The sequence below is a fragment of the Oreochromis niloticus genome, linkage group LG6 (genome assembly GCF_001858045.2).
Source record: "Oreochromis niloticus isolate F11D_XX linkage group LG6, O_niloticus_UMD_NMBU, whole genome shotgun sequence".
NCBI classification, from domain to species: Eukaryota; Metazoa; Chordata; class Actinopteri; order Cichliformes; family Cichlidae; genus Oreochromis; species Oreochromis niloticus.
In genome coordinates this window covers 6,414,593-6,557,531 of record NC_031971.2, presented here as the reverse complement: position 1 = coordinate 6,557,531, position 142,939 = coordinate 6,414,593, and the positions used below count along the sequence as shown (strand labels likewise).

General features: G+C 39.6%; 7 protein-coding genes, 4 long non-coding RNA genes and 1 pseudogene across 29 annotated transcripts in view; 6 read left to right on the top strand and 6 right to left on the bottom strand.

Moving 5' to 3' along the window:
- LOC112847103 (uncharacterized) overlaps positions 1–1,735 on the top strand; it is an 8,282-nt gene extending 6,547 nt beyond the window's left edge. The window contains exon 2 of the long non-coding RNA XR_003220442.1: positions 1,524–1,735. This is a non-coding gene — a long non-coding RNA (uncharacterized LOC112847103). The remainder of the gene's footprint in view (positions 1–1,523) is intronic.
- The window catches only part of LOC100708464 (basement membrane-specific heparan sulfate proteoglycan core protein), a 286,964-nt gene extending 280,682 nt beyond the window's left edge, over positions 1–6,282 (bottom strand). The window contains exons 1-6 of the mRNA XM_025907802.1: positions 6,051–6,282; positions 5,688–5,900; positions 5,319–5,576; positions 4,863–5,123; positions 4,334–4,594; positions 3,667–3,921 (exon numbers count right to left, since the gene is read on the bottom strand). Of these exons, the coding sequence (XP_025763587.1) occupies positions 3,667–3,921; positions 4,334–4,594; positions 4,863–5,123; positions 5,319–5,576; positions 5,688–5,900; positions 6,051–6,282 (1,480 nt within the window). The remainder of the gene's footprint in view (positions 1–3,666; positions 3,922–4,333; positions 4,595–4,862; positions 5,124–5,318; positions 5,577–5,687; positions 5,901–6,050) is intronic.
- LOC109202599 (uncharacterized) lies at positions 1,552–2,788 on the bottom strand. Its single transcript, XR_002062536.2, has 3 exons — positions 2,625–2,788; positions 2,461–2,541; positions 1,552–1,969 (listed from the first exon to the last, which is right to left on the bottom strand). It is a non-coding gene; the product is annotated as an uncharacterized LOC109202599 (long non-coding RNA).
- A 319-nt stretch (positions 6,283–6,601) lies between the features above and the next one.
- On the top strand, positions 6,602–9,134 carry LOC102083255 (piggyBac transposable element-derived protein 4-like; annotated as a pseudogene).
- Positions 9,135–15,588: 6,454 nt separating this feature from the next.
- On the bottom strand, positions 15,589–34,739 carry LOC109202532 (hemicentin-1-like). The gene is made up of 19 exons (XM_025907918.1): positions 34,649–34,739; positions 33,422–33,778; positions 33,088–33,300; positions 32,560–32,820; positions 30,984–31,241; positions 30,377–30,631; positions 28,681–28,935; positions 28,101–28,361; positions 25,417–25,671; positions 23,406–23,666; positions 22,887–23,141; positions 20,847–21,107; positions 20,049–20,309; positions 19,140–19,400; positions 18,355–18,615; positions 17,631–17,721; positions 17,462–17,516; positions 16,489–16,655; positions 15,589–15,949 (listed from the first exon to the last, which is right to left on the bottom strand). The coding sequence occupies exons 1-19, from the start codon at positions 34,713–34,715 to the stop codon at positions 15,889–15,891; spliced, it is 4,116 nt and encodes a 1,371-aa protein (XP_025763703.1). The 5' UTR covers positions 34,716–34,739; the 3' UTR covers positions 15,589–15,888.
- An 18,100-nt stretch (positions 34,740–52,839) lies between these two features.
- LOC112847102 (uncharacterized) lies at positions 52,840–53,970 on the top strand. Its single transcript, XM_025907949.1, has 2 exons — positions 52,840–53,015; positions 53,294–53,970. The coding sequence occupies exons 1-2, from the start codon at positions 52,845–52,847 to the stop codon at positions 53,795–53,797; spliced, it is 675 nt and encodes a 224-aa protein (XP_025763734.1). The 5' UTR covers positions 52,840–52,844; the 3' UTR covers positions 53,798–53,970.
- A 9,658-nt stretch (positions 53,971–63,628) lies between these two features.
- LOC100707654 (zinc finger protein 665) lies at positions 63,629–116,646 on the top strand. 12 transcript variants are annotated; one of them, XR_003220428.1, is made up of 8 exons: positions 63,629–63,918; positions 93,105–93,452; positions 108,702–108,911; positions 110,190–110,259; positions 112,849–113,084; positions 115,016–115,134; positions 115,757–115,981; positions 116,065–116,642. It is a non-coding gene; the product is annotated as a zinc finger protein 665 (long non-coding RNA). The 12 variants fall into 12 exon arrangements; XR_003220430.1 differs by having other exon boundaries at positions 110,018–110,334; positions 115,757–116,646; XR_003220431.1 differs by having other exon boundaries at positions 109,587–110,334; positions 115,757–116,642.
- LOC112847099 (G2/M phase-specific E3 ubiquitin-protein ligase) lies at positions 66,237–70,315 on the top strand. Of its 2 annotated transcripts, none has more exons than XM_025907942.1 (15): positions 66,237–66,549; positions 66,715–66,854; positions 67,067–67,292; positions 67,405–67,480; positions 67,603–67,883; positions 67,966–67,999; positions 68,107–68,180; positions 68,282–68,359; positions 68,628–68,833; positions 68,915–69,014; positions 69,112–69,274; positions 69,377–69,483; positions 69,558–69,702; positions 69,840–69,965; positions 70,150–70,315. In XM_025907942.1, the coding sequence occupies exons 5-15, from the start codon at positions 67,801–67,803 to the stop codon at positions 70,219–70,221; spliced, it is 1,188 nt and encodes a 395-aa protein (XP_025763727.1). In that variant the 5' UTR covers positions 66,237–66,549; positions 66,715–66,854; positions 67,067–67,292; positions 67,405–67,480; positions 67,603–67,800; the 3' UTR covers positions 70,222–70,315. The 2 variants fall into 2 exon arrangements, with proteins under 2 accessions (XP_025763727.1, XP_025763726.1); XM_025907941.1 differs by having other exon boundaries at positions 70,117–70,315.
- On the bottom strand, positions 70,470–73,752 carry LOC109202597 (uncharacterized). The gene is made up of 7 exons (XM_019360382.2): positions 73,632–73,752; positions 72,764–73,440; positions 72,224–72,269; positions 71,775–71,866; positions 71,583–71,693; positions 71,190–71,463; positions 70,470–70,915 (listed from the first exon to the last, which is right to left on the bottom strand). Exons 1-7 carry the CDS (start codon positions 73,680–73,682, stop codon positions 70,709–70,711), a joined length of 1,458 nt encoding a protein of 485 aa, XP_019215927.1. The 5' UTR covers positions 73,683–73,752; the 3' UTR covers positions 70,470–70,708.
- On the bottom strand, positions 116,575–117,339 carry LOC106098897 (uncharacterized). Its single transcript, XR_001225217.3, has 2 exons — positions 116,818–117,339; positions 116,575–116,731 (listed from the first exon to the last, which is right to left on the bottom strand). It is a non-coding gene; the product is annotated as an uncharacterized LOC106098897 (long non-coding RNA).
- A 988-nt stretch (positions 117,340–118,327) lies between these two features.
- On the top strand, positions 118,328–124,478 carry LOC109202598 (uncharacterized). 4 transcript variants are annotated; one of them, XM_019360385.2, is made up of 6 exons: positions 118,328–118,949; positions 119,612–119,684; positions 120,254–120,936; positions 121,019–121,174; positions 123,016–123,108; positions 124,111–124,478. In XM_019360385.2, the coding sequence occupies exons 3-6, from the start codon at positions 120,460–120,462 to the stop codon at positions 124,426–124,428; spliced, it is 1,044 nt and encodes a 347-aa protein (XP_019215930.1). In that variant the 5' UTR covers positions 118,328–118,949; positions 119,612–119,684; positions 120,254–120,459; the 3' UTR covers positions 124,429–124,478. The 4 variants fall into 4 exon arrangements, with proteins under 4 accessions (XP_019215930.1, XP_019215928.1, XP_025763729.1 ...); XM_019360383.2 differs by having other exon boundaries at positions 120,140–120,936; XM_025907944.1 differs by lacking the exon at positions 118,328–118,949 and adding an exon at positions 118,958–119,297.
- A 3,706-nt stretch (positions 124,479–128,184) lies between these two features.
- Positions 128,185–138,719, bottom strand: LOC102080295 (Fc receptor-like protein 5). 4 transcript variants are annotated; one of them, XM_025907937.1, is made up of 12 exons: positions 138,547–138,719; positions 136,497–136,853; positions 136,180–136,404; positions 135,155–135,508; positions 133,910–134,119; positions 130,993–131,250; positions 130,156–130,416; positions 129,733–129,993; positions 129,516–129,597; positions 129,362–129,422; positions 128,505–128,728; positions 128,185–128,420 (listed from the first exon to the last, which is right to left on the bottom strand). In XM_025907937.1, the coding sequence occupies exons 1-12, from the start codon at positions 138,653–138,655 to the stop codon at positions 128,357–128,359; spliced, it is 2,466 nt and encodes an 821-aa protein (XP_025763722.1). In that variant the 5' UTR covers positions 138,656–138,719; the 3' UTR covers positions 128,185–128,356. The 4 variants fall into 4 exon arrangements, with proteins under 4 accessions (XP_025763722.1, XP_025763723.1, XP_019215772.2 ...); XM_025907938.1 differs by having other exon boundaries at positions 135,155–135,406; XM_019360227.2 differs by lacking the exon at positions 138,547–138,719 and adding an exon at positions 137,608–137,749.
- Between the last annotated feature and the right edge of the window lie 4,220 nt (positions 138,720–142,939).

The window sequence follows — 142,939 nt, the reverse complement described above, 5'->3', positions numbered from 1 at the left end:
TGACATCTTACTCAGCGGCTTCCCTGCAGATCCCTTGCTGTTAGCAAACTTTGTTTTTTTCTGTGACATGAATGTAATTAATTGACTTTGCAGACTCGCTACCTGCTTTCTCAGATCCTCAATAGCAGCGATGCTACTCTCATGTTTCTCCTCTGGTTCACAAACACGTGCACCCTGGGACTGTAACTGAGTTCTCTGCTTTGTGGTGCTAATGTGTTTTCTCATGCGACTAGTTTTTGCTTGCTGTCGATCTTCCTCAGAGCGAATCATTAACAAGAGGTCTGAGAATTGGGGTGGGCTGCTCTTCTTTTGTTCAAGTTGCAGGGCGCTGATTAGGTCGTTGTCCCAACATCCCCTGCAGAACTGTTTAAGGAGATGTTTGTCCACTTCTTCACATGCGACTCCCCCCCTCTTCGTGGCTCTGTTTAATGCTAGCTGTAGCCGGTGAAGGTAAGTGGATGATTTCTCACCTGGATCTTGAAGGGTGTTGAGGAATTGAGCGAAAAGTTCCTCGCCATCTTCTACAGTGCCAAAGGCTGAATCTAGAAGCTGCAAATAAGTCGCAGGTGGTGACTCAGGCCGTAAACTCTTAACTATATCAGCTGCTGGTGGGAGCAGGCTCTCATGGATCTTTCTGGATATTTGCAGGGGGGACATGCTGGGATCATTTTGGAGCAGTTCAATTTGTGTGCGCCACGTGTCATAATCAGTTTCGTTGTTAGGTCTGGGAACCTTACCGGAGAAGGAACGGAGTCTCACCTGGGACTGGATGTGTGGGACAACATCTTGCCTTCGTACGATATGCTCTACCACGACCTTCTGAATGTCAGGTGGGTTCAAGTCACTTACTGAAAGGGACGCTGCTCTCCTTCCATTAGTGAGAGGAACATCATCAGTGGCAACAATATCACTTGGTGTGACATCTGAATGTGAGGTGTGACACTGTTGCTCTTTAGGAGCGGGCGGAGATACGACAGTAGGCTCGGCATACGTGGGGGAAGGTTCTTCAGTGGTAGGTCGCATGGCTTCAACATCCTCCCCAATCTGACACATCATCTCCTTCAGCACCTCACCGTAGTCTTTGCCACTTAGCTTAGCTAGTTCCTTGAGTTCAGCCAAGTAGGTCTTGGTAACATTACTCCCAACCTTGGTAGTGTACATGCTACTGAGTGTTCTAATTTCATAGACAATGCTGGGGTCAGCTTGTGCTGTGCACGTGTATGGTAAGCGAGGTTCTAGACCTTCTAAGGCTGAACTGCTAGAGTATTCAACGATCAGGTTTTGGTAGAAGTCGGACAGTGAATCATCAACAAAAAGGACTCTTGCGATTTTACCATACTGTTTCAGGAAGTCAATGACCTGTTCATCTTTTTCAGATACCTGTGTTATCCCAGTGACAACAACTGCATTAGGTATTTTGATACCAGACTTTTGTATGAAATCCATACTGGTCATTGCCTCAATATTGATGCTCAAATCAAATGGCTCCTGGCTGGCTCGCCACTTCTGTAACCAACTTTAAGGTATAAAGGTGAATTACAGCACAATAACTACTTGGGCTCGTAATGAGGCCCTGGCCAGTATCAGAAGATGCCGAATTCGTATGGAGCCAAAGTATTGAGCAGCAATAATGACCTGGACACGATGTTAACTTTTGAGTAGCCACTCTTGTATTGTTACAAGGTACAAAAAATTAGTGTCCAATTTGTACAGAAAAAGTATAAAATAAAATAAATAGTGTGCACACTCAAATAAAATGAAAGTACTCGTTGGGGCCCTTTAAGGATATAGAGTTAAGTTGGCAATAGCCAACTTCAAAGGTCCTTGTGAGTGTAATTGGAATGTATGAGTGTGTGGGTGTGTATCTTCTTTGGGGTGGATCGTCCTCAAAGTGGTTGGCTCGCCATCTATCACGACCGGAATTTTGTCCTGGTCCTCAGACTTTTCTGTCCTCTCCAAAAAACCTGACCTATAACCCAGGTCATAAAATGTACATTCTAATCAGTCTTTCTTTCAGATGCATTGTTTAAGGTTAAAATGTAAAATCAAAATATTGCATCAACCTCGTATTCATTGCATCAACATCTTAAATCTTATCAAATCTCACAGTTCTGTTGTACAACATTCAATTTTCAAGTATATCAAATATGAGAACTAAACATCTAAGTTGCTCAAATATTTCTCTATTCATGTAAACATTAATTAAACAATACTTATGGTAAGTAACCATTGACATTCAAAATACAATACACGATAACAAATTCAGAACTATGTGCAAATAAGCAATAAAATACACACGTGAGTTCAGTTCAGAGGCATTAAAGCAGTGTGCTTAATTTCTCCACACTAAAGGCCTATTTGTGAGAGAGAAATGCACTAAAAATTACCCTCCATGTTACTTTAAACTCACAGTGAACTGACAACAATTAGCTTTAGAGCGGCTAAGAACATGTTGCTCACCGTTGCTCTGTTTCACAAAAGCCTAACACATGCTGGTGTTGGAATTGCAGCAGCCCTCCGGATGAAAGGTGAGTGGTTAGCCTGTGAGAGACCGAGCTAGCATTAGCGTGATCACGACGGTAAGTCTCTACAAGTTTTTTCCCTCGGAATAACACTCGTCTTACCGACGCTGCTTCTCTCCTTCATCCAGCCACTCGACTCCGGACTTCCAGCAGGTAAGTATGCTGGCTTTCCTTCCTCTCAATTCTGAGTTTTTCCTCTCTTTTGTCCGTGGATTTCTCGGTTTGAGTAGCAGATACCTCCACTCCTCTTGCTGAGATGAGAAAAACCCGGGAGCACCATGCACCTTCACCTCACTTCCTGGCTGACAGGGTCAGTGCGGCCTGCGTAGGCTCTGATTGGTCGCTGAGCTAGGTGCCGTCACGTGGGGTGAACTGAGAGGTGCATTCAATGGTCATAGGAAATATGACGCTCTGTTGATGTGGACAGTTAAAATAAAGAGAATAAATACTCTCTCCTCTCTATCATTGGTGTAAATGTGTTGTTTTTCCATCTGGGCTACACACATCTACTGCGGGTGTGGTGCCTGTTATCGGACCCGGAGTTAGCAACATCCCCCAAAAACCCGAAGAGTAGAGTCCTGGGCCCTAGCCCTGTCAGCGTAGCAGAAATGATGACGGATGATGATGGCAGCAGCAGCCGTTCTCCTCTGCGTGAGTAGCTTCATGTTGTTCGTGTGTAATTAACGTTGAGTACGCTAACCACATTATTACATTAATGCATGTAAGGTGAACTAGCAAACACCGTCGTAGTTACATGCGGCTGTCTTCTTGTTTGATGGCAGATACTCCCTTCACCCTGGCCAAAAAGGCTAAAATGACCAAAGAAAAAGTGGAAAACAGCTAAACATGAGAGGTTTCTGGACAAAGTTTGTGTTTTTTCCATTGTTTAAGCACTGCTTCCAGCCAAGAGTGAGAGCATATATGCCCTATAGCTGCAGAAAAGGCTAACATTGTTATCTTTTTACAAAAAAAAAACAGCTGAACATGAGAGGTTTTTGGACAAAGTTTGTGTTCTTCATTCTTTAAGCACCGGTTTGAGCACCGTTTAAGCACCGGCACCGTTTCAAAAGTACCGGTTTGGCACCGGTATCGGATACAACCTAAACGATACCCATCCCTATAGATTATACATAGTTTCACTCACATTTCACATCAATAGTGATGGATTTAAGTGTTGACCCCAGCTTGTTCACAGCTGTACAGTAATACTGTCCAGAGTCAGAGGACTGGATGGAGCTGAAGATGAGCTGTGGGTTTTTGCTGAGTGGTTGGCTGTTCCTCTTGTACCAGACATACGTAGCTGCTGGGTTAGCATCACTGCTACAGGTCAGAGTCACTGAAGTGCCCTCTGTGATTTCACCAGAAGGACTCACTGACACAGAGGGAGACTTTGGAGCATCTGGAGGAAACACAGGCAGACAACAGCATGTTTATTAGTTCCTTCAAAGGTTGAATTATTAATCAAATCAAACAACTCAAGGAATCTAATGCTACTGGAGCTTCTCAGTGAGGAAATCTGGATGGTGTTAGCAGAGATGTGTTCTCAGCCACATCATGACTTCATGAGCCAATCGATTTAATATTTACATAACCCAAATACCAAATACAAAAAATCTTATCTGCAAATTGTGGAACAACTTCAGAAAAATTTTCCTCAATGTAAAATTGTGAAGACTTTCAATACATGATCATCTGCAGTACATGATATCATCAAAAGATTCTGGGAATCTTGAGATGGGCCCAAAAATCTATATTGGATAGCATCGAAAACAAGCAAGTGATCGAGTAAAAAGGTAAACTTGTTTACCCACATTTGACATCAATGGAGGTAGATTCAGATCTCTTCCTCCCCACTTTGTTCTGAGCTGTACAGTAATACTCTCCAGAGTCAGAGGGCTGGATGGAGCTGAAGGAGAGCTGCCGTTCATTACTCAGAGGTTTTTGTGCATTCTTCTTGTACCAGGAGTATTGAGCTGCTGGGTTAGCATCACTGCTACAAGTCAGAGTCACTGCACCGCCCTCCCTGAATTCATTAGAAGGGCTCACCGTCACTGACACAAACTTTGGAGCATCTGTGAGACAAAACATCATTGTGCAAATGATGTGGAACTGACATAATGTAACAGCCACAAGTGGAGTACTTCAACAGATTTTTTTCTGCAGAGAAGGAGTGTGAGGCTGTAGAATTACTAAAGGAATGAGCCGAAGTTTTACGACAACTGATGCAGTATATAAAAAATAAAATTTAAAAAAATTATCTGAAGGGAGATTACATCTCACTATCACAGAGAGAAGTTATTGATGGATCTGAGAGAAATATATGAAATTATTTCCACTCACAGTTCACATTAATAGAAATATATTCAGATCTCTTCCTCCCTAATTTATTAACAGCTGTACAGTAATACTGTCCAGAGTCAGAGGGCTGGATGGAGCTGAAGACAAGCTGTCTTTCTTCACTAAGAGGTGTTCTTCCATTTATCTTGTACCAGACATACGTAGCTGCTGGGTTAGCATCGCTGCTACAGGTCAGAGTCACTGATCCGCCCTCCCTGAATTCATTAGAAGGGCTCACCGTCACTGACACAAACTTTGGAGCATCTGGGAAAAAAATATAGTTATACAATCAGTTAGTATTTTGTGAAAATGATGAAATATTTACATAATGTAACATCTAGTATTTCAATATCAAATTCATCTTCATGTTAAAAATATTTAAAAGGAGAAAAAAAAACATCTCACTGTGAAAGACAGAAGTTATTGATGGGTGAAATATATGAAATTATTCCCACTCACATTTCACGTTAATAGAAATATATTCAGATGTCCTACTTCCCACTGTATTAACAGCTCTACAGTAATACTGTCCAGAGTCAGAGGACTGAATGGGGCTGAGGATGAGCTGTGGGTTTTTGCTGAGTGGTTGGCTGTTCCTCTTGTACCAGACATAAGTAGCTGCTGGGTTAGCTTCACTGCTACAGGTCAGAGTCACTGAATTGCCCTCCTTGATTTCACCAGACGGACTCACTGACACAGAGGGAAGCTTTGGAGCATCTGGAGGACATTAAAAGGGACCTTTAAATATTGTGTTGTTTTTTTTCCTAATATTGAAAATTTTATTTCACATGTTACATGGTTTATGGTGACACTGTGGAGTAAACTCACACACTGCAGCAGAGCGGTAACCCTCATGTCCTTTAACAGCACAGGAATAGCTGCTGTCATCATCTCCAACAGAGACTCTCAGAGAAGATGTTTCTTCTTTTATTTTCTGTCCATTTTTGTACCAAACATATGATGGAGGATCAATTACATCACAGCTGCTGTGACACTGCAGCTCTGTGTGGGCTGATGATTTTCCTCTCTTCACCTGCAGGTCTGAATATGGAAGGAAAGAACAAATCGTCTTCATTTTAACTAAACCATCAAAGTGAATAAAAACACGCAAACAGCCATTCAGAGCAGCACAGAAAATAAGCAGCATGACTAAAAGATTTTAAAATACAATACTATCAATGAAAATCTTACCTGTGACAGTCAAAGTGACTCCAGGTGAGCCAGTATAACTTCCATCTGACTGATTTGTTATAAATCTGAACTTGTACTCTGCTGAGTCTCTCTCTCTCAGATCTGTGATCCTCAGAGTGCAGTCCTTCTCATGAAAGCGGTGCTTAATTCGGTGACTGTAGTCTGGGTCTGTTCTCAAATCCACTGGCCCATAATACTCATTTCTAATAAACCAAAATCTTTCCTGAACCATGATTCCACGGTTCCTATCATTTGGGTAACTGTAGCTGCAGTCTATGTCCACTGTTGATCCTTTTAAGGCGCAGATGTGAGTGGAAGTGTAAGTCACTGACCAACCATTCTGACCCAGTACCGCTGTAACACAGAGCACACACTACAGACACAATCACAGTGACATTAATAATAGAAACATTTCTATAAGGTTCCTTTATTCTAAGAAAACATGAAAAAGAAAAAGATGTGATACTATGAAAGTAGAGCTCTCTCTTTTTCATCACACTGTCACACTTTATGTTCATGAGTTGGGATTTCTTCAAGCATTCATGTATTAACCCTTCTATGGTGTTCGGGTCTGTGGGACCCGTTTTGAGTTTTTTTCAAAAGAAAAATTAAACATTTAATTATTTTTCTAACCTGAAATTCATTGGCTTTGGCTTATTTTCTGTGAAGAACAAATATCTGAACAAATTTTCAATGACCGCATACTGTACCTCCCCCCACGCATTTACATTACATACAAGGTGTGCGGGTCCACAGGACCCAGGTCTAATAAAAGTGTTGAAAGTGTAGGTCCTGTGTTCCCACACTCTGTCTTCCTCCTTTCTGGTGCTGCTGATAGTGTTTTTCTTCCCCTCCTGCTCCCGCACAAAGTTGCAACATTGTTGAAAATTCAACTATCAACGCCATCTGCTCTTACATTCCTGAACATTTTACCCGCTCTCTTGCGGGATCCAATTTTTTTTTGTCATACCCTGTACCACCTGCAAATTAGGGGCATAATACTATAAATAAGACTTTGCCAGTATGGTCCTTATCACAACTGATCAAGATGGCCAAAAGATTATCTGCTGCACAGGCCTTGCAATTGATTTTGGAAGAAAGAGGAGCTTCTGATGATGACGTTGAGGAAGAGGTTTCAGAATATGAGGATCACATTTCTGAAAATTCAGAGTCTGACAGTGACTTTGAAGAAGAGGATGAGGTTGAGCACCATTTAATAACAAAACGAAGACGAGTACCCCGTCAGCAGCCAGCTCCAGAACCAGCTCGTCAGCAGCCAGCTCCAGGACCAGAACAAGCCCACCAGACAGCAAGTGAAGAAATATGGATGTCAAAAAATGGTGAAATTGAATGGTCTTCTTGCCCAAGAAATGAGCCACCCTGCAGAGCTGCTAATGTGATAAGGATGCAACCAGGGCCAACACGGCTGGGAGTTACTCATGTGCAGGACATCAAGTCTTCATGTGATCTTTTCATCCCAGATTCCATCCAGAGAATTATTCTGGATTGCAGTAATCTAGAAGGAAGGCGTGTTTTTGGAGAGAGGTGGAAGGAGATGGACCAAATTGATCTACAGGCCTACTTTGGGGTTCTTATCCTTGCTGGAGTTTTCAGGTCCAAAGGGGAATCCACAGAATCCCTGTGGGATGCAGAAACTGGCAGAGAACTTTTTCGTGCATCAATGTCTCTGGAAAACTTCCACAAAATTTCCAGGATTATCCGTTTTGATAACCAAGATGACAGACCAGCTCGACAGCAGAGAGACAAGCTAGCTGCCATCAGGACAGTGTGGGATAAGTGGGTGCACCGCCTCCCCCTGTTTTACAACCCTGGACCTAATGTCACCATTGATGAGCAGCTGATGCCATTTAGAGGCCGCTGCCTCTTTAGGCAATACATACCATCAAAACCTGCAAAATATGGTATAAAGATCTGGGCTGCCTGTGATGCTACTTCCTCATACGCTTGGAACTTACAAGTCTACACAGGGAAACCTGATGGAGGAGCCCCTGAGAAAAATCAAGGCACGAGAGTTGTCCTGGACCTGACTCAGGGATTCAGTGGACACAATATCACATGTGACAATTTTTTTACCTCACACAAGCTAGGACAGGAGGTTCTAAAGAGAAAGCTGACCATGGTGGGAACAATACGAAAAAACAAATCTGAGCTCCCACCTCAACTGATGACTATGAAGAACAGGCCTGTCAAGTCATCCAAGTTTGTGTACACAGCTGACACGTCCCTGGTCTCCTATGTGCCAAAGAAAGGAGAGAATGTGGTACTCATGAGTACACTGCACAGGGATGGAAGAGTCTGTGACCAGGATCATCAAAAGCCTGAGATCATCATGGATTACAATGCCACGAAAGGAGGGGTGGACAACATGGACAAGCTGGTGACTGCCTACAGCTGCAAAAGGAGGACCCTACGCTGGTGCCATTGGTGATATTCTTTGACATGTTGGACATCTCAGCATACAACGCCTTTGTCATCTGGATGGCAGTAAACAAAGATTGGAACAGGGGGAAGCTCCAGAGGAGACGCCTCTTTCTTGAGGAACTGGGAAAGGCACTGGTGAGACCTAAAATCCTCATTGTTCTTGGAACACATTGTTCCAAGAACACCAGCTTCTGCAGCAATCGTGAGACAAATTCAGGAGGAGAATGCTAGCACCCCATCCCCCCGGCCTACAGAACCACCATCTGCCAAGCCTGAAGTAAGTGTGTGATGCTGTTGCAGTAAATGTCTGACATTTATGCCTTGCAAGAGAGAGAGAGGTGTTAGTAGCTTTTCTGATCGTTTCAACTAGGTTGTGGCCAGCAGCAACAAAAAGAAGCGGTGCGAAGTCTGTGGACCCAAGTTGGACAGGAAAACTCAATACACATTCAGCAAGTGTAAGAAATGCATATGCAACACACACACAGTGAAACTCTGCCCCTCATGTTTTGGATAGGCTGGTGTAAATAGGCAAAGAATTCAGTGGGGCTTATGTGTCGAGACTGATGTTGTTACTGTATGTGTTCAACTCATGTTATGTAAACTGTCCTGAATGAGTTATTTGTCTAATGAAGTTCAAATGAATAAAAATCAATAGTTGTGAAACATATTGCTTCATGTGTAAATGTGTTGTGTCTTTCCACTCACTTCACTTGATTATAACTGATTTTATTTCTTTATAACATTTTATTCAAAAAAAGAGAAGCACATTAATTCACAAATGTGCTCTAACAAAGGTAAAGGGGAAAAATGTTTGCTGTTCATATGGCTTGTAATTGGGATGAAGTAAACATCTGTTGAGTAATTTAACATAAAATTGTTTGATAGTGTTAATTTGGAAAGCCAAAACTCTAGCGGGTCCACCAGACCCATGAACACTGGCTGAGTAACAAAAATACAAACACCATACAAGGGTTAAGCTATAGTGAACAAAGAGACTGCAAGCCTGAGGAAGTTTACTAGGAGATAAATAGGACTTTGTAACCTAAATGTTGTTTTGTGAGTCCCAGATGTTCATCTTTTACTTCTCTCTAATGAGTCTGATGAGTTTTACATAAAACAGAAGTGCTTCATGCTCCTGTTGCTGTATTTGTAGGTCTCTAAGGGCTCATTTACAAGTAACTAAATACAGAATGGAAAGTTATGGAAATTAATTTATGAGGTTTGGTTCCCTTTTTAGTACAGACACTCATCACTGAATCCTTCAGATAAACTATTATCAGACCCACAGAAAGTTATATCAAACAGTCCTACCCATGTCTATGTATTTATAAAGCTAATGAGAGATGCTGAACATGTGAAAATATTTACCAGATCTGTGAAGACCAGTTTATTGATACAATAATATCCCTCTTTAATGAACACAATAATTTTAAACATCATATTTGTAAACTTTTAAAGTAAATGTAACTCTCTTAGCCTTTGTTGTAAAAGTTAGGTATTCAGTACCTGGCGCAGTGAGAAGCAGTACAACAAATCCACTCACTGCTGCTGCAGTTACACTCATGGCTGCTCCTCTCATCTTTCTCTGCTACTTCAAATAAAATTACATCAGTAAAAAAATTGAGTTCTTGTATTTTACTGTAAAAAAATCTATCAAATAACTATATGAAAACATGAACCTCTACTTACCATAGAGAAAGATGCCGTCTTTTAACGATAATGTTTTTCAGTGATCAGTTCAGTAAGTAGAAGACAGAAGTCAAGCTGTTAAACTAATCACACTTCCTTCATCTTCCCATTAATAATCAGTATCATGCCAGTAAACCCGGGACGCTCTGGTTTCCGTGCACATGTAGCTCCTTCATATTTTCTATTAAGTCTTAAAGCGTTCTAATTCCAAACCTCAGCTCAACATGACCAAAGACATTTATAGAGAGAACAAGAACTAGTTTTACAACTTTTATTTATGTAACACGAGATCTCAACAAATTCCTCCTAGGACCTGGCGTCCACATATGTGGACATCACATTTTGGGACGTCTAGACCAAAATACTTAATTTTCTCTACAAGGGCCTGATATCCACTTACGAGGACATTATACTGCCACTGTTCTATCAAAATTTGAAACAAATGTCCTCATATGTGGATCTCATTTTTCTCAAAAACAAAAATTAGGTAAAAAAAAAAAAAAAAAATCTGGTAATTCTTTGTTTTTACATTTCTTTTGTTTTTACATTCACCCCAGTGAATTTTTACATTCACTCTTTCATGGCATGCATGAAAGAGTTCGGGTCTTAGGAGGTTAAGGTAATTCATATTGGGAAACCTAACTGTACAACAACATATAAAGAAACCCTACATAAGTGAGTGAAAGAGGATGAAAGATGCTCATTCAGTCAGGGGAGGTCAGCCTGAGCCCTGAAATACCCTGTGACATTAAATCTATGCTGTAGTTTTGCTTCTTCAAACCAAAACTGTCTGTAGTAGCACTCAGCACTGAGTGCTTTATTGTGAAAACAGTCTGTGCCACTCCTGTGTGTCACTTCCTCCCCTGCTTACCTTTCTGTGCAACTTTTGAATATTTTTTTTAAAACTAGGTGGAGTCGGAGCTATCACTTATCGATTTAATGGAATCAAAGCATTGATCTGAGTGGGTCAGATCAGCTCCAACAGAGGTGTTAAGGATGGAAATCGAGAAGCAGTTCTTTTGGAAGTGGCAGTGTGGTCATGGGAGAGTTACCTAAATGTTGCGATGCAGCTAGTTAAACTAAAGGCTACACAGGTTCAAAAATACACCCCAGTAGAGAAATTGTTTCAGTATAAGATCTACTTAACATGAGTAATACAGCGGAAAGTTAAAAAGCTTAAAACCCCATTAAAATAGACTGTAGCACTGGCTACATGTGTCCAAAAACCGATCAGTAAATGCAAAGTAAGGTGGGGGCCCTGAAGAAGGAAGGTGAAAAGACACACAACATCAACTTCACATCCAAAATGCTGTACAATGATGGAAATGTGAATGTGAGAGCCTACCACCAGGGAGGCCACAGTGCTACTGGTCTGTCCACCTGTAACCAAATGCAGCAACTAAAAGGATCTCAGATAAATAGTATTCCCAAAAGCTGGATTTTGCTGTTTTAGACACTCAGCCTAAAACCAAGTGCTCAGTCATATCAAATAAAAACACTAACATTTGTTCTGAAACTAAAATGCTAAATACATTCAGTAAAAACTACAAAAACACAATGATAAATATAAGCAATAAATGACCAGGTAAAACAGGCCAAACAGTATTAGATATTCACAACAGGCTGCCACCTGAGCTGTGTAGCACCAGTGCATTCTTCGCACTTCTTACAGCAGCCGGAGACCCCAGCACAGCTCTTAGTAAAGTCCCACACCCAGCTGCTCAAGCCAGGCAATTTTGTGAGAAAACAGTTCAATGAGCTGTCATCAGAAACAAATGCTGTGGCAACCACTGTGAAGAAAACACTGCAGGCTCTCTGACTGACTTTACAGCCAAAACCAGGGGCCCCAAAAGGTGGAGAAAAGTGCTGACGATTCTAAGCACTTTGACTGACAGAGGCCGTAGAAAACAGAACAGTCAATACTTTTTTGGTTTTGTTTCGTTTTAAGAATATTTCTAACTAGTTACAATAACATTATATTTGCTTCACAAAGTACTTATAATTGTTATATTTCCTAGCATTAGTTTTGTTTTGGGCAACGAAGAATAAAATCCAATTGGCCTCTGTTCCTGCCTCCCCCCTCCTTATTTCATGATTTGGTTTGGTCCAGGTGGATGCACTCAGGTGATGGTGATGTGAGATAGCACTGATTTTCTTTCCGATGTGATACCAAGTAAAATTCAGGCTGTTATTGATCCAATACTGATACTTTGTACAAAAAGTATTTACCTTCAGAATGAATACAAGACAACTTTGAGTTGGATTTTTATTTTTTTCTACACATACATACATACATACATACATACATACATACATACATACGTAGCAAGTAAGGGAGGAAGAGAAAGACAAAAGGCAGGAGTGCACCTGAAGGACAGAGGGCCATGACAGAACAGGTCAAAATCCACTGATGTAAGAAGCTGAGAGTCAGAGGAGAGAGAGAAAACAAAGACAGAAAAGGATTCATTCAAATAGAGGCTAAATGAGGCTCTAAAAGGTACTGAATCATGTGATATTTTTAGTTTTTCACACCAGGTAATAATGGAAAAGGGGCTTTAATTTTTGCTAAATAATACCACAGTGTTACAAGTCCTGATAAAACCTTAGAAATGAAAGAAGGTGTACCGATTTTGCCTGTGTGGTGACTTCACTAAATAAGTATTTGTTATTGTACAAGTAAAGCAAAAAAACCCACATAATCCAGAGGAGAATAAAGTGTTCAAACAATATGTCACTGTCAGGGCTGACAGGCATACCGGGCAATGGCCGGTGGGCCGACGCACATCTTTTGGCCGATATATATTAAAATTAAAAGTAGATCATGAATCATGTTTATCAACCGCGATTTGTTGATTTATTTGTTTATTTATTTATTTGAAGGACATTAGGCTAATCCAATGAAATCTCTCAGCCTTCCTCGGCCCGCCTGTCCCTCAAGTTTTGCCATTTGAGCTGACCGGAGTTGGAGAGGAGCGGCTATGGACAACCCAAAAGAGCGCAAGTGGGAAGCAGAAAATCTCAGAGAAAAAAAGGCAAAAAAGCCTTCAAGTCCACTCAACAAAATGCGCATAATTTACCGATATGTTTGCCCCCACAAGTTATACTGCAGCAGCAGCTGGTGCAGGGCCGGAGGAGGAGGCAGAATTAGCGAATCAGGGAGGAGGATGAGGAGAGAGACGTGGCACAGGGAAAGCTTGAGGAAGAGATCGGATTAGCTACTGTCAGCCCGGTAAAAGTAGCCGAAATGTTAACAGGGGCATTTCATGTAGGGAGTGCAAAAGGCTGTAGTGTGTAAGTGTAAGTGAGTGTAGTTGCGCGAGTGTATGTGTGAGAGAGAGACCGCGTTGGGGGAGGGGCTTGCATACACGTAAGCTTGCACACAGTCAGTGTATACTACTTCTACTACTGTGTTCATGTTCTGTTGTTTTGTATACTTCATCTGTTCGTATGTTGTATACTCATTGTTTGTTAAATAAAGTTTATAAAAAAAAAACTACTTCTACTACTACTACTACTAATAATAATAATAATAATAATAGTGAATTAAAGCAGAGTTAGGTGTCAGTGCACAAACTGTGTGTGTATGAGAGAGAGAAATGCCTTTATAGCCTTCATTTTTAATGATGCTGCAAGTAGATTTGGTGTACAGTTTTGTGGTATTTTAGCCTGCCATGAAGTTACAGTTTGCAGGCGTTACAGTTATTATCATGTAATATTTTAAAACATATTTAAAACTTTGCTTTGCTAAAACGGAGGATTTATCATTGATAGGTAACCAGAGAAATAACACTAGTGAAATTAACAGTCCATATATCCTCTGGTATGTCATGTGTGCTTTTGCATGTAGTAGAAATAATCATAGTGGGCCGCCATGACCGAAATGCCCTGGCATATTTTGGTCCCAGTTCACCCCTTTTCACTGTATAGTAGGAATAAATAATTTCATTATTTACAAACACCTACTGGCAGCAAAAGGAAACTACAGTTTGATTAGCAAAAAAATACTCTGTAGATTATATGTCATTTATTTTTCTTTTTTCTTTGTCAAGTAGACACTTTTACAAGCATGTTAGCTACTGTTTATAGAGCCACTATATTGTTTTTAGTTTGCACACAAAAGCTTGTGTCTATTAATGCTATGTGCACAAACATTTCAGATGCACATTGTTGCTATCAAATGGAATCCTTTGGCTCCACATCTAACTTTAACAGTAGAAGACAAAACGCATGCAATAAATTGCTAAACCTTGCATTCACTGACAGATCTGGCTTAATCTACATTAATCTAAGAACTAATTGAAAAATCTATAGCCATTTTTACATGTGCTTCACATTCAGAAGAATTTGTGCTTTAAACCTTAAATCAGGGGATTTTTCTAAATGCATCAAGCATTTGAACAGACTAAATCATAGGCAGATTCGTCCAGAAATAGTAAAAGAAAAAGTCGTGATTTTCGATGGAAACAAACACCCTTTATCATCACCTTTCTACATGCCACAGATTTTGGTTTGTCTCCTCTCTCTTTTAGGACTTCTGTATCATTTTTCTTTTCCCATATTAATTTTGTGTATGCTGGTGTCTTTAATGAAGCTACAAGCCCAGCAGTACTCTCTCCTTTGTCTTCTCTGTCTCCCAATGAACAGTAGACTGCAGGACATTAATTTCACCCCAGTGACATTAAATTTAGATGCCCCTCCTCCACCAAAGACAAGGAACCAGTGGATTTTTGTGTTGGATACAGACCAGTTTTGTTTAACTAACACAATGTATACCATTAGCTGCTGTAAAGGCAGTAATACAGTGAGTCACCATATAGCTGAAGTAACACATACATGCAGAGTAAGGATAATTTTACCCCAAACATCAGGAAAGGTGTTTCCATGCACACCAATCACATTAATAAACAGTATAAGCCACCTGTCTTGATCAGAAAGAAATTGTGATGTGAACGAGCGTGACTGGGTTAGAATCATCCAATTGGCATGAAGCGTTTTTATTTCGGTCATATTTTTAATTGATTTACTTGTGTCCATGTAAACATGGCTTGTGATACATACAAAATGATCCTCAAATATATAGAAACATAATCATTGATTGTTCATGATAATATCATGTTCATCACTGATTAATGACGAATGTGTACAATCTGTAAGCTGCAGACAGGCTATATCAGGGGTGGGCAATTCCAGGCCCCGAGGGCCGGTGTCCTGCAGGTTTTAGATCTCACCTTGGGTCAACACACCTGAATCACATGATTAGTTCGTTACCAGGCCTCTGGAGAACTTCAAGACATGTTGAGGAGCTAATTTAGCCATTTAAATCAGCTGTGTTGGTTCAAGGACACATCTAAAACCTGCAGGGACACCGGCCCTCGGGGCCTGGAATTGCCCACCCCTGGGCTATATCATAGTATTCTGCATTTAGAGTTGACAGGATAAGGTAAAGATAGTTTTGCAGAAATACAATTTGTACCCCATGAACCAAGAGGTGGCTTTGGCTGCTTCACCAAAGTTCTCTGATTCTATGCAAAATAAAATATTATTATTATTGTTGTCATTTTTGTGTACTCCAAAACACAAATGCAGCATAATATACCAGCAATATCTATAATGTATGGAAATTGAGGGGGTGGTCAGCACATCACAGAGATGTGGGTTTTAAGGTTCTGGTTACTTCGGACTCAAGTAGAAACAATGATTGGTATGATTATCCAGGAAGCTGGTGATTGATGTTGCTCAACTCCATATTAATTTGTTGTGATATCTGCCTGCAGACGGGTAGAAGAGACACAAGAAAAAAAAGTGTCAGTCAGATTTTAAAATTGTCTTTAAAATTATGATGCAAGCGTATTTCTGGACAAACTTACCAGTAAAAATATAATACAAAAAACATTTATTAGATCACTACCCAATGTAAGGTTCACGCCACAGCTGCCTAATCAATAATAATATACGTTTTAGTTAGTTTTTGGCAGATTTCTACATGATTTGTTTCTTTTTGTTTTTATGATAGATGGTCTAATAAATGTGTTAAGCACTGTGCATGCATGCATTGAATTCCCACTTATCTCTTTTCAAAAAGATATTAAAACATTACCATGGAAAAATTAGCTTAAGACTTGGCTTTCCATGTCGGGTTTTTAATCATACAGAGGAGCTGGATCTGCTGCTTCTTGGTTTCTGTAGGTATGATATTGATGTAATATGTATGTTGAACAGTGATCAAAAAAAGACAAACATTATTTAAAAAAAACAACAACAAAATAAATCTACTTTTAGCCTGATAGATGTGTGAGAAGGAACTCACCCTGGTGTGGTACTTGCACTCCTAAATGTGAGCATCTCTGCTTCTTCCTCCTTTTCCTTCCTGTGACTTTTGGTCAGAGATGGTCTAATTTGGGTGTAAACATGATCTGCCTGATGTTTGGAAAAGTGGACACTAGCATAGACAATGTCATCCTCTGTTGGCCATAGCTGCAGACATTAGAAACATAACTATTTTACACGCATGGATTATATACATAGAGAACTTAAGGTAAGTACAACTTATAAGGAAAGTTTACTATTTTGATTTTTCTGAAGCAGAGAGACAAAATCCACATTAGTTATTGTTGGTTTATTTCCTGTTCATGTTAGCGTACCTGGCTCGTTGACCCAGTGTTTTGGTTTTTATGTGTTTTGGAGCCTTGTTTTACGTCCTCTTTATCCTATATTTGCTAGTTTAGTTTGCTTATATTCTTGAGCTTATTCAGTATTTATGGTTTTGGTTGTCTGAGTTAGTAACTGGGCCTGTTCATATTTTGGTCTCGTCCTCTCTCTGTTGTGTTTCCTTGCTCCCTCTCTCCTCTGGCCTTCCTCCACTCCTTTGTCAGGCTCGTGTCAGTCTACGTCTCATGGTTTCCTGTTTTATTGTGACAGTCTTCCGTTCTATGTTCAGTGTGAATAGTTTAGCTTTCTCCATCTCTTTGTGTCTAATTTGTGTTCCCCATGTGTTTTGCCTTCCTTCGCCATTCCTTGTGTATTTAAACCCTCTGTTTCCCTAGCCTTCAGTGTTCAGCCAGGCTACCTGTTTAGCTCATGTGTTTACCAGTCCATTTTGTTATCCTGGACTAAATGTAAGAGTAAACACATGTAAAATGAAACACAAAGAAGAACATGGTTTGCTGTAAGATTAAAAAGTAATATACAGTTACTGCCCAATCAGTTATTACTTTAAGTCAAGCTGGAAACTAGAGATCGCAGCAGTCACTTTGAAAGTGTTTTCTTACTTAGAGTCTCACCTCTTCACTGTCATCTGGTCTCTCTACAGGCTCAGGAATCTGCTGCTTGGAGGCTCTGTTATGTTCATTTATTAAAATCCATTTTAAAAGACAAACAAAAGAACAAAACTCAAAGTTAAGATGAACAAATTTTAGACCACAGAATAATTGACACTAAAGATGCACTCACATGAACCACAGGATCAGAAAGATGAGTACGAGAGCCAGAAGAATAATGAGGAGAATAGCAGGAACCATAAGAGATACCATTGTCCATGTTCCTAAAAACAGTGATCAAATGCAATTATTAAACCTACTAGAAGTCATTCATTAGCTGACCCCACGTCCTCATTTTAGGTTTGACAGTGTTTTTTTTAGTAGATAAAGACGAATGACTTAAATATGAATTGAACTGTGGTTTGGGGAAGGCCTTGGCGATGGCTCCTGGGCCTGGCAGATCCACGTGTACTAATGAGAAGTAAAGAAGTGAAAGAAGTAAACTAAATGAAAAAAGTGAGGGAGTGTGGGGCACGAAAACGAGAATGAACAGCTTGTAGAACTGGGGGCTCAAATATATATAAATAAGAACCGGAAAGGGTGTGTTTGGGGGCGTGGAAATTCAGAATTTATCTCTAGCTAGTGTGTTATATATAAATATCAACAGGATAAATCCATTAAAGCATCTGTATTCCACTATTCATAGAACTTAATCTAAGCTCATTTTAATTACTGAGGATAAACCATTGACTGCTGTGGAAGCTCTTAGATATAATGCATTTGATTACACTGAGACAATCAACATCAACATCTTCTCACTCCACACAGGATTTTCACAAGAACTGGCCAATATTAGAAAAACACAACCAGGTGATGGATGTGGTATGAGCTTAATCAACATGGCTGGTCTAACTTACCTGCTACAGCTTTCAGCTTTAAGGTGGAGTTGTGACGTCCTCTGGTGTTCTGCACTTCACAAAAATAACTCCCACTGTGCTCAGATCTGAAGTCAGTGATGGTGAAGCTCTGTCCAGATGCTTTAGGTGAGTCTTCATCCTCCTTGTACCAGGTGTAATTAGCTGCTGGGTTAGCATCACTGCTACAGGTCAGAGTCACTGAACTGCCCTCCACTATCTCAGCAGAGGGACTCACTGACACAGAGGGAAGCTTTGGAGCATCTGGAGGAGAGAACATTTCCAGTTACATGATATGGACAAAAGCACTGGACCACCTACACTTTACACTTGCAAAAGCTGATCGGCTAGGTGCTTGACTTTATGTACCTGTGCTGACTGAAAGTAAGTGAATTTAAAGATTTAGAAATGTAGCCCTATATGTTTAAATACATTAATATTATTAGTGCTTAATATAAATAAGGTTAACCAAAGTGTTACTGAGATGCTAACTTAACACTTCAGGCACAGTACAACCCAAAGAGTATGATGTGAGCACATATTCTGCATATCAGAGAAATATCTGTGGTCAGTAAACATATTCTGACTTCTAATGGACCTATTCAGGCACAACACAAGACAGACGGAAACAACATTTTCAACATCTAATAGAGCTGCTCATTGACCTGCAGTAACTGACTGTGAATGTGAAGTAAGAAACAAAGCTGATGCAATTAGTAAAGAAAAACTTAAAACAGTCACAACAATCAGATTAGGCTTTTTTTTTCTAAATAAATAGTTTTACCCACATGTCACATTAACAGAGATGTATTTAGGTGCTGATGTTCCCAGCTTGTTCTCAGCTGTACAGTAATACTTCCCAGAGTCAGAGGGCCAAATGGAGCTGAAGGACAGCTGTGAATATTTACTGACAGGTGTTTGATTGTTCCTTTTGTACCAGGAGTAAGTGGCTGCTGGGTTAGCATCACTGCTACAGGTCAGAGTCACTGAACTGCCCTCCACTATCTCAGCAGAGGGACTCACTGACACAGAGGGAAGCTTTGGAGCATCTGGGAAAGAAAACACAAGGAGGTATTAGCATGTTATTAATTTGTTTAAATTCACTGAGCAGCTGCTCGGTGAATTTGAATGGTTTTAGTACAACAGTCACTGTCCTCATCCATATTACGACTTCATGTTCCAGTGGCATCACAATTCATCTTTTAGAAAAGGAAAAAAAAAGGAATTTTAAAAGTTTCATAGTGGTGTCACTAGGAGAGTGTTAGCAACCTAGAAAACATGGACAAAGTTCAACACGTGAATGTGGAAAGACCAAGTGTCGCTGGTGGTATTAGAGAATAGAATAAAATAATCCTTTAATTGTCCCACAAGGGGAAATTTGGGTGTAACAGCAGCAAGAAAGACACACATACAAACAAACAGTACACAAGACACAGAACAGAAACATACACAATTTTTACATATTTACATCAAGGACAATGGTTACCAAAAACAGAGTACTTTACTGTTAGGATACACGCTGCAATGTTTGCCAGTGTCTCAGAACAAATAGCGAGACAGACAGTTATTTAATCTAAATAATTTTTCATGTGGAGAACACGAATGACTGTTCAATCTTTCAGGATGGTGAGACTAGAGGAAACATTTGCTCATCCTCACTACAAAAAACAGAAAGGTTTAAAATCAGTTCCACTCACATTTTACTCCAATAAAGACGAAAGTGGATGTGCTTCTCCCCAGCTCATTCTCAGCTGTACAGTAATACTCTCCAGAGTCAGAGGGCTGGATGGAGCTGAAGGAGAGCTGCCGTTCATTACTCAGAGGTTTTTGACCATTCTTCTTGTACCAGGAGTAATTAGCTGCTGGGTTAGCATCACTGCTACAGGTCAGAGTCACTGAACTGCCCTCCACTATCTCAGCAGAGGGACTCACTGACACAGAGGGAAGCTTTGGAGCATCTGGAGGAGAAAACATTTCCAGTTACATGATATGGACAAAAGTACTGGACTACCTACATTTTACAATTACAAAAGCTGTTCAGCTAAGTGCTTGACTTTATACATCTGTGCTGACTGAAAATGACTGAATTCAAAGATTTAGAAATGTAGCCCTATATGTTTATCGTCACAAAATGTAGGTTTTTGAATTTTAAATGTTTAAATAAGAAACAAGTAAATAACAGATAAATAAACTGGTATTATTAGTGCTTAATATAAATAAGGTTAACCAAAGTGTTACTGAGAGATGCTATCTTAACACTTCAGGCACAGTACAACCCAAAGAGTATGATGTGAGCACATATTCTGCATATCAGAGAAATATATGTGGTCAGGCACAACATTTTCAACATCTAATAGAGCTGCTCATTGACCTGCAGCAACTGACTGTGAATGTGAAGTAAGAAACAAAGCTGATGCAATTAGTAAAGAAAAACTTAAAACAGTCACAACAATCAGAATAGGCTTTTTTTTTTCTAAATAAATAGTTTTACCCACATGTCACATTAACAGAGATGTATTTAGGTGCTGATGTTCCCAGCTTGTTCTCAGCTGTACAGTAATACTTCCCAGAGTCAGAGGGCCAAATGGAGCTGAAGGTCAGCTGTGAATATTTACTGACAGGTGTTTGATTGTTCCTTTTGTACCAGGAGTAAGTGGCTGCAGGGTTAGCATCACTGCTACAAGTCAGAGTCACTGAACTGCCCTCCACTATCTCAGCAGAGGGACTCACTGACACAGAGGGAAGCTTTGGAGCATCTGGGAAAGAAAACACAAGGAGGTATTAGCATGTTATTAATTTGTTTAATGCCATAGGAGCTGCTCAGTGAATTTGAATGGCTTTAGTACAACAGTCACTGTCCTCATCCATATTATGACTTCATGTTCCAGTGGCGTCACAATTCATCTTTTAGAAAAGGAAAAAAAAAGGAATTTTAAAAGTTTCATAGTGGTGTCACTAGGAGAGTGTTAGCAACCTAGAAAACATGGACAAAGTTCAACACGTGAATGTGGAAAGACCAAGTGTTGCTGGTGGTATTAGAGACAAGTTGATGAACAAATAATTCACAGTGTCCCCTCACTGAATGTATTGCATGTATTCAAATAGCCAGTTGAGGTTTTTGAGTTTGCATGATGAAGATGTGATTCCATGTAATTGCAAATTTGTACCACAAGGTGGGGTAGTTAATCTACAGTAGTGTCAAGTCTCATTTTGATTTCAAGAGAAAAACGTCATCTTTGTGGACAGGCAGATGTGGACGGGACAGTGGCTCCTGTCAAAATTGCTACAGTAATGAATGTTGCACTTGATTAATATTGCAGTTCTCCAACTAAGAAATAAGGGGACTAGAGCCTCTCCCAGCCACAGTGAGAGGCAGGATACACTGTGAAAAGTTTGCCAGTGTGTTTGATAACAAATAGCGAGACAGGCAATTATCTAATCTCAAATCCACATTTTCAGCCAATTTAGAATCCTCAGGTAATCAAGTGAACATGTCTTGCCTGCAGGAGAATATTCAAAATTAACGCCAGTTAGTTTGGATCCAGGAACTTCTTGCAGTAAGAAAAAAGTGCTAAGCAGTGCACGTGGAGGCACTGCTCACGGCCAGGCAAGACAGGTAACTGCTTTGGGCCCAAGGACAGTAGAGTCCTTGGGAATAGACAAACTTGAAATTACAGCATTGGCAGAGTGAAAAGTACAATGACAGATGGCTGCAAAGGTGAGGATGAGAAAAAGCAAGACGGTGAGTGGAGCAGATAATTTAAAACAATACTACATAACTAAATTCTGCTAGTCTGTAATGTAATGTCCACCAGCATCACATTATTTTCTTTTGTTTACTTTGACATGTAGCATTATTTAGCTAAGCTAGCAGAGCAGCTTGGTGTCCATGTGGCTGTCATGTTACCACGCTGAGAGCATCTGGTAAATGACTTGTTAGTGTAGCTAGCAGCTAGATTGAACATCACCTTGGTCTTGGTAAACACAGTCACTGCCTTTTCTAAGGTTATGTTATACTTGTTGTTTTGTAAGACACCAGTAATGGAGTGATTTGAAGGATGAACTCTTGGAAAACATGTTTTTGAAGTCAACTGATAAAAGATGTGTGTGACAGAGCTAACTGTCAAGGTGAATGCTAAGTTACTATATTTAGATGCGTGTACTTGTTTAGTGTAAATTCTTCTGCTATATGTGCAGTGTGCTGTGTCTGTTTTATTGTATTTTGCATATCTACCTGTGCAGGATCCAGTGCAAGTTTAATTCTCTGTAATAGAACTACTACATTACTCCTATCATATTGGATTAAAATAGTTATGCCCTAAAACATAATAGTGATTTTTGCTTAGGGTTTCAACAGACAATATGAGTATAAACTCCTTTTTAAAAACATGTCCCAACTTTTGGGATAATTGATGTAGTATTCTTGACAGTAATACATAAATCTCTAAAGGGAGGGAAAGTGGGGAAAACATTACAAAAGATAGATGTATTTGTAAGGGTATAAAACAGAATTGGATACATTTAGTGACACTTACATTTCACACCAAGAGAGATGTATTCAGGTGTTGACGTTCCCAGCTTGTTCTCAGCTATACAGTAATACTCTCCAGAGTCAGAGGGCTGGATGGAGCTGAAGGTGAGCTGTGGTTCTTTACTAAGCTGTGTTTGATTCTTGTACCAAGTGTATTTAGCTGCTGGGTTAGCGTCACTGTTACAGGTCAGAGTGACTGAACTGCCCTCCACTATCTCAGCAGAGGGACTCACTGACACAGAGGGAAGCTTTGGAGCATCTGGAGGAGAAAGAACAGGATGGCATATGCATCTAATTATTTTTAATGAAAGCTGACTTATTAATCAAATCAAATAAATGCATGAGCTACTCCTTAGAGTTTTGGACGTTGTTATCTGATCAGGCCAGTTTTCATAGCTATTCAATAATTTATCTTGTGGAGAACATGAATGTCAGTTCAAACTTTTAGGATGGTGAGACCAGAGGAAACATTTGCTCATCCTCACTACAAAAAACAGAAAAGTTTAAAATCAGTTCCACTCACATTTTACTCCAATAAAGACGAATGTGGATGTCCTCCTCCCCAGCTCATTCTCAGCTGTACAGTAATACTCTCCAGAGTCAGAGGGCTGGATGGAGCTAAGGGTGAGTTGCGGTTCTTTACTAAGTTGTGTTTCATTGTTCTTCTTGTACCAGGTGTAATTAGCTGCTGAGTTATTGTTACTGGTGCACATCAGAGTCACTGAACTGCCCTCCACTATCTCAGCAGAGGGACTCACTGACACAGAGGGAGGCTTTGGAGCAGCTGGAGGAGGAAACATTTCCAGCTACATGATATGGACGAAAGCATTGGACCACCTACACTTTACGAAAGCTGCTCGGCTAGGTGCTTGACTTTATTTATGTTACAGTTAGCGAGGCAAACCGCTGGAGATGAGAGAGGAAAGGACCCAAATGTAGACAACAGAGAGATAGGTGGAGGTCCACAAAGGCGAGCCTTTATTGGCAGCTTCAAAGTAACAAACAAAGGGATGGACTAAAACCACTAAAAAAAATAATAAACTGGGAGCAGCTAAACTGAAGAACATGGGAAACATGGAAAAAATTCCAAAAACCTTACAACCAGGAACGAGGTGCCTGAGACCCAAAAACATCAGTGAGGGAACACAGATGTAACACTGGGGATGATACGTAGGAAGAAGAACAGAATGATGAATGAACAGAGATGACAAACAGATGCTCTGACAAAGAATAGCGGTAAACACACACTAAATATACACACAAGGTAACGAGGGGACTGCGCTACAGGAGGGAGACACAGCTCAGCCTAATTAGACATGACAAGACAGGGAGGAAGCAAAACAGAATACAATGACATAGGACACAGACTTTCAAAGTAAAACAGGAAACACAAACGCGGAGACAAGGATGACAAAGAAGACACAGATACCTAAAACCTGGGGCAGGAAGGCACAGAGTAGACCAGTGTTTCACAACCTTTTGGAGCCACGGCACATATTTCACATTCGAAAAATCACATGAAACACCACCAAACAAAAATGTCACGAAAAGCATATTGATTATTTTTCCCCGTGTACGAGATAAAGCGGAATTGGTTCAGTTTGTCCTCAGTATACCTTTTTTTGCTTTACTCTGACCATTACTCATGCTAGTGGCGTCATCTGGGTCAGAATTTTCTCCAGGACTCAGGTCAGATTGACTGCTTTTTCTTTTCAAATATTTATCTATTGCTATTATGCGCAGCATCGCCTCACTCGCAGCATGACTATTACGAATGAATGAAGCCTTTGTGAACGAATTATGTAATTTCTTCTTCGTCTTCTTCCGTTTTACTGGCAACCAATTTAATTAGAGCAGGTAGTTGCACTGCCCTCTAGTGGAAGAGAATGTAATTGTTCTGCCTGTTACTCACGGTGGGCGGAGTACTAATCAGGTGGAACCAGATAATCTTCCATGGCACACCTATGTGGTATTAACGCTGCACATAATAGCAATAGATAGTGGTTGGGAATCACTGGAATAGACGGAACACGGGGGAGGCGCATAAACAAACGGTGACGATGAGAAAAAGCAAGACAGTGGTGAGTGAAGCAGGGGATTTAAAAGAACACTAAATAACTAAATGCTTCTAGTCTGTAATGTGACGTCCATCAGCATCACATTTTACTTTGACATTTAGCATTATTTAGCTAAGGTAGCAGAGCAGCTTAGTGCGTTCAGCTTAGCGTGTTATTTCCATCATAACAGAATAAAGTAGTTATTCATTGTACAGTGAACATTATGCCCAAAAAAATAATGGTGATGAATTTTTCACAGGGCTCTCCGTTAATTTTTGCTTGGGGTTTCAACAGAGAATATGAGTATAAACCCTTTTTTTAAAAAAAAAACATGTCCCAACTTTTGGGATAATTGATGTAGTATTCTTGACAGTAATACATAAATCTCTAAAGGGAGGGAAAGTGGGGAAAACCTACAAAAGATAGATGCTTTCTTAAGTGTATAAAACAGAACTGTATACATTTAGTCACACTCACATTTCACATCAAGGGAGATGTATTCAGGTGTTGATGTCCCCAGCTTGTTCTCAGTTATACAGTAATACTCTCCAGAGTCAGAGGGCTGGATGGAGCTGAAGGACAGCTGTGGTTCTTTACTAAGCTGTGTTTGATTCTTGTACCAGGTGTATGTAGCTGCTGGTTTAGCATCACTGCTACAGGTCAGAGTCACTGAACAGCCCTCCACTATCTCAGCAGAGGGACTCACTGACACAGAGGGAAGCTTTGGAGCATCTGGAGGAGAAAACATTTTCAGTTACATGATATGGACAAAAGCATTGGACCACCTACACTTTACACTTACAAAAGCTGATCGGCTAGGTGCTTGACTTTATGTACCTGTGTTGACTGAAAGTAAATGAATTTAAAGATTTAGAAATGTAGCCCTATATGTTTAAATAAATAAACTAATAAATATTATTAGTGCTTAATATACATTTAGTTTAACAAACTGTTACTGAGATGCTAACTTAACACTTCAGGCACAGTACAACCCAAAGAGTATGATGTGAGCACATATTCTGCATATCAGAGAAATATCTGTGGTCAGTCAACATATTCTGACTTCTAATGGACCTATTCAGGCACAACACAAGACAGACGGAAACAACATTTTCAATATCTAATAGAGCTGCTCATTGACCTGCAGTAACTGACTGTGAATGTGAAGTAAGAAACAAAGCTGATGCAATTAGTAAAGACTCCAAGAAGACTGGGTACTCTGAACCGTTGTTTGGAACATAAGCACAGACAACAGTAAGGACCGGTTCCCCGACCCAAAAGTGCAGGGAACAAACACTCGTCCACCGGGAGAAACCCCAATGTACAGGCAGCAAGCCGAGGGGATACTATGATACCCACCCCAGACCCTCGCCTCTCACCAAGGGCAACTCCAGACTGAGACATAGTCCAGCCCCTCTCCAGGAGACTGGTTCCACAGCCCAAGCCGTGCATTGAGGTGAGCACAGTTATATCTAGCTCGTAGCTCCCAACCTCACACAATAACTCATGCTCCTTCCCCACCAGAGAGGTGACAGTCCATGTCCCAATCACTAGTTTCGGTAGTCGGGCATTAGTCCACCAGGACCTCCGCTCCTAACCGCTGCCCGACACATATTGCACCCGACCCCTACAGTGCTTCCTGCAGGTTGTGGGCCTACAGGAGGATGGGCCCATGTCCCTTTTTCTCACTGTGCCCTGCCAGGCCCCATAGACCATTTTCAATCCCCTGGTTGAGGGAAGGAGGTTTTCACCCAACCTTTGTCCTGTCCCCTTGGCACAACAATACCCCCAAAGCATAATGTTTCCGCCTCCATGTTTGATGGTAGGGACGGTGTTCTGGGAGTCATAACCAGTATTCTAGGTCTTCCAAACACGACAAGTTAAGTTGATGCCAAATAGCTCGATTTTGGTCTCATCTAACCACAACCCTTTCACCTGGTCCTCCTCTGAATTATTGAGATGTTTAGTGGCAAACCCTCTCACAGCTGCTTTGCAATGGTCATGTAGCTCATTCCACCATTGTGTAGGTCTACAATTTTGTCCCTGATATACTTGGGAAGCTCGTTGGTGTTGGACATGGTGCAGAGTTTGGAATCTGGATAGACTGATTGTTTCTATGGACTAGCACATGCTTATACATGTAACAAGGTGAGAAGGCTCCCAATGTCAGCTCATTCTTGTATAAAATACACCACAAAGCCAGAAGAACTTATTTCCTTCATGAAAATGAACATGTATAACTTTTTAGAAATGCATTTTTCCTGATTTTTTTGTTTTTGTTCGATCTCACACTGTTCAAATAAACATACCATTAAAATTAAAGACTGATCATTTCTTCGTTAGTGGGCAAACTTACAAAATCAGCAGGGGTTTAAATGTAACAAAGCAGTACTAAATATATCTTTAATATTCACACTGATATGGAGTCATTTTGCAGTCATTATCTCCAACATTCCTCACAGCATTACTGGAGGCCAATGTAATAACATCCAGAGTAAGTATCTGATTACACACCAAGTTTCTATGACTTTTTGAGGGCAAATACCAAACTGTCAGTTTTATCTGAATTTAGAAACTGAAAATTAGCGGTCATCCAGAGCTTTATATCTTTAAGACATTCCTTTAGTTCAGCTAATTGGTCTGTTTCATCTGGCTTTATGGATAGATAAAGCTGCATATCATTTGCATAACAATGTAAATGTATACTATGGCTTCTAATGATACTCCCTAAGGAAAGCATGTATGGTCCTAGTCCTAAATAGAACTGGTCCTAGCACAAAAGCCTGTGGAACTCCATAAGTAATGTTAATGCGTGAAGAAAATTCCCCATTTACATGAAAACACTGTAGTCTATTCAAAAGATGTGGTTCAAACTACTGCAGCAGCACAGGACCTTTAATATCTCTATCGTTCCACTCAGCAATTGGCCTCCCAACAATATAAAAGCTTGTACTGAGCACACTGGTCTAAGTGTGGGCAGACCTGATAGTGGCGAGCTTTCGTGTTGCCTCATGTGCGTTAAGTGTTGTTTTGAGTAGCTAGTGCCTTCTGCGTGCCTTCTGTGATTTCCTCTTGTTTGTAAAAAATCTATTTTCTTTTCATCATCTTTTAGTTTGTGGTTGTTGTTTATTTGGCTGATGTAAATAATTTATTTAACCCACATTTCACATCAACAGAGATGTTTTTAGATGTTTTCTTCCCGATTTTGTTCTCGGCTGTACAATAATACTGTCCAGAGTCAGAGGGCTGGGTGGAGCTGAAGGAGAGCTGCCATTCATTACTGAGAGGTGTTTGACCATTCTTCTTGTACCAGGAGTATTGAGCTGCTGGATTTGCATCACTGCTACAGGTCAGAGTTGCTGATCCACCCTCCCTGATTTCATTAGGAGGGCTCACCCACACTGACAGAAACCTTGGAGCATCTGGGAGAGGAAATACAGTTATGCAGCTGGTCAGTATTTAATGCAAACAACGAGGAAGTGGCAAAATGTGACAGAGGTTTTCTGTGTCCGTAGCAATTTGTTGTATAAGAATAAGAACCCATAATGGAACTAGAAAAAAAAACAGTAAAGCTACTGAAGTCATAGTATATAATAAAGAGTATATTTATTCATATTTTTAAAGGGACAACCAAACTTTTACAATAACTGGTATTAGCATAATCCAACTGTTGTAAATCTCTGTAGGGAGGGAAATTGGGGACTCACTACAAAAGAAAGAATTAAAATTAATTTCACTCACACTTCACGTCAATAAAGATAGATTCAGATGTCCTCCACCCCACTTTGTTTACAGCTGTACAGTAATATTCTCCAGAGTGAGAGGACTGGATGGAGCTCAAGACAAGCTCTTTACTGAGATATCTTCGGCCATTCTCCTTGTACCAGGTGAGAGTAGCTGGTGGGTTAGCATCACTGCTACAGGTCAGAGTCACAGAAGTCCCCTCTTTGATTTCACCAGTGGGACTCACAGACACTATAACAACTTTGGGAGCATCTGGGGGAAAAAGCATGTTTAAGAGCTGTTAAAACAGACCGATCAATTTCAACTGGGAACACTAAAGTAAGGAAGGGATGAACAAAACTGGAGGGTTAATAAACATAGAAATAAACATAGTCATAAATTACATCAACTGATGCAGTGTAGATAGTTAAACTTTGTACATAAATTCAACCAAGGGATTTCTCAGAAATAAAAATCCCTTGCTGTGGTCTAGAGATGTTTGCTAATGTTCTAAAAACTTCTTCACATCAAAAATGTTGGCCAAGGGGAGTAAGTAAGGCAGTAAGAGGAAATGTTTCTGTTTGGACAATAAATCACAGAAGCTTGTCTTCTTGGCAATGCTAGCTGTGTTTCCACGCAAAGACCAGAAATTAACTGATCTCAGATTATTGAAAGTTGAGCCAATGATAGCTTTTCAAGCATGCTAGTCTGCCATCTCTCTCTCCTCAAAGACAGATCCATGCACAAATAACCAGGAAAAAAAGCTGCTGGCACCTCAGATTGACAAGCTCTGGCCTTTGTTACTGGGCCAAATACACGTCCACGAAAGGGAGGATGCTAGCATGTTTCAATCTGTCTGCCACTTATAAATTAGGAAGTGAATTATTATTATAAATCACTTCCTAAATAAATTATTATAATTATATATAATTATATATATTTATAATTAAATAAATTATAAATCATTATTTATTTATTTATGTATTGCCAACTAAGGAGGTTGGAAAGGAAGTGACTGGACTTTTTTAAGTTTTGTGAAGATGTTTCACTTCTCATCTGTCTTGTTCACTTCTAAAACCAAATGGTGAAAAGTTCCAGGTATTTAAACCCAAGAGACAGTTGTCGCTTAAGGGGTTGTTGACCATCTATTGATCATGTGCCTCATCACATAAGCCAAGGTGTGAAAAAGGTATGGGTCAGAGGTTTTGGATGATACATCCCTGTTGGATGATAATAACATGAAGTAGGAAAGTGCATTATTATCTTTGTGTGAACGCCTGTTTCTCATGTTGTGGGGAAAAGGCGTTTCTTTACATTCTAATATTGTGGTGACCATCCTCATGATGATGCTGAATAACAATTTAGAATTGGAGAACATGACAACTTTCTTTTAATTTGGTCAGACTATTGTTTTAAAGCTTTAATCATGTCCACTGTTTTATGGACTAAAGTGAGAGAGTAGAGTATAGATTGTTCAAAACATACAAAAGATAGACAAAATGTTGTGGCAATTAATTGAAAAATGATTTTTAGAAATTTAATGGACTCTCTGCATGACTGCATTTTTGAGAATGATGTTAATGTTTTACATTATTTTCACAAATCCTTTGAAACAAATTAAATGAATTAAATAAAAAAAGATAAACTCTTTAACACACAAGGAAGATTTCAGAGTCTAAGGAAGAAAAATACTAAACATAATAGTTTCACTCACATTTCACATCAATAGAGATGGATTTAGGTGTCATCAAACCCAGTTTATTTTTAGCTATGCAGTAGTACTGTCCAGAATCAGAGGCTTGGATGGAGCTGAAGACAAGCTCTTTACTGAGATATCTTTGGCCATTCTCCTTGTACCAGATGTAATTAGCTGCTGGGTTAGCTTCACTGCTACAGGTCAGAGTCACTGAAGTGCCCTCCTTGATTTCATCAGTGGGACTCACTGACGTAGTAACAACTTTTGGAGCATCTGCAAGAAATAATATGAAATAGAAGTAGGAAAATGCAGCGTTGTTGTGTTTCTGTGTACTTGTATTTTTCATATTGTGGGAACAATGGCAATTGATCAAATCATAGTTTTGGTCCTTCATTCATGTTGACCTGTTTGTGGTACTACAAGAAACTGTCTTTTTTTCACTGCATGTTTGAATTAATTGTTGATAATGAAATTAACAAGTTTGTGTGTGTGTGTGTGTGTGTGTGTGTGTGTTTTGCAAAGAAATTTATCGGGACAAATCTACAATAAGAAATTAACAGAGAAACTCTTTGTTGAATAAGGATGTTTTAAGAGCCTTAAGAAGAAAAATGTTAGTATCGCTCACATTTTACATCAATGGAGATGGATTCGGATGTCCTCCACCCTAATGTGTTTGCAGCTCTACAGTAATACTCTCCAGAATCAGAGGACTGGATGGAGCTGAAGATGAGCTTTTTAATCGGGTGTCTTTGGCCGTTCTTCTTGTACCAGGTGTGAGTAGCTGGTGGATTAGCATCACTGCTACAGGTCAGAGTCACTGAACCACCCTCATTGATTTCACTGACATTGGGACTTGCTGACACAATAACAGCTTTAGGAGTATCTGGAGGAAATAATATGAAAATTAGACAGGAAATTGAAAATGCTTTGACCAAACGCTGATTATCAACTTTTTACAGTTGCGGAACCAAATTTATGGAAGTAATTGTTTTTAAAATTTTCTTTAGAATTTTTCTTCATCAGGTCCCTGTGCAATTTTTTATCATAAAAATTAAAAGTCATCAGTCAGGCATTTATTAAATTTTATTGGAATTCCACGTGAAAGACCAATACAAAGTGGTGTACACGTGAGAAGTGGAACGAAAATCATACATGATTCCAAACATTTTTTACAAATAAATAACTGCAAAGTGGGGTGTGCGTAATTATTCAGCCCCCTTTGGTCTGAGTGCAGTCAGTTGCCCATAGACATTGCCTGATGAGTGCTAATGACTAAATAGAGTGCACCTGTGTGTAATCTAATGTCAGTACAAATACAGCTGCTCTGTGACGGCCTCAGAGGTTGTCTAAGAGAATATTGGGAGCAACAACACCATGAAGCCCAAAGAACACACCAGACAGGTCAGGGATAAAGTTATTGAGAAATTTAAAGCAGGCTTAGGCTACAAAAAGATTTCCCAAGCCTTGAACATCCCACGGAGCACTGTTCAAGCCATCATTCAGAAATGGAAGGAGTATGGCACAACTGTAAACCTACCAAGACAAGGCCGTCCACCTAAACTAAACCTCTTGGAGTCTGCAAAAGACTTGAGACTGGGGCGGAGGTTCACCTTCCAGCAGGACAACGACCCTAAACATAAAGCCAGGGCAACAATGGAATGGTTTAAAACAAAATATATCCATGTGTTAGAATGGCCCAGTCAAAGTCCAGATCTAAATCCAATCGAGAATCTGTGGCAAGATCTGAAAACTGCTGTTCACAAACGCTGACCATCTAATCTGACTGAGCTGGAGCTGTTTTGCAAAGAAGAATGGGCAAGGATTTCAGTCTGTAGATGTGCAAAGCTGGTAGAGACATACCCTAAAAGACTGGCAGCTGTAATTGCAGCAAAAGGTGGTTCTACAAAGTATTGACTCAGGGGGCTGAATAATTACGCACACCCCACTTTGCAGTTATTTATTTGTAAAAAATGTTTGGAATCATGTATGATTTTCGTTCCACTTCTCACGTGTACACCACTTTGTATTGGTCTTTCACCTGGAATTCCAATAAAATTGATTCATGTTTGTGGCTGTAATGTGACAAAATGTGGAAAAGTTCAAGGGAGCCAAATACTTTTGCAAGCTACTGTACATGAACACGACATTGGAGTGAATATCTGTTCAACCCAATTCACTCTTGTTAAAGATGATTTACTCACACTTCACATCAATACAGATGGATTCAGATATCCTTCTGCCAAGCTCATTCTCAGCTGTACAGTAATACTCTCCAGAGTCAGAGGTTTGGATGGAACTGAAGGAGAGCTGCCATTCGTTACTAAGAGCTGTTTGAGTGTTCTTCTTGTACCAGGAGTATTGAGCTGGTGGGTTAGCATCACTGCTACAGGTCAGAGTCACTGAACTGCTGTCCCTGATTTCAGTAGAAGGGCTCACCCACACTGAAGAAAACCTTGGAGCATCTGGGATTAAAAAAAAAAAAGATGCAGTTGGTCAGTTTTTTTATGTAAATGATGAGGAAATGAAAAAATATTAAAATCATGAGTCTGAACAATTTGTACTTTTTTCACTTTCATGATATAGCATATTGAGATACCATAACCTGAATTTAATATCTAAATCTCTGTGAACTCACTAACAGATATTTGATATTTTGTTGTTTACAGTAAGTAAATGTCTGTCCATGTGTGCAGATAGATGTTTATGGTGACACTGTGGAGTAAACTCACACACTGCAGCAGAGCGGTAACCCTCATGTCCTTTAACAGCACAGGAATAGCTGCTGTCATCATCTCTAACAGAGACTCTCAGAGAAGATGTTTCTTCCTTTAATTTCTGTCCATTATGGTACCAAACATACAAGGGAGGACCAGTTATGTCACAGCTGCTGTGACACTGCAGCTCAGTAAGGGCTGATGATCTTTTCACCTGCACTTTGAGGTCTGAGTGATACAAAAACAATCCACAATCCCCAAAGAGCATGAAGACAAAGATTTAGAGTAGTGTTTAATAAAAGCAACAGAAAACAAATTAAAAAGATCAAACTCTTAATGAAACTCTTACCTGTGACAGACAGATTGACTCCAGGTGAACCAGTAAAACTTCCACCTGGTTGGTTTGTTGTGAATCTGAACTCGTATTCAGCTGAGTCTCTCTCTCTCAGGTCTGTGATCCTGAGAGTGCAGTCGTTCTCATCAAAGATGTATTCAACTCTATCTGTGTAGGCTGGGTTATTATTTACATCCAGAACACTTTTATGACCATCTTTAATAAACCAAACTCTTTCCTGAGCTGTGTTATGAACATTGTTTATTATGGGTGGATAACTGTAGCTGCAGCGTATGTCCACTGTTGAGCCTTTCAAGGCGCAGATGTGAGTGGAAGTGTAAGTCACTGACCAACCAGTCTGACCCAGTACCGCTGTAACACAGAGCACATCAGTACAGTCACAGCAACATCATTAAGTAGCACACATACACTTCAGACAGGAAGTCATTAATACAATGTTTTGATCTCACATCTTTGACGACTGCATACATGGTGTATGCATTTCTAGTTAATCTTTACCATTTTTTTTGTGTGTGTGTAGCTTGACTTCCTGGACATCTCAGACACTCTCACGTTCATTACTTGAAACAAACAGAGTTTTATAAGCAGAAGCACTGCTCTGTGGACTGTATGTTATTTTGCGAAGAACAGCAATGGACATGATGGAACACCACAAAGTCATTAAATAACCACTACAATACAAGTACTGTTATTCTCCAGGCATTAGTTATTAGTAATAATGGCTTTTATAAATTAATTCTTCTTTGTCTAATTTTTTAATGCTTTAATGAACACCTTAAGTGGCATTAGGATTTGAGAGATTTGTGTCTATATGTTTTTTCTGTATATCTCTAAAGATAGATTAGTGGTAGACATGGAGACAATCTGAACTTTACACTGGAAAGTAAGAAAGTGGTGAGGTGTGGTTCCTTTTTTATATACAGACATGCAGACCTTTTAGTGAATCGTTCAGGTGAACTATGACAGCTCCAGTAATGCAGTTGAAACTTTGCAACAGTTTTTATACAATGATACGCAGCACAGAAACGTTGAGGTAAACAGATACTCAGAGTTACATTTAACAGATCTATAAAGACAAATTTACCAGCACGAGTGTATGACTTAATGCTAAACAGATGATAGCACAAAATATTATTTGGTACATGTTAAGAGTCTTTTAGCTTTAACTTTTTAACTTCAGAAAAAGCGCATTGAAAGTTGCGAAAGTCTGATCAACAGTACCTGACACAGAGAGGAGGACAAGAAATCCACTTGCTGCTGCAGTTAAACTCATAACTGCTCTTCTCATCTGTATGTGCAGCTTCTGAGAAAGTCAGATCTGCCAACATAATAACAGTTGCATATTTTACTGTGCAAGGAAAATCAGTCGATAAAATAAATACATAAAACATCAGCTTCTACTTACAACACAGAAAGATGTTATCCTAAAAGATAATATGATGAGTACTGGAACAGAAGCCAGAGGTCAAGCTGTCAAACTACTCAGACTTCTTCCTCTTCACATTTTAAATAAGCATGAAACCAGTAAGTCTGTCACTGGATTTTCTTGTTCTGCAAAGCACACACAGCCCACTAAACAGTTTCTATGAAAGAATGAACAATGAACAATTTATTTAGTTTTGTGGTGTGCTAATACCAAACATCTGTCACCACCGCCTGCTAATACAAGACAAACAGATTTGGGGAGAGAAAGAGAAATTATTACTGGTTTACAAATTTTATTTATTTAGCACCAACATGCAACTAAGATACATAGATAGATAGATTTTTTTAAAATAAAAAAAGTTATAACCATAGACGAACAATATCTGAATTGCAAATGTTTTCTTGTAACTGTAGTTAAAAAACCAAGGTCTGCAAAGGTACAGTGCTATTCACTATCAAGTCCTTCAGCTGCTTCCTTGATTCTAGCAGCTAGCATTGTAGATTCATGTGTTTATCAAAAAGATTTTTGCAAGTACAGAGAAATTCAGTAACTAAACTATTTTGTCTAAACAGGCCCGACATTATTTTAAAACTCTTTAGGCTAATTTTAGAAGCTTAAACTAGAAGTTAGTGAGGTAACTTCAACTCTTCATAGTGGTTCAGTTCATGCCCAGCTCATCTGTGTTTGAGAAACAATGCCGTGGTATTAGTTTGTAGTGTTATTAAAACACCTATAATATAATACATACGAGTCACAAAATGTTATTAAATTTAAATGTAGTCATGGCAGTTAGAGTAAAATGAAGTGAAAAAGACTGAGTCAGAGAGAAAGAGAGAGTGAAAGAGAAAGACGGAGGCAAACAGGGAGACAACAGAGAGAGAGAGAGAGAACATGCTGTTTTAGAAAGATAAAAGCATCATAATTAATCACTTAGAATTAAGTTTGTTTCATTTATGCAATACAATGTGTTTAATCTCACTTCAGCATCTACTAGCACAATGTGAAATTAGTGACAGTACCACTGTCTGACCTGAACCCTGCTCAATAAGCCGAGTATAGAAAGATCTGGTGCTGGTGTGAGTTCAGGTTCAGAGCTCTGCTGGGGTTAGTCTGGGACTCTGTGAAGCAAGAGTTTGATCTGGTGAAAGTCTGCTTAGGCTGCAGTGATTTTATTTCCTGTCCTATCTCCAAGGCAGAGGTCAGCCATCCTTTATGGAAAACTCATTTCCACCATTTATCTACGTGATCTCATTCTTTCAGTCACTACCCAGGGGCCGTGACCATCTGTGGAGGCATAGCAATGTAGACTGATACATCAGCGGCTTTGCTTTACACTTAACCACAGTGGAGTGGAACAACATCTGTATCACTGCAGATATGGAAACAATCTGCCTGTCAAGCTCTCACTCCCCTCATTTATGAACAAGACGCTCTGATACTTAAAAGTCTTCAGCTTCGGGCAAGCAACTGCTCCTTGACCCAAGAAGCAATCAGTCAATTCAAACATTTCAAACATTAAGCCAACAAGTGTTAATACACATAAAAGACAAATATTACAGGGTGGGCCATTTATATGGATACACTGTAATAAAATGGGAATGGTTGGTGATATTAAAGTCCTGTTTGTGGCACATTAGTATATGTGAGGGGGCAAACTCCTCAAGATGGGTGGTGACCATGGTGGCCATTTAGAAGTCGGCCATCTTGGATACAACTTTTGTTTTTTCAATAGGAAGAGGGCCATGTGACACATCAAACTTATTGGTAATGTCACAAGAAAAACAATGGTGTGCTTGGTTTCAACGTAACTTTATTCTTTCATGAGTTATTTACAAGTTTCTCTTTGTTCACAGCCATTGACATGTCGAAGAGGTTAACACGTGAGGAGCGGATCGAAATTGTGTTGATATCTGGTGAACGCAGTAACCGGGTCATTGCAGCACATTTCAATGCAAGACACCCTACGAGACCACCCATCTCCCATGCTACAGTTAGCAAACTGCTTGCTAAGTTTCGTGAAACTGGTTCAGTGTTGGATTTGCCAAAATGTGGACGCAAGAAAACTGTCACTAATGAAGGAACATCAGTGGCTGTCCTAGCTTCATTCAGCAAGAGCCCACAGCGTAGCACTCGCCACATGTCACTGGAGAGTGGCATTAGTCGAACATCCCTTTGGCGGATATTAGCTACTCACAAATGGCACCCTTACAAACTCCAGCTACTGCAGCATCTCAACGAGGATGACCCAGATCGGCGCACAGAATTTGCAGAATGGGCAAAACAAAAATTGGAACAGGACCCTCAGTTCACGCAGAAGATTTTGTTCAGTGATGAGGCAAACTTTTATGTGAATGTTGAAGTTAACAAACAAAACCACCGCTATTGATCTGACACTAACACACACTAGATGGATCCCTCCAAGACTGTTTGAACAAACAAAAGTGATGGTTTGGTGTGGTGTATGGGGTACAACGATAGTGGGTCCATTCTTCATCAATGGAAACCTCAAGGCCACTTCCTGCTGTGACAAAACAAATTTCCCACATGTGGGACTAATAAAGGTTATCTTATCTTATCTTATCTTATTTGAAATTGCTACATGATGATGAGTTTCCCTCTTTATGCACTGAAGCTGGCACGTTCCCTGAGTTTTTCCAGCAAGATGGTGCACCACCACATTATGGGAGCCAGGTCCGAGCATTCCTAGATGAACAGTTTCCTGGAAAGTGGATTGGTCGTCATGGGCCAGTTGAATGGCCCCCAAGGTCTCCCGATCTGACCCCCTTAGACTTTTATCTTTGGGGTCATCTGAAGGCAATTGTCTATGGTGTGAAGATACGAGATGTGCAGCACCTGAAACTACGGATACTGGATGCCTGTGCTGGCATTTCTCCTGCGGTGTTGCTATCAGTGTGTGAAGAGTGGGAGAAGAGGGTTGCATTGACAATCCAACACAATGGGCAGCACATTGAACACATTTTATAAGTGGTCAAAAACTTAACGTAAATAACTCATGAAAGAATAAAGTTACGTTGAAACCAAGCACACCATTGTTTTTCTTGTGACATTACCAATAAGTTTGATGTGTCACATGGCCATCTTCCTATTGAAAAAACAAAAGTTGTATCCAAGATGGCCGACTTCTAAATGGCCACCATGGTCACCACCCATCTTGAGGAGTTTGCCCCCTCACATATACTAATGTGCCACAAACAGGACTTTAATATCACCAATCATTCCCATGTTATTACGGTGTATCCATATAAATGGCCCACCCTGTACATCAAATCAACTTGGCATTCAAAAAGACGTAGGAGGAAGCAAACACTTAAGATAAGATGACTCAGAATTTGTGTGTTCAAGATATCCAACCTTATAAATGATCCTTATTGCTATTTTTTGTCACATGCAGAGTGCAGAATGTCATTTTGCTTTTTACCTTCCACACAGTATTTCTAAAAAAATAAATAAAAATAAAAATCTTCAAAATACAAAATCAGCCAGAAAGTCTTTCTGTTTGTTATTGTGAAAGTAGAACTTTCTTTGTTTTTTATCCACTTTTACTGTCAAGTTGTTAATAACATTCAAAATTTACGATTTCATTATAGCATACAGTTATTTAGTTATAATAAACAAATAAATGCCAAGACTAAAGATTAAGACAATCTTAGTGTGTCTAAAATGTTTCCTCTTTTCTGTTTTCTCTGTAATGAGACTCATGCTGAGTTTGACAGAAAACAGAAGTGCTGCACACTTGGCTGCTGTTACATGTAATCTCTAACTTTCTGAGATCTCGCTTACTAATAACCAAACAGAGAATGGAAAATTATGAAAATGAAGTGATGAGGGTTAGTTCCTTTTTTCATTAGCACAGTGACTCAGTCACTGAATCCTTCAGATCAACTACAAACTCCAAATCTGTGGAGACCCGTTTGTCAGGGCAATATTACCTACACTGACACATGATAATGCTAAATACCACATTTGCATTTTTTTTAAATGACTCCTTTAGCTTCCTATCAAAAAGCACAGTTGTGAAAATTAGACGTACAGTATGTGACACAGTGAAAAGAAGACAACAAATCTCCCAAATCTACTCATTGCTGTTACAAACTCATAGCAGCCCCTCTCTGTCTGTGTAACTTCAAAGGAAATTATCATTAATATTTTCATTATTTCAACAAGGAGCGAAAGCATCGCATTTTTTAATGTAAAAAAAGTCAATATGTATACAAAATGATTTTACTTGTTACAGAAAAATGTTGTCTTTATGGATAATGTTCCTGTGTGATCAGCTCAGTAACAGAAAAGTCAAGCTGTTAAACTGGTCACAGTAAATGTGGAACCAAACCACATGCAGCTCTCCCAGCATGATTTATTCTGTAAAAGAGCGAGGGATTCGTTTTGGGATGTGCCTTTACCTCAGTCAACACAGCATGCCAACACAAGAGGGCATTTATACAGACAAAGAGGAACTAGATTTTAGATTCATAGATATTTGTTTATATATTGCCAATTCACAAATATAGGTATATCAAGGCATTTTACACAGTAAATTAAGATTCTACAACAGTTTAGAAAGAAACCCAACAGTACTAAACCCTCTATGAGCAGCACTTTACAACAGTGGGAATAAAAATGCTTTGCTTTAGCAGGAAGGAACCACCAGCAGAGCAATAATGGCCACTGATGAAGAGCGAAGAGGGAAAATAAGACTATAGACTCAATAGTCATTGTGAAGCACTTCAGAGTAAAGTATGACCCCACAACATTATAGATAAGAAAGTGCACAAGTCCACTGCAGAGAAAACAAATTTATGGCGTCACTTAGCATCACCGTGAGACAGGATGTTCCTAATTTGGACAACACCAAAGACTGTTCCACACACTTTTATTTCATTTCATCACACACTTTGTTTATTTTTCTTAATTTTTATGAACATTCAATAATTTACATTTAACACCATTATGAAGGTTGGGAGACTTCATGACTTATCTGGTCATAAAAATATTTCTGCGCGCATACATACACAAACACACACCAAAATAATGTGTTTCTAAAAGAATCAAGTATGGCACATGCTGAAAAGTCAGTCTAGTTCAACTATGGGTCAAACCTATAGGCTACATTTTTCTGAAATAGTGATGAAACCTATCAGGAGCCTCTAGAACAGGGGTCCCCAATCCCAGTCCATGAGGGCCGGTGTCCCTGCAGGTTTTAGATCTCACCCTGGGTCAACACACCTGAATCACATGATTAGTTCGTTACCAGGCCTCTGGAGAACTTCAAGACATGTTGAGAAGGTAATTTATCCATTTAAATCAGCTGTGATGGATCAAGGACACATCTAAAACCTGCAGGGACACCGGCCCTCGTGGACTGGGATTGGGGACCCCTGATCTAGAATCATAATTCCACATTATTGCACGTGTAAGTCTCAAGCAGAAGTGGCAGTCCTTTTAATTTTGGATCCACTGCGTTTTGTAACTTACTTGGCTACTGCGTCTTCCTTTTTTATTGGTGGGGTTAGAGTCGCTGGCTGGACCACTGAAATGAAAATTCATGTGAGAGATTTCCTAAAGTTTGTAGCAAGAAAAATCTTTATATTGGTGTTGTGGTTTATTATTGACTTACACGATGTGCTTTTGGTCGGGCTTGGTGTCTGCTTCCCCCACAACGAAAGAAAAACAAGAAAAGAAGATATTACATCTTCAACAGTTATTAAGACAAACTCTTAAAAAATGACCGGCGTTTCTACTTTGCTCTTACTTTAAGTACTTGGATTGTGCATAAAGCACGCTGACACAATAAGAGGTCTTAGCAGAACATGTACTTTCAGGTATAAGCTTAGACTACACAGTGAAGAAGGTTCATTCACCCCTGTGTGCATACTGGCATTACATAATCCATCTGTGGTCCAGATGTTGACTGCTTTTTATTTTTGCATTCCCCGTCAACATGAACTGACACTGCTTCAATAATGGTGAGGTCCAGACTCTGGAGGCCAATCTATGACTGATAGTCCTTTTCCACTAGTACCTGAGCTCAGCTCAGCTCGACTCCGCTTTTTCTTTCATTAGGTAGTAGTACCTTGTACTGGGTACCTTTTTAGTACCTCCTTGGCTGGGCTTCTAAACAACCTTAGTCGACCCAAAAATGTGATGTCAACAGGCTACATGCAGATGACTGACCCAGTCACAGGACTCTTGGTCGCCTCGTTATAACGACCCCATGCACATTAGGTTGTGCTCAGTTGTAATGGAAACAGACTCGAGTAGGTACTAGTGGAAAAAGAAGCTGGAGTGTTCCATTGTGTCTTTTACTATCAAGGTATGCTTTTACTGCTTTAGCAGCGTGTTTGGGATGTCATACTGAAAGATAAAGCTGCTGTCAGTCAGACACTTTCCAGATGGTTTTGCATGGTACATAAAAATCTGATAGCAATTTTCTGCATTCATAATTCCATCCATTTTGACAAGTTCCCCAAGACCACAGAGCCATCATCATGTTTTACAGATGGCTGTAGAGACTCATTGTTGTACCTCTCTCCTCTACATACTGAGGATGATTTGAACCAAATCTTTGTCATTTGGATTCATCCACAACACCTGTTGCAACAGATTTCAATCCACTTCTCATGTAATTTGGCATAGATAACCCCTTTTTAACTTGATTAGTTTTCCTCAAGTTTTTTAATGACACATGACATACCAGACTGTGATGTGCTACATTTTCAAATAACAACTCTTTGTAAATCACCTTGTTGGTTCCAAAGTTCATCCCTTAAGTTAGGGGCATTTTTATTGATTGAATGATAAAGATCATATTCATATGTGAGTGTCTTGATGACAAATACTTTAAGAAAGGTCAGGTACAAGGACTGAGTGGAAACAAGTGAAAAAGCAGCCAAGTCCAGTAAAAAGCCTGGAGAACTATTTGTATGAGATGTCAAGGCTGAAGGCCAAACCAGATAAACGGATTCAATTGCAAATACAAACAGAGGCATTGGTAAATGTGAAAAAAACTTTATTTAAAAACAGAAATAACACAACTATAAAAAACTATATACAAAGGGGGAGTCAGGCCAGGGAAGCAGGTCTCTGAGTCACTGTAACGAGAGGAGACAGGGTTCAGATTCAGTTTACTCGCTTGAGACTTAAGAACTCATCACTGTACAAAATTCATGTGAGAGATCATCTAAAGTTTGTAGAGAGAAAAATCTTTATATTGGTGTTGTGGTTTATTGTTGACTTACACGACGTCCCATTCGTCAGGCCTGGAGTCTGCTTCCCCCACAAAGAAAGAAAAAATAGACAACTTCTTCAACAGTTATTAACAGAAGAAAATGTGAAGGCTAATTTCAATAAACTACTGAATTCAAATCAGTTTTTTAATTATTATTATTATTATTATTATTATTATTATTATTATTATTATTATTATTATCATCATCATCATCATCATCTAGCTATAATATAGCACCAAATCACAACAACAGTCCCCTGTTGTTATATCAACATATTTGTGTTATATAAACACAAATATGTTTAAATAAGTATATATAGCTGTAAATTTGCATATGGTTTTACGTGTTACTGGGGTAATAAAAGCAAACGTAACAAATTGTAAGGAAGAGTTTATGATGGATAGGGCCTAAACTGGAAGAAAAAGTGTGTTATTAAATATTGAAAAGGGGGCGGGATTAAACATGATTATGCTTCTTCCTACTCCTTTTTGAACTTTTGAGTTATTTATAATTATTTTGTTTTCCTTGTATTTTGCATTTTGTCTCTTTTCTCTGTTGTTGTTTTACTATTTTAACATGTTCACAGTAAATATACAATACCAGCTGTACACTGTCTATAATAAAGACAGTGAACAGTTAATAGTTAGTATTCCCATGTACTCATATTATATTATGATTATATTAATATAGAACAAGGTTCTGTAAACGTGTAACTAAACTATCTGGTGGAAACTAAAAAACCCGGGGAAATACTTATTGGGATCAGACCTTGGGCTTGCCGTACGGCTCTACTTATCACTTCCAACATAAATGAAGACAGAAAACTGCATCAGAACAGCAATGCAATGCAAAATACCATTATACTGAAAATCTGGGTGCTACTACTGCATGGGTACTTACTTTGGCGGGTTTTTTCTTGCCGTTTTCTGAACAAACAAACAAAACGGCAGGTTAAGAAATAAATACTCCAATTCGGACACCTATCTATCTATCTATCTATCTATCTATCTATCTATCTAGATCTCTATCTATATAGATCTCTATATCTCTCTCTATCTCTATATATAAATAATTGAAAAAAAAATTGAAAAAACCAAACAAACCTGGAGAAATCCTTATGGGACTATACCCCGGGCCAATTGGTCCTGAAAAAAATACATTAAAAAAAACACATAAGTACTTCCAACACACATTGCTGCCCAGGACAATGAAACTGATGGTGTAATAACTTCATGCCTCATCCCACACATACCCGGATATGCCACCCAAGGACACGGCGGTCCGCCTCCCCCGGGTGGGAGCTGCCGCCTCCATATTTCCCGGTACCACTGGTACCTGCAGACATGAGGAAAAACCAGTGAGCAAACATGTAACTATCACATCAATGTGAATCTGATGGGTGTGATTTTTCCAGACTGAAGGAAGTGCAAACAGAATGTTACAGAACTGTTATACAGCATGAGGGTAATCAATTCAAATTACTGTCCTTTATTTGGCATAATTACTGTCTAACTGACAGAAGTTACAGGAAGTACTGCAAGTTAAATGAAGCTGACGAAAACCTTTTTGTGCTGAATACATACTTGAAAGCTCCACATTCAAGAACAATCTGAGCACACTGTCATCAGTTATCATCAGTGGGTAACTTTAGTTATGTATGAAATAGAGCTGGGTCTCATCACTGATTTCTACAATCGATTCGATTGAATCTGTGAAATTTAGCCTCAGTCAGTCAGAAATATTATAATTCTGATCATTTATCAGTTCTGACACTTGTGAGACTTCATCAGATGTGTAAACATCACAGCAGATGTGTCAAAGTAACTGAGGATAAAAGAAACATGAAGGAGATTTACCTTAAAATATTTTGCAGTAGAACAAAAACCAAAGAAAACCATGACTCAGCAGGTGAACATTACCTGATGCTGCTGATGTGAAGCAGAGCAAAGTTACAGGTTTTATTAGAGACACAGCTGAGCATTTTGCAATGTGCCATCATTTTAAAAAGATTAAATTTCTTTGGTGTTGAACAGCACAAATGAGGCTTTCTTGTCAAGGGTCATTTTGAAGAAAAAAAAAAAAAACAACGGCCTGTACACAACAGTAGACTGGTACATAATTAGCAAGCGAATAATGCAGAAAACAGAGATTTGAGATGGGAAACTGTTCTCTGAGTCCACTGAGAGAGAGAGAGCTGTGCAGGAAGTGTGAGTTTATTGTGGTGGAAACAAAACAGCAAAGCTAAGAGGGAATTAATGATGATATTTATCAAATGTGAAGAGGTCAGAGTGATGAAACCTATCAAGAGCCTCTAGAATCATATTTCCACATTATTTCCAGTGTGAGTTTCAAACAGAAGTGGCAGTCTTTTTAATTTTTGATCCTCTGCATTTTATAACTTACCGGGCGACCGGGTCGGCCTTTTTTAATGGTGGTGGTATGACCGCCGGCCTAATGACTGAAATGATAATTCATGTGAGAGATCATCTAAAGTTTGTAGAGAGAAAAATCTTTATATTGGTGTTGTGGTTTATTGTTGACTTACACGACGTCCCATTCGTCGGGCCTGGAGTCTGCTTCCCCCACAAAGAAAGAAAAAATAGACAACTTCTTCAACAGTTATTAACAGAAGAAAATGTGAAGGCTAATTTCAATAAACTACTGAATTCAAATCTGTTTTATTATTATCATATAGCTATAATATAGCACCAAATCACAACAACAGTCCCCTTGTTTATATAAGTATATATAGCTGTACATTTGCATATGGTTTTATGTGTTACTGGGGTAATAAAAGCAAACATGTAACAAATTGTAAGGAAGAGATTATGATGGATAGGGCCTAAACTGGAAGAAAAAGTGTTATTAAATATTGAAAAGGGGGCGGGATTAAATATGATTATGCTTCTTCCTACTCCTTTTTGAACTTTGAAGTTGTTTATAATTATTATTTTGTTTTCCTTGTATTTTGTATTTTTGTCTCTTTTCTTTGTTGTTGTTTTACTATTTTAGCACATTAAAAAAAAAAAAACAACATCACAATTAATGTGATGTTGAAAAAAACAAAAAACATGCAGCTCATTTCTTACTCCTACTTTTAAAATCTCTTAACCATGAAATGATGATTAACATTTATAACCAATTCAAGTTTTGTAAATCATGAGATGAAATACAACTGACTTATCACTCTGTATAAGTAACTGAGCTACTGTGTGTATGATCGCATAGAATTTAATGCAAACTTTCCCACCAACCAGCAAAATATACATTTTACATCAAACAAATATTACATTTTAGAGCTGGGCGATATGACCCAAAATTCATATCTCGATATTTTTTAGCTGGATGGTGATATAAGATATATATCTCGATATTTTTTTAAAGCCATAAAGTAAGAACAAAAAGAGAGTTCTTAGTCAAAGCTGTGTCCCAGATGTCACACAGGCACTTTTATTAACATACAGCATAGATGTACATGAAAAAAACACTACTCAAAAATAAATCAGCATTTATTAAATAATGATGCTCTATAAATAAAACTATGTTGTTTTGTGCATAACAAAGAGCTCACAATTGTGCAGTCAAAATGTAAACTAAAAGAGGCTGAGCATAATAACATAAACAGATTTCACAGCTGCTCTGTTCCCAACTTCTACTGCGTGACTGACAGCCTGGAGTTTGAAATCCGCTTCGTAACCATGTCTCTGAACAGGTGCCATTTATGGTCCTTATACACACACAATGGGCGTTTATCAATATGCGTACTTGTGCGTACTTGCGTTCTCGTGTACTCGTGATACGTCATCAGTCGGAGACCAAGTACTGTTCCAATTCGAAGTACGCATCAAGCCGAGAACGCGAAAAAGTCCCGGATGTGTTCTCGATCCGCCCGTTTTATCGAGCATGCATCGGTGGTGACTTGGGACAGCTATATATCCCAGAATGCATTTCGTCCAAAACTCAACAGCGGACTCCCGGCACATCGTTTTCAACCCCCCCACCCCCGCTCGCGGACTTCTCACTACTCAGGTTAAAGAAACTCCAGCAGCTGTGTATAGTATTGAGTGTCCACTAGAATAGAAATAAAAGCGTTCTAACATCTCACCTGCTTGTTTTTATTAAGGTATGTACACGTATGTACATGTACACTATTTTTATTAATAGAGGTTTCACTACTGAGGTTAAAAATGATATAGTCACTTAGATCACTTCTAAATGTTAATGTTTGGTTTATTTCAGTGTTTTATTTGTTCCTGAGTAAACCGGTTTGGCTGTGATTACAGTTAAGCTTCATAACATGTTACTCACAAGCTGTGTCCCAAAACGTCGGCTGCATCCTCCGGAGGCCGCATTTGAAGGCCGATTACGTCACAGCCAGGCGACGAAGGCTGTCCCAATTCGTCGACTCCTTCAAATGCGGCCGACAAATGCGTCCTTCATTTCCCCGAATTTGAAGGATGGGTCGGGTGTGTCCTTCGTGGCCCACCATATCCCAGAATTCATAGCGCGGCCCAGCCAAATTTCAGCTGCCAACAATGGCGGCTGCTACTAAGTTTTAAAATTAGTCTTATTAATCTTTCTGGGTCACAAAATAAACTTTTAACATATTTTCAGGCGAGAAAGTAGCTGTGTAAACTTCAAATATGCTTGGTTTATCAAGACATCGCATATTTGCAAAAGTGCGCCGACGTTTTCGGAGATGTCTGTTACCCACCCGCTCGACAGCAAGCCGGGGGGTTCAATGGTCACTCCAGCCGGCGAGAGCAGCGGACTCCCCGCTTCATCGTTTTCAGACCCCCGCTCTTTCGCTACTCAGGTTAAATATGATATATAAGTCACTTGGATAACTTAAAAATGTAATTGTTTGCCTATTTTCGGTGTTTTATTTGTTCCGGAGTAAACCGGTTTGGCTGAGATCAAAGTTATTAGATTATTAGATTAATTAAAACTTTATTAATCCATCGGGTGGGTTCCTCCGGGATTTTCACACAGCTGAATAAACGTCAAACAGAAAACTGATCAAACAGAAGTGTGAGACGGTCGATAATTTACGCCAGTGTCCTGTTATATTTTAGATAGCAAGGAGCAGACGGCCGAGTTTATTAAACTCCACAGACACAGCGGTGACGCAAATCTGAAGGCTAGACCGTCCCATTTCACAGCCTCGCACTTCCGGCCTTCTCGGTCTTTGAAGGGCCGGGTCCTCCGAAGGATGCAGCCGACGTTTTGGGACACAGCTACAGTTAAATTAGGAGGGGACGGCAGTAAAAACTCCGGACCTGTGACATCATCACGTACGCAGGTGTTCCAATTGTACATATCGCGAGTCCGTGCTCGCGTTCTCGGCGGGTACGTACTCGCGTACTTGGGCATTGATAAACGGCCAATACGGTAATATTACGTTGACGCACAGTACGTATTACTCCGCGAGGCTCCTCGGTAGCCGTAATGCTCCGACAATCCATCAAGCGGTGCAGCTCCGTAGCTTACCAAAGTCGAACTAAAACATTTTTTGACAGATTGCTGAGCGCTGTGTATCACATAAAATCGGTTCGCGGTCATCAAGCACAACCAGAATTCACACAAAAGGCGCGCAGTCAACTTTTGAGAAAATGAAAGGATTTCAGGCCGTGCATGGCGTTAGCGTGGCTAACTCGTTAACACGTTGACGCCGTCCAGCCCCACGCACGGGGCGATGCGCAGTAACTCATTAACGGAGATTTGCCGTGTCCATCTTGTCGCTGCCTGCAGGTGAAGCGATGGGGGAGGAGGGGGAGTTGTGTTCAGTGAAGAAGAGGCGAGGTCGAGTAACGTTGCGAAAAGACAAAAAGAGGCAAACTTGCGGCTCCGCAACTATAATTATAACGTAACATAGACTATATCGATATAAAGGATATTGTCACATCTTGTATCTCGTATAAAAATATATCGATTTAAAAAAAAAAAAAAAAACTCGATATATCGCCCAGCTCTATTACATTTGACCACAAATAGTGCATAAAGGATAAAAGTGTTTGGTTACATCACGGTCAAAGTTTGGTAAAACCACATTCTAACACAAAAGGCATTTTCATTGTTTTTAAACACATAAAAAAAACACTCGTGGATTATCGTTAGCAAAATGCTAATTTCAGCAAGAAACTAGCATACCTCTTTAGCAAGCACGCGGTCTCAACTCACCAAGATAAGCTATGGGCGGGAACACATCAAGGTGCTCCCGTTAACTTAACACATTAAAGTTTTCAAGTCAGCTTTCGGACAGTGCAAACACTTGTTTTATAACACTTTTTTCCTGCATGCAAACTCACCAAATCGAGCAATAATTCCGCCCGGACCATCTGCAGCCTCTCTCATTTGCGTGTGAAAGACCTAGCTAATGCGTGCTCATGGTCCGATGCTTGGAAGGCGGGACTAATGCTTCTAAACAAATGAAATTATCAACGCCAAATGTGATCCTCTCTCTAACTTTAAAGAGAGAAACGCATTTCCGCTTTTCAAAATAAATATTGTTTTCAAAGTAAAAGAGTGAAAATGCATTTATACAAATAAAAAGAAGTAAGACAAAAAGAAAAGGGGTTTTCTCTACTTGTTTACACTAACATCGAGGTTGATTTACTAACTCAGCCTGACAGTATTTCAAAATAGATTTTGGGACACCTGTTAGCAAGTTTGGCTAACCGTTTTTTTGTTTGTTTTTTTCGAATTTCATTCGTCACATACACACCCGTACAGAGTACAACATGCAATGAAATGCTTGTGTCCGAGCACACAGGCTGCAGACGTGGCCGCGCCATCTCAGGGCTTGGTTTAGCATGGGGGGTCTAGCCAAAACCCTTACTAGATACCACCCCCAGGCGGGAATCGAACTTGCAACTCCCACTCCAAAAGTGTGCAGCCTTACCACTATGCGGGCATAAAGCCATTTGACGATAAAGTTCAAGTCCTGACTCGGAGAAAACTGAGCAAATGGTAAATGGACTGATTCTTATATAGCGCTTTTCTACTCTCTCGGAGTACTCAAAGCGCAGCAAGACCCTTGGAAATCTGGATCAGGGTGCCTAGGGTCCTGAGGCTGTAGGTTATACACTATGAATTACAACTAAAGCAGAGCTTCCCAAAGTGTGGGGCCCGCCCCCTGGGGGGCAGAGCCATTGCAGGGGGGGCCCGGTATGAAAAGGAAAAAAAAAAAGAATGCTTGGACACTGTTAGCATAATGGACAGGGCGCCTACACAAACGCAAAGCAGGAGATGAAGCATCGCTGAATATGTTTCCAAACCAACTTCCTTCCAAGCCAAAGACTAGAAAATATGGTGAATCATATCTTCCCTTTAGCTTCACCTGCACAAGTGCCAAGGTAGGTCTCCCCTGCAAAATTGGTTTTTCCTTCGTCGTGAGCACGAGCTGGGCTCTCCAAATCACGGACAAACAGTATCCCACATTCTTGATTTTTAGTTCACAAACACTTCTTGTAATGACTAACTACTCCTGACAGTTTGGAGATGTTAGCTCTTTATACAGTAAAGTTACAAATAATTATAAGGATAAGGATACAAATAATATCAGGCTGATCCTGCCATAATTTGTTCCGCCTGTCGAAATCATGGACAAACAGCATCCCACAGTTGTTTATGTTTTTGAACCCATTTTGCACAGAGAGGCATTTTTTGATTTGATAGCAATGTTGAATATTATTACACAGGGAAAAAAACAACTACACGTAAAATAATGACACCATGACGCCTCTGCCTTTCCAAATGGAGGGACAGTAACTGCGTGTGTATATGCAAGCTTGTAAAACCTGAAGATAGTCAGATTAACAGTAACAGTATTTTGTCTCTATCTGCCATTCTGCAATTCATCTCATGTAAACAATAACGTAGCGCACAGTGTGATGTGGAAAAAAGGCACATACTTTTGACATTGCGTGGCAAACCCAGTATTCCTTGTCCACATGTAAATGCAAAAAAGGAGTTTTAAAAAATCTCCATTTTCGGTGATTCTAAACGCCATTTACGTGTGGACAAAAGGCCCAAACGCATAGAAACAGTTGCGTTTTCAAAAATACCCGTGTAGGTGTGGACGTAGCGTAAAAGAGTTAGGGAACCACTGAACTAAAGGATTAGTACATATATACTACTTTGTGTATGTTTATGCTACATCGGACCACAGATCAGAATTGTTGAAATTTTTTGATGCAGATACATTTAATTAAATTTAATTAATTTAAATACATTTTGACATACTGTATTAACACAATTGATCTAAAATCAGACAAAAAACATAAAGCCCAAGTAGAAAAAGTTATATTTTTTACTGTAACAACCACAAACATGTTTATTGAATCATATTTCATAACTTTAAATGCAAATTTTAAAATTACATGCACAAGTTTTGCAAACAACAAAGTTATTTGCAGCCATTTACGTTTTACCCTTTTTAAATAACCATTTCAAACTATTTACATTCAATAAGGTGCCACACAAATTATTTGTGCCACTCCAAAAAAATAATTTCTGTCCACTATAAAGGAGAACATCACAGCCTGATACCTGCAGGTCTGACAGCAGCAGGTGTATCACTCCTGTTTTCATTCAGCAGTCGCCTCATTGTTCTGACACACAACACAAAAATATCCACAACACTACACACTAACTACACACTCCAAACACGCTAAATGTCACAAATCTCTCACATCTCAAAACTCCCTCTCTCTCTCTCTCTCTCTCTCTTGCTGTCACTCCTAAAACTTCCCCCTCTTCCTAAACAACCAAATGTCATGTTGCCATATCATTTTTTGATTGGTCGACATGGTGCATTTTTCCACCAACAGGAACGGGCTGTTCTTTGTTTTGTTTTTTTATTTTTTGCTTATAAGCAGAGAGTGCTTGCTAGCGCTGTCTTTAGTAAACGTGACGAAACAATTGAGGAAAAAACGCCGCATATATATTGTTTATCATGACTCTGGTTTTACGTGGCCTATCAACACAATTTAAAAACTGGTATATATCACCTTGTTGCTTTGTCATCTTAAAGTGGTCATGTGATTGGCTTACCACGACTACTTTATTCTTCCTCATTCAAACAGGAGCATGCGATTGTTTTACCGCTAGCTCCAGGTGTTGTGCCAAAAAGCGATCGTCTGCCCGCTCAGCTACTTACATAGACAGCTACTTCCGTGCAACTGATATGAGCTGCGGTAAGCTGAAGACAGCTTCAGCCGTCTTTTTGTTGAAAAATAGTAACGCGACCGCACCGCATTTTCCTGTTAGTAACGGTAACGGCGTTGTAACGATAGAAATAGTAATTAGTTAGATTACTTGTTACTGAAAAAGTAACGCCGTTAGTAACGCCGTTAGTTGTAACGCCGTTATTCCCATCACTGATCATCAGCGGACCAATGAATTTTGGATTATTCTGGCAAATTCTAGATCAAAATAGCAGTAATTGATATCTTTGAAGTAAATCTATGGGCAGAAATCTGTGCCATCAGAAACTGAATTTGAATAAGTTAAATTTGAATTTGAATTGCTCAGATTGAATCTGAATTGTAACTTGAATAAATGCTTTTGAAAACTGAATTTGTTTTAGTCTAATTTCAAATTGAATTTATGGTTTGAAAATGATCATCACTAAATTGAAATTGAATTTTATATATTGAAAATAAATTCATTTGCTTTGAAACTGCATTTTATCCTTTAAAAATTCAGCTCTCGAATAATTTCAGTTTCACTGTCACCATTCAGTTTCAGTTCTACAATTCAATGGACTACTTGCACTAAGGCATGTGACGTATTTCCGTTTCCAAATACTACCGCTTGGGCGTTTCCTGTATGTTTGTTTATCTATCGGTAGCTACGCTAATGTCACTTCAGAATGAGTATAAAAAGGAAAGTATTTAAAACAGAACATTTTCAAAAACAGGAGAAGAAATACTCCGAGCATTGCTGTGTCCCACTTTGTTCGGCTTCAGCCAAATTTAACGGCATACTAAGTTTTCATGGCTTTCTGACCGATTCCGACTTGAGAAGACAATGGCTGGTAAACATACGCTGGGATCATTTCACGATTACCTCTCACACCAGGGTCTGCAGCAGACACTTTGCCAGTGATCAACTCATAGAGCCAACAACCCTTTATGGTCAAAGGCGGCTTATTAAAGCTGCTGTACCAACACTTTGAATGGCTATAAAGTTGAACCACCGCGGCGTAGTGTTTGGGAGAGAACGGAGCGACGCCCTGAGCTAGTTCCTCCTGACGATCAAGAAGAGCACAGTCTTACAAGAGATCATGACTACTGCTCAGTCCCTGAGCCGTCTGCATTGGACATATCTGCATCAGCTGCAGAAGACCTGTCCAAAGACGTGGAGACTCTGAGGAAGGAAATACAGGAGTTACGTGTCCAGCAAGAATTTGGGTTACAGCGTTTTGCTGGCTCTGACACTGACATCCGACTCTACACCAGGTACACCTAAGCTCTATTCAAGCTAACTGTTTAAAATATACCAAGGTCACCATCAGTTAAATTTCGAAAGTGTTTCCAGTCTTAATGAAAACAAAATAGATATTTACTTTTTCTCTGCTGATTGTATGTTTCATGTAGATGCTTTAGTATTTAAACGATATCCTAATGCTACAGGTAAAATACAACACCAAATAGACTCTTAATCAGACTGTTATACAGCATACCATTAGCATATTTGTCACAGATTACATTATTTTTACGTCAGTGTGTAATGTTAACTAATGATTGACACGATGTATGTCTCTCTCGTGAATAGATTTCCAAGCTATGATCATTTGATGGCATTTTGGTTTTTGATTGAGCCTTGCATCTATAAAATGATCCGGGTTTCAAGAGCCAAGTCAGCTGCCAATAGCAACGAAGAAGTGTTGACACCTGCACGCACATCAATGGTAGGTTATGGGTTTGTTGGTAGTTAGAACTAAAGGTGTAATGTTAATGTATTTATGTACAATAACATTACATTATGTATAATAGCATACATACACAGGTGTATATATGCTAAAGGACTCAGCATCCTTTACATACATATGCCTGTGTACTACAGGACCTCATTGTTTACCCCATGGTACAGTATGGTATGCATAACCATTACAAAACAAGAAAAGCATAATTTTACTAGTTCATAGCTTAAGGAGTAACATTATACCCTTTTGTTTTCACCTTCCAGAGGCAGCTGCTACAGCCAATTGACGAGTTCTTTCTTTTCCTGGTTTTCCTGTCAGTTGGTTTGAAGGAGAGGGACCTGGCACACCGATTTAACATACACCAGTCCACAGTGAGCCGCATTATTGCAACATGGACAAATTTTCTTGCCACTGCACTGGGGTCTCAATGCATCTGGCTTACACGTGAAGAAGTGCAAGCTTACCTCCCTGAGGAATTCAAAGATTTCTCAGACACCCAGATGATCCTTGACTGTACAGAGCTGAGGTGTCAGACACCATCCTCACCACTTCTCCAAAGTGAAATGTACTCTTCGTACAAATCCCACTGTACGATGAAAGCCCTGGTTGGCATAGCTCCACATGGTCCAGTGACATTCATTTCTAATCTGTATGCTGGTTCGGTTAGTGACAAGGAACTATTCAAACAATCAGGCATTGCTGAGAAGTTGACTGAAGACATGGCAGTGATGGTAGATAAGGGCTTCCTAATCACCGATTGTTGTTAATGCAAAGTGTACTGCCCACCTTTTCTATCTAAGCAGAAGCAGATGCCAGCATACCAGGTTAAGGAGACGCAGGCCATAGCCAGACTCAGGGTACATGTGGAGCAAGTCATTAGGAGGATAAAACAGAACAAACTTTTTGATAGCATTATTACCATGTCACATGTTTACAATATCAACCAAATGTTTGCAGTAGCATGCATGCTGTCAAATTACCAGAACACAGCATTAGTTAAAAAATGGGTTAAGTGAGACAAGATGGACTTTTCCCAAGACACCAGTGCCAGTGCAAGTAACTTATGGAAAATGACCTGCAGCTGAGGCCACTACAGTTGCATTTCTTCCTTGACAAAACTTGATTACAGAACTGGTACTTGAGTGCTGATAGTTGAGTTCCAGTTATTGATAATTCTAATTCATTGCAAATGTTGAATGTTAATAATACTGTTTAATTATACTACTATATTACTATTCATATTCAACAAAATTGTTTATCAAAATTATAAAGTAAATCACTAAATCGTTTTAAAATCATAAGTGACATTGTGCTTTTGGAACATCCAAAATACCATTTGTCATTTTCTTCATTCAGTTGTGTTATTGTCTAAATGTATGTCAGTATGCTAGGCATGGATTTTTAAATACTTACCATGTAAATAAGTTCTGCACAAATTCAATGTTTTAATGTGTGTTTTTAAAAAAATGAAATTGATGCCATTGCTTAAATAACAGTTTATTGATTTCACATAAAAGTAACATGTAACAACAAAAAATTCATGAAATACATTGCAAATAAAACATCAGTTATTTTGTTCCAGCCAGCCTGAAGGATCTGTTTTCCTTTTTGCTATGTTTTCACTGTTCATTTTTCCAAACACAGGTATCTTGGCATATATATGTAAAAAAAGAAGTAGTCAGCCTTTTCTCTGATTGCAATGTGCACATCTATATCCATGTATATTCTTTGCACTAGGTAGCCCTCTTGTGCCCACACAACAAAGTCACACCACTGCATCCCACTGATGAGCAGTTGTCCTTGCACTTGCCAGTAATATGCGTGGCTCTTTTTTAGTTTAGGGGTACCACATTCCATCTGCACATATTTGGAGTCAATAAAGTTTTGTACATTGGGACATTTGAATTCGACGAGGCCAAACTGGGGGTATTCATTGGGGTCAAAAACAACACCATCAGGAGATGCAACAAGCCAGGGGGCAATGGGGTGAATGACCAGACCACAGGGTGAGTAGTTAACATTCATTAGCCTACTATACTCTGCTGCTATTGCAGGCTCCATCTCAGTTCCTCTCCTCATGTCTGCTGTCTGCCTTGTTCCCTTCAATATACGCTCTGCTAGTGACTCTGCCGAGCTCTGGCCTCTGATGTGACACACCTCCCGAAACTTAGAGGCAGTCACTCTGGGCCTGCGGAGCTGATGCCACTCAGATGAAGAGCTTTGCTCACGTATAGCTTCCTCTATTTTGTGAGCCATTTCCAGAGTTACAGACAAGCTTTTCAGATGCAGAAGCTCTTCTTCTGAGCACACAAACACACAATCTGATGGCAAGATGTCATACCCCTCCAGAGGCAAGTGCGGTGTTGGTGGTGCATCACGGTGTAGTGTGATGTACCGGGTTGTCAAAACCGGCTGCTGATATGACAGAACACTGCCCTCCTGCACCAGCCCAAAAGCACTTTCCACAAGGGGCTTGTCAGGTCTCATGTTCATTGTGGTCACAAGTGGCCTGTCCTCAATATTAAATTTTGCATATGCTTCCTCCGTTATTCTGAACAAGCAAGGATCTGGTAACAGACCCACCATGCCTCTGTAGAAGCCACTCCTAAAGAAAACATCAATGACAATAATGCAAGGAAGAAGGTTATTATACTGAACAACAACTAAACTAAAAACTAAAAGGTGTAAAACAGTGGTGCGTAAGTTAGAGACTGGGATGTATATGTACATGACTGAGTTAGCCGTCTTCAGAAAGTGTAATGTTGTATGTAAATTAATGCCTATTCTGACACATGTATGTATGAACAAATAGCAACATGCATTTGTAACACAGGAAACCAAATTTTACAAATCTAATTTGGTACCGGCTTAGTGAAGTTCATGGAGTTGATGGGTCCTGGCTTCACACCCTAACAGAAGACACATTTACTATGGATGGTGTTGCTGTTCATATGTAAACATGGACTGATTCAAAAACTTTAACCTCATTTAAATTACCACTGTCCGTGGCTTGTCCCATTGCTGTTCAGATTCCGTGCAGCTATGCACAGGGGGGACAACCGGCACTCTGAGTAGAGAATTTAGAAATGTAATTATTGTCAAGAGTGAAAAAGCACTGATAGTGTAATCTACAGCTGTGGCCAAACGTTTAGAGAATGAGAAGTGTTGTTTATTTACAAAGTTTGCTGTTTCAGTGATAGTTGTATATCATATCATATCACTTCAAACAGAGGTGATCCAGTAATGCTGCACTAATGAATTAGACTAACTATTCACTTTAGCTCAAGTTATTAAGTTAGCTAAAGAGTTGGGATGCTGTGTAAGACATAAATAAAGCTCAAATACAAAGGTTTGGACACTGTTTTGCATGTTTCCCTACTGTAGGGGTCTCTGCAAGCATACAGGGCTCTGACAGGGTACAAGATGACAACTTTGGAATTCTACTAGAAACAGTCGATCATATTTGTTTGTCAAAGCTAAATCCAGGGCAAACTAGGCTAAATTAGCGTTTTTAGCTAACAGCTACAATAAGCATAAAAGTTACTGTACGGCTATCAATTGTTAACATGACGCTTGTTCTTATACATGTAATACATTTATTAACAACCTGAGAGTTTATCCGCTGGTCATTCGACATGACGAATGACTTCTGAAGTCTTAATTCAGCTCAAGACGCTGTAGATTCTCGTCAGTAACACTTTCGGTCCGCTAGTAAAACGTAGTTCTATTAATCTGCGCTTGAACCGGAACCGAATGTAAGTCCCAAAAAACTGAATTTTGGAACTGAAATTGAATTGTAGAACTGAAACTGAATGGTGAGAGTGAAACTGAAATTATTCGAGAGCTGAATTTTTAAAGGATAAAATGCAGTTTCAAAGCAAATGAATTTATTTTCAATATATAAAATTCAATTTCAATCTAGTGATGATCATTTTCAAACCATAAATTCAATTTGAAATTAGACTAATTCAAATTCAGTTTTCAAAAGCATTTATTCAAGTTACAATTCAGATTCAATCTGAGCAATTCAAATTCAAATTTAACTTATTCAAATTCAGTTTCTGATGGCACAGATTTCTGCCCATATAAATCTAAGAAGCAGTTGAGCAGTAAGACAAAGTTGTTTCACTGTTTGATCACAAACAGCCAAAGACAATTTTCAGGATTAGTCAAAGATCACTGGATAAGATGGATGGATACAATCATTTTAATCATTTGATGTTTTTTTTAATTTCTTGGTTTCTCTTCAATAATGTTTCATATACAATACAAATCATATTTCCTACTTGTACTTTATTCATATGATTTACTCTGTCTGTAATATAACAGGTGACAATCAAAGATGATCATTTGTTAAGTGGCACTGTGAAGTAAACTCACAGGAAAGACACAACTTCATTATACTGCTAACACAAGCATCTGCACTTACAGCATGGTATCGCTAAGCTAGCCAAGAACCCAGAGTGATGCTAAAATGAGCGTATGCCAGCCCAGCAGCCAGACCCTTTAAATCAGCATCAGAATTGAGTTTGTTTCTACACAAAGAATGTGTATTGGTGTCATGATGCAAAAGAAAGTGGTACAGAAATAGAATAGTCTGTTTTTCAGCTTTTCTTTTTGACCAGTAGGCAACAAGTGAAGTGTCTTGCCCAAGGACACAACAACCGAGACTATCAGAGCCAGGGCTCGAACCAGCAAAGGGATTGCTCCAGACCCTGGCAAGATTAAATGTATTCAAGAATGGCCTATTCCAACTACTGTGAAACAGTTACAATCATTTCTGGGTTTGGCAGGATATTATTGAGGATTTGTGAAAGATTTTGAAAGAATTGCCCAACCATTAAATCAAATATTACAGGGTGGGCCATTTATATGGATACACTGTAATAAAATGGGAATGGTTGGTGATATTAAAGTCCTGTTTGTGGCACATTAGTATATGTGAGGGGGCAAACTCCTCAAGATGGGTGGTGACCATGGTGGCCATTTAGAAGTCGGCCATCTTGGATACAACTTTTGTTTTTTCAATAGGAAGATGGCCATGTGACACATCAAACTTATTGGTAATGTCACAAGAAAAACAATGGTGTGCTTGGTTTCAACGTAACTTTATCCTTTCATGAGTTATTTACAAGTTACTCTTTGTACACAGCCATTGACATGTCGAAGAGGTTAACACGTGAGGAGCGGATTGAAATCGTGTTGATATCTGGTGAACGCAGTAACCGGGTCATTGCAGCACATTTCAATGCAAGACACCCTACAAGACCACCCATCTCCCATGCTACAGTTAGCAAACTGCTTGCTAAGTTTCATGAAACTGGTTCAGTGTTGGATTTGCCAAAATGTGGACGCAAGAAAACTGTCACTAATGAAGGAACATCAGTGGCTGTCCTAGCTTCATTCAGCAAGAGCCCACAGCGTAGCACTCGCTGCATGTCACTGGAGAGTGGCATTAGTCGAACATCCCTTCGGCGGATATTAGCTACTCACAAATGGCACCCTTACAAACTCCAGCTACTGCAGCATCTCATCGAGGATGACCCAGATTGGCGCACATAATTTGCAGAATGGGCAACACAAAAATTGGAACAGGACCCTCAGTTCACGCAGAAGATTTTGTTCAGTGATGAGGCAAACTTTTATGTGAATGTTGAAGTTAACAAACAAAACCACCGCTATTGGTCTGACACTAACACACACTAGATGGATCCCTCCAAGACTGTTTGAACAAACAAAAGTGATGGTTTGGTGTGGTATATGGGGTACAACGATAGTGGGTCCATTCTTCATCAATGGAAACCTCAAGGCCACTGGATATTTGAAATTGCTTCATGATGATGTGTTTCCCTCTTTATGCACTGAAGCTGGCACGTTCCCTGAGTTTTTCCAGCAAGATGGTGCACCACCACATTATGGGCACCAGGTCCGAGCATTCCTAGATGAACAGATGAAAGTGGATTGGTCGTCGTGGGCCAGTTGAATGGCCCCCAAGGTCTCCCGATCTGACCCCCTTAGACTTTTATCTTTGGGGTCATCTGAAGGCAACTGTCTATGGTGTGAAGACACGAGATTTCCAGCACCTGAAACTACGGACACTGGATGCCTGTGCTGGCATTTCTCCTGCGGTGTTGCTATCAGTGTGTGAAGAGTGGTAGGAGAGGGTTGCATTGACAATCCAACACAATGGGCAGCACATTGAACACATTTTATAAGTGGTCAGAAACTTGTAAATAACTCATGAAAGGATAAAGTTACGTTGAAACCAAGCACACCATTGTTTTTCTTGTGACATTGCCAATAAGTCTGATGTGTCACATGGCCCTCTTCCTATTGGAAAAACAAAAGTTGTATCCAAGATGGCCGACTTCTAAATGGCCACCATGGTCACCACCCATCTTGAGGAGTTTGCCCCCTCACATATACTAATGTGCCACAAACAGGACTTTAATATCACCAACCATTCCCATTTTATCACGGTGTATCCATATAAATGGCTCACCTTGTAGTTGGAGCATCACAAAATTCTAAGAGGAAAGATACTCCCTTGTCCACTAAGTGGAACTCTACATGTGACACAGCCTTTAGTGCTTTAAAAATGTCTCTAACATCTGCACCAGTGTTGGCCTTTGCTGATTTTAATCCACCCTTCATCTTGTACACAGATGCCAGCAACCAGGGCTTAGAAACGGTATTTGCACAAGTTCAGGATGGAAAAGAGAGAGTAATTGCTTTTGCTAGTAGAGGTTTGAGCCCTGCTGAGAAGAATGATAAGAACTATAGCTCTCTCAAACTTGAATTCCTGGCCTTGACCTGGGCAGTAACTAAGAAGTTTGCTGAATATCTGTATTGTGTACCCTTTACAGTTTACACAGACAATAATCCTTTGGTACATTTCAGTTCAGGTAAACTTGGTAGCTTAGAGCAGAGATGGGCAGCACGCCTGGCTAGATTTCAATTTGAGATCAAATATAAGCCAGGGCGTCTGAATCAGAGTGCAGACGCACTATCCAGATATCCATCACATGCAGCATCCGTGGCTACAGAGGGAGAAAGGGAAGAAGTAGAGGTTCCATCCTTTAAACAGGTTGAAGCAAATGTGGTCAAAGCAATGTGTGTTGGCCCAAGCAAGTCTAACCAGGAGAGTTTACAAAATTTAACCTGTGGTGTGCCTCTGTTTCCTGAATGTACACCATCTCAGTGGTCTGCCTTGCAAGAGGAGGACCCAACACTGAGAAGGGTGGCCTGGTAGCTACGGAGGAGCCAGCAGCCAAATAAGTGTGAGAGGCAACAGGAGTCTAAACCTGTTCTATGTCTGGGACTGGGAACGACTGTCACTAAAAGATGGAGTGCTGTGTTGGCATCACATGATATCAAGGAGGTCGATCCAGTAGTTCAACTTTTGGTTCCTGAGGGTGAGAAGTATTCTATATGGCAACTGTATCATGAATATGCAGGACACTGGGCCCCAGAAAAAACAATATCCCTGATTAAAAGAAGATATTTCTGGCCCAAATTAAATGCTAATGTTATAAATTGGTGTTCCCAATGTCAGGTCTGTGTCCTGCGAAAAGCGGCTACTGCGAAACATGCTCCTTTGATTCCCATTAAGACACCTGCACCCATGGAACTGTTGTCTGGTGGTCCAGAAGATCTGTATCATAATGTTTTGGTCATGGTGGATCACTTCAGTAAATTTGCTTGGGCTACAGTTACAAAAGACCAGACTGCAGTAACAACAGCTAAAGCACTTTGGAGCAAGGTAATTCAGCCCTTTGGTGCACCAAGACGACTGCTGTCAGACCAAGGTCCCAACTTTGAATCACAACTGGTGCATGAGCCGTGTGAATTGTATGGCATAAAGAAAGATCATACAACACCCTATCACCCAGCTGGAAATGGGGCCTGTGAACGGCTTAACCGGACTCTTCTGGGGTTGCTGGGCACCTTAGGTGAAGAGAGGAGAAACTGGCGAAATCACCTGCCTGAGATGATTCAGGTATATAACCATACAGTGCACAGTTCTACAGGATATTCACCACATTATTTGATGTTTGGAAGGCATGGATTTCTTCCCCAGGATCGGCTGATGGGCCTTACTGAAAATGTGGGCTGCTCCTCTGTGAGCAACTGGGTGCAATGCCATCAGAGACGGCTGCGGTATGCCTTCCAAAAAGCTCAAGAGCATAGAGACTCTGAAATGTCCCGTCAAAAGAAATATTATGACCTGAAAGCAGATGCTCTTCCATTGCTGCCTGTGGAGAGAGTATTGCTACATGACTTGAGAGCAAGGGGCTGAGGTAAGTTGGCAGATAGGTGGGAGCAGCGACCTTAGGTTGTCATAAAACAACCAGATCCTGATTTGCCGGTGTATGTGATTAGAAAAGAAGGGGGAAATGTTGAGAAAGTGATGCATCGTAAATGAATGAGACCTTGTTTGTTACCTATGCAACAAGATAGGCAGAACTCTAGGAGTGAGGTGGAGACAGCCAGGCAGGAAGGTTTAAAAACTGGAAATACATTGCCACACACTGGTAGATCTCCAGCTGCTCCACCCTGGGTTGGGTTTTGGCTTCCTACAGAAATCCCTCTCGAGGCTGCCCCAGAAGGTGTCGAGACAGGACCCACTGATCAAGAATCCAGACGGTCAACAAGAACGACCAAAGGACTGCCCCCACAGAGATTTGGAGACTAATATTTATAGATTGCATGGTCATTGGGACAATGACCATTTCAGCAGGGAGGGGTGTAACATGGTAGACTAATGTGCCTGTGTTAATTTAGCTCCATATTATTGTGTGAAGTTGCACTGGGTTGGGAGTGGTTGTGTGTGTGTCACATTTTTTGGTGAGCCAATGGCTGGAATGGGGTTGGACTAATTAGAGGCAGGTGTACTTGATTGCACTGATACACTGGTCTACTTATAGCCCACACTACAAACACTGCTGTGTCATTTTGTCTCTCTGTGCAGGCCAGGGCCTATTATATGCCACAGCCTAAAGGCAGCAGAGTTGCAGAGGCTGGTTTGACCACTGGCTATCTACTTGCAGGGTGGTGGGTCTCAGAGGACAACTGCTAACCCTGTTGAAGTCAACACGTGGAGTGCAACTGGCATTGTGGCATAGCTGGCTCTGGCCTTGGGACTGTGTGTTTTTACTTGATTCATAAATGGGACACTGGACTGTTTTATCTTTTATCTTTTGAGTATTGTGTCAATAAATTATCTTTTAGAATTTTATTGACTGTCATCTTTTTGCCCACGGCTGAAACAGTTGGTCAAACCTGGAATCTGTTTTGGGTGTGTTACAAAATGTTCACCCATTGAAATGATTGCGTTGTGAATTTGAAGTGGTATTCTGCAGAGTCAGTCTTTCTCAAGTCACTGATTCTCAGAGTGGAGCGTCCTTTCTCTCTTTCAAGGAACTGAAAACGATCTGCATGCTGGGAGTCTTTACTAAGGTCCCATAGTAGAAAGTGAGTTCTCAACCAATGACTACGATCAGGTCTGAACCATAATTTTGACACAACAGGATCTGTGTGATAGTATGTGCAAGAAATGTTCACTGATGAGCCTTTGAAGGCACAGATTCTTCTTTCAGTGTAATTCACTCTGTTGCAGTACTGATTATAGCCACCTGAAAAACAGAATCCTTTTAAGATCGCCATGAAAATACGTTTTGCATACATTTATTGTCTTTGAACAGTCTTGTCCATGTTAAAGATATCTTGCTACAGTACATTAAGGAACAGATGTACATAATAAATATTGCATAAGCGCAATCTGGTATCTGGCATTTGAAAAGTATTGTGTGTATTTACAAAGACAGCACAGAGAAAAGGTTGTGTTTATGAGGTGGGAACACATTTCTATGAGGGTCTTTGTAAAGGCGCAAAATATAGGGAGAATATTCAAATCAAGTACATAAATGTATTGACTAATGTTTGTTACACACAATTTACTGCTGACACACAGAATAAAAGCATGGCTTAATTTTGTGTGCTCACAATTCCCATTTGGCCCATTTGGGAAATCTGGCCGTGAAACAGCATCATATCCCGCTGAGACCCTTTGTACTAATATGGGGAAATTGCGTTTTGTCTTAGATTTTATTAAGATAATATTTTATTGATGTGTTGTGCTGTACTGCCCTTACATATTTTTATTACGTTCTGCTTAAAGATGATGTTCAGTTTTGATACTTTTCAGATCCAACTAATCACAAACAGCTCAGAGAAATTTAATATACATCCCAAACAAGGGAGCAAGGAGGACTTACTCCATTATTTGATACAGCAGCTGAAAAATAAGCTGCTGCAGTTTCTGCTCTTTTGCTTTGATATTTTTATATCAATATGATGGATTTGTTTAGTTGTGTATTAAAAGCTAAATGAAAGTCAACACTGAAAGCTAAACAGTGAAAATAATTCCCTTTTTTTTTTATTCCACAGCCTGCATTGAGTTTAATTCATTCATGGCTTTGTTTTCTCTTCTCACTGTAGCCTTGCTGCTCACAATCATTTATTCATTTCCTGCAACAAACTCAGACTTTAAAGAGGAACTAAAGGCAACACTCGTGCTCTACCGGAACCTCACCACGTTACACAGGCGGAAGTAAACAAACAAAGGCCTCATTACCGTCCCACGTGTATGTGGCTGATCACAAAAACTGCTGTATTGTGTTGTGTGAGCTGAGTGTGTGAGCTGCCGCAGTAACAATGTCTTCAGTTCAGTATCTGAGAGAGTTTGTCAACGAGCGACTAACTGCTGCTGCTGAACAAATATTCTTGGAGTTTGAAAAAACGATCGTCCAGTATGAGCAAGAGATCGACCGTCAGCGCAGACTGATGGATATCACCTGGAAACCCGAAATAAAGCTGCACAGGACAGGTGAGTGTCACTCTGATGGAGGATCCTAATCACAGCTCTGCGGGACATTTATTATTGTGAGGGCTTTTAGGAGACGTAAGTAAGCAAAATGTATTTATATACCACTTTTGACTAGGGATGGGTACCGGTATCCGGTGCCTTCTGACATAAACGCTAGTAACCAGACCGAAAAGCAGCGCACATTTCGGTGCTTTATTTCGGTGCTTTTTTTTTTATTTTTTATTGAGATGTCATACACTTTGGATCTAGCCAGTCATTTTACCTTTGCAGGCGTAGTAGGCGGGCCCAGGTACGTACGTTCTTTCAGAGCAGAGCTACAGATTAAAAATGCCCAAGGCGAAGCGGTCAAAGTCTGGCTGTACTTCACAGCAAAAGATGCAAACTCAGCAGCCTGCAACAAGTGCTTTAAGATGATACTGTGCAAAGGAGGTAACACCTCGAATCTGATGAAACACCTGGCGACGTATAGCATTTTGTTAAAAGCCGAGAAATGCACCGTATTTGATAGCTTGCTGCGAGACCTGTTATCGGACGCGGAGTTAGCAACATCCCCCAAAAACCCGAAGAGTAGAGTCCTGGCCCCTAGCCCTGCCAGTGTAGCAGAAATGATGGCAGCAGCCGTTCTTCTCTGAGTGAGTAGCTTAATGTTGTTCGTGTGTAATTTATGTTGAGTAGGCTAACCACGTTATTAAATTAATGCATGTAAGGTGAACTAGCAAACTATGGAACGCCGGGACTGCCATAATGAATGAATTAAATACACCATTAAATAATTAATTAAATGTGGCAATAATTAATTAAAATAGGAAATAATTAATTAAATAAATATTTTTGACACATTTAATTAATTAATTATTGCCACATTTAACTAATTATTTAATGGTGTATTTAATTCATTCATTTTGGCACAGTTGACTCCTTCAGGTCTCACCATGAAATAATTTTATCTGTCAACCTCACCCATCAAACTCAAGCAATGGTTTTGACTCGCTGATCGAGTCAAAACCATTGCTTTGGCCTGGTGGCCATTGTTTTTAGCACACAACCGGCATGTGGAAACTAACAGAACTGAACTTTGAAAAACTCTGTTTGTGTGTCACCAAATACCGTTTTAATATTATTTTAGCCAAGAATGTAGTGGTTTAATCCTCAGATATCTGGTCGGTTTGTCAAGATACAGCCTCTTTGCAAAAGTGCTTCGATGATTTCGGAGATGTCTGCCCAGCCCAGTCTCACGGCAAAGCGTGGGATAGACTAGGGCTGCTCAATTAATCGAATTTTAATCTAGATTACGATCTGGGCTTTCAACGATCATTAAAAATGACTGAGCCGATTATTAGCACCTCCCTCGTGCTTTACTCTTGCGCTGCTCCGTGTGGCAAATCGAGCGCACATCTCTGCGTTTCGAACACGCGTCACAACAATTAAGAGGACCCGAGGGAAGCTCGGAAAGCTAAGTAGAAGTTATTTGGAGAGGAGAGGATAATGGCTGCTGAAGAAAGAATGCCGTTGGTTGAAAAGAGGTAAAACGACTTCAGTGGTGTGGAAACATTATGGGTTCGTGGAGTCAGACGTGCATCAAATATTGTGCAGTATTTTGAAGTTCACTAAACATAGATGTTTACATTTTTCATTTATTTTTTATATTGCGAAGATTTCCACTGTAATCAGTATTTTCACACTATTTTATACTATTTTTTGACATCTTTAAAGCCATTATTCAATACATTGCTATTGTTAAATAAATATCGTCAAATAATTGAGATCTCAATTTCAGTGAAAATAATCATGATTATCATTTTTGCCATAATCGAGCAGCCCTAGGATAGATCCGCTCGCCTCACAAGCAATCGAGCTGTAATTACCACCAACAAAGCGCTGGCCCCAGTATACAGCTGTAATAACCCCCGCTGACACTGACTTCTTTTACCGAGGTTATATTTATCGGGGTTTTATTTCCTGATGTTCTTATGTGTCCTACGTGTTTCAGTCGCCAATTCTGAATTATAACTAACATTAAAAACAGTTTAAGGACGAGAGAGAGCAAATAAATTCGATTAACAGCTGATCTTTGGGTTTTTGTTCAGTAATCAGCGTGACTATGGCGTTATTTCAGTGCCACTATTCTGAGCGCACGTAAAAAAATATTGAGCGCACGTAAAAAAAGATTGCAAGTGCAAGTGTTGCATTTTGAAGAGAAATTTATTTTGAGCGTACAAAAGCTGAATTTGAGTGAACAAAATTCATTGCTGCGTGCAAAAAATGTATTTCAGTGTTTGCGCTTATCCATATACACACACACAATAGCACCCCTCTCGCTCAGTTTTTTCATTTGCGCTTGCTCGCAATGTGTTGCTTGCGCTCACAACATTCTCTGCTGCGAGCGCTCAACTCTCTGTACACCGTTATAAGTGTGCCACAAAACCAACCAATCACAGACTTGGTTTCAAAAATTCTGATTGGCTCTTACGGTCTCCAATCAGCTCGCTAGCTGCTGCATTCCGGACACCGGAAACACTGTCCACTCAGCCTCGCTTCTTGCAGATAGAGGGAGTTTTGATTTACTCTGCAGCCAAAGAAGAGATGGCAGAATCAAATAATGGCTCCAATAATACTACACCACAGTATCAGGTGAGTTTAATTTTTTTGTGTGAATTTAGTAATTTGCTGTCCTTTCTGTTTAATATGCCGTGAAATTGTAGTTACAGATGCAGCTGTAGAGTTTAAGCTAGCCTAATGGGTAATTACCAGCGTAGTTGTCTTACTGAGGCAGTGTATCCCAATCATGCTTTTTAGGGTAATGGTGCAGTTGAGTCAGCAGTATGAAATCTGGTGTCTTTGCTGCTTAACAACATATCCACAAATCCTTCAGGGAGGCCAACAGAGAGTGGGCAGCCGGAGCCTAGAACTCTGACTATCCAGCAAGAGATGACAAGGTGTTAGCTTTTTTTGTGTGTGTGGTTTTTTTTTCTAAACGTTTTGCAATCTTTTCTGTTACAGTTATTTGGTTTATCGATTTATCAACATTGATTTCTAAATTAAAATGTGCTATTAAGGACTGGTGTCATATTTAATAACTTTATTAAACAATAACCCTTATGTTATGCAACACTGCATTTTTTTAAACTCATGCATTTTCATCCCACAGATCATTTCCAGGACATTTCAAATCAAACTTGAGCCGTGGTAAAAAGAGATGTTTAACATCTACTAAACAGCTTGTCAAGGCAGGCAGTAAGACCACAGGCCTCAGTTTTTATTTGCTGTCAAAAAACACATCCTACACTCCTTTGCCAGCTGAGGAGCTTGAACTCCTACAAGCTGGCATGGGGAGACAAACCGTGTCTCTTCCAGAAGATGGTGACCATGCAGAGGTAAGGTTGTATAGTCAGTATTAAAATAAGTCATTGGCAGACGCATTTAGCCTGAATCATATGCCACAGTCCATTTAGTGTTTCATTCTGCTTAACTGTGTTTTTAACTAAGATTTCAAGACTTCTGGAAGAAACCTTTCCAAAAATGGAATATCTTTGTGGAGGATGGCTCTTGCATAAGGCAACAGGTTTGTTGTTAATTCAGTTTTTATGTGTGTTTTGGGCATTCTTGCGTGCTCATACTGCATTAGAATTATGTAGTTGATACTTTTGCTGCTTGATTGTATGTGCTATCTTTCTGTCAATAAAGGTGGGAGTGGTCGACGAAAGCTCACTGTAATTCCACCTGAAACAGAAGGATATTCTGTCAAAACACTGAAAGCTGTGTCAGGAGGTGGCAAATCCACTTTTTACATTGTACCTCTTCAGGAAACATTAGACACATCTCCTCTACCTCCCGACTCACAGCACTTTTCAAAGATGCCAAAGAAGTTATGTTACCAGTGTAATGAAGTTATGCCTCTGCAGATGCTTGCAGTACACATCAATACGTGCAAAGGAAAATTCTCTCCTGATGAGACTGATGATGAGGTGAGACAATTTTGATGAAGTCAAAATGAGCAATTTTAATTAAATAATATAGTATCACAATTACTGTTTTTTAATTCTGCAGGAATTATTTATGCATTGTGAAAAGCAAATGCAAGGTAAACCTAGCAAATTACTAAAAACCATAGTAACTACAATAAATTTTGTATCGGTAATGATCTTTTTCCCACTATGCATAACATGTACCCCCTTTTTGAAATTGTAGGTTATTTGTCCAATATGCACTAAGGACTTTCCTGAAGATGAGATCACAGTCCACGCAAGTCTGTGTGGGGATAGGTAATCTTTTTTCAGCCGTTTATGAAAAAATGTTAATCAGTAACAGTCCACGCAAACATATGTATTTTTTTTTATTTTTTTTTACTTTGTTTCGTCAACAGCTTTCAATGCATGGTGCCTGAAGAAAATGACCAAACTACATGCACACCAACTCAAACTTCAGTATGCACAACAGACAGGTAATCTTTGCTCTATTATAGTTCATATACACACTATTATGCAGAACCATTTGTTAAAATTATGTGTAAGATCTTTTAAACAATAGCTGGGTTTTAATTTCATATAAAACATTTTATGATCACACTACTTTAAATTATGGTTAAAGATTGTTGCACAGAACATGCTGCGATAAGTTCTAATCAAGTTTAATGTGGTAGCCTCTTTTAATCTAAAGATGATTATTTTTCTTTGAGAACTTAGGATGTTTTCTACCCTGTTTTTGTTAAGCGTGGAAGATGTATTGCGTTGCCTTGAACAACAAGTCGACACCACAACAGAATTTAAGTTGTGTGTGGACAGAGAAGACCTTCCAGACAGAGGCATTCTCCAGTGGCAGAGAAAAAAATCTGCATCTCCCACCAGTGTTCTTAGGGTGGTTTTCATTGGAGAGGCAGGCGTGGATACAGGAGCACTTAGGAAAGAGTTTTTGAGTGGTGAGTTGCCTATTACCTGTTTTGTCCTAGTGTCAAAAAATAATGGATAACTTAAAAATGCGGATATTTTTTGTATGAAAGACATGATTTCAGGTATTGAAAGCAGATTCTTTGAAGGACCTGAGAACAAGGGCAAAAACCCCAAGTATTCTCTGACCGATCTTGATAATGAAAACTTCAGGTTGGTTACATACGAGCTTTGTGTATTACATTTAATACGCATCCGATATTTTTGTAAATGTTACCTGAAAATGAATTATAATCATTTGTCTACACAGAACTGTTGGTGAAATAATTGCAGTCAGCCTCGCCCAAGGAGGCCCATCTCCTGCCTTTTTCAAAGAATGGTGCTACAATTTCCTCTGCTCAGGAGAGGTTGATTTCAGCTGTCTGTCTAAGGAGGATGTTGCAGATGTGGAATCTTCCCTGCTCATCAGCAAAGTGAGCACCTGGTTTAGCTCTGGCACATGATATATTATGAGTATGGTGTTTTTAAACACTTTTAACCTTCTGTATTTCCTCTTTCACATTATACATTTCCAGGTTGAAGATGCAGCAGACATACAGTCTCTGATGTTGTGGGCTGATGAAATTGTCACCTGTGGATACACAAACCAGATAAAGATGGATAGTAAGGAAAGCATGATACGGTAAGCGAGAAAAAGTCAGAGAGATCATTAACCCATCCCCAACTAGTTTTTCATTTTGTTTTGTTTTCTTTAAGTGCCATTGTCTTACACTCTACAACAAGACTGATTCCAATGCTACAGCAGCTCAGAAAGGGCATGGAACTGTATGGTCTTGTGAACCTGATGGCTGTAAATCCTGAAGCTTGCCACAGTTTGTTTGTGCCTGGGAAAATCCTCAAAGTAAGTATTAACATAGCAGCTTCAGTCTGATCCGAAGACAGTCCACTTATCTGTACTGTACTTATCCTGTATTTATTTATTAGTTTTGAATGAACAATATATCTATAATATAATCTACTTTATTTCCTTATTTACAGCCAGACGCTGATTTCATTATGATGAGCTGCCAACCACATTTCAGTGAAAAGGGGACATCTAGGGAGAGAACTGAGAGGAAGATCATAAATTTTTGCAAGATTTCTTGCAGGAGATTGAAGCATCAGGTACTATATAGTATTAGCTGTATATACCTATAGTATTGTGTATATATACCGTATGCATCTGTTAAATATCTTTGCTTTAACATACAGGGCACTAGGAAGTATTCTTAGTTGTTAATTTAAAACATGGTAATCCAGATTGCTTTTTATTTAGAAAAGACTTCAGAAACATTTTCAAACATCACAGATGGAAACACAGGCGGTGCAGGTGGTGAAAAATCAGAGTCTCTTGCTGTCCAGCATGTGCTCCAGTGGATGACCGGCCAGTCCCATGTTCCCATCCTTCCTGATGAAAAGAGACATTTCAAAATAACATGCAAGTTTGACCACGAATGTAAGGAGCGGCTGGGAGATCACTCAATTTGTTACCCAGTTGTGAGTGCATGCACTTGTACTGTGACTTTTCCAGTGCAGCATCTGGACACTTACACAATGTTTAAAACCATAATGAGTGCAGCAGTTAGATATGGTGGTGGATTCCACAGAGTTTAACACATTGTTGTCTTGTAATTTGGAAACTAAATGAGTAAAAATGTTTCTAAACATTAGCTGTTAAGATGTTCGTAGCTGTTTCATGAAAATGATAAGACTTCAAAACTTTGTGTAGGGTCCTACGTTGATAGATAATAAGCAAGTGCTTTGTTTGATTGTCTACTTGTAATCTGAATTGTAATCTGTAATCTTTCAGCAAAGAAATCCAGTATTTGAGAACAAAAGAGCGTTGACTTTCACGTCCATCTTAAGTGTCACTGTTGGTTTGACACCAGTAGCAAGAATTGTATATACAGGTCACGACCGTAAGATTCTGAATGTTCCAAGGGATTAATTGTTCTCTGAAGTCCCTCCAGGGTTTCCTCATCCAGTGGGCATTCAATTTCAGGAACCACAACTGTGCTGTTAGATTCTTCTTGCAGTACAGCACTCTCCCAGTCAATACCTGGATCCTGAAGCTCCTTCAAATCCACAAACATATAATAGTCATTATTCCAGAATAGGTACTTTTGGGAGTAATGTTATTTTGTGTAAGCGTTTTTTCCAATAAATACAACAATTTAAAAAGAATGCCTTTGTTTTCATGTTCTTCTTACTGTGATTTACATTAGTGGTAATTGATAGGCAAGAATGTATAAAATCACCAGAAGCATCTCGCAGATGTGCCACAAGTGTTTAATATGTTAATTTCAGAAGAGCAGAGTTTCAGAAGAGCAAAAAACTATGATCTGGTACCTCAAGTCTCTCGCCCTCGTCCAGCTCTTGTAGATGTCCCATACACCAGAGCTGTTCAGGAGTGAGACCACCTTCTGTCCTGAGGGGATGATTATTCCATCCTCCAACAAAGGTGACAAGATCTGCTCGGAGTCGAGGGACAAAGATGTAGTGGACACCAAAGAGATGAATGACATCTGAAATGTCAAGCAGGCCATCCTCCTCAAGTGAGTGAAGAACATCATGGTACTTGCTAGTGACTGCAATCCAGACATCACGCCAAAGTCGTTCTACTCTGTAAATACATTTGAATTTGGATTTATGGTATTATATGCTTTAAATCAATATCAGAACTGCTACAACAATCTACCCATGCAGTCAATAATAATATAAAAAAAACATCAAAAGACTAACCTCTGATTGTGGACACTCTTTCCAGATATGAAACTCGCTCTCCCTGTTCCTCTTGTGGCAAACATGAAATGTGCAATGTCCAGGTTTTCTACTCCTTGATCTGCCCTAACCCTATGATAAAAATACATTTTTAAGGAAGTTGTCTTTAATGAAACTTGTTGCTAGCATATAAATTTGATCAGGGCATTAAACCTTGATGGCAAGCCGTGAAGCTGGGCTGATCTCAGGAAAAATGAGAATGCAGTTTTTGCCCTGTTGTTAGTTGCTGCATCCAAGTACAGGACCTGCAGTAAAAACAAATGGAAAATTAAAGATCTGGTTTCAGATCATGTATAGTTTTTCAGTTAATAATGCAGTTCCATAATAAGTGTTCAAGGAACATTGTACGGTTCTATGTTCAAAACCATAATTCAAAGCTTGAGTAGTCTATACATCAATATTGGTAGTACTTATCAAAAAATAAAAATGGCCTTTTAGTTGAACCTTTTGTTTTGTAAAGAACTGATTATAATTTTTTTTTTTTAAATTGCAAATCGTCCACTATGTTGGCTTGCTGAATAATTGATGTTCATAAAAAAATAACCTAATACAGCTCTCATTTCAAAACTACCAAATATTCTACATAACAGTTTAAATTTTACCTTCCTTGAGTAGCCATCCACTCCACCAAAGATCACAACATTGTACCTGTTTCAGAGGGAAAACAATCTCACTAAGGCTTGATTTGCAGAACATGTAAGACATTGAAAATACATTTTTCAGTATGCAAACTTGCCACTGATTTAAACTGGACACTTGTCAGGTGTGCTGAAAATAATACCAACATTTTTATATGTGAAAGTGGATAAGTTCAATGAGACTAAATATTTTAGTTCCCTTGTCATGATTTTTTTTTAAGTTTTCAGGAGCACTTACCATATTATGTGTTGATAGGCTTGTTATCATGGAAAATATCGATATACAAAGTGTAAATAATTGCTCAAGAAAATTTACAATTAACAATATTACTGCTTTTGTTACACATCCTGTAATCCTTTTACTTAATATTACAATATGAAGTGCTTTTTAAAATATAAACACACTGAAAGACCTATCAGATAAGGTTGATTAAAACAGATTTAAAGTATAACGTGCATCTTTCTGCCCAACTTTTATTAGAGCTATATAAGTGGGTATTTTACCTTATTAGCTTGTGATTTGTGTCTATGTGGACAAGGGAGAGAGGGCCTCGCACCGAGTAGCTTCTTCGCACAACACAGCCTAGTTCTGTAATCCGTGTGAAGATCCCAACAGCATCAACTCGATGCATGGAGGCCATCATTCTCCACCACTGAACACGGAGACCCATAGAAACCAAATGTCCTTGAACCATTCGATAGCCAGCATTTGGCATCTGATTTTTGATAGTCGATATGATGTTGTCCAGCTCTTGGTCATTCATTGTGCTGTATGTTCCTCTCACAGACAAGTCAAATTCTTGCATCCTCCTGAAGATTGTTCTTCTTGAAACACCAAGACATTTAGCGATGCAGCTGACTGGCAGCTGAGTGTCCAACAAGTTCTTCAGTTTTTCTCTCTCTAGTACGATTTTGGGGTGGCCAGGTCCCAGACCAACTTCTGTTTCCAGTTCAATAATTCCCACAGAGGTGATGTTAATTTCACACTGAACCAGATGATGAACATTTTGTAGAGCCTCTGTAATCTCTGACAGACCACCTATTTGCTGAGAGAAAGATTCAAACAGAACAAGCTCATGACGAGTCAAGAACTCCAAATAATCCAGATTTAGTGGTTGTTGGTTTAAAGCAGCTTCCAGTTTAGAGAGGAGTCTATGCATCATTTGCTGTCTCAGTATGTCCTGTTAAAAGCAGCAAACATGGACAAGTAGTTAGAAAAATACAATGAAATGACGTATCTCAGACAAAAATAAAGAACCCATAAAACGAACTACATGAGGTACATCATTTTTCAAGTTTGCATAGTTTGCAAATTAGCTAACGTCAGTTATCAAGCGAATAATAATGTACAAAATGATTTTATATTACTTACATGTGGCCGGGACATGTTGTTTTCGTGCTGCTGTTCAGTATTCGACGACATAAAAGAGAGCTACTCAAATATAATTTGGAGAGTCAGTTGGCATGGTTGTATAATTCAATTCAATTCAATTTTATTTATATAGCGCCAAATCACAACAAAAGTCGCCTCAAGGCGCTTTATATTGTACAGTAGATAGCACAATAATAAATACAGAGAAAAACCCAACAATCATATGACCCCCTATGAGCAAGCACTTTGGCGACAGTGGGAAGGAAAAACTCCCTTTTAACAGGAAGAAACCTCCGGCAGAACCAGGCTCAGGGAGGGGCGGCCATCTGCTGCGACCGGTTGGGGTGAAAGAAGGAAAACAGGATGAAAGACATGCTGTGGAAGAGAGACAGAGATTAATAACAGATATGATTCGATGCAGAGAGGTCTATTAGCACATAGTGAGTGAGAAAGGTGACTGGAAGGGAAAAACTCAATGCATCATGGGAATCCCCGGCAGCCTACGTCTATTGCAGCATAACTAAGGGAGGATTCAGGGTCACCTGGTCCAGCCCTAACTATATGCTTTAGCAAAAAGGAAAGTTTTAAGCCTAATCTTGAAAGTAGAGATAGTGTCTGTCTCCCGAATCCAAACTGGAAGTTGGTTCCACAGAAGAGGGGCCTGAAAACTGAAGGCTCTGCCTCCCATTCTACTTTTAAATACTCTAGGAACAACAAGTAGGCCTGCAGTGCAAGAGCGAAGTGCTCTAATAGGGTGATATGGTACTACAAGGTCATTAAGATAAGATGGGGCCTGATTATTTAAGACCTTGTATGTGAGGAGCAGGATTTTGAAATCAATTCTGGATTTAACAGGAAGCCAATGAAGGGAAGCCAAAACAGGAGAAATATGCTCTCTCTTTCTAGTCCCTGTCAGTACTCTTGCTGCAGCATTTTGGATTAGCTGAAGGCTTCTCAGCGAGTTTTTAGGACTTCCTGATAATAGTGAATTACAGTAGTCCAGCCTGGAAGTAATAAATGCATGAACTAGTTTTTCAGCATCACTCTGAGACAGGATATTTCTAATTTTAGAGATGTTGCGCAAATGGAAGAAAGCAGTCTTACATATTTGTTTAATATGTGCATTGAAGGACATGTCCTGGTCAAAAATGACTCCAAGGTTTCTCACAGTGTTACTGGAGGCCAAGGTAATGCCATCCAGAGTAAGAATCTGCTTAGATACCATATTTCTAAGATTTTCAGGGCCGAGTACAATAACCTCAGTTTTATCTGAATTAAGAAGCAGAAAGTTAGCGGCCATCCAGGTCTTTATGTCTTTAAGACATTCCTGCAGTTTAACTAATTGGTGTGTGTTACCTGGCTTCATGGATAGATAGAGCTGCGTGTCATCTGCATAGCAGTGAAAATTTATGCTATGTCTTCTAATGATGTTGCCTAGGGGAAGCATGTATAATGTAAATAGAATTGGTCCTAGCACTGAACCCTGTGGAACACCATAATTGACCTTAGTGTCTGAAGAGGACTCTCCATTTACATGTACAAACTGGAGTCTATTAGATAGATATGATACAAACCACTGCAGTGCAGTACCTGTAATACCTACAGCATGTTCTAATCGCTCTAATAGGATATTATGGTCAACAGTATCGAACGCAGCACTGAGGTCTAGCAGGACAAGCACAGAGATGAGTCCACTGTCAGAGGCCATAAGAAGATCATTTGTAACCTTCACTAAAGCTGTTTCTGTGCTGTGATGAGCTCTGAAACCTGACTGAAACTCTTCAAATAAGCCATTCCTCTGCAGATGATCTGTTAGCTGTTTGACAACTACTCTTTCAAGGATTTTTGATATGAAAGGAAGGTTGGAGATTGGCCTATAATTAGCTAAGACTGCTGGGTCTAGAGATGGCTTTTTAAGTAAAGGTTTAACTACAGCCAGCTTGAAGGCCTGTGGTACATAGCCGATTATTAGAGATAGGTTGATCATATTTAAGATCGAAGAATTAATTAATGGCAGGACTTCTTTGAGCAGTTTTGTAGGAATGGGGTCTAAAAGACACGTTGATGGTTTGGAGGAATTAATTATTGAAGTTAACTCAGAAAGATCAATTGGAGAAAAAGAGTCTAACTTAACATCGATGGTACTAAGAGTAGCTGTAGATAATATTACATCTGTGGGATGTAATATGTAATATTATATTACATATATTATATGTAATATAATGCAACTACATTATACTACACCAACGATAGTCTTAACAAATAATATATTTTAAAATAAAATAATTAAAGATATTATCCGCAAATTGGGGTTTAATTGAGTTTAGCTGGATTTAGCTACATTTCGGACTGTTTCCGGAATGCAGCAGCTAGCGAGCTGATTGGAGACTGTAAGAGCCAATCAGAATTTTTGAAACCAAGTCTGTGATTGGTTGGTTTTGTGGCACACTTATAACGGTGTACAGAGAGTTGAGCGCTTGCAGCAGAGAATGTTGTGAGCGCAAGCAACACATTGCGAGCAAGCGCAAATGAAAAAACTGAGCGAGAGGGGGTGCTATTGTGTGTGTGTATATGGATAAGCGCAAACACTGAAATACATTTTTTGCACGCAGCAATGAATTTTGTTCACTCAAATTCAGCTTTTGTACGCTCAAAATAAATGTCTCCTCAAAATGCAACACTTGCACTTGCAATCTTTTTTTACGTGCGCTCAGAATAGTGGCACTGAAATAACGCCATACGTGACCTGTGTATAAACGCATAAAAGAGAAAACGTTGGTGTTTCCATCATGTAGTAACTGCTGGCTTTAACTGTACAAAGGTGGTTCGACACTATGAAACACACACAGACTTCATGATGTTCGGCTAATATTTTTATTGTGAATATTAATCATGAGGTTAAACGGCCCTGTACACCACGGAGCGAGGTCAGCATATCCACGATATCTTCAGCTCTCTGAGTTAACACAGTTTCCCGGCTGACTAATCTAACGGTCATCTACGAATATGTCACGGGTCATATCAATATGATTTTACAGAAAATCATCCAATTACTGCCAACTATTCCAGAGACGTGAAAATCTACAGCATAAAGAGCACAAAAATATAGCAGTCTAACGCAACACTGTAACAGAGATGAACGCGTCAGCAGATTAGAATAACAGTTATACATTTAATAAATCACCAAATTAATACACGCAAGAAACGAGCAAACCTGTTCCGACAATTTGGGTTTGTTCCCTCAGCTGCAGACTCGCTGCTGTTTAAATGTTTGACAGCGAAGATTAGATATAAAAGAAGCGTCAAGCATAGACTCAGTCTGCGTTCACATTTGATATGAGGCCAGCACGTATAGTGGCTGTGTCCTGTTTTAAGATCATATATGTAAAATTGTTGTCTGACCTGCATCGATCCAGCCACTCAGAGTCCGTGGTTACCATGGTTACTGCATAATCAGCTGTAATTTAAACAGCTGGCACAGCTGTTTATGTTTGTCATTGCAAAAGAACTGTCTGAATGGTTATCTGACGTTAACTTGGATAAATTATAGTTAAGGAGTATCACAGATAACACGTGAGCTGTGTGACTGTTCACCACTACGCTGAAATAAGTAGGCTATTACTGAAATACACGTGCTATATCATAAACTATGATATAAATAGCGAGGTCCTATTAACATGTTTAGTTTTAAAGGACACCTTCCTGCCTTTAGTCTCATTCATGAGCAGTATTAGTTTTCTTCTAACATCCAGAAGTCTGCACGATGTGTTTCATAGTTTCTAACAAGCCTTTGACAGTTAAACATAACATGACCGAAAAAGCAAAAAAAGAGAAAAAAAAATCACTCAAATTATATGTTAACCTCATTTATTTTTAGTTAAGTAAACTCTAAAAATTCTAACAGATACCTGGTGCTTAGAATACAGTTGAATGACTATTAAAAAACAGATGATGTAATATTTCTGTCCAGGTTGCAGTCTTCATGATGAACACGCTGTTGCAAACTCTGCTCCTCTCGGTGGAAATGCGCCTTTTCTTTCCTCTTTGTATAAAACATTTTAAAAGTCAGTTTAATCTCAAAATTCACTGTTAAATCCAAAACACACCAGATAAAGAAAGGCGAATGGTTCAGTCTAACACATGTGCCAGTGAACCATTAAACTTCAGTAAAACTATGCAGTTCTGAAACGTAACTTTAATCTCAGCCAAACCGATTTGCTCAGTTGTAAATAAAACAGCGAAGTAAACGTGACCCGACAGACAAAACCTGAGGGAATATAGTCCAGCGTTTAACCACTGAGAGATAAAACTGAGGTGAGGTTTCAAAGCTGTGTGCCGGTGATTGGACACCAGCCGCTGATAAAGTTGGTTCGCCTATAAAGTGCTCTGTAGGGAAACAAGCTCCAGCAGCTCTGCGCTCGGGAAAAAAAAACTATATTTACTTATCTTGTGCAGAAAAATGCGCCGACATTGCGTTATGTCGATCACCGGCTGCCCAGTTAAACTGTGACTATCACCAGGTAACGTGGGCGTGTTTCGTGAATTAGCAGCAGGTGTTAAACAGCTGACAGATGAGGAGGAGGAGGATGCATGCAGGTAAACTGAGGGCCTGCTGAGCTGATCGCTGGTGTCGTGAGAAAAACGTCAGCTCGTTCTTTACGTTACAGAAGCACAGAGACACAAGACCAGGCGGAAAGAGACGATCGTTCGGTGAAAATGAGAATCTGCGAATGCAACATGTGAAACACGGAGAGTGGAATATGTAAACAAACCGGTTAACGTAACGCCCCCCCCCCAAAAAAAAACTAACAAACAAACAGAAAAAAACCAAACAAACAAAAAAACAGTTAAGCTCGAACACCGGGGCTGTGAGCTCGGTACACTCTGTCAGCTGACTGTTAGCAGAGCTAGTGACATCTCTGAAAACATCTGAGCACTTTTGCAAACATGTTCTATGTTGACAACCTGATCAAACATGTGAAGATTAGGCGGCGGCATTCGCGGCTAAAACACTGTTAAAAGTGTAGCTGGTGACAGAAAAACGGGATATTTTAAAACTTTACACCACCACCATTGCTGCCTGTTCATTCTGGGATACCTGGCTGCCCCAAGTCCACACAAGCAATCGATTATCTAGGATCGACCTGTCTTGACTTACTTTGCACAGCAACCAATCAAATGTTAGAGAAGCTGGGCAGCGTTAACCCCGCCAACTTAGTTTGATGGGTGAGGCTGACAGATAAAATTATTTCAAGGAGAGAGATGAAGGGGACAAAAGTGCCAAAATGAATTAAATAAATAAATCATTAAATAATTAATTAAAACTGTCAATAATTATTTAAATGTGTCAATAATTAATTAATTACAGGTGTCGTAAATATTTATGTAATTAATTATTTCCGATTTTAATTAATTATTGCCACATTTAATTAATTATTTAATTGTGTATTTAATTAGTTCATTATGGCAGTCCTGGCGTTCCATAGCAAACACCGTCGTAGTTACATGCGGCTGTCTTCTTGTTTGTTGACCAAAAAGGCTAAAATGACCAAAGAAAAAGTGGGAAACAGCTAAACATGAGAGGTTTTTGGACAAAGTTTGTGTTTTTTCCATTGTTTAAGCACTGCTTCCAACCGAGAGTGATACCATATATGCCCTATAGCTGCAGAAAAGTCTAACGTTGTTATCGTTTTACAAAAAAACAGCTGAACATGAGAGGTTTTTGACAAAGTTTGTGTTCTCCATTCTTTAAGCACCGGTTCGAGCACCGTTTAAGCACCGGCACCGTTTCAAAAGTACCGGTTTGGTACTGGTATCAGATAAAACCTAAACGATACCCATCCCTACTTTTGACAGATAAAAATAAATAAAAAAAATTATATTACAAACTGCAGTGGATGACAGAGAAAAACTGCACTGTAGGCTCCATCGAGCGAGATACTTAGTGGTGAGATATGTCGAAGAAGGCCGGCTTCACCCCATTCTTGGATCGCAAGCAGTCACTCGGAGACAGTGAAGTCCAACTTCAAATCTGTATTCCGCAAAGCATCTCCACATGGTGGTCACCAATGCCACTAGTGATGTGTCAGTGACGAACGAAACGGCTCTTAGAGCTGGATCTTTGAAGTGAACGACGCAAGTAGGCTCTTTATTGGGAGACGTGTTTTTTTTTCTTCTTTCTCTCACCCTCTCTCTTGGACTTTTTTTCGCTTCACTCCGCATGCGAGCCTTGTGCTTTGCGTTGGGAAGAGGGGGGAGGGACGGTAGTTACACTCGCAGTAGCACAGGAACAAAGCGGGAGGGAAAGAGGGGAAAGCGTACAAGCTCTGAAGCGCGTACTTGCTCTGAAGCGCGTACAAAATGCAACAGAAGTGCTCCAGGATGCTAGGCGCAGTGTTGAGCTTTTGTTACCTAGTGGCTACACAAGCCAAGAAGTACTAACGACCGGATTTGGTGTGTGGTAGTAACAGGCAAATGAAGTTTTTTTTTTTAAATTATTTGAATATATATGAGTGCTTGTGTATAAATACACAAACAATACACATATGCTTTCATTTGTCTAATTTAAGTGATCTAGTTAGCTCTGTTTTGGAAGTTCAGTTAATGCTAGAAATGTGTTTTGAAGTTTGTACGTGCTTTTCGGCGTTTGTACATGCCTAGTCTCTAGGGGCCAGCGTATATATTTATATATAAACATATATAAATAAAACCACTGTTTTTTTTTGGTTTTTTTACATTAGTAATTCCTTTTGTGCATAATTTTATATTGTTGTTAATTAATAAAGCAACAAAACAACCTGAAGAGCCGGTTGGGAGCCGAAAGAGCCGGTTCTCTAAAAAGAGCCGGAAATCCCATCACTAGCCTTCAATTCCAGCATTGCAGTTAAGCCAGCCTCCACTTTGTTTTACGTTCCCTGTGTATTCTGAGTATTATAGCAAAAGACGTGGAAACCTGATTTCAAAATAAAAGCTCCTGAAGCATGATTTCAAAATGAAGGCCAACTTCCAGTAAATTAAGAGCACATTCACAAATATCAATTAGTCTTGTTTGCACACTCTTATGTTGGATACAAATGACATACCCTAGTATTCTAGTAGCAACATGTCAATATTAAAGCCATCTCCTTTTGGATTTCAAAGTAAAAGACCTCTGAATGTTTATTTTTGAACTACTCTTTTAAATAATTCAGAATGGGAAAACTCACGTTTCCACAGACTAGTTGCAGTCTATATTGACAGTATACAACCCCATAGTGATACCATGTCAATATCAATCATTCTTATTTTGCCTTTCAAAATAATGGCCCTTTCAAATTGACCATATATCGATGTGCGTTTTCAATGACTTCAGAAAGCTCTAAAATGGGAAATTACAGTTTCCACAGAATAATTACTGTCCATATTGACAGTATTCCATCCCACAGAGATACCGTGTTAATCTCAAGTCATTCTGATTTTGCCTTTCAAAATAATAGCCCTTTCAAATTGCCCATATGGGAAATAATCTTTCAATGAACTCTGATTTCTCTAAAAAGAAAAATTCTTGTTTCATTGCATAATTTCACTCTAGATCAAGAGTATGCAACCCCATAATGATACCATGTCAATATCAAGTCAGTCTGATTTTGCCTTTCAAATTCATGGCACGTTGAAATTGCCCATATAAGACCTTTCAGTGATTTCGTAATGCTCTAAATGCTCTAAAAAGGAAAATGTCTGTTTCCACAGGGTAATTCCACTTTAGATCAACAGTATACAACCCCACAGTGATACCATGTCAATATCAAGTCAAGTAAAGTGGAAGTATCCTGTGGAAACAGGCATTTTCCATTTTAGAGCATTATGAAATCGTTCCAATAGTAAGTCAGATATGGGCAATTTGAAAAGGCTTTTGTTTTGGAAAGCAAAATCAGCCTGACTTGAAATTAATACGGTATCACTGTGGGGTTGTATACTGTTGACCTAAGGTGAAGTTATCCTGTGGAAACAGGATTTTTTTTCTATTTAGAGCATTTTGAAATTGTTACAGAAGTAAGTCATATATGGGCAATTTCAATGGGCCATTACTTTGGAAAGTAAAATCAGACTGACTTGATATTGACATGGTATCACTTTGGGGCTGTATACTGTAAATACAGAGTAAAATTATCCTGTGGAAACAAGAATTTTCCATTTAGAACATTTTGAAATCGTTAGAAGAGTAAGTCAAATATGGGCAATTTCAACGGCCATTAATTTGAAAGGCAAAATCAGACTGACTTGATATTGACATGGTATTACTGTGAAAAACACTGTGGTTCGATAGTGTTGATATAAACTGCAACTAGTCTTTGGAAATACGACTTTTGCTTTTAAGAGCATTATGAAGTCATTGAAAGAGTAGTTCAAAAATGAAAATTCACTGGGCTTTTACTTTGAAATCCAAAGATGGCCTTGATATTGACAGGGCGGTATTAGGGTACAAGGTTGTGTCATGTAGATCTAACATTAGAGTTTGTAAACAATCCTTATTTATATGTTATTATGTTTGAAGTCGGCATTTATTTTGAAATCCAGTTTCCACATCCCTTCTCTTAATACTTTGAATACACAGGGAACAGAACACAAACACAAAAAAAGTCTGGAGACTGTGCTGGGCACTCCGTCTTTTCAAGCTTACCATCTTGTTCATTTTTCCTGAGGTAGTTCTGGCACAGCTTGGGCTTATGTTTTGGCTCATTATCTTGCTGACCAACTAGGTGCATACCAGAGGGTACTGCATGGTGCTGCAGAATGCTGTGATAGCTGTTTTGGTTCAGGAAGCCTCTCACTCACTGTACAAGTCACTGACCCTGAATCCAGCAAACAGCCCCAGACCATCACACTTCCTCCTCCATGTTTGAGAGTTGATGCCACACACTGTGAACCATCCTTTCCTCTCATCAACGGCCCACAAAGATCCTGCATGATGAACAGAAAATTTCAAGCTGTGCTTGAATCTGTTGCCCTGTGAGCCGTAATTCACGCTAGCTGTTAACTCTCAGAAACTTGTCCCCTGATTCAGTCGTGTCTTTGGGTCTGCCAGACCTCTTCCTGTCAGAGTTTGTTTCTTTTGATGTTGAAGGAAACTGTACTCACTGACACCTTGACTTTTTTTGCAGTGTAGGAGAGACCTACATTTTTCAGTTATATGATGTTCTGTCTATCTTCCATTGTTAATTGCCTTTTTCTTGCCAACACACTACTTTCTGCAGTACAGTACTGTTCAACTGATGCTCCAGAGGGTATGTAACCACAGTGTGTTCCAACACTGCTTTTATGCAGACAGAGGAGGCTGTAAGTAATCCAGAAAAGTGGGAACCCCTATAGCACATGTGTCAAAGTCAAGGCCCGTGGGCCACATCCGGCCCGCGAAGTCATTTTATATAGATGTACTATTATTGTTATGCATGGCCCGGCGATATGAGGCGCTAATAATGTACAAACTACAGATCCCATAATGCAGCGCTGCAGCCTCCTTGCTGAACGCTAGGCTAACTGGGAACATTCCCGCGTCAATCAAGTCAAACTTCTGTTATTGTAGTGATGGTAAATTCGATTCTTTTTACTGAATCGAGTTTTAATGAGTCACTCACCAAAGTGAATCGGGTGTCTTGAGTCATTTGAGTCACTGAGTCAGTTGACCAGAGAGTGCAAAAATGTACATTTTCACTCAAACTTAATTTGTTTCTCTTTTAATGTAAATCCTACTGCTAAGATGAATGATTAACGAAAACAACTATTTTTTTAGAGCAAAAAAGAGCAAAGAAATTTCTAAAGGGAACATTTATTTATTTTTATTTTATTTTATTGGTATTTTCCTTAAATGTGTCAAATATATATTTTCTCATCTAAATGTCCACTGAGCTGTGAGCCAGGGGACGGAAAAGCGCCTTAACATTGGTTGCCAACCAAGAAGAAGAAGCTGTGAGCCAGGAGGGAGGGGGTGGGTGAGTGAGTGAGTGAGTGATTCGTAACAGGGAGGGAGGGGGTGAGTGAGTCAGTGATTCGTTCAACTCGTTTGAGCTGTGAGCCAGGAGGGAGGGGGTGAGCGAGTCAGTGATTCGTTCAACTCGTTTGAGCTGTGAGCCAGGAGGGAGGGGGTGAGTGAGTGAGTGATTCGCCTTACAGGGCTTTGGAGCGTGATGTCACAGGGGTGGGCGTGGAAAGGATTTTGGCCCGATCCGCCATTTTCGGGGTCTAGCAAGTGAAAAGGGAGCGAAGGCACACACAACAGCCATGGTTCGTATTTGCTGTGCGGTCGGCTGCAATGCTCGATCGCACGACCGGCAAGAGAATAAGCTTGAAAAGGGTTTATCTTTTCATTCTTTCCCAACCTGAAAGCAACATGAGGCAGCTCGTGTATCGATGTTACCAAACGAAGGCGTCTAGCCTGGATAGCAGCTGTGAGACGAGCTGATATCCAGCTCTCTTCCATCTCCAAATATCTGTTGGTGCTCCAGACATTTTCATTCCGGTAAGTTCTAAATATGTTCATATCACTCTTTATAGCCTATTAGTTTTATTTTCGATGCGCTTTGAGGTCATAGCAAATTAGTACAAACATCCTATTGAGTGATTTTGCAGAACTACCTTCTATTTATAGAGTTGCTAATTATTTGGCATTATTGCAGCAAACCAGCCTATGAAATGGATGAAACACATCGTGACTGGGTTCCAGCGCTACATAACGGACCTGCTTCAAACTTACCACCATGCCAATCAGTAGAGCTGGGCGATATGACCCAAAATTCATATCTCGATATTTTTTAGCTGGATGGTGATATAAGATATATATCTCGATATTTTTTTAAAGCCATAAAGTAAGAACAAAAAGAGAGTTCTTAGTCAAAGCTGTGTCCCAGATGTCACACAGGCACTTTTATTAACATACAGCATAGATGTACATGAAAAAAACTACTCAAAAATAAATTATGAGCATTTATTAAATAATGATGCTCTATAAATAAAACTATGTCGTTTTGTGTATAACAAAGAGCTCACAATTGTGTAGTCAAAATGTAAACTAAAAGAGGCTGAGCATAATAACAAAGACAGATTTCACAGCTGCTCTGTTCCCAACTTCTACTGCGTGACTGACAGCCTGGAGTTTGAAATCCGCTTCGTAACCATGTCTCTGAACAGGTGCCATTTATGGTCCTTATACACACACAATACGGTAATATTACGTTGACGCACAGTACGTATCACTCTGCGAGGCTCCTCGGTAGCCGTAATGCTCCGACAATCCATCAAGCAGTGCAGCTCCGTAGCTTACCAAAGTCGAACTAAAACATTTTTTGACAGATTGCTGAGCGCCGTGTATCACATAAAATCGGTTCGCGGTCATCAAGCACAACCAGAATTCACACAAAAGGCGCGCAGTCAACTTTTGAGAAAATGAAAGGATTTCAGGCCGTGCATGGCGTTAGCGTGGCTAGCTCGTTAGCGTGGCTAGCTCGTTAGCGTGGTTAGCTCGTTAACACGTTGACGCCGTCCAGCCCCACGCACGGGGTGATGCGCAGTAACTCATTAACGGAGATTTGCCGTGTCCATCTTGTCGCTGCCTGCAGGTGAAGCGATGGGGGAGGAGGGGGAGTTGTGTTCAGTGAAGGAGAGGCGAGGTCGAGTAACGTTGCGAAAAGACAACAACAACAAAGTGTTTAGAAAGTTAGCACATACATGTAATTTTTCATTTCTTTATGTGTCCATCTATAGAACGCTGCATTTTATAGGGTAAATCTGCCTGTTCTCTGTCAGAAACCTGCCTGCAGAAAATGAACCTAAAGTATGTAATGCAAGGATGTAATCACTTTAGAGATGGAGAAAGCATAAAGTGACAATTATGAATCACTTAATATGATAAGGAGATTCTGCAGGTCATTAATCAATGTATAAAATTAAAATAAAATGTATTTTTAGTGACACAAGATACAAATATTGAAGCAAGATCTATAATTAGAATTATTTATAATAAATATGAATAAATCAGTGCAATTTCTTTAACCATAAAGAATAATTAAGTCCTTCAGGACAATGTCACATCAATGCACTGAACTCACTATGTTATCCCTCTAACAGCCTCCACATGTTCTCACTGTAATTTCCCCTCATGAATGAATTTATGCTGCACTAATCTGAATGTTTGCAGGGAAATCAAACGCATTTCACTCGCAGTACTCGAGCTGACTTACCTTTGTTTGAATGACAACTTGTACGCGCTGACTCCACAGATAAGGTACAAAAATGTGTCAGGCTATAGCGGTTGCTCTTCAGGGTTTCTACTCCACGGCAGTGTTTCATACGGGTCCACATTTCCAATGCACGCAATTTTCTGCAAGTACCGCTGCTTCGCCTCTGGACGCAATCAGTCTGTATACCGTCCGTTTTCTTTGGAGCTGCTTTTAAGCATGATTCTTGTCGTCGTCGTTCCAACACTGTGTCTCTTTTGATTCGTAGACCCCGAAAATGGCGCCGCGCTCCGCGGCGTGAAATCAACTCCAAAGCCCTACACTATGATTCAGCACAGCAAGGGAGGGGGTGAGCGAGTCAGTGATTCGTTCAACTCGTTTGAGCTGTGAGCCAGGAGGGAGGGGGTTAGTGAGTCCTGAGTGATTCACTTATGCTATGATTCAGAACAGCAAGGGAGGAGGTGAGTAACTCAAATGTGCTGTTAGCATGCTAGCTGAGCGATGCTACTGTGAACCGAGGAGCTATTGTCTTGATGTGAGCTTCTACTCAAGGTTTTTTCTTCCAGTTCAGAGCAGAAATGTTTTTGTTAAGAAACTGGCTGTTGTTTTTTTCCCCACAATTTTAATTATAAGCTAGATATATTTCTACTAATGGAATTAGCTTGCTAACAGCAACAGGGATGAGTCAGTGAGTCAGTTGCGCTTGTGAATCATGATTCACGAGTCAGTAAAGTGATTCTCGAGTATTGAACGATTCGTTCACGAATCGAACATCACTATGTTATTGCGAAGCTAGCCGCTCACAATGGTGGAGAGAAAAGTTGATTCTGAAAGCAGAGCCTTTCAGCGCCAGTGGGTGACTGAATATATGTTTACAGAGATTGCTGGTAAACCCGTGTGTCTTATTAGTGGAGCTAATGTGGCTGTAATTAAGGAATTTAATTTAAGACGGCACTACGAGGCAAAACGTCAGGGTAAGCTGAAAAACCTAAATGCAGAGCAGAAACTACAGAAAGTAGAAGAGCTAAAGAAGAATCTGACATTTCAGCAGACGTTTTTCATCAGAGCAAAATCACAAAGTGAAGCTGTTGTGAAAGCAAGTTTAATTGCAGCAGAGGAGATAGCCAAATCAGCCCGGTACCACTCTGAAGAGCTGCATGATGAAGGTGTGCGACGTCTTGTGTCCAGACAAAATGCAGATTTTGGCAAATGTGAGCCTGAGGAGAAATACGATTGCTGATTGGGTTTGTGAGATGGCCACTGATTTAAGAACACAGTTGTGTGAAAGAAGCAAAAACTTTATTGCATACTCTCTTGCTGTGGATGAAAGTATAGACATGATGGACATTGCACAGCTGGCCGTCTTCATCCGTGAAGTGGAAATATTGAACATTAAATCGATGCACGGGACAATGACAGGAAAAGACATTTTTTAAAACGTATGTCAAAGTGTAACCGATATGAAACTGCCCTGGGACAAACTTGTTGGACTTACAACAGATGGAGCGCCGGTGTTGTGCGGTGAAAAAAGCGGACTAGTCAGCAGGATGCGAGTAAAGATGCAGGAGAACTGTACCGGTGAGTTAACAGCATATCACTGCATCACACACCAGGAAAGGCTGTGTGGTAAAGTCCTAAAAATGGAGCATGTAATGATCACCGTAACGCAAACCGTAAATTTTATCTGAGCTAAAAGTTTAAATCACCGTCAATTTCAGTCTTTTATATGGGAAATAGATTCAGAGTTTGCCGACATTCCTTATCATACAGAGGTCTGTTGGCTCAGTTGGAAATTCTCAATAGAGTTTTTGAGCTCAGCAAGGAAATCTGTCAGTTCATGGACATGGCATGTATGATGCGGTGAAGGCATTTCAAGTGAAGCTGTCACAAATGCACCAGTGCAACCTGCCTTACTTTCTCTGTTGCCAAGTAATGTTGAACCAAGGCAGCGGACTTTGCTGAACTGCACCTGTGCAGATTCAGATGGAGCTGCAGTGTAATGATACGCTCAAGGGAAAGTACGACACTGAATGGCCCGCACAGTTTATTAGTTCCGTTCCTGAAGCAATGCCCCAGCTCCGTCTACATGCGGCTCCAACCTTGTGTATGCTTTCATTTATTTTTTCTGGATGTTTTGGCTGCATGTTCATATTTCTAACTTGTTTAATTTTGACAGGATATATTTTTATGAAGAGCAAAATATTTAAAGTTAAAGTTTTTTTTTTTTTTTAAGTTTATTTAATCTGGAATAATATTCCTGTCTGTTTTTTATTCATATTTATGTTTTAAAAAACATTGTTTTAGTGTATTCAATAAATGTTTATCTTGTTTGGCCCACGACCTAAAGTGGGCCTTGAGTTTTGGCCCCCTGTGCAATTGAGTTTGACACCCCTGCCCTATAGCAGTGGTACTGGTTCCCAAACTGTTTTTGCCAGGACCCCCCACCACCTAACACCCCTCCCCCCGCCCCAACGCACAAACACATCCTCCAAACACACACACCCATATTTTGTTTACAAACTCCATTGCGGTTTATTTCACACCTCAAACATTTAGTAAACAATTAAGCAAATACAAGTAAACGGCAATACGACAACACGTAAACGGCGTTGCGATTCACCGAAAACGGAGATTATTTAAAACTCCTTTTTTGCGTTTACGTGTGGACGAAGAATACAGAGTTCGTCACGCAACGACAAAGGTATGTGCCTCTTTTCACGTCACGCTGTGCGCCACGTTATTGTTTACATGAGATGAATTGCAGAATGGCAGATAGTCAGATTAACAGTATTTTGTCTCTATCTTCAGGTTTTACACGCTTACATATACACACGCAGTTACTGTCTCTCCATTTAGAAAGGCAGAGGCGTCACGGTGTAATTATTTTACGTGTAGTTGTTTTTTTTTCCTGTGTAATAATATTCAACATTGCTGTCAATACATTTTTCCAAAAATGCCTCTCTGTGCAAAATGGGTTCAAAAACAAAAACAGCTGTGGGATACTGTTTGTCCGTGATTTGAACAGGGGGGACAAATTACGGCAGGATCAGCCTGATATTATTTGTATCCCGCTGTAACTTTACTGCATAAAGAGCTAACATGTCCAAAATGTCAGGAGTAGTCATTACAAGAAGTGTTTGTGAACTAAAAATCAAGAATGTGGGATCCTGTTTGTCCGTGATTTGGAGAGCCCAGCGCGTGCTCCTGACACAGGGAAACTAATTTTGCAGGGGAGACCTACCTCGGCACTTGTGCAGGTGAAGGCAAAGGGAAGATATGCTTCACCATATTTTCCTGTCTTTGGCTTGGAAGGAAGTTGGAAGGAAACCAAACATATTTGGCGATGCTTCATCTCCTGCTTTGCGTTTGTGTGGGAGCCCCGTCAAAAACCTGTCCATTAGCAGTGTCCAAGCGCTCTTTTTTTTTTTCTTTTTCTTTTTTCTTTTCATACCGTGCCCCCCTGCAATGGCTCTGCGCCCCCCTAGGGGCGGGCCCCACACTTTGGGAACCTCTGCCCTATAGGAAGGACCAGCTTTGAAGGCTTGATCGGCCTCCATTGCTGCAGAGCAGCTTTAAATTGTTAACCCATGTTGGTTTCCCTGAAAAACTCCTTTTTGTATAATACTGAAATGTACATTGTTTTTCAGTTTTGGTAACCTTACCTTTAAAAAAACCCAAAAGCTTCTAGCAGTTCACCACTTACCTTTGTACCATTTCAAGCTATTATTTGGACTTGAACAACTTAAATTGCAATAAATAACTGAAATTATTGAAATTAGGGTGTTCTAAAACTTTTGACCAGTAATGTATGTGTTTCATCAGCCTACACTTTCAGGATTAACTTCCTGTTCAGTGTTTGCGCCACTCAAATACACCACGGCCCTCCATGTGAACAGTTTTGATCATGTGGTTTCATAAATTAGGATTTAGGTAAAGGGAAATAAATCTGGTACAGTTCATCTTCAAAAAATCCAGTACAGCTCTAATATCTTTTAAATATAACAGATAATAAAACGGCAATAATTTAAATACTTTAGAAATCTAACAGAGCATCTTAGAACTTTAAAGAACATCATTCTTTTAATTAGATGGCTGTGGTTGGGTGTGGTTTGTGGTTCAGCTACAGGAGAGGGGTTCAAGAGAGCTGTGGGTTCAAGGTGGAGCGTCAGAGGAGGCTGACCCCTACAGCTGATCATGTCTCCCACATTTGAGTGAGTCTCCAGAACATGACGACAGAACTTTGTGCGGTGTGTGCTTTGAACGGCCTGTTCTTCTCTAGTAAAACAGCAGCTGAGTGCGTCTTAGGGACTTGAAGTCAAAAAGCTGCCTCCTGAATCATTTGAACACTTGGTGAATCACTGGTTTCCAACCAGGAACCTCCTTGTTATAAGACAACACTGTCACTACCATGCTGTCTGTTAGCACTGAATTCACTTTCACCAGTTACTGGAGTCGAGCTAAATATCTCAGTTAGAAGGTATGTAAATGCTACATAAAAGAGTGCCCGTTTGTGGCTTTGAAGCTTGAGTTCCTCTGTGTGAGTTCTTGGTTTAGTGATTCCTCAGCTCACCACAGTATATTTATTATCTACAGCTTTTCTACTGCAGCTTGTAATAAACCCTCCTCTGTCCTTATTGCTGGACTTCCCCTGTTCATGGGCTAACTTGTGGAGTAAGGTGTGTATTCTTTCTGTATTCATTTGTGGCCTTTTTTCCTTGTAGCTGATTTTTAATGAGAGTTGATTTATCTGTTAACTGTGAGGATTCGGCCAACATTTCTGCATTTCTCTGGTATTTTCAGCATCTGACATCTGTCATCATCAGCACTAACAATAGGTGTAAAATTTCTGTGTGTTTCTGACTGAAACACTTTTAAGCCTTGTTTTAACAGTATGCACTGCTCAAAAAATCAAAGGAACACTTTTTAACCAGAGTATATAGCATCAGGTCAGTCAGCATATTGATCTGGTCAGTTAAGTAGCAGAGTGGGTTAGGGACGGGAATCCAAGGTCCTGGACTGCTGGGCACTGGCTATCCTCAAAAACCGGTTCCTGGTAGTCCAATTCAAGTAATTCAGTTGTTAGTCTGTCTGGTTATTGATCCCGCTGCTCTTGCACATGTGCTACAATCAGCTGATTTTAGTTTGTATTAACCCCGATTCTTTTGTCCCCATGATAGAACAGAAAAAAACGACTCATAGTGTGTTAAAACTAGAGATGGCACGATACCACTTTTTTACGTCCGATACCGATATCATAAATTTGGATATCTGCGGATACCGATATGAATCCGATATAGTGTTTTTTAATCAATAAAACTGGTTTTTTTTTCATATCTTGCTGCATTTTGTATAAGTTCATACTCAAGTTTAAATAAACAACAACACTAAAGCTATTCTGTTATACCTGTATGTAAAAAAAAAAAAAAAAAAAAAAAAAAAAAAAAATACACTGCACCCAAAATATTTCATAGTTCAGCAACACTGATCAATCTAATAAACTTAAACCTACTCCATCCTCCCTGTTCTGGTATTTTAAAGAGTACTTAGCAGAAATATTAAGCAACCTAACTAATAGGGTTGCAAACTCCCAGCAAAAAAAAATAGGGAACCACCCCCCACCCTCCACCTCATGATGCTTAATCGATGTAATCAACATTAATTTGATGCAGGGTGAAAAAAAATGCACAGAATTATTTTTCAAGAATAATTAAATAGATTCAACATCTTTCTTCAACAGAATTGCAGACTGCACAGATGGTACCTTCCCAAAGGAAAAAGTACTATAGCTTACTAGGGTATATTAGACTTAACAGTTACTATATACAGTAATGGACTTCTATACATTTTACATCAGATTAAAACTTTGGGTGTAAGATTCAGATAATTATTTATTAAAAGCTAGACATTTTAAATGAGAATAAGAAAGAAAAGTATGTCTTTGTGCCCCCTTTTCCCTGTTCATGCCCTGTCGGCCCCCCTGGCTAAACTTTGCTAGATCCGCCCCTGCACAGTTACCAGCCGTCCGTCAGCTACGTAGAAAAGGATCCTGGTGTAGAAAGTAATATTAAATAAATTCTAACAACAGCTTATCAAGCTTAAAGGTGCTGCTGTTGTTCAGCCGCTGGTTTCCTCTTTCTGGTGCAAAGTGGACCAAAAACAAAGAAGAGAGACAGACTCGCGACAGAAAAGCCGATCAGCTGATCATTAAGCAGTTTCACGATTGAAGTAGCCGCAGGAAGGTGAGGGAGAGAGAGAGGCAGTTGCTCCATGTATCGGTTGTTAAACTTAACATGGGAACGCTTTACAAACATTCACAGATGAACTTACACATTTGCTTTACTTCTCTCTGGGATAACTTCCTCAGAGATGAAATGCTGGTTTGGTAGAGAGGCTACAAATACACACAGCCGCTCTATCACGTGAAGCACACTGCTCCGACATGCTACGGTTATGAGCCGAGTTAAGCTGTGTGGCAAGTTTTGTGAGGTGGGTTTTTTTTTTATATATTTAATGGATCGGATTATATTTTTAATTTCTCACCGATATCCGATCCAGTAATTTAGGTCAGTATCGGACCGATACCGATACGTAATATCGGATCGGTCCATCTCTAGTTAAAACATTTTATATTTCTTTTTATTCAATCATCTTCCGGAAGCGAGAGTGTCCTGCACAGCCCAAACGCCAGTTGCAGGATCTCTAACATTAGAATCATAAACTGTGTTTCATATAGGTATTATTTTGGTACTTTACACGTCACAGTTTCAATACAAACATTGCTTATATGGCAAAGTTCCTCTTTTCTGTCTGGCTTCCTGTAGTTATAAATATACTTGTACAGCTCTACACTAACTTCCTGTTTTCAGTCTGGGTGAGCACTTAGTTTGTGAGTCAAAAGTGGCCTTGCTTTACAAACCTTCATTATTAAAGTACATAAAACAATGTAATAAGAAAATAAGGATACTAAGGATATATTAATTACATGACATTTGCCATATGCCATTACATTTATTTTCATTGCACAAAAGGAGGAGACCATGATGGTAGAGTAGAAACTGCATCTAGGACAAAACAGCTGCTAACACAACTATGGCTCTGTGCAAGCACCTGTGCAGACAGCATGCTAACGCTAAGCTAGCCAAGAGCCATAGATATCAAGCATAATTTAATTATTTTTTTGTGTTGTCTATTTGCTCAGTATGATTTTTTTTCCCCTCTATTATCACATCACTTTTCTTTTAATTGTCTCCTTTTCCCCCTCCAGATGTCCCACAGCAGCATGTCTGTAAGGAGGAGGAAGTTGTCGCTGACCAGCAGCTGTGGAACCAGGAGACGAGCCCCAATCTGGACCAGGGGGAACCAGAACCTCCACAGATTAAAGAGGAACAGGAGCAACTCTCTAGCAGTCAGGAGGGAGAGCAGCTGGTACTGAAGGAGGAGATTCATGCCTTTATGGTGACTGCTGCTGAGGAAAAAGACCACAGTGAACCAGAACCAAAAAGAGACCATCTCAACTGTGTCAGCTCTGCTGTAGCTGTGAGAGAATATCAGGGAGCAGGGAAGAAAGAAGGTCACAATAATGTAGAATACCAACCTACACCAGACAGTCAGTGTAAGTCTGACAAAACTAAAAAGTCTTTAAAATGTGATGTTTGTGGAGAAGTCTATAAATATAATTATGAAATGGATATACATTATAGAATCCATACAGGGGGGAAGCCGTTTTCCTGTAAAACATGTGGGAAAAAGTTTGTACATAGGTGTTCTGTAGTGAAGCACATGAGAATCCACACAGGTGAGAAACTATATCATTGTAAAATATGTGGAAAAAAGTTTGTACATAGTTCTTTAGTGAAGCACATGAGAATGCACACAGATGAGAAACCATATCATTGTAAAACATGTGGGAAAACGTTCAGCCGTAACAGTAATTTAACAGAGCACATGAAAATCCACACAGGTGAGAAACCATATCATTGCAAAACTTGTGGGAAGGCATTCAGACGTGGTACTCATTTGTTTCGCCACATAAAAATACACATATAGAGGTGTACTCTTTTAACAAGATTAACAGTTTAGCAAGCTGTGTAGAGCGCAAAGTTAAACAAGTCAGCATAGTAACTAATGGTAGACACAGCATGGTAGGAAGGAGGTTATGGTTAGTTTCATTTTAAAAGTATGTGATGTTCTCCTCTGTCTTACAGTGGAGAGAAATCATTTTTTGGAGTGGCACAAATTAGGGCTGCACAATTAATCGTTAGAAAATCGCGATCTCAATTCATACTTATGTGCGATCTCATTTCCAAATGACAATGATTTAAAAAAAAGAAAGAGAAAAAAAAAAAAAGATGACGATTGTACCGCATTTTGATCCGGGACATAATCTGCATGAAAACAAGCGCTCACTCTTCCTGCTCAACAAATGACAAGGGCGGAGCCTTATACCACGAAGCCAGCTGGCAGGGAAAAAACAACGGAGAGCACGTGAGAGATGACGAAGCTGTAAAGGCCAAGAAAGTGACAGGAGAAAATCCGTCCCGGTCAACCACATCAATAACGGGAACCTTATACAGCGCTTCCCCATACCCGTCGAACTCCTGCAGGCACAAAGAAATTACGGAGGCTATCACTTATCACCTGGCTAAAGATATGGCTCCCATCAACACTGTGCAAAACGAGGGATTTAGGAAAATGATCAACACCCTAGACAAACGCTACACAGTGCCGTCCCGCAAATATTTTTCAAATGTTGCACTACCTGCTCTATACACGCAGTGTTGAGCAACGGTGGAAACGGAATTACAAGCAGTACAACATTTTGCGGCAACGACAAAATGTGAGACATTTATTGTTTTTATGTTCATTTATTGTTTTTATGTTCAGTCTTGTTGACATAAGAAGAGAAAATGCTCTCAATTATGGAGACAGTCAAATGGTTCATTTATGTTTGATGTGTGCTTTACATTGGTGTGGCTGTGAATAAAGTTGCCGCGCTCTAGGGGGCGTATGCGTTCATCAAAATGGCCGAAGGCTGATGTGTGTTTATTCCTCCCATGTATCGTCGGTGAAGTTGGCCATACATGTCAGATTTTCCTGCGCATTTTCATACCTCTGCTAACAAGTCTCAACTGTTACGAAGTTGATGTGCAGTTAATAAGTGCAATAAATATTTATACTGGAAAAGAAAATCGTGAGAGAATCGTGATCTCAATTCTAAGCAAAAAAATCGTGATTTTCATTTTATGCAAAATCGTGCAGCCCTAGCACAAATAATTTGTGTGGCATCTTATTTGATGCAGAATCGGAGTGTTCTGTAAATAGTTTAGTCTTTCCTGCATTTTTAGGTAAATAGTTGCATGTAACTTTTTTTATTTGCAAAACTTGTGCATAGGTTTATTAAATTTACAATTTCTATTTGCATTTCATGTTATGAAAATGATTTGTGAAACATGTTTGTTGTTGTTACAGTAAAAAATATATCTGATTTCATGTTGTTGTTGTTGTTTTTAATCAATTGTACTAATGAAAACATAACTGTAAATTCAGATGTGAGGTTGTGCTGAAAAGAATGATACCAAACAAGGCAAGTAGACATGTAGAGGTCAAATCAACCCTGGACCTCAGAGGGTTAAACTTTTTTTCCTAAAGTAACACAATAGTTACTTTTCCTCGTATTTAGTTACTTTTATAATATTGTAACTAAGTTACAATAGTATAGTTTTTTGAAAACGTAACTATAGCTAATTACTTTTTCAAAGTAACTTGGCCAACACTACTGAGGAATAAATTTTCTATGTAGAAGTTGTTAAACAGTTTCCTAACTGAATGAAGTGCAAACCAGAACGTGCGTTTGTTATTTAGTTATGCAGAAAACATATGGTTTCTTCTCTTATATCTCTTTTGCACTGCTGTCATTGCAGCTACTACATCACAGAACAGAACACACCGAGAAGACCTGCTTAATCAATGCAATTAATTTCTTTTAGATTTTATTTCATTTCAGGTTGTCTTTTTGTACTCTGTTGGTGTTTTACAGAATGCATACAGTATCAGTGTGCTGTTAAAAAATCATGTCAATGTTGGATTGATATCAAAGAAACAGAGTTGTGTTCATACCAAAGCACATAGCAGCCAGCAGCACTCAGATGAACAGAGGTGTCATATCTGCAGTGTAGAGTAACAGTGAGCTACAGCAAGTATAAAGAAGCTGTGATCTCTCTGTTTAGTCTTCATCAACACTAAGTTGGTGGATTAGAAGGAGGAGCCTGATCACAGTGGTAGGACTCATTCACAGCCCTGTGTTATTCCCCCTGCTGACAGCTTTACACTCTGCACATCTTTGTGCTGCTCTGCTTTCCTTGGAGATCTTACAGCAGGAAGTCTACAGTCCGTGATCCTTAAACACATCATCAGTGTGTGAAGGGCGAATGTGGCTTGTAGTGTTCAACACTTTGAATCAGAATCAGAATACTTTATTAATCCCAAAGGAAAGTCTGTAAGACAAAAAATTTCAATAGAAACACAGTTAAAACTCTGCTGTAGCTGAAAGTCAAGATCAGAAAGGAAGTGAATATTAGACTCAGGATCAACTCAAAATGTAGAGCTGTACGTGTCCAAGCCAAAAAGAAGGCATCACCCTCCCCTCCTACATATTCAGTGTGAAAATGTAGATAGGGAGTCGATGTTTTTCTGACACAGGATATTTGGGAATAAATCTGAAAGAATAAGTCCTGAATATAAATACACAGCCCAGAATCCACACAGGTAACAATGATCACCTCTTCTGTGAAGACAGCAGAATGTATACAAGGGAAAAATCGTACCATTGTAACACCAGCGGAAAATGTTTTACTGACTCGTCAGCACATAAAAATCCACTCAGGTCATCAGCTGTATTCCCGTAAGCCACATTCCTGGTGACACCAACAAACTGAATAAAGCGATGAGGAAGGCTGAATGCAAACTGGATATATTGGAAGTTGTGGTGGAGAGAAGGTCACTGAACAAGCTGTTATCTATGAGCCTCTTACAGTAAGAGCTCCTTGTCTAACAGGCTGCGTCAGCTCCACTGACACAAGCACAGATACAGGAAATCTCTCACACTTCATGAAATAATTCTTTACGACACATCTGTCTGACACAGAATCAGCTGCTGTTCTAAGAGTTTGTCTCACCGTAACAACACTTTACATTCAGTTATTATCAAACACTTTGAGGACTTCTGGCATGTACTGTGTGTCATAATTAGCTATGTGGCGATATCTTATGGACACAAATGCAACATGGTGGGGACAGGACTTCAACAAGTATTTAATCCGGATTTATCAGGACAATTACAAAGCCAAAAAATGCAAAGAGTAAGTCAGGTATTAAAAAATAAACAAACACAAGACAGAAAAAAAAACAAAAGCTGCCAAAAAAGGGAAAACAGCGGAACGAGAACAAATAAAAGATGAACACTGAGACTAATGGAGGGGAAAGAATGGGAACAGTATATAGCATTAACTAAATAAATCACAAGACTCTACTAAGCATTTTAAGATGGAAAAACTCAAAAAAGATGAAGAAAGAACCCAAACCACCATAGTCACATTTTTACATTTCTTGAATTTTAATCAGGTTTTCATTTTCACTCTTATCATGTTTTACTTACTTGATTTCTTTGCTAATTATTTCATCATTATTATTTTTTCTAATTATTTATGAAACATCAGTTGGGGAGTGAGTGAGTGAACAACGACACTGCAGTAAAAATCCAATCAGACCAAACACACAGGTGAGAAACTGTACACATGACATCACTGAAAAATCAAACAGACTCAGATGATTCATGTCAAATGTCAGGAAAGTTTAAAGCAGACGTTTAAACCATGATAGAAAAAACTGTGAGAATGTCAAAGTAGGTCATGCAGGAATGAAGCAGCTTTAGATTATAATTTATCAAAAATGTTGTGAGTTTGTTACGTGTGAAACTGGGTTATTTTATTTTGTTTCTGATTTTTAAACACTGAATAAGAAAGTTATAAAATATAGTCCTGACTATACATATTTCACATGAACAGTTTTCACTGTTTGTAGTTATTTCATTATTGTTTCTTTGCGTTTGAACGTTCCTACAGTTGGTTTGTGGTTGATGTGGATTTGCTGCTCATGTGAGTCCTCCCACAGTGTTTCATTAGCAGCTGTAACCACAGTGACTCTGATAAAACAGGAATTAGCAGAATCCATCTGATATGAAGCTGTGCTTTGAATACCACTTCCCTCCTCTTTGAAGAGTAGTCAGATATCTGTGTTCAGGTTTTTGTACAGCCTCTTCTACACTTTGTATCACTGTGTTTGTAGAGCACAGTAGTAGAGAGCTGTGTCTGTCAGGGTTAGGGCTGTTATGGTCAGATTAGTTGATGTAGAAGATGCTTCTGAGTCATATCGATCATCAGGAATATACTGAACACCACTCCGTGATCTTGCTCCTTTCCAGAGTATAAACTGAGGAGCCTGAAGGTCAGAATGATGTCTGTACCAGTGAAGCTCTGGATGTGTATAATTTGTCTGATTGTTACATGTGAGTGTGACAGATCGTCCTTGTGTTTCAGTGACTTCAGCTTGTTCAGGAGTGATTGAGTCTCCGGCTGTTAGTCCTGGAAAAAGAAAGATGAAAAGTAGTGAAATACAGTCTGTATATCTGCTTAATGCAGCAGTTTTCAACTAACTTTAATCCCTGTTCTTAAACTCACCTATAATGTGAGATAGAAGCAAAAAGAGGTGCAGCAAGATGTCTTTGGAGTTATTAAAGCCAGACAGACAGCACATGAGCAATGTTCTTCCACTGCAGCACAATGATCAACAAATAATGTCATTGGATCAGCTCAACTTCAGTGGGCAGGGCCATCTTAATGGCTCAACCAATCAAATAGTTTTGTGCTTCCACGGCAGCTCTGTTGTCCTTGTCATCGGTCCAATGACACAAGCATCAGAGGTTTAACAGTGTGTGGCTCCCTCTAGTGGATGTTGTGGAATATTCTGTTGTCTTTGCGCCAAAGGTTTTCGTACAGAGTTTTGGTGTTTCCTTTCACTGTGGGCTGCAGAGCACATTGGTACACAGCAGAGTCTGTCACTGCAGCAGAGGAGATCTCCAGATGAAACTCCTTTTTTTGATTGTCATGTATAAACTTCATCCTTTCTGTTTTCTCTGAATAGTAGGTGATGAGAAGCTCTGGATGTGAATTAGCTTTCTGTTTGTACCAGAAGAAGTAAGTTTCAGAGCCTGAATAGTTGCAGGAGAGAGTCACGGTGTCACTACATCTTTAGTTGGTGTCAGTAAATCCTCAGAGGACATATTTCACCATGATGTTTCTGTATCTTTAAACTTTAGTGAAGTTTAGTTCATAAAAAGTGAATCAATTCAAACAACATCCAAATATTTTCATGTCTATCATCTCCTTTTACATCTCACTCCATCTTTTGATGACTCACCAGTCTGAAAGGAGACTATCATCATCCAAATGAAAAGCAGGAACATGATTTTCTCTTGGACTGAATGAACAATAGAGAGAACACAGCAGCTCTACCGCTCCTAAATGAAGCCTTTCATATTCACTTGTGTAGCTCCTCTTCTTGCTGTTTCCATTCAGGCTGATGAGGCTTTAGAAATGACACTGATGCTGCAGTCGTCATCATCATCATCATCCAGAAGGTCAGACTGAAGGAGGAACCTGCAGAACAAAAAGCTGCGACTGCATCCTGCACACACACTCTGAATGAAACCTGTTTGAGCTGCAGGTTAAAGTTCTCAGCTCTGATAATAATACTGGATGACTCTCAGTAATGCACATGTTTTGGCATTTCTTATGTGGGATTAACTTCCTGAGCAGATTTTGTCTGCTGCCTGGTGTCTCTTAAAAGCAAAAGTGACAAACTGTAATTTCTAATTTTTAAGACCACATTTCCATCTTCAGGTCATTGTCTATAAATGCAGATGTGTTTAAAAATATTTCTCCCCACAATTTTGAGAACTGCATGAAATCAAAGCCTTTAAAAATAACACCTTAGTTAGCCTACAGCATGAACTGTAAAGGAAAGCAAATGATAAAGCTTCCTCACACAATCCCTGAATTCTTACATCCTAGTCTTATGTGTCCAAACAGCAGTGGGCTTTTACTAAATGTGCTTAAAAACTTATATGTGGAAAAAACCTTTGATGCTCCTAACTAGTGACCAAAAATAGCTGCGGCACACTAAGGATGAGAGAAACTGATGAAGCACACAAAGAAATCAGATACACTTCTGTGGCTGTTAGTTCTGCTTTATTCAGTCACTGCACAGCTAATAAAACACGTCAGTGCATGAAAACATTATCAACAAACGCACAAACTGCATAAAACCAAGAAAAACTGCAACACCCAAGGTCTCCCTCTGCTCATGCTCATCAATGCAAAGTGAGCTGAAGAGGGTGCTGTACTCCAAACCTCATTCAGCACACCCAGGACATCTTTCCATTATCTTACTTTAACACTGGTCGTCAGGATAAATCATCACATGAAGCTTGTTATAAACTTATGAAGTTAAACCAGGGTTTACCCTGCATGATGATGGCAGCATCTGACCAATCTGAAAGGCGTGGTTCATGGATCTGTTGGGATTAAATGACTCTTCTTCCACTGAAAATGATCCCTATGAGTATCACCTAATCCAGAGATGTTATCAAATGGTGATTAAACATCTATAAAGAACATAAAACTATACCAGCAACTACAAGACTGATGTTAAAAAGACAAGAAATGAATCCTGCGGAAAATGTTTCAGTTAATCTGGTGATTTAACACAGTAAACATTTGAATTTTAGTTAATAATTTCATCTGTGAGTGCGCTCTCACTGCTGCTGTTTGTTTCTAAGGTCACAGCTGCACATTACAGCTGTGGAACTTTAAACTGGATCCATTTAAAGATTAAAGCTGACTGACAGAGAAGTCTGGAAATCTCTTCAGTTTATCTCAAATCAAAGCGAAATTAATGAGATCGATAGAACAGGTGATCTTCATGTGTGTTCTGTGTTTCCAGGAGAGTGAAACAGACTCAGCAACAGAAGATTAGACTGAAGTATAACAAGATGTTGTCACTTACATCGTGCACTCATAAAGCATATTCTCCCAACAGAGACTCTATTTGAGAATCAGTGGAAAAGCTCAGAACTCAGAACATAACCAGCCCCTGAGCTTTTATTCTCTCACATGCAGACCAGCTGCAGTTTCAGAGTTTGAGAGTAAAGATTAAATATAAAAATAGAATAAAACTTTACTACAAATTTGATATGTCAGCAAGTACAGAGCCGGTTTCCTGTTTTAGCATCAGACATTAATGCCAATAAAGTAACACATTGATTGTAAATTTGTTTCTGGGGGACCCGGTCCTTGGGGTGGACCAGTAAATAAAAATCTAGATTGTTTATTACTTCTTACTGATGCTCACCAGAGAAACTGAAGGACATTACTCAATATTTAACCCCCCCCCAAAACTTTAGACGTTCCTATTGTTGCATGGAGGTCCAAAGGATCTTCCAGGAATGATGACCTGTTTCCTGGAGAATTGATTGGTTGGTGGGTGGTGATGTCATACTGGTTGATCTCTAATGTGGAACTGAACCTTTTGTGAGGCAGGTTAGGTTCACAGCATAAGTTTCTTTGGTGATTTGTCTTGGTGAGAAGTGAACCGCCTTCGTACCACAGAAACCCAGGGCAACCCTGAAGTTATCTGGATAACACAAAGTAGTGCAGGGCTCTAATGACTACAGCTTTGTTTAATTATGTAAGACACATCAGTACAGTCCCAGAAAACACAAAAACTACATGAGATGCTTCTACATCCTTGTAGTGTAAAAGTGTTTTTCAGAGGGTCCAGAAAAACAGCAAAATAATATCTATAATATAAAACTTTCACAAAACAAGTCTTCATATTATGCATAATGCGAGAAACACAGAAAAAATCAAACAACAACACAGTAATAAAATGTAGCATAACTAGTTATAGATAAGACTTTGTTTAATCATCATAACAGAGAATTCAGACCTACAGGTGGACTTTCACAGTTTAACAGTGTGTGGCTCCCTCTAGTGGATGTTGTGGAGTATTCTGTTGTCTTTGCTCCAAAGGTTTTTGTACTAGTGATGGGATTTCTGGCTCTTTTTAGAGAACCGGCTCTTTCGGCTCCCAACCGGCGCTTCAGGTTGTTTTGTTGCTTTAATTAATTTATTATTAACAACAATGTAAAATTATGCACAAAAGGAATGAATGTTAAAAACAAACTGTGGTTTTATTTATATATGTTTATATATAAATATATACACTGGCCCCTAGAGACAAAACACATACAAACTCCAAAACACATTTCTAGCGTTAACTAACCTTCCTAAACAGAGCTACCTACATCACTTAAATTACACAATTGAAAACATATGTGTATTGTTTGTGTAGTTATACACAAGCACTCATATATATTCAAATAATTAAAAAATAATTTAAAAAAATACTACCACACACCAAATACGGTCGTTGGTACTTCCTGGCTTGTGTAGCCACTAGGTAACAAAAGCTCAACACTGCGCCAAGCATCCTGGAGCACTTCTGTTGTGTCTCTAGCGGCCACCGTAAATATACTTTTATTTATTCACTCCACATAAAATGTAATAAATAAATCATATAATACAAAAACCAACTATTTACATTTCAACTTTTAACTTTTTAAATTTTCAGTTTTTTCCTTTTAAACAAATTAAAAGGAAACAACACAAAACACTGCAAACCACAACACAATAAAATATAAATTATGAAAACAAAAAGAAGATGCACATTCTCTGTCATATGGGCCTGCATGAATAAACTTTCTGAATCCTTTATCATCCGCAACTGAAAATAGTTGTGGATGATTACTACACCTTTCTAATGTGACGTTGTTGTCCCTGGCTCTCTTTCTCTGTCTCTCCCTCCTGCTCTGTTCCTGTGCTACTGCGAGTGTAACTACCGCCCCTCCCCCCTCTTCCCAGTGCAAAGCAAAAGGCTCACGTGCGGAGTGAAGCGGGAAAAAAGTGAGAGAGAGAGGGTGAGAGAAAGAAAAAAAAAAAAGAGCCGGCTCGCGTCGTTCACTTCAAAGATGCGGCTCTAAGAGCCGTTTCGTTCGCGACCGACACATCACTATTTTGTACAGAGTTTTGGTGTTTCCTGTCACTGTGGGCCTCACAGCACAGTAGTACACAGCAGAGTCAGACAGCTGAAGCTTCTGGATCTTCAGAGGAACTGCTTTGTCGTTAAACTCAGCATCAAATCTCTCTTTTGGGAACTCTAGAGCGTTATTCTCTGATCCTTTATCACGTTGTAAAACATACTTTGGGAAGTAATATATTTCTTGTTTGTACCAAAACAAATATGGATATGTATCAGATGTTTCATATCTACATTCAAGTGTAACTGTGTCTCCTTCAGTAGCAATGACATCTCCTTGTTCCTGGATCACTTTGTCTTCTCCTTTACACTCTGAGGAAGAACAGAACATGAAAAGGAAGAGATGGATCAATAAACATATAAAAACTCACCATTAATCAGGATTACACATTTATTCAAACAGAAGAAGAATGTTGTGTCAATGATTCCTGAGATTAGGGACAAAACAGGTTTAATTTTCTAAAATATATTTTTTGATTTTTCAAAAACATATTTATATATAATTGTTACACAAAGTTTTGGCTGTCTCACCATGTTTTGGTACAATCTCCCAGGTGTAACATTTTTTAATAATTTATATTTTTGCTGGAGAAGTGCAAGGTTTTTGTCAACACCGTCAGACACAAAGAAATGCAAAAATATATATTTTAAATTAAGTTGTTTCAGCTATTTTGGCTATTAGCAGCTTCTCTATTCTACTGTTTATGCACATATGTTTTCAGAGTAATTTTACCACATTTAAAAGTAAGATTGTTTTGGCTTTTTATTATTAAGGTTACAGTCATACATATTTTCAGAAGCTTGTATTTAATCTGTATAAGAAACAATCATATTAAGCAGCATGCAAATTACACATTTATTGAGAAAATTATGTATTTTTATTGGAAGATCATGAGGGAGGAAAATATATGGCTCTCCAAAAGAGAAAAATAAACAAAAACTCCATATTATGGAGTTGACAAGGTGCTGATGGTGGTGACACACTAGTAGAAAACAAGATATTGTTTCTTTCAAAATGACAATTAAACCTTAACAACCTTTGTAATATCACAAGACACATCATAACAATTCTGTTTTTGCACATGTCAAGTTCTACATCTTAATAGTTCACCAGCAAGTAGCTGCCTACTACTCCTTGATTCCTAAAGTACTCTGTGGTTGTGTGTTTAGACCCTGCTGTACTTTCTCTCCTTTTGTCTCTCTGTGCTTGTTCCCAAAACCTTCTCTTCTGCCTTTTTTCTCTTCCTTTCAGATCACTGGTGTTCTTTATTTTTCCCTCTTTCACTCTATTTCTCCATCTTTCCCTTTCCTTTATGAGAAACTATTTCTTCAACTCAGGCTGGTTGTTAATTTTTTTCTCCTTTTTTGATCCTCCCTGTTCCTTCTCTTTCGTTCCTCTACTGACAGGTTCCCCTTTGCTATTCTAGCCTGAAATGTACCATTTTGTAATTACTATAATTTTTCTGAACCTGATGCTTTTTTACAGATTAAGGATGAATATTCACAACACAATTATGCATTAAGCAATAGAGATGCTATCCGGTCTTTAAGTCTGACGTCATCAGCCGTTTCCAGGTCCAAACTCTGCTGCAGATCCCAAAGTCAAAGGAACTCTGCAGCATCACTGAGCGTTACAAACTGTCTAAATTCTTTCATCTTTAACAAAATGATCAGTGTGGCTGCTCTACCAGGTGTAACATCGAGGCATCCATGAAAACAGAATATATGAAATTTAATTAGTTATAAGTTAGATTGCTTGATTCCACCTAAACATGATATACCAGCTCTGCTGTCACTTCCAACATAAATGAAGACAGAAAACTAAACAGCAGTGACTTCTGTAGGGTTACTAAAGTTGGGCTAGCTGGTATATAGTGATGTGCTACATGATCGCTAGCGACACAGCTATGTTAGCATAATATAAACACAGTGAAGCTGGAGGATGAAGGCTAACTTTTTTCCACTTGATAAAAGTTAACGTGAGGGTTCCCGATGGTTAGGCTGACAGTGATCACTGACTGTTTTTAGGGGCTTGTTCAGATGTAATAGAACAAGATAAAAAGCATTAAAACATTTTAACAGCACAACAGGCTTAATAAACACAGAGTAGTTTAGGCCCGGAAGCAGGATTCATGCATCATCACTTAAAGAACAGCTCTCAGGGCACAGCTAGCTCAGTAGATGCCACATGATCGGAAGGTTGGGCATTCAAATCCAACGAACAGCGGCTATCCTGGATTGGTAGCTGCCACCTGCATCACTGAGTGAATGGGTTAAATGCAGAGGACTAAGCATTTTCCTACAGGATTAATAATGTATACATAAACAATGAGATTCAAGATAAGGCAAATTTGATAATATTTGACACATCTGTGAAGCAGAAATATCAGTAAAATACACAGGAAGTAAATACACAGGAACCTAAATGAAGCTCTTTTTACAAAAAAAATAAATAAAGAAATCTTGGATTACATCGACTTTGGTGTTGACGCACTATGGTTGTGACACAGAGTTTTAGCAGAAAGGTATGCAATAAATGAAATAAAAACAAAAAAAATTATCACAGCAGTGACCTCATGGCATGTGTATCAAACAGGAAGTGGTAAAGGGGTCCTCAGAGTGTAAGCTACCCACAATAATTCCTGATTTTTTTGTACTTTTAAAAAAAATCTGATGGTGTTGACAAAAACTCAGGACACGATATTAATCACTTAAAAAATATGTAAAAATAAATTTTCAATTGCATATTTTGATATTATATAAGGTATTGACTTAAATACTTAGTGACGAGAGCCATGATGTTTAATTTTACATTACTTTTAATTGTTTTTCTGTATTTTAATATTATCACATCTGCTTCTGGACAATGGATTTTTAAGGTACTGGTAATGTATTGTACCATTTAAAGTAAATATATATTTATAAAAAATGCAAAATCATACTTTTGTTGTATAAACATTGCCTTGGTTTGTCTTTTAGGCAGTTGGGTTAACACTTGTATGCATATTTTTAACCACAAAATTGGGTTTTATCTGCTGGACATGTTTTGTCCCTTATCTCAAGAATCACTGGTTTGTATCTTACCAAAGAAAAGGTCAGTGTAATCTTCTTGCAGTTAATTCCTGAACTGCCAGAAGAAAGTTGCCTCTTTTCATTATTCAGTGAAAAATAAGTCCTGAATATGCTGTCCTGTTAAACTTTATGTCCCAGTCATCCTTAAAAACGGTTCTTCTTTCTTCATTTAAATGGAAAGTTCACACTGTTTGGTGTTTAAGGTTTTAGAGAGCACCTTTTGTGTGCTTGTGAATAACACTTTCACATTGCAGAGCTTCATTAGTTAGCTTACTGATCACAAGAACACCAGCAGAAGCACTTTTTTTTAACAGCAGCTCTTTTCTGAATGGAGCAGTTTTTGTTGTTGGATCATTTTTAAGCTGATTTTACTGCTTGGGAAATGATCCTTTATGTTCTAGAGCATACACTTTAACTAAGGACCCAGCCACAATCATTCAACAGTTATAAATGCAATAACATTAAATTAAATCAAACATTAATTTGATCAAACTGTGGACCTGCTCTACTCAGCAAAACTGATTTTAAAACATGAGTCCAGAGCTTATCATCGTCAGTTTTCTTTTTTGTGTCTCTGTTTTTCCAGAACTCAATGCCATATTCAATGGCCCTGGCACATGAACTGCTCTCAGTGAGTGGAACAGGGGGTGATCCCACTGCCACAGCCTAGTAGCCATCCTGGAGAGGAGGGGAGAGCCTAGGCCCCCGCCTCTTCATGTAGGCTGCTGTGACCATGGCAGGACGACAGCTTGCAGCTCCAACACATTTATGTGCCGTGACTCTCATTGGCTGGTCCAACGGCCATTGACCCCACGGCCCTCGTGGACCGCACCCTAACCTACTGGGGAGGCGTCTGTGGCAACTGGTGGTGACTCACCAAACCCACCGCTTGGCCCTGCTCCAATTTGGTCGAGTCCCTCCACCAATGGAAACTCTGTGTAAGGCACAGATGGATGATAGATGATAACAAATAAAACAGCTTTCTGAGTTTTCCAGCTGGGGTGGAGAAGGCTAAGCATCAGGCTTTCAAATGAATGAAAACTCTGTCTGGGACTTGGCTGATTAATAAGCTGGTGTGATTGCTGTTGGGGTGTTGATTCATTTAAACTAACATAATCATCCTGCTGTAACCACCTTTCTGTGAGGCTGAGGAAATCGATCGGACAACTTCCCTAATGTTAATAATCCACTTTTCACAGTTTTATTCTTTGGTGCAGTTGTGGGTACTTTTAGAGGTGAGCAGAGTCTGTCACTGCTGCAGAGGAGATTAATTTTCAATTCAATTCAATTCAATTTTATTTATATAGCGCCAGATCACAACAACAGTTGCCTCAAGGCGCTTTATATTGTACAGTAGATTGTACAATAATAGATACAGAGAAAAACCCAACAATCATATGACCCCCTATGAGCAAGCACTTTGGCGACAGTGGGAAGGAAAAACTCCCTTTTAACAGGAAGAAACCTCCGGCAGAACCAGGCTCAGGGAGGGGCGGGGCCATCTGCTGCGACCGGTTGGGGTGAGAGAAGGAAAATAGGATAAAGACATGGTGTGGAAGAGAGACAGAGATTAATAACAGGTATGATCTATTAACACTGAAAATCTGCCCACCAAACATATGTAGAGTTTGCCAGGGAGAAGACTCTCTTGTTTGATAAGTGGTTAGCTGCAAGTAAAGTGAAGGACTTTGCTCAGCTAAGAGAATTGGTTCTTTTGGAAGAATTCAAAACATGTCTTCCAGAAAATGTTCTTGTGTATCTCAATGAGCAAAAGGTGGATTCATTGTCTAAAGCTGCTGTTCTCGCAGATGAGTTTGTGTTGACCCATCGCGCTACGTTTTCAGCTGTGCGACGTGAATGTGCTCTGTTGTCTAAACCCGCGAGGAGTTTGAGGGTTTCTCCTAAGCGTCTAACGCGCTCTGATCAGGTTCCCATGACTGTCCGAGAATGCTTTTATTGCCATGATACTGGCCATCTCATTGCCAATTGTCCGTCGCTTTGTCGCAAAGAGCAAACTCACACATTGAAAAAGCCAAAAGGTGTTGGTTTTGTTCGGTCGATTTCTACTCCTAATCCCGTCAGTGATGAACCAGGAAATGACAGTCTTGACAGCAGTTACCGACCTTTCATTTCACAAGGGTTCGCCTCACTGACTGGAAATGAGGAGGATCGTGTGCCGATTGTAATTTTGCGCGACACTGGGGCTGCCCAGTCTCTCATTTTGGAAAGCGCGTTGCCTTTTTCAAGTAACTCATTTTGTGGTGCTGATGCTCTCGTGTGGGGAGTGAAAATGAGTGTGTTGTTTTCATTGTCTTCAGATGAACACAAAATACAATTCTGACGTTTAAAATCTTGCTAATCTTGACTGTAATTTCTGATGTTTCAGTGGTGCACAGTTGGAGAGAATGGGAAGTGTAATGTGTAATGTAATGTGATTACAGTAAAGTGTTACTTTGGAACACATTACACCCAACTCTGCTTGTAATGACTTATACAGAGCAATATTTTACTGCATCCTGAAAAGCAACCTGTTAAGGGTTGATCTAAGTCAGGTAAATTCTGTCATTTTTCTTTGCAGATCCAGATGTACAGGTACAGGTGGTTTGGTCCTCCACTGGCCCACAGCTGATCTGTCAGAGCAGCTGTTTTCCTTCTGGTCATTCATTCTTTGTCTGGTATAAGAATGAAGAGGAAATTCTTGGAGAATCTTCTTCCTTATACACAAAATATGCTGATGGTCCCGACAGCTACTCCTGTGCTTACGAGGGTCACCGCTCTAACCCAGTGTGTGAGTTTACTTCACAGTGCCACTTAACAAATGATCATCTTTGATCGTCAGTTGTTATATTACAGACAGATTAAATCATGTGAATAATGTACAAGTAGGAAATATGATAAGTATTGTATATGAAACATATTTAAAGAGAAACCAAGAAATTAAAAAAACATCAAATGATTAAATTGATTGTATCCATCCATCTTATCCAGTGATCTTTGACTAATCCTGAAAGTTATCTTTGGTTGTTTGTAATCCAGCAGTGAAACAACTTTGTCTTACTGCTCAACTGCTTCTTAGATTTAATTCACAGATATCAGTTACTGTTGGAACCTGTTGACAAAATAATTTTAATTAAAGTCAAGGTTTCATTTTTTTGAGTGTAGTATTGTTGTAAAGTATGTTATTATATTTTACTTGTTCCTATTCTAATGTGTTTTTCTTAACTTTTACTGTTTTCAAACTTTCCCAAATTTCCCACGTGTGGGTTAAGTCCCACACGTGGGAAATTTGGGAAAGTCAGCGCTCTTCTGTGGAAAAAAACAGAGGCGATTAATTCACTTGGGTGCTAGTGGGTATACTGTCGGTAACAGACTTTTGCCGTTTTGTTTGGATCATTTGTCAAACAAAATGGCAAAATGGCACTGACATGTTTGCAGCGCCAACACTGTTTCTGTCACACTACAGGTACGTGCCCGTGTCTGGTGATATGACTTTTGAAAAAAACCCAACACAATTCTGCACCATCAGCTCTGCCTCTAATTGCCACTGCCATGCCTGTGGCACTCTGCTCTCTGTACGTCGCCATATTAATAATCTGAATAGCCTTCTTGTTGAGTGCCTCAGGTCGTACCAAGCCATCTCCAATGAAGGAGTGAATCGACTCAGGCACTGTGGGTAGGTGCCCATTTTTAATGTGTGCTGTTGGACTTTTTTAGTGTGACCACGAGTTTTAATAGAAGAATTGATCAAGCCCTAGATCGACTGCGCGCAGGGCAACTGATCAATATTGTTGGTATATTGAGTGTTTGTTTTAGCTTTGTGATTTTGAATGGTTTCATAAAATTGATATTTTATTGGGTAATATTGTAATCGATAATGTTGTTTGTGTTTTTCAGCTGTGTTGTCTCTGCTGTCCTTTTTTCGTCCTTTTGATTGATTTGGAATTTTGTTTTGGTTAGTCCGTCCAGCTGTAAAGACTGTTATTGATTGGGAGTGAGTTGTGTAAGGGCGGACTAACCTCCTTTTTTGTTTGTTTATTTTTTTGTGCCACTTCCCCTTATATCCCAGATTACAGGTCATGCATAGTGCTGCTTTCCAGCTGTGCTGAGACCCGAATTGTTTGCGGTGCGTGCCACAGGTAAATCGATTGCAGTGTCGCTAAAAGGGGTTTAACGGTTTGCAGTGTTGTGTTATTTTTCGCACCATTTGTGTGGTAAGTCTCATGTGCAGCTGGGATATCAGCAGGATGTGTTGTAAGTCCTGTCTGGAAATAACTGGGAATTTGTATGTCTAATTAATGTAATAAATAAATTATCAATTTATTTCTTTGCCCCGTTTACTCATCCCTTGTCCTCGGTTACAAATATCAACATTTCTAAGTTACATTTGAATGGCAGCTAAGATAAAGTTGAAATCATACCATTACTGACCTACAGGGAGTGCAGAATTATTAGGCAAATGAGTATTTTGTCCACATCATCCTCTTCATGCATGTTGTCTTACTCCAAGCTGTATAGGCTCGAAAGCCTACTACCAATTAAGCATATTAGGTGATGTGCATCTCTGTAATCAGAAGGGGTGTGGTCTAATGACATCAACACCCTATATCAGGTGTGCATAATTATTAGGCAACTTCCTTTCCTTTGGCAAAATGGGTCAAAAGAAGGACTTGACAGGCTCAGAAAGGTCAAAAATAGTGAGATATCTTGCAGAGGGATGCAGCAGTCTTAAAATTGCAAAGCTTCTGAAGCGTGATCATCGAACAATCAAGCGTTTCATTCAAAATAGTCAACAGGGTCGCAAGAAGCATGTGGAAAAACCAAGGCGCAAAATAACTGCCCATGAACTGAGAAAAGTCAAGCGTGCAGCTGCCAAGATGCCACTGGCCACCAGTTTGGCCATATTTCAGAGCTGCAACATCACTGGAGTGCCCAAAAGCACAAGGTGTGCAATACTCAGAGACATGGCCAAGGTAAGAAAGGCTGAAAGACGACCACCACTGAACAAGACACACAAGCTGAAACGTCAAGACTGGGCCAAGAAATATCTCAAGACTGATTTTTCTAAGGTTTTATGGACTGATGAAATGAGAGTGAGTCTTGATGGGCCAGATGGATGGGCCCGTGGCTGGATTGGTAAAGGGCAGAGAGCTCCAGTCCCACTCAGACACCAGCAAGGTGGAGGTGGAGTACTGGTTTGGGCTGGTATCATCAAAGATGAGCTTGTGGGGCCTTTTCGGGTTGAGGATGGAGTCAAGCTCAACTCCCAGTCCTACTGCCAGTTTCTGGAAGACACCTTCTTCAAGCAGTGGTACAGGAAGAAGTCTGCATCCTTCAAGAAAAACATGATTTTCATGCAGGACAATGCTCCATCACACGCGTCCAAGTACTCCACAGCGTGGCTGGCAAGAAAGGGTATAAAAGAAGAAAAACTAATGACATGGCCTCCTTGTTCACCTGATCTGAACCCCATTGAGAACCTGTGGTCCATCATCAAATGTGAGATTTACAAGGAGGGGAAACAGTACACCTCTCTGAACAGTGTCTGGGAGGCTGTGGTTGCTGCTGCACGCAATGTTGATGGTGAACAGATCAAAACACTGACAGAATCCATGGATGGCAGGCTTTTGAGTGTCCTTGCAAAGAAAGGTGGCTATATTGGTCGCTGATTTGTTTTTGTTTTGTTTTTGAATGTCAGAAATGTATATTTGTGAATGTGGAGATGTTATATTGGTTTCACTGGTAAAAATAAATAATTGAAATGGGTATATATTTGTTTTTTGTTACGTTGCCTAATAATTATGCACAGTAATAGTCACCTGCACACACAGATATCCCCCTAAAATAGCTAAAACTAAAAACAAACTAAAAACTACTTCCAAAAACATTCAGCTTTGATATTAATGAGTTTTTTGGGTTCATTGAGAACATGGTTGTTGTTCAATAATAAAATTATTCCTCAAAAATACAACTTGCCTAATAATTCTGCACTCCCTGTATATAAGAGCTTGCTCTTATGGTCCTGAGTCTGCCGACTCAGTGTTTTGTGTTTCTTTATGCTTTTGTTTATTCTGATTATGTTTTCCATTATGATTTTTCCATTTGTTAGGTTTCTGTTCTGTGCCTGCCCTGGTCCCATTTCTGTGTTCCCTCTGTCTGTCCATGGTGTCACACTGTCTGCTTGTGAATCTGTCTGTTTAGTTCAGTGTCTTGTCTGGTTCTGTGTCTGAGTTTCCTGTTTTATCCTGAAGGTCTCCGTCTCATGTGAGTGTGTTCACTTTACGTTTCCCCCTGTCCCGTCAGCTCTGATTTCTCCCAGGTGTGTTGCCCTCCTGTCTCTCATTCCCTGATTACTGCTGTGTGTATTTAAGCCCTGTGTGTTCTCCTGCCTGTTGCCGGTTCGTCTGTGTTCCACGGTGTTCAGTTCCTCTGTCTGCGTCTCTCTGCCCCGCACCCTGTTTCTTATACTCTCAGGTTTGTCATTTAGTTTTCCCAGTTTAGGTTTCTCCAGTCATTTGTCATTCCTCACTGCCTGTTCTGTCACTCTCATCACCAGTCAACTGCCTGCATTTTGGGTCCTTTCCTCCTTCACCACACGACTCGCCCCGGCAGCCGTGACACTTGCATTTATAAAAAATAATAATAATTTGACTTTTTAAAGAAATAAATATACATAGTCATCATCTTTAACACAAAGTTGTTCCTGTGTTTTCTCTGGGTTTTGAAAGGGTGACCATGCCCACTCTGATGCATCGATGTCCGGAGAACCGCCTCTTCCTCGTCCCTGTCGTTGGTCCAGGGTTGTGAGGGTGGGAGGTCGGGGCTCCACGCTGACACTGACTCATATGATGCGTCTTCAAGCCAGTTTTAAAACGTGGATGAATCGTGGATGAATCTCGGGAGTCAGAAGATTGTCCAGAGTCACTGCGCCAGCTGCCGCTGTTTTTCTGCGGCGGTCATGTCGGTGCGTGGTTCCGTTGCTCTGACGTCTGTTTGAGAAAAAGTGATGAAAGATTTCACTTTTTCTTGGAGAAAAAAAATGTCGGCGCGCCTCTAATGAAATGTAACCCATACTCGGATTCAAAATTCGGGTTTACAAGAAGGATATCAGTGCGCAGGATTGAGGGCATAGGTGTTTTGTTGGGCGTAATAACGCGCGGTTACTCAGGCGTCACATTCACACCGCCCTTTTCTTCGATGTTGAATAGTGACCACTGTGAAAAGTTCTAATGTACATAAAGTTTGTCTTCTGCTCAATCTAATTGTTTTTAAAAAAAAAAAATAAAAACATGATTATTGAACAATGAACAAAATGAGATTAAATATTTTATTCGAGCAACCAGACAGGCACCAACAGAGCCGTGTGAATATAACGCAAGATGCGCAGCTTTAAAAAGGTTTTGATCACAAATCATGCATTTGAATCAGCAGGTAGAGAACTTTACTTTTCCTACCACTGTCTGTGCCTGATATTGACATCCCCCCTTATCACCGGTTATCAGTGACGCTCTGCTCTCTCGTGAACTAGCAAAAGTGCCAAATACAGTACAGCATGCCTGAGGGGGTGATCGGGGAGCGAAAACAGTCCCATTATATCACTACTATCCATCCATCAATCAATCCGTGTGTAGTGAAGTAGATTTGGGGTAGGCTTTTACATGATGTCCGCGAATGCAGCACTAACATCCACACCTGCTGTGCTTCTCTACCACACGGAGGCACTTGGCATTCTTTTCCCATCAAAGGTGGCCGATAGCGTTAGGCGGCTAAGTGGTTTGATTTCTTCAGGAAAGCCGCTCATTTTAGTATTGCCCTTTAGACAGTGGATTGTGCAACACTGCTGCTGTGTTGTTGTAGCCTTGTTGTCATTTGGCCTTGACTGGCCTTGACTGACTCCTGGTTTTATGGTCTTTTACTCCAAATTGTTTGATATATTTTAATCATGCTTTTATAAGGAACTACCTTAGGGTGTATTTGTCACGTTTATATCTCTTTTACTGATTTGTTTCATGTTTTATATGTTTTGTTGCTTTGGTGGAGGTACGGCCGCTCGTTGTGGGACTAGGCATGTGAGGTGGAATTGACCCCCCCGGATGTATGAGAGTGTACACAGCGGGAATAGGTAGATTGCACCATTTAGATTGCAGTGTGAGTGACAGTGAGGTTTGCAGTGGAACTAATAACGAGCCTGTGGGCTTTGGTAGCTAGTGTAAAATCCACATTGGCTATAGAAATCTTTCCTGGGGTGTAACTCCCTCCCCAGGTGGCATTGTCAACATCCCTTAGTCACCTTCACTGGTTATCCTCCTCCGTGCCACCACACATGCATCCATTAATCCATCAATGCACCCTACATCTGTTAAATCTACTAAATCACCATTGTCATAATGAACCCTTTGGAAGACCCTCTGGATCCTGCGTTTAAATGAGCACACCACATCAGATGTTCTGTGAGCCACTGCAACCAACTTCAGTGTAGTGTTTTCAGTAGCCTTCAGCTTTCAGGTTCGTTCCTGTGGATCCACCTCCCAGTTTTTAAGATTAGTCTTACAGTGTGGGCTGGATTAGCTGACCCTGAATCCTCCCTTAGTTGCACTGCAATTGGCCAAGAGTGCTGGAGGCTTCCCATGATGCACTGACTATTTCGTCTTTACTCACCTCGTTTCATCTGCTGCAACCGGTTGGGGTGAGAGAAGGAAGACGGTGAGGAAAGCTGGGCATCACTGGTCAAGAACTGCTCCAGAATCTAATTGCCACCTCCATTCCTGAAAGTTAGAGCTTTTAGCAATGAGGGCAGCGCTTTATGAAAGATTTTGAGAACATATGTACTATGCCCTCTGCTGTTTATACAGTGAATAATTTATTAATACTGTGTGTTTATCCTGTGCATTCTAGTCAAAAGCACCTAACTGAGACATTCACACGATGGGGTGAGCAACAAGTGTCCAGAGCGCAGCGATGAAGACAGAGTGGAAGAAGTTTGAAGGAAGAGGAAATGCTCTCTTACCCTTTAGGTAATTGCACATTGGTAAACTGAGACATATGTGAAGCATACAGTGGGTCTGTGTAATGGCTTATTGGGTAGAAACAGGGTCTAAACCAGGGGTGTTTTATACAATCATACTTCAATTATAAATGTCTTGTCGTATGTGGGAGCCAAATCTTCAGCCCTGCTGAGAAACCATGTAGGCAGTGTTGGGGAGTAACAGAATACATGTACCAGTGTTACATATTTAAAATAGAAAATATGAGTATTCCGTTACAGGTAATGTTTAAATAGGTAGTAATTAGAATACAGTTACTTTGTTGAAATTAATCGAATACACAGCGGTCATTTCTGGTTTCATATGTTAGGCAATCCCCTCTCTATGCCTTGATTTAACGCAGTCGGGCGTAGGTTTAGCTCAGTTGGATGAGCATGTAGTTATATATCGCAGACTGAGAGTACGACTCGTGGCCCCCTTTTTAAAAAAAATCAATTTCCATCTGGGATTAATAAAGTTTCTCTGATTCTGATTGCCGGAACCCCAAACAAAACAGGCAATAAGAGGCACTAATGTAAGCGTCCGCTAATCAGCATTAGTGCTGGCTGCTTATGTTACTTGCTTTCGTGCTTGTACTTACCTTGTCTCTCAGTTTCTAGTTCAACCCCCGGATCACGCTCGCAGACTATCGCTGCTACCTCAGTTCAACAGCTGGTCTCTCCTGCCATAATTGCCACCACCTCTCAGGTTCGGGCTTTCTCCCATGCTGTTCCACATGCCTGCCTCCCTGCTTCTCCGCCAGGACCTCCGGACTCGTCCTTTCACAGACTCACCCGGACCTTGCCTCTCCCTCAATCTCTCTCCACCTGCTGACAAAGTAAGCGAGAGCAGTACAGCCCTGGGATTGTTTGCCTCCACGTCCATCCGGCTCACTGTAACTCTCTTCTCCTGTACTTGTAGTGCCTTTCCCCTGTCAGACTCTGGATCCTCACGCCCACACTCCTGCTCACTCACAGCTTGGTTTCATAGTTTTAAATCCATGTGCATAGTCAAGTGTCACAACTCTAGTCGTTATCACAGTTCAACTTAGCCTTGTAAATAAATGTCATTATAGTGATATTCTGTTTTCCCCAGCCAAGAGCCCTTCCTAGTTTTCTCCTGCTCACAGTAGTGTTTCTGCCCTCACCTTTGTACATATTTCCCCAGTCACTAGTGTTCATGTGTAGTTTATTCTCACATTGATATTTTATCACTGCATTTAGTCACGATATCACATAACTTGTATGTGAAATTTCCAGATTCCTTCTTTCTGCATCTGAAATGAAAAAATTGACAGAATTGAATCATAAAAACTACATGAGAGCAGTGATATGAGTGATATTGACTATGTGCACGTTAGCATATGCTACTGTCACGGTTCGGCATGGCAGACCGTGGGGGGTGCAGGGAATGAGGACCCAGGCGCGGTGCTCTGTGTGCGAACAGTGCGTTTATTTACAGTGTATGGTGCAAAACAACAGTAAATCCCCGTGTTTCCCAAGACTCCCGTGTCGTGTCCTCCTTGTGCTCTCTGCTCCCGTGTCTGCACTCCCGGTGCTCGCTGCTCTTCAGGCCTCCCACGCTCCTCCTGCGGGAAACAATAGCGGCAGCTGTCAGGACACTAAACAATAGCAGGCATGCACTAAACAACTGGACCTAAACTGGGTGACTAACGTGGAGTCTCACGCAATGATCCCACGTCGGTGGGAGCTCCAAGACTCTCTTAAGTAGCTCCCCCGACGAGGCCTGATCAGGAGCAGGTGTGTGGCTTTGGGTGTGGCCAGGGCCACACCCACCAGGCCTGAAGGCGCCTATAAACGAGTGCTCAGACACACACACACACATACAAGCAGGGAGAACCAGGGACAGCAATACAAAATATATATTATAATATTAGGCCATAACTGCTCATGGATCCTGGGTCGCTCAGACCCAGGACCCTGACAGCTACTTCCGGTGCAAAAACTCCTGTGTGGAGCTTTGTTTCCGGTGTCCTATTCGCGCCTTGTTTATGGTCCAAAACAAGTTAAGCAAATGAATGAATCAAGCGGCGATTTACATTTCTATAGATGTTTTGGGCATTTACCCAATATATGAGTAAATGATCTTCATGGACTTGTCGATATTTTTCCCCCACGCCTCAGAGCAAAAGAGAAAAGGGATTCAAATGTTATATTTCTCAGCTGTCCCTCGTTTATCGCGGGTGTTATGTTCTAAAAATAACCAGCGATGGGTGAAATCAAGTAGCCAATTTTATTTTTTGATGCGTGGACATCGTGGACATACAGTACTGCACTTCAGAGTCACACTGCTAGCGATCGATGCAGCGATTCTGTACTGTACAGGAGAGACGTCACGGAGGAGATCGTCTGCAGCGATCAGGACGCAGGACACAATGTGACGTAAAAATAAGCATGAAAACTTGCACTAAAAAATCCGCAAAACAGCGAGGTGAAAGGTGAACCACGTTATAACGAGGGACCACTGTAATTTTGAAGGTAAGTCACAACATACCCTTCATACATACTAATGTATAGAAACCCTTACCAGCAATCGTTCATTTTTTGTGTGGCTTTTTTCACGGTTTGTTAACATGCTGTGTAGGTGTGGACATAACGGGAAACATCTGTGACTGTTGTTCATCTGTAGTTTGAATGAATTACCTCCTATGAGTTTCTCCAGATGTCAGCAATTGATTTTAATTTTTTTTTTTCTTTGTTTAAAGAATAAGACCAGTCACTATACAGAGATGTGCTTCTGAATGTGGACGATGTGTCTTATGCTGCAGTGATGCAGTTCTGCTTGTGTTGAGTGATGCAAACAACTGATCGATCTAAACTCTTTAAACGTCAATCACGTGGTTACCGGCTACCGGCGAAAATAATGGACGAAATCGGGACGGTAAGCCAATTTCTGTCTTAGCGCATTTGCGCCACTGTGTGTTTTTGTGGTCTTCTTTTGCGGCTAATTCAGTGAATTTTGGTCTGATTGTGGTTAAACTTGGTGTGTGGAGTCAGTGATAGCTCTGGGAGCTAACCAGCCTATCTTTAACCGGTTACATGAAGTCTGAAGAATTTCTGGTTCGGCTTTGTTTGTTTAGCGGGCTTCTGCGCATTTACGTAACTGCTCGTTTAATCGCGGCTTATTTTCGGTGTGTTTGGTGGTTGTAGAAATGGTTTATATGACATTTTAGCTGAGATTCTGAGGTTTCTGTGGATACCACACATGTCTGGACTTATATTTCTCAACCCGCGTTATAACCGATTAAACGTGATCTCCTCCTTTTTGCCCCGGTATCACGGGCGTGGGGCTTAAGTGGTTAAACGTCAAAATCTATCATTAGATTTTTTGTGACACAACAGTGGTGAGTGTTCCCACCTTCTGCTCTTTAGAACTTAACGCAATTTTTCCGTTTTTGAGTTTTGGACATGATTTTGGAGTATATCTTGGCAGTAGCGATTTACTGCAAAGTAAAGCTACACTCAAAAAAATGAACTCAGCCTATCTCTGCTTTTACTAAAGTAGATTTTGTTGTTTGTTCTTAATAAACTCGATTTTGCAAAAATTCTTAAAGTGTTTGTGCAAATTTAATGAAATGTTGTTACTTTTTGTTGTTACACAAAGTCATTGAACTGTGTCAACGTAACATTGTTGAGTAAATTCACAGGTTTGTCCCTCAGCACATACTGCTGCGTGCAGAGCCCGCCTAAGTAAGGGCCAATGCGCATGCGCACCACCCTCTTTCTCAAGCTTGCTTTTTCTTCGCCATGTGGACTGGTTCAGCCGCATTTTTGTCCAAAAATCAGGTAAGAAGTCATTTTTCTTGTAAAGCCCGTCTACATATATATGTTCACACGTCAGTTAATGTCGCAAGTGCTACTAAGAAAAGAGTACAGGCAGGGTTTTGCCCGGTAAAGGTTTGCTAACGTGGACTTGCTGCACGTGAGTTTCCAAATGATTTTGGAGGGGACTCCATTGCAATAGCAAAGCTCTGTTTTCAGCCCAAATGTAGTGTAGCGCTAGCGTCGGTATGCGTCGGTACAGGCAGCGCATTCGGTCCGGCACGCACTTTCGCGCCGAGTTTATACTCGGACGCCTGACTGCGTTGCACTTTAGCCAACAACAGTGGAGAAGCGCTCCTCGCTAGCAGACAGGTTAGGGTGTATTTTCTGTCTAATATTTCAGCTTACGTTTTGATGTAGCTTGCAGAAAGCATTTAGTAAGCTGGTGTAAGATGAACTGCATTAATGTTGTACAATGTCCATGGGATTTCTCACTCGACTTTTAATGTCAGATTACACACACATTTACACAATATGCAGTGGTGATGATGTAGATCAATAAATTCATTGTTGTAGCATACAATATTAAAAATAAAACTGATTAATATGAAACATTAACAATGTGCAAATTATTTAGTTTTTTCAGGGACAGTGTAATGAAAATGTCTTTTGTGCTTCTCCCCCAGATACGTTGATGTGGCAGTGCAAATTGTGCAAAAAAGTGGTGTCATCACGAGCTCTGTTATTAAAACACTACAGGTTAGTTCATAGTAGACAGCAGTATCCATGTGCCTATTCTGATTGTGTCTGTGTTTTCAAAACATGGAATGCTCTACATAGCCACTTAAGCAGATCACATACCCAAAGAACTCTAGACAAGTCTGTGAGTTTGGCAACATTTAACTGCCATTTGTGTTCCTGCTGCAACATAGCTTCAGAGCAGGAGTATTTTTCTCACATTAACAACCATCTAAAATGTAACGAGACTGTGCATTGCATGTTTGAGGGTTGTTCTTTCAAAACAAATATCTATGGTACTTTCAAGTCTCATCGAAATAGGAAACACAATCCTTATACCTTAAAAGACTTTAAAATCGGTATTGCTAACACTATTGTAGGCCAAACATCAGCTGATGACAGTACAGACACTATTGTAGAAGAGGACATAAGTGCAAATATTGATCACGATACAACTATTTTTATTATTAAAACAGGTGTACCAGAAACATCCACTGGTAGTAATGAAAGCAGTGTGTCCTCATTTAACTTGGGTAGCCCCTGCTCTGGCCACAACCCTGATTATGACACAGATATACTGTCATCGCCAGAATCCAGGTCATCAAGCTCCTCGAGCTCAGCAAACTCCACGCTGCGATCAGAAGCCTGGCCACTGGACTTTCGCATACCTGAGTTTAGCTTCGATGTAGAGCTGCAATTGACAAAAGGCAACCAGGAATTCCAAGCCAATGGAACACTTTTAACCCTAAAACCAAAGCTCAAGTCTGACATTTTAGAGAGCTTGTCTTCAGAAATTATGAAGTACAAAGCTTACCCTTCAGACAGCAATCTTAGTGATGTTTGCCAAGCTTTGGTTGTAAAGCATCCATGCTTGAAAGAGAAGGGTTCAGAAACTGGATTTTCTGCATGGAAGATCAGTTTGAAGTATAAAATGTCAAACTATCGTGGAAAACTGAAGAACTTAGGGTGTAGTGAGTTGGTCATCAATTCTCTCAAAAGAAGAGGGAACAGTAATGTGCATCCCAACCAAGTCAAGAAACCCAGGAGAGCGGAGGTGAATTTCTGCCCTGATTATCCAGCTGGAGAAACCCGAGAGAGTCAGGAAGAAGAAAGGTTGGTGCTGCTTTCAGAGTTCAAGAAGAAGAACAACGATGAAACCATCAAAGCAAAAATGGCCCAAACCTTTCCTCACCGGAGGCAAGAAATTCTTCAGGACATGCCCTTCGTAGCTGACTTTAAAAGCCGATGGCCAGCTCTTTTTTCTCCACGTGAGGTAACTGAATCAGTTGATCTGCAAATGCACTCCACATGCAATATTTTAAACCCATCATGCTAAACATTTGTTTATTTTACAGATAAATGCTGAATTCCAGCGCATCACTACGGTCCCGCTAACATCCACATTTATGGCACAGCTGGACAACAACACAACCAAACTGACCAAAGTCTTCAGAAACAAGGGAGGAACATCTGGACGCAAGATCACAGAAATCATGGCTGCAATTGATGAGGTTTGGAATTAATTTTTTTGAATGCTTCATTCCCTCTTTTAATACATATGATTTTGTTGTCTCCTTCTATTGTAAGGTAAAGTTTAATGTTGGTATTATGGGATTGTTTATTCTTTGTCCTTTTCATGATAGTGTTGTCACAGTAATAAAGTTTTAAGTTGATTTGGATACTTCATAAAAAAAAGCTGTTTTTACAGGACCGTAGCGTTTCCAAAACGGGATTTGCCGCGGCTCCCTGGGGAGAATTTTGGCATTTACAGTAGAAAAGCTGAAGCTAGAATAAACTGCCGTCAGGCACCTTTCAAACCAAGACGGGATAAAGGGAGGTCTCTGAGCGCCCCCCCCCGCATGTGACGTACAGGGTCACGCATTCAGCGTCAATTGCAGCGACCATGGTAAACAGACAGTAGTTTTAGCTTGGAGCTCACCTGTTGTCTCTCCCGCTCCACGCTCCGCTCTGCGAGTGTTTTTACCACTCAATTGAACCGCTGGCTGTCTCTCACTGTCCCTAAACAGACGAGCGATCTGTCTTCTTAACGGCCAAAAGAACGTAGTATCACTGCGTCCGTCCAGTTGATCATAAACAAGCTGAGCAGCCCATGGTCTGCCTGTGTTATTTACTTCTGCTGTCAACCGAGGCAGCGTGCTGCTCTGGCTCCACTACGGGGGACTTCCCTCTGTAACAAGAACGCTTGATGTGCGTTCAGCGAACAAAGGTGAGGGACTCAAGCGGCAATATTACTACGAGGCAAAACGTCTCAGAATCGAGTTTTATCACTTTTCACCTTGCCGCATTTACGCGGCTTACAGATTCGGATTTATCACTCTGTAATGATGCGATGGTCTGTCTTATAAAATCAGCTCAAAAGTAAAGCTATTGCACCAACATGCTTTACCTTACAAACAGTTTTGAATCTGGTACTTGTTGGTGTTGTCTGTAATATTCAGATTGTGGTCCTGGATGTCCTCTGCTGTTGGTTGTTTTGTGCCGGGATCACACCGTGCGTTTTTTCGGCCGTCGCACACGGCTGCCCATGCCACACTCTTAGGACTCTAGAGACGTGACACACTGTGCAACACACGAGTTCAGTGACCCAAACTCAAGCAGAGACATGGAAAACATGCAGAACAGTGGGCCCTGAGGACCAGGGTTATGGGAAACCCTGGCTTAGTACTACAACTGTTTTTTCATTTGTCCTTGCAAAACCTCCTGTTCAAGTCCTCCAAACACACCCACGTCACCCCGCTTCTCTTCCAGCGTCACTGGCTGCTGGTTAACTTCAAGGTTCATTTCAAGATCCTGGTTCTGGTCCTTAGGGCCTTACATGGACAAGCACCATCATACAATGGAGATCTTCTCAGTCCCAACACCCCCAGCAGGTCCCTGAGGTCCAGTGATCAAAGCCTGGTAGTGCACAACAGTCTAAAGACCAAAAGTGACAGATCATTGCTGCTGTGGCCCCCAAACTCTGGAACTCTCCTCCTAAGCCTTAGATCAGTGGACTCAGTGGTTTACTTTAAAAAAAAAAAATCCTCTGTTCAGGCTGGCTTTGGTGTGACCTCTTGTTCATCCTCTTCCTCACTGGATTCTTCATGCTGCTGTTTTTGGTCGGGTTTCTGTTTTTTTTGGGATCCTGTGGTTACCTTTTTTGCTCGTCACATTTTTTCAAATGATAATGTTCCTTCTTTCCTTAATTTTTTTTTTATTTTAAATTTTGTTCTTCTTCTGTAGTGTGTCATGGACTTTTTTTCTCAAAGCATTATATACATTTATTTTGCTGAAGTTAACTGAAAATGTCTTTAAAGTTTAGCTAAGTCAAATTTGCTTTTATGTTTTACAGAACGACACAGTTGCAATGAGAAGGGTGTGTACGCTGAAAGGACTTGCAGTCTACCTCAATGAAGATCCGAACAGCTTGATCAAAGAATATCAGGCAAGTAATCAAATAGAAACAATTTCCAGTAATAAAAATTTAACTGACGGTAATTTTTCCTCACACACATTCACTAGATTATAACAAAAAGTTAAAATTAGAACATTATTGGAGATATAAAAGCACAAGCTTATGCGGGAGTGACCCTTGCCATTACAGTTGGGGTGTAATGTGGGCTGAGTGTACTGTCTTTCTGCTTTGTTGTTCTGCCGTGTAATCTAGATGATGGACCAACACCTCTCATCTCGCTCTGAGCTGTCTACTGTTTTGCAGCTTAAAGGGATATTCCACCCCAAAGTGAAAATTGGTCTATTACCATATTACCCAGAGTAAGATAAGTGAGAAAAAATAATTTTGTAACCAGTGCAATAATTCTCCTGATCCGGCAGCAGTCTATTTGCTTTTGCCTAGCATTTAAAAAATGGAGTGAATGGGAACTATAAGCATTTTGGTTGCAAATGACTCTTTAATGGTACGAATTATTCCTGGTGAGCTCAATAATCATGTCGACTTTAAATGAAAAGTAATAAGTAACTTGAAGGATTTGGAGGAGTAGATTTAGACTTGGGAATACATTATGGTTACCACATACAACACTGTAAGCCGCCGCTGCATGATGCATGGATATTCGAATATGTGTTTATTTATGGAAACCAGAGGCTTTTTCAACCACTGTTGTTGTATCCAAGTGCTATGCCATGGCGGGTTACAGGGTGCTTTGGCGTAACCGTAATGTAGGCCCAAGTCTAAATCGCCTCCTCCTGCAAATCCGTCATGTTACTTTTTACTTTTCATTTGCAGTCGACATGATTATTGAGCTCACCAGGAACAATGGGTATAAGATCAGAAATGTACTGTGCTGGTTACAAAATGCTTTTTTCTCACTTATCTAACTCTTGGCAATATGGTAATAGACAAATTTCCACTTTGGGTGGAATATCCCTTTGATTGATAAGAAACCCTGCAACTTGTATTATTATGTTTATTTATTTATTTTTTTAGGATGTGGACTTCCATGAGGCCGAAAGTGAAATGGAGAAGACGCTCATTGGCATCTACGTCATCAAACCAGAAGGAGAGCGTGACCTTGACCCGGCAGAAGACATTGGTATCATAATTGAGGGTGTCGCTGTGCTCAGAGATCTTCCTGATGTTGCCACTGCTGTTGTGTTGTTGTTCGGCCTGATCTACACTTTAAACATGAGCTACCCATCCAACCTCAGGTACACTTTTGAGTTTTTTCAGAAAGTACTGATGGGACTTGATGCTAAGAAGCTATCAAACAAAGTTCAAGTGCTCAGAAACAAACTCCTTGAATAAAGAGGAGGAAGCGGGAGGCCCTTATTGCTTAACTTAGTTTGAATGCTTTACGTTCAGGTATAGTTAAGTTGTTCATAAACACTTTTTTTCATTGTCAGTACTGTTTCTTGGGAACATTCACCAGTTTTAGAGAACAATAATGTTCATTTGCATTTTAGCAAAATACTGTTACTTAAAAAATTGGTGTTGCACTTCTACTGCTACTTGACAACATACAGAAAATGACAGACATTTTAAAAAGTTTTAGCGGTTAGACCGCTGTGATTTGATATTTCAAAGAATGTGACATTTGGCAGCTGTCTGCAACTTGGGATGTAACCATAACTTGAAAAACTGAGTAGCACTGTTTTACAGTACAGTTTTTGAACAAAACAGCCAATTTTCACTGTTTTAAATGAGTTTAGTTTGCTCTTTCATGCTTATCAGTGTTTGAAAATAATTCCTGAAACGTCTTGTAAAATGTAGGATTTTTTTTGATAATTTGGATGCTTTCTGGACCAGTTGAAAGACAAGTTGGTTAGCACTTCACTGATCTTTGAAGTAAAATATTGTTTTATGCACAAAGTATTTAGTTAAAGTTGTAACAAGTTGTCTGCATTGATTGCACTTTGTGTTAAGCTACGGCTCTACAGTCTTTTCGGTCTGTCAACAAGTATTTAATATGCACTGAATGTGCTTAGTAAAGACAGGACTTTGTTGGATCATTTTTTTAATCATTTTAGTTTGACGACAAGTTGGTTAGCACTTTATACTGATCTACATTTTCTGCACAAAATATTCACTTGGAAGTTGTAACAAGTTGCATTGATTGCACTTTGTGTTAAGCTGTTGTGCTTGGAAAAAAGTATTTTATATGCACTGAATGTGCTTATTAAAGGCAGGATTGTGTTTGATAATTTGGGTGCTGTCTTCATTTCTTCCTAAAAGATCTCCCTAAGATTTACTTAAAAATGTTATGTCAAGTGGTTCCACATAACTGCTTTAAGTAACTTTTAAGAAACTTTGCTATTTTGTATGGAAGTAACCAGTGTAAATGATTTATATGTAATTGTATTGAATAGAAATTACTTAACATTTTTATGTAATTCAAAAGCAGCAAAGTTATGTAGCAGCTACATAACAGTTTTACAAAGATACTACCTAACCAGGTTATGTCCTTCTAAAGCAGAAAAGTTATGTACCAGCTAAGTAACAGTATTACAAAGATATTGCCTAAACAAGTTATGTAGGCTTAAAGCAACAAAGATAAGTATCAGCTAAGCATTGCAATTAAGTTACATTTAGCCAATACACTTACGTAAATCTAACTTAACAGTATTGAGTTCAAACTAAGTAACAACATTTCTTAAAAGTTACTTAAAGCAGTTGTGTGGAACCACTTGACATAACATTTTTAAGTAAATCTAATGTTTTATTTTTTTGAGTGTACCGGAAATGTACAACCCCACATCCGGCCTCAAACCAGGAAGTTAGCATTTTCTCGTGCACATAGTCAATACTCAAGACAAACAGAATAATCTGCACCAAGACAACCAAAGTCAACTGGATACCATTCATCACCATTTCCAATTTCCCTAAAAATGAGACAAAAAATATTGGATGAGGAAAACATCAGTGTGATATCAGTGTTCTCAACCCTTTGGTCAATCTTCATTCTCCTTGTACCAGGTGTAACTTGCTGCTGGGTAAACATCACTGCTACAGCTCAGTCACTGAACTGCCCTCAGCTATCTCACCACACAGGCTCAATGAGACCGATAGATGTCTTGGACCAAAAATAATAAGTGTTAAATAGCTCATATAAAGGCTGAATAATTGTCCAACTCTAACAACTCTTCAAGCTTCAAGCTAATGTCTTCTGTACATTCGAGTTATCTGTGGTAGAGTGTATGTACTTCACCCAGAAATAATCATTGTCTTGCACTGTTGTGCATTTTATGGTAAATTTGTATCTTTAAATTTGGGTAAATTATCAGCCTTTTTTAATAAGTCAAACATCCTTTGTTTAAGCTTTTTTGTAGACTTGGGTCAAAATTTGTCATATTGTGTGTGAAACTGGTATACAGTGTACTTATGCAACAATCTTGACTCACCCTTCATGTCTTCATCCCAGACTTTCTTGGCATTTTGTAAAGTGGTCTGGAGCAATAGTAGTTCCCCAGGCTTTCCTGTGTGTGTGTGTGTGTGTGTGTGTGTGTGCGCCAGTTAACACTGACTTTTGACTCATTCAAGCATAAAAAAGTCCTCTAGCTCAAAATATGAACCCGTGTTTCGTCTGCATATAACAAACAACTTAGCAAACAACAATATTAAATTGTACTTTTTGGAACTTTGTCATCAATTGTTTCCATTTCTTTAGCAGAATCTACAAAAAGAAAATGCTACAGAAGAGACAATTTGACTGACATGAAAAATGTTCATACCATCAAGGTATTTCCAAAAGTGCTACTATAATTTATTGTAATATATCTGAAAATAAATAGATTATGAATTCCTCTTGTAAAACCTTGACCAAATGAAACATGGTGCTCATGATGAATGAGATTTTCATACCAGATCGCTCAAGGATATTTGGTACAATGTAGGGAGTGTTAAAGGGAGAGAGCTTGCTGATTTGATGATAAGAAAGAAAGATAGAGATATCATTTGTGTACAGGACCAGGTGAAAGGGAAGAAAGATCAGATAGTGTAATGTGTTCAAAACTGGAAATTAAAGGGGTGATGTTGTATGTTGTTAGTGCATATGGACGCCGGTTAGAACGAGAGATATTCTGGAGTAAGTTGGATGAAATGGTGGGAAGTTTCTCCAGTGGGAAGAGTTTGGTGATTGGAGAAGAGGTGACGAGGAGGTGTTGGGTTGATATGGTGTTACGGGGGAGAAATGCAGAAGGACATCTCTAGAAGTAAGTATATTAGAGGGACAGCTCAGGTTGAGCAGTTACAAGAAAAAGTTAGAGAGGTTGAGATGGTTTAGTCATGTGCAGAAGAGGAATAGTGGATATGCTGGACAATGGATGTTTAAGACGAAGCTGCCCAGCAGGAGGAAAAGAGGAAGACCTCAGAGGAGGTTGATGGATTAGTGAAGGAAGATATTCAGAGGGTTGGTGTGACAGAAGAGAATGCTTGAGATAGGATGAGATGGAGGCAGATGATCTGTTGTGGTGAGCCCTAAAAGGATTAAATAATACAGCTGTTAATACTGCTGCAAACATATTGTGAGATTATTATATTATCTTATGCCACCTTATACTTCTAATCAAAGAATTGTTGAATCATTATACGGCTATAGGCCACATTATGCCTTGGATTAAAGATTGTGAAATCATTACACTGTTTTATGATGCACTATACTGCTGAGTTATAAGAAATGCTGTTTGTGTAGAATCATGGCCTTCCTTTTCTGATTACAAAGAGAACAGAACATACCTTAGAGGTTTTCTGCCCCATCTCATCAGGAGGAGATAAAACAGGAAGCCAAGGCTGTCACGTAAGAGAGAAAGAATGTGAGTTTAGTGTGGAGGGGGGCCAAAGCTATAAGAATGTGAGAAACGGTCAGACACTTTGAGATCTGGCGGACACCCTCCTGTCCACATCTCCCGTCTGGACGTTTATGGTCGAAGTGTTGTATGGAATAATGAGAACTGTTGATTGAGCATTTATACACCGAGTGTTGTTCTTCCTTCAGCCCAAAGATCAAAGAATTGGGATATTTAATTGGATTTTTTAAAATGAATGAAAAACAGTGATGAAATTACATCATTTACAAAAAATATTTTATTATTTTATTGTTATGGGTTTGATCAATCAAATCCTAAAATGGAAGGTACAACACAAAAATGTGTACAAATCGTCAATGGCTGTGCTTATTTTGTGAAGTCATTATTTGGTTTGTTTTTTTCAGACACTTTGAGTAAACCACAGTCATTGTTCATGAATGTTTGACTGTACTGTACAGTGTAAATGTATCTTCCCCATTTCCTTGATATCTTGTTCTGTGAAGGGAAAAAAGGATTTACATGATCAGTTTCAAATCAGATGTTTCCTTTAATTGTACGGCAATGAAAACTGTATCTCACCCTTTGGCTCTACTGGAATTGTCACATTTGACAGCAGTGTATTCAGCTTCACTGGCCTCTTCATCTTTGTGTCCGTATAGCTGACCTCGGCCGATGTTGGAGTACAGAGCGTCTGCCTGATTCTGAGAGAAGCGGATGGTGCTGTAGTGAAGGTCATCCTGGTGACCTGATGGTTCTCCTTCTGCTACAGCTGACGGGGTGTCGTACACTGGATCCATGTTCACCTGATGAAACCAGAACTTGATACTTACTGTAGAAATACTTCAATAGGTATCGAGAGTTTCTGGTGACTTTTATGAAATGAATTGTTCTTGATTTTTTTATTGATTATGGTCAATACTTCTTTTTTGAGAAAATTAAAAATACATGTTTAGACCACACAAGGTTTTAAAAATAATCAATGTGATAAACTATGTCAGAATTAACATGTTATAGGTGGTTAGATACTTAAAATATTAGTATTTACATTTAAGTGATGATCTGTTTGCTGGTATTTTCAAAAAAGCTATCCATTTTGATTATTATTATTATTATTATTATTTTAAGATCTTTGCCTTCAAAATAAAGTGCATTGGGGTGACTGTTGCTGAGCTTTGGCACTATATAAATAAAATTCAATTCAATTCAATTTGACCTCATCGTCCTGTTCCATTTATTACCACAATGCAAAACAAATTAGAAATCCCATTGCACTGCAGTCTAATATGTGTTGCTCACATTGATCAGCAGGGAATGTAGAAATGCAGGAAAACATATTGTGCTGAGATTACAATGCTCCAAAATCACTCCAAGGTGACAGCTTTATTTTAAGGTGTGTTTTTAAAGTGTTTTTCTTTCACAGTGGAATACTTTCTCACCTGTTCTTCACTGGACGGTTTCTCTCCATCTTTACTCTGTTGTGTGAACCACTTACATTTTCTAAATAGGAGACAAGAATTCAATGTAACAGCACATTTATGTATCAAAGAGATGATAGACTAATTGATTCATAAGAATCACAGAACTGCTCACCTAATGCACAGGAAGACCATGACCAGTGTGATAGCAAGGAAAACAGCAGTGATTGTACCAGTAACTGCTGCTTTCCGTGTACCTGAGAAGTCACAAAGGATAATAGAAACAAATCAGGAACATCAGAAAATTCTCATACATGACTATACACTTAAAAGGTGTTCACCTGCATAGAGATCATTCTCATACTAAAACCATTCAAAAAACTCTAACTCACTTGCTACAGCAATCAGATGTAAGGTGGACCTATGTTGTCCTCTTAAGTTCTGGGCATTACAGTAATAACTCCCACTGTGTTCAGTTCTAAAATCAGTAATAGTGAAGTTCTGTCCTGATGCTTTTGGTGAGCTTTCATTCTCCTTGTACCAGGTGTAATTAGCTGCTGGGTTAGCATCACTGCTACAGGTCAGAGTGACTGAACTGCCCTCCACTATCTCAGCAGAGGGACTCACTGACACAGAGGGAAGCCTCGGAGGATCTGGGAAAGAGCAAATAAGAGTGTATGCATATATATGTGTCTTTCTATCTATTTATCTATCTATCTATTTATCCATCCATCCATCTAGATAGATAGATAGATATGCATATACATTTGTACATAGATACAAATACTTGAAGTGAAAAATCGAATTCTTCTTACACTTAACATCTATGAATAGAGAATTTGAGGTTATCTGTCCATACTGATTCTCAGACTTGCATGAGTAATTCCCGCTGTCCTCTGAGCTGATGGCAGTGAAATGATAGATGCTTACTGGGCTTGCAAGCAGGGGTTGGTTCTCCTTGTACCAGGTGTGTTTAGCTGCTGGGTTAGCATCAGTGCTACAAGTCAGATTGACTGAATCTCCCTCCACTATCATACCAGAAGGTGTCATTAACACAATGGACGTCTTTGGACCATCTGCAAGATAGATCACAAATTTTAGGTAGATTTTATGTTGCAGTGTGTGGGGCAAGGTATTGTGATAAAGCCCTTTAAAACATTCAAATAAAATTGTAAATTGTATTATTTTTTAACTGCTTCTTCACGAGCTATTACTGCTCAGTGTGTCCTAATGCATGACCAGGACCTCTACAGACAGGAAGGCCCTCCAGGTCTACTCTGATCCCAGCCACACACTGTTCATGCTCCTGCCAGGAGGTACAGGAGCATCCACACCCACATCAGCAGATTCAAGGACAGTTTCTAACCACAAGCCATCAGACTACTGAACTGCTCAAAGTATTTTTACAGTAGTTTTAGTAATTTGTATTTATTTATTCTGCTGTTTTTATATTTTTATATATTTATAAAAAAAAAAATATTTTTGCCTTAATTACTTTATCTGCTACTTTGCTGATAATAATGTGCCATTGTGCCACCTTCATATGACAAATAAAACTTGAAACTCAATGTTAATAATGACAAGTATGAAGAAGGTGGGCATCATATGGACTTCTTTTTATTTTGCATTTACATAAATCATTCTTTACTCACATTTTACATTAATGAAGATATATTCAGATATCCTCTTTCCCAGCACATTTTCAGCTGTACAGTAATATTCTCCAGAATCAGAGGGTTGGATGGACTGGAAGAACAGCTGTTTTTCTTTACTGACCAGTGTTTGAGCCTTCCTGTACCAGGAATACTTAGGTAATGGGTTAGCTTCACTGCTGCAGGTCAGAGACACTAAACTGCCCTTCATGATGTCACCAGGAGCTGTCCTCGTCACCGAGGGAACCTTTGGAGCGTCTGGACAACAAAACATACATGAATGTGTTTTTAGTCTTTAACTGTGTGTCACTGTCCAGAATGTTGATGGTTGAGCTGCACCAGCTACTGGAAATTCTGTCGCTTGTGCCTGTTTTAAATAACTGTGAAAAGATGCATACTATAATTTCTTCTACAGAGTATTCTGGTGTTGCCACTCATCCTGGTTAACTACAAATAAAAATGAAAGAAACATAATATAGTATTTTCTAACCTCATATTATAACCTCATCAGCAATACACAATCTTCACGAAAGTGAACACATATCTAGAGGCAAAATAAACCTGCTATAGGAAGCCAGTGCCATACCAACAAACACAACACAGTCGAGTCGCTGCCAGTCTTATCTTTGCTAAACATACAAATATGAGCAGCAAGAGTGCGTGAACAAATTTTGCTGGAATGATCATGTCAAAATAGAAACTGAATGCTGTGTTTGGAGTAGAGATGGCACGATACCACTTTTTAATATCCGATACCGATTCCGATATCATAAATTTGGATATCTGTCGATACCGATATGAATCCGATATAGCATATTTTGTCAATAGAACAGTTTTTTTATAAATATCTTGCTGCATTTTGTATAAGTTCATACTCAAGTTTTAAAAAACAAGAGACTGAAGCTATTCTGCTATACCTGTATGCAAAAAATACACTGCATCCAAAACATTTTATAGTTCAGCAACACTGATCAATCTAATAAATTAAAACCTACACTATCCTCTCTATTCTGGTATTTTAAAGAGTACTTAGTGGAAATATTAAGCAACCTAACTAATAGGGTTGCCAACTCCCAAGAAAAATATTACAGAACCAACCCCGCCCTTAATCGATGTAATCAACTTTAATTTAATGTAAGATGTGTAAGACAAATGCACAGAAATCAATTATTTTTCTACAATAATTAAGTAGATTCAACATCTTTCTTCAACAGAATTGCAGACTGCACAGGTACCTTCTCAAAAGAAAAAATACTATAGCTTACTAGGGTATATTAGACTTATTAGTTACTATATACAATAATGGATTTCTATACATTTATTCAGATGATGACCTTTGTTGTAAGATTCAGATAATTATTTATTCAAAGTTTTTAAATGACATAAAAAAGAAAAGTATTTCTTTGTGCCCCCCTCTCCCTGTTAATGCCCAACCTGGCCCCCTGGCAAAACTTTATTAGACCCGCCCCTGCACAGTCAGCTACGTAAAAAAGGATCCTGGTGTTATTTGTCTCTCGGAAACAGTTCATAACTTCCCTTCAACTCATTCATGTCACAAAAGGTAAACCTGTTTCTCCATCACCTGTTCAGCTCTGATGATTTAGTAAGGACATCTCCTGGTTTCATCTTCATGTTTCCCTCTCACCACACATCCAAATGGATATCATGACCAGCAGCTTTTACAGCTGTGGCTCCAGCAAACATCAGCTGATACTAGAAAGTAATATTAAATACATTCTAACAACAGCTTTTCACGCTTAAACGTGATGCTGTTGTTTATCTGCTGGTCTGTTCTTTCTAGTGCAAAGTGGGCGATAAACAAACAAGAAAGACGGGACTTGCGACAGAAAAGCCGATCAGCTGATCGTTGATCAGTTTCATGTTTGAAGTAATAACAGGAGAGGGAGGGGGAGTGAATGAGAGAAGTAGATGCAACTGCGCAGCAAAGACAGAATAACTCCAGCTTTGTGTCTATTTTTCAATTCTAGCTGAAGTACGGGACAAATCGCTTCCTTTTCACCTCAATATGGAACTCCGATGGCCAGTCCAGCTGTGGCTCCATATATCAGTTAAGCTTAATGTGGAAATACTATGCAAACATTCAGAGATGAACTTACACACTTGCTTTACTTCTCTGGGATAGTTTTCGCCGAGATGAAATGCCGCGGTTAGGAAGCATGTAGCGAGGCTCCAAATGCTCCAACAGACCACAGGCAGGTCTCGCAGACAACAGCCGCTCTATCACGTGACACATACTGCTCAAATGCGCCGAGCTGGGTTACGCCAAGTTGCGCATTTTGTGAGGTGATTTTGTGATACTTCGGATGGGATTACATTTTTTATTTCTCTCCGATATCCGATCCAGTAATTTAGGTCAGTATCGGACCGATACCGATATGTAATATCGGATCGGTCCATCTCTAGTTTGGAGAAAGGAAAGCACTGTTTCCCAGGACAAAAACTGGTCATCTGCGAAGCAGTCTGATAGGCTGCTAATCACATAGGCTGAGCCTTTTTTTTGCTGTATCCACACTAGGACAACTCTCCATCATCAACAGAGCAATGAATTTTGGATTATTCTAGCAAATTCTAGAGTAAAATAGCAGTAACTGATATCTGTGAATTAAATCTAAGAAGCAGTTGAGCAGTAAGACAAAGTTGTTTCACTGTTGGATTACAAACAACCAAAGATAACTTTCAGGATTAGTCAAAGATCACTGGATAAGATGGATGGATACAATCAATTTAATCATTTGATGTTTTTTTAATTTCTTGGTTTCTCTTTAAATATGTTTCATATACAATACTTATCATATTTCCTACTTGTACATTATTCACATGATTTAATCTGTCTGTAATATAACAACTGACGATCAAAGATGATCATTTGTTAAGTGGCACTGTGAAGTAAACTCACACACTGGGTTAGAGCGGTGACCCTCGTAAGCACAGGAGTAGCTGTCGGGACCATCAGCATATTTTGTGTATAAGGAAGAAGATTCTCCAAGAATTTCCTCTTCATTCTTATACCAGACAAAGAATGAATGACCAGAAGGAAAACAGCTGCTCTGACAGATCAGCTGTGGGCTAGTGGAGGACCAAACCACCTGTACCTGTACATCTGGATCTGCAAAGAAAAATGACAGAAGGAAAAAAATGATAGTGGGGTTCTGAAACGTTTCAACTTTTTACTGTTATTGTTATCCACAATATTAGAAGAGTGCAATGGTAAACTGAAAACTGCTCCAGCAAAGAAACAACTTCATTATGCTGCTAACACAAGCATCTGCACATATAGCATGGTATCACTAAGCTAGCCAAGAACCCAGAGTGATGCTAAAAATGAGCGTATGCCAGCACAGCAGCCAGACCCTTTAAATCAGCATCAGAATTAAGTTTCTACACAAATGAAGAATGTGTCTTGGTGTCATGATGCAAAAGAAAGTGGTACAGAAATAGAATACAGAATATATAAAATATTAATATAATAAATATGAATATAAGTGCACACAATAGAAATATACACTATCTACCTAAAGATATTAGAATACAAATCAGTGTAAGCATGTAACGGTTATGAGCAGGACGAGGAAGGAAACTGTTCTTGTAACAAGAAACAAAGGCACTGATGAGCAGTCAGGCTTGCACCACTGTAGCCTAACCTTCATTTCTGCTTGCATATGTTTCTACAGTAGAACAACTGAGGCGATGGCTTTGAAGTATCGTTAGGCTGTTTTTCATCTTTTTGGTTTTTGAGGGTCTTTTGATGTTGTTTTGTTTTGTTGTTGGGTTGGTGTTTGTAAACACTAAAAGAAAAATGGTATGTGTGTCCTCATAAGGACAGAGATTTGTGTTGGTACGTGAAACTGTAGCGTAAGATTCAAAGTGTTGACTGGTAATAATGTGGCAGTGTGTTTTAGTTCATTTTACAGAGTAACGTGAAATTAATGGACTGCATTACTTTTAAGAAAAGTAATGAGTGACGTGTAATACAGTGCTTTTTTTTTTGTAATAACTACCCCAATACTGATTGTAAGTTTACTAAGAGGATATATGGTTGTCATTCACATACAATATACACTATCTACATGTTGACAATAACACTGCACTATACATAGTATAGGGTTATAATACAGATTAATAATTATTGGTCAGTCAGTACCTGTGACAGTCAGAGTTGTTCCAGGTGAAATGTTTCCCCATTGAAATGATTGCGTTGTGAATTTGAAGCGATATTCTGCAGAGTCAGTCTTTCTCAAGTCACTGATTCTCAGAGTGGAGTGTCCTTTCTCTCTTTCAAGGAACTGAAAACGATCTGCATGCTGGGAGTCTTTACTAAGGTCCCATAGTAGAAAGTGAGTTCTCAACCAATGACTACGATCAGGTCTGAACCAGAATTTTGACACAACAGGATCTGTGTGATAGTATGTGCAAGAAATGTTCACTGATGAGCCTTTGAAGGCACAGATTCTTCTTTCAGTGTAATTCACTCTGTTGCAGTACTGATTATAGCCACCTGAAAAACAGAATCCTTTAAGATTGCCAAGAAAACACAGTTTTGCGTGCATTTATTGTCTTTGAACAGTCTTGTCCATGTTAAAGATATCTTGCTACAGTACATTAAGGAACAGATGTACATAATAAATATTGCATCAGCGCAATCTGGGTTCTGGCATTTGAAAAGTATTGTGTGTATTTACAAAGACAGCACAGAGAAAAGACTGTGTTCATGAACACATTTTTACGAGGTTCTTTGTCAAGGCGCAAAATATAAGGAAAATATTCAAATCAGGTACATAAACTTATTTACTAATGTTTGTTACACACAATTTACTGCTGACACACAGAATAAAAGCATGGCTTAATTTTTGTGTGCTCACAATTCCCATTTGACTCATTTAGGAAATCTGGCCGTGAAACAGCATCATATCCTGCTGAGACCCTTTGTACTAATATGGGGAAAATGCATTTTGTCTTAGATTTTATTAAGATAATATTTTATTAATGTGTTGTGCTGTACTGCCCTAACATATTTTTTTTATTACATTCTGCTTAAAGATGATGTTCAGTTTTGATACTTTTCAGATCCAACTAATCACAAACAGCTAGGAAACATTTAATATACATCCCAAACAAGAGCTTGGGTTCTCAGGAGGGTATGAGTGGAAGAGTGTGGCGTATACTCACACACAGAAGGAGAAGGAAAGGTCTCATGTGGCTTGATAGCACAGGAAATGCTGTCTTCAGAATAAAAGTAGCCTGAATAAAGTGATTCTGTTGAAGTCATGTGTCCATTCTTGTACCAGATGTATGAAGAATGATGAGGAAGGCAATTGCTGTGACACTGCATCTCTAATTTGCTGCACCAATGAGTAAGGCATTGAGATTTGTGAATCGTCTGCACTTCTACACCTGGATTTGTAAAATGCAATATAACAGACAGTGAAATTCCCTGCACGGGTTCATAAATGTTAAGAATGTGATCCAACAGACAACAGTCTTACCTGTTACAGACAAACTGACTCCAGGTGAACCAGTATAGTTCCCCCCTGGCTGGTTTGTTATGAGCCTTAATCTGTACACAGCTGAGTCGCTCTCCCTCAGGTCTGTTATTCTCAGAGTGCAGTCGTTCGTACCACAGTGATACCAAACACGACCTGCATACTTTGAATCTATTCTAAGATCCACAGGTTCAACATTGGGCAAATAAATGAACCAGAAGATATTCTGAACTGTGGTACTGATGCTGTTTATTCTTGGTGGGTATGTGTAGGTGCAGTGCATTTCCACTGTCGATCCTTTAATGGCACAGATCTCAGTAGAAGTATAAGTCACTTCCCATTCTCTCCAACTGTGCACCACTGAAACAACAGAAATTACAGTCAAGATTAGCAAGATTTTAAACGTCAGAATTGTATTTTGTTTTCATCTGAAGTCACAAGAAATATTTGAATACATAATGCAGACTTCAAACTGAGACAATAAGGTTTGGTCTCTCAAAGATAAGCTGGATATTCCTAATGCACATGTCTCAGTAATCCATCCATATATTAATATTGACTGAGAAAACAAATGTGGGAAATTTGACTCTGTGTTTTGGGCATTCCTGGCTGCTGGAGAATTTCCACCTGTGATATGGATGGGAAAATGCTAAATGTTAACAGTTAGAAGGGCGTGGCGTGCCTTTGCTTGGTTGGTTTCCCGTGTTCGCTGAAGCGTGGAGCTGCTGAAGAAATGTGAAACTCTTCAGCATCAGACTGTGACGTCTTGATAATATGAATTTTGCAGAAATAGCACATTGAAGTCAGAATACCATCGCACAAACAAAAACAACAAATATACAGTTCAAAAATGAAATCTTAACTTTGGAAAAAAAGGTTTAAAGAAAATTTACAAATTTACTTTGTGTTTATGGTGAACAGGTAAAAACTGTTCACCACATTTTACATTAAATATTTCATTTTTTAATCGAAAGGTTTCTCTAAAAAGAACATGTTCAGTCTATGTAAGACTGGAAATAATTCCTTATTGCTTTATATTTAGCCTGAAACCATCACTATCACTATTCTTATGACATTCAAGCAGTTTAACCATTGTTAAGTAAAGCAGTTTCACCCCGGTTCTTTTTTATTCCTCGGGCATCCGGAGACGGCACTGGACTCAGTAGTCATTTCACAAAAGCTTTATTCATCTTCAGTTACGCATGCATCTTCTAGAAGGGGAGACGTGCAAGGCCGGTGTCCCTCTGCAGATCTTCCCTTCTTTGTTTGTTACAACCAGTTTTATAGAAGCGACCCCATCGTAAAACCCACATGGTGTGTTGCAAACTCTGTGTTTGTGTATGTATGTGTGTTTATGTGAGTGCACGTGAGTGACTGTGCGTGTGGGTGTGTGTGCGTCGTAACAGTTAAAGCACTGTGTGTCTCTGTGTATGTGACTTCCTGCCGGTCATAAAAGTAATCTCCCCTCACCCAAGCTACACCAAATTCCTTTACACAACATACAAAACAGAGTTAACATATTACAAGCACTGAGACCCCCACTCTGCATCCACTGGGCCATTGGCCTCTTGTGGTCTTACTTTTACAGCTAAGCATGTGGAGAGTCTCCTGCAAACCTACTTCTAAGTTATAACAATTATGAGATTTTATTAAAGGTACAAGCATCAGCATCAGCATCCAACTGTAGCTTCCTGTCTCCTTTTATGACAGGCAGACCCCCAGTGTCCATAAATTCCTTTCCCTCTACACAATTACACACACTCTCAGGCCTACAGCTAAACCAAACTGAAACACACAGACAAATCCTTCCCTAATCCTCTGATCTACTGCTGGACCCTCTCATCTAAGCAAATTTAACACATTATCTTCTAATAATTGTTTTCTTGTACACACACCATCTTTGCAGGAAGTTCCTGTTATTTACTGAAATAATTACATTAAAGCATACAGTGTTCCAGGATGATGTCCAGTAAGTAAATATACTTATAAATATACCAAATATACCAAATAACTGGACTAAAGACCTTAAGTGTATATAAAAGATGTTCAGTACCTGATATGGACAGAACGATGACAACAATCCCACTCACAGCTGTTGTTACACTCATAGTCATTCTGTTTGTCTCACTGTTAGAAAATGTCACATGGTCAGAGCTGCACATGAGATAAAATCCACATAATTATCTAAAATAAGAAATAGGACAGCAAACATGTGACCGTTGTGGTTTCAACACATTAATAAGACAGCTGTCAAAGTCTGTCCTAGCTTACTTCCTCTTTACCAGCCTGTAATATTTGAATATCCGGACATTCCCTGAAATTAAAACTTCTCATGAGCAAAAAAGAAAGTTCAATTTTGAGGCTGATGATCATTGCAGTAATGAAACTTTAAAAAATAGAGTGCACTATCCACTTGACAGCTTCTTCTGTTTCCTGATCAGCAGATCAGGACTCAGAGATACTGCAACATGTAACTCTTCATTGACTTGAATTTAATGTGGTGTAAATAATACATGAGATTGGTTTAGTACATCTATAGTCGTGTGATGTGTTTGTGTTTTTTCATCTATTCTTTAAAGTGTGAATTATTTGTCCCAGACAGTGACCATGCACCACCAGCACTGCTGCATAAATGCATTAACACATACAATTATTATTTTTTTAATTAATAAATGCTCTGTCTCTATGCATTTTGCCACTGCTATGGATTCCAAGTACTGACTTTAGGTTTCACTTATTATACGCTGCAACCAGAGAGTAGACAGACACTGTAATCCTGTGTAGGTGGTACTAAAAACAGAACAAGAGATTATTTTTTCGACTACTTTTTTACAAACTTACTAAATTGCACCCTCTCGTGGCAGACACTGTGCTGTCCACGTCCAAACGTAGATCGAGAAAAAAAAATTGTAACTTCTATTAGCATTAACTGATTGTTGACCATTTGAATGTGAACAAACAAAAAACAAACAAAAGATCTAACACTGTTCAAAATAACAATTTCAAAAATATTCAACATGCATAGAGCTGTGTATCACAACATCAGCTGTCCTCTTACATATAACTCCTAATTTATCAGGTTTCTACTTCTGTTCAGCATATTCAGAAACCACCCACGGTGCACGCAGAGGTGTAGCAGTGAATTCTGACCAACGTCCAGTTAGGTGTCATTTTTAATGGATCAAGACAGGATAGCCAAGAGAGGCAATAAAATCTAAAACAAGTAACAATTTTTTAATATAGATCCAGGTTACTGGCTGAGAACTTGATTTACTCAGTTTCTTGCAGAGACTGTTTGTGGAGAGGCTGGCCTAGTTTATTATTGTACCTACAATTTATAGACTTCTCCTAATTCAGAGGCAGATTGGTTATAACTACAGACAGGTAGATCTAGCCTCCTGGTCTTAAAAATGAAGTCAGTGTGGAAGGCCAACAGATGGTGATAGCTGTGCTCATAAAAAAGAAAAAAAAAACCCCTGAAAGTCTTTTGGAGAAAATGAGAAAGCAGCTCTATTTCTAGACGTGTAAACACTTCCCTGCAGAGTTTATGTTCTCAGTCACTCATTCTGAATCCATTAAATAAAAAATTGGAGACTTTTTTTTTTAACTTGGTCATATTAAGTTTCGCTGGTTTTTTCCCCCTCATTGGCTTGTCAATCACACTCATCAGTGCATGACAAAGGTACTGTACCCGTGAAATTAATGAACTGAATAAAAACCTACTGCTGTGATCTGTGATCTGCTAAATAAAACAGACAAGGTTTAGTTAATCACCCGGTTATCTTTGGGAGTTTCGACCAAAACAGTTTTGGTCGAAACTGTTTTGCTAATGCACTTAAATTCAAATTCAGATGGCTAAAAGAAATACCAGTACCAGTGTCCCTTTGGTGTCCGCTTAATGTGTAACAAAGCAAATGACAGATATTCAAATTCAGTATGTCTGTAGTGATTTGACTTCTATTCTCAATCCTCTTCATATTATATGAATTATTATGTGATTATTTGTACAACAGAGTCAAACACCACTGAGACAATTTCTCCTGTATGAAGTTCAAGTTGCTGGTTTTCTTTTGTGAGTCCTTGCTGCCAAAACAGTGACTCAAAGTGCTGAGAGGTCATCATCTGTCAAAGTTGTAAAATCCTCTATGAACATGGTGTAGAACAGATGTGGATCATCTGCCAGAGAGAAGTTGTGCATTGTTAGCTTAATTGGTTGAAATTTAGTTACTTTAATTGATTTCCTGCAGCTAAGTTGACAAAAAATGAGTGTTAAAAGTTGTCAGCATGATATATTTATGGCCAGATTCAGTGTATTCAGTCATTCAATGCCATCAGGCCGACCATCCTGGGTGAGAACCTGACAGCGATGCAGGTGGATGTCTGTCTCATGTCCTGGATTGTAGATATTTGACAGGAAGGCCACAATATGTGTTTCTTCAACACTGTGTGTCTGACAAGGTGATCAGCAACACTCAGGCACCACTAGAGGCCGTCCTCTACCCTTTCTTATTCAACCTTTAATAAACTGGACGGGGTTAAAAACACCGCTGCACTCTACAGGAAGGGCCAGAGTCGGCTCTATTTTCTGAGGCTGCGGAGGTCTTTTAACACCTGTCGGACAATGCTCAGGATTTTGTACAAGTCTGTTGTCCAGTGCCGTCCTCTATGCTGTTGCATGCTGCAGCATCAGGTTGAGGGTGGCAGATGCCAACAAACTCAATAACCAGTAATGTTGTGGGGATGGAGCTGGACTGCCTAGAGGTGGTGTTGGAGAGGCGAGTGATCTCCAAGAAGAACAATAATGGACAATACCAGCCAACCACCCACTCCATGTCACATATCCAGTCACAGGAGCACGTTCAGTGAGAGACTCAGATAATCCAAATACACCACTGAACAACACAGGAAATCAGAGGGGCGCTTTAATTTCTACTTTATCTGTGCTAATTTCTGCACCATGGACTGGGGTATTTGTACATTAGGACTACTTTGTAATATTTTCTATTTTATAATACAATGTATTATTTTATTGATACTTTGAGTAGACATTTACTGTTCCTACTGTCTTTGACTAAATGTGCCTCTATCATTTTCTCTGCGATTAATAAAGTATTCTGATTCTGATTCAGTGACTGTCTGAAGACACATTTTGCCTTCAAACAGCCACTGTAGGGGTTTACCAGTTAGCCTGATGATGCATTAGCAGAAATGCGCCCACTGGAGCAGGAAGTTCTTTGATCTAACATTGCACTTTTTCTTTTTTTCAAAGGTGCGGTCTGTTCATTTCAACAACAGCAGCGCAAAGTGCTCAGAATCAGCGGATGAGGGAGCGAGTGAACAGCGTGTAAGTGCAGCTTTTCCCCCTTTCTCACTCAGAACGGTGTGACTGTTGAGGTAAGTGAGAGGAGATAACCGTTGCACCATATAAACCTGAAATCTGTAGAAGAGCAACAAACACACTTTACTGCCCAATCAGAACCGGCCCCTCCCCTACCTACCCTGTTTGCTCACGCGCCATCTAGAGTTTAGTGTGGAAGAAGTGTTTGATAAAGATGAAAAAATACAAGTGGAAAGCCGGGAGAGGAAAATAAACTAAAAATAAATGCAGCAAAACATGTCAAACCTCGGAGTCACGGGTGGTGACTGCTGTGAACACTAACCAGGGAGAAACGCAGGAGGAAGAACAGCAGTCCCAACAACAGAGTGAGCATGAGACGGAAAAAAGTAACGTGGAAATAACAAAAATAGATAGAGACACATAATTAAGACAGAATAGATTCAGAATAGACACTTGAGTTACCTCATTAAAAAAACTGTCTCAATATCCTTAAATTAAACTAAATCTATATATAGAATTATATTTATTTCATTTTTATTATTTATTTTTGTTTATTTATTAAAATGGACTGATCACGGTGGGCCATCAAAAATGCCAAGGCCGTTCTTTTTAATCTCAGTCCAGACATGACCGATCTCCGTGAATAAATGCAACTAAAAAGCTGAAACACGCTTCAGTTCTGCTCAGATTCAATAACAATCTCTGTGTTATTACTGAGGAGCAGAAAGCGCTCAGCTCTAACTCTGCGTGAGGACTGAGCGAACAAAGAAAGCCGTGAACTCTGAGACATCCACCCGTCACAGTTATTCTACACTTACACTCACAAAGTCTCCTTAAACACTCTATATACACTTACTTCTTGTTACCCTTACTCATTTCTCTTTTTAAATTGCATTTTTAGAAAAATTTTTAAATATTTTTATTTAATTAAGAATCTGTTCTAATTCTAATATAATTTTTTAAGTAAGCTTTTTTCTTGAATTTTTTTTAACATTGCCTTTTATTCTGTTAATCCCTTCACCATTTGAATTGTTTATTGATTAATCAATCATTTAAAAATTATTATTTAGTATTCCTCTTTTACTGTTCATTAAATTTTCTAAATCTC

What these genes read in the sequence shown, in the direction of transcription:
- LOC109202532 (XM_025907918.1), bottom strand. Translation starts at nt 34,715, where the DNA reads ATGAGAAGAGCAGTTATGAGTTTAACTGCAGCAGCAAGTGGATTTCTT. An exon ending in CATCTGTATTGATGTGAAGT is followed by an intron (nt 31,242 to 32,559) that starts GTGAGTAAATCA and finishes TATTTCCTCCAG; the next exon opens with ATACTCCTAAAGCTGTTATT. An exon ending in AAAGCTGAAAGCTGTAGCAG is followed by an intron (nt 17,722 to 18,354) that starts GTAAGTTAGACC and finishes CACTGTTTTTAG; the next exon opens with GAACATGGACAATGGTATCT.
- LOC112847102 (XM_025907949.1), top strand. Translation starts at nt 52,845, where the DNA reads ATGATTGACACGATGTATGTCTCTCTCGTGAATAGATTTCCAAGCTAT. An exon ending in CACCTGCACGCACATCAATG is followed by an intron (nt 53,016 to 53,293) that starts GTAGGTTATGGG and finishes TTCACCTTCCAG; the next exon opens with AGGCAGCTGCTACAGCCAAT.
- LOC112847099 (XM_025907941.1), top strand. Translation starts at nt 67,801, where the DNA reads ATGAAGTTATGCCTCTGCAGATGCTTGCAGTACACATCAATACGTGCA. An exon ending in CTGATGAGACTGATGATGAG is followed by an intron (nt 67,884 to 67,965) that starts GTGAGACAATTT and finishes TTAATTCTGCAG; the next exon opens with GAATTATTTATGCATTGTGA. An exon ending in GCAGGAGATTGAAGCATCAG is followed by an intron (nt 69,966 to 70,116) that starts GTACTATATAGT and finishes CTTTTTATTTAG; the next exon opens with AAAAGACTTCAGAAACATTT.
- LOC109202597 (XM_019360382.2), bottom strand. Translation starts at nt 73,682, where the DNA reads ATGTCGTCGAATACTGAACAGCAGCACGAAAACAACATGTCCCGGCCA. An exon ending in TGGATGGCTACTCAAGGAAG is followed by an intron (nt 71,867 to 72,223) that starts GTAAAATTTAAA and finishes TTTTTACTGCAG; the next exon opens with GTCCTGTACTTGGATGCAGC. An exon ending in ACGAGGGCGAGAGACTTGAG is followed by an intron (nt 70,916 to 71,189) that starts GTACCAGATCAT and finishes GTGGATTTGAAG; the next exon opens with GAGCTTCAGGATCCAGGTAT.
- LOC109202598 (XM_019360385.2), top strand. Translation starts at nt 120,460, where the DNA reads ATGAAGTACAAAGCTTACCCTTCAGACAGCAATCTTAGTGATGTTTGC. An exon ending in CTCTTTTTTCTCCACGTGAG is followed by an intron (nt 120,937 to 121,018) that starts GTAACTGAATCA and finishes TTTATTTTACAG; the next exon opens with ATAAATGCTGAATTCCAGCG. An exon ending in GCTTGATCAAAGAATATCAG is followed by an intron (nt 123,109 to 124,110) that starts GCAAGTAATCAA and finishes TTATTTTTTTAG; the next exon opens with GATGTGGACTTCCATGAGGC.
- LOC102080295 (XM_025907937.1), bottom strand. Translation starts at nt 138,655, where the DNA reads ATGTGCAGCTCTGACCATGTGACATTTTCTAACAGTGAGACAAACAGA. An exon ending in AACCGTCCAGTGAAGAACAG is followed by an intron (nt 128,729 to 129,361) that starts GTGAGAAAGTAT and finishes TGGTTTCATCAG; the next exon opens with GTGAACATGGATCCAGTGTA. An exon ending in AATTCCAGTAGAGCCAAAGG is followed by an intron (nt 128,421 to 128,504) that starts GTGAGATACAGT and finishes TTCCCTTCACAG; the next exon opens with AACAAGATATCAAGGAAATG.